The sequence below is a fragment of the Ammospiza caudacuta genome, chromosome 8 (genome assembly GCF_027887145.1).
Source record: "Ammospiza caudacuta isolate bAmmCau1 chromosome 8, bAmmCau1.pri, whole genome shotgun sequence".
In the NCBI taxonomy this organism is placed as follows: Eukaryota; Metazoa; Chordata; class Aves; order Passeriformes; family Passerellidae; genus Ammospiza; species Ammospiza caudacuta.
The window spans coordinates 18,770,659-18,891,444 of NC_080600.1; the positions used below are offsets into that span (position 1 = coordinate 18,770,659).

A 120,786-nucleotide genomic window follows, 5' to 3' on the forward strand; every position below is an offset into this window, starting at 1 on the left:
AATACAAAAGCAACTGGTCATTGTTCTAGTGCCACATTTCAAAACAAAAATAGGTTTTGTTTGAAGTATCAATTCAGGAAGAATGTGGTACATTTCTCTTTGTATTTTAATAGTCCTCTCAAGCTCCAACAGTAGCTTTTTAATAGCTGGCAATTATTTTCTCAGGAAAGCTCATGTAGTTTGTTCTTGAAAAGCAAGTGACATTTTGTTACAAGAGCAAGTGTTGCTCTGGTATTCGGTGAAGCAATTGGAAGGAGAAACCTTGATTAAATTTGGGAGCTGGCTTACTACAGAGGTGAAGACAACCTGTCTCCCACCGTAGTTACAGGCAGGAAAGAATGGGGGCCATCTTCCACAGTATCCCCTGGACCCTACACCTCAAGCACGGGGTTGGTACTCTGCAGCTTTCAGGTCTGAACTAGAGATACAGGATGCTTTTTTAAGGGGCTAAGAGATCAGTATCATATTTGCTGGCATGAGGTTCAGCCCAGGAATGGCTGCCTTGTTTTATTGTTATTGCTAATTTATAAATTGTGGAAAGTGCCAGTGAATCTAAGGAAAAAATGGTACCACTGAATCTAAGGAAAAAATTAAAGTATTGTGCTAGGCATGTCCCTGAAGGCAAAGTATCTTTGATATTGAGGTGAATTCTTGTATTTCTGTGGGGGAACAGTGGCACACGAGTTTTGTATCTACATCCAATACCTCCCTTGACAGATGTCATTAGGACCAAGAGTCTCAGGCCTTGTTCACTGCCCACATCTCATTTGTGACTTCTCCATGGTGTAGAGGAGAGGCAAACTTCTCCATGGTGTAGAGGAGAGGCAAACTTCTCCATGGTGTAGAGGAGAGTCCTGCAATGTAACTCAGTCTGGCTCTGTTTCTGCTCAGCTTGTGCACCAGTTTCAGGTTCCTGCCTGTTCAAAGTGTTTACTTTCATACTGTGCAACTCTGGCGGAAAAACCCCCTTGTAATCAGCCAGCCCCAGGGCACTCCTGCAAATCTGATTTGTGGGGCCCTGCTGTGGTGCCTGCCAGGCAGCTGATGCTGGCTGGGCAGCTGGTGCGGCCCTAAATGCTGCCACATTCAGCAGTGCCTCTCACAGCTCCCATGTGTTCAGCCAGCCCATGTTTCCTGGGAGGGTGTCGTGGGCTCCAAACACTTCCAGCTTCCCCATTGCAGCTGTGCTGGATGTGGTGCTGGCCTTTTGCAGCAGTAGAGAAAGAAAGTGCTCTGGTGACTGGGAGGGAAGGGTCTTCCCAGCTTCTGACCAGTGCCATGAGCCTGTGCTGTGAGCCAGGGAGGGCAAAGGCCTGTGTCAGGAGCACAGCTGGTATTTGATAGGGCACCCTCCTGTCTGTCTAGTCCTGTGTCAGAGCATCTACAACATAACAGCATACAGCTCATGCTAAAAAGAACTTCACAGATGAAAAAAATCCTGATTTTGAGTGTGTTGAAACCTTTCTTCTCAAGCTGCAGCTTTCTTGCACCAAGACTTTGCATGTGCTGAGAGTGGCAGCACTCAGGAAGGAATGCATTGGGTCCAAATTCCAGCTAAGGGGTAGCAACAACTCTTCCTCAGCCACCTTGTGCCAAAGCAGCAGCAAGAACTGAGAGGCTGATTTATGTCAGATCTGGGCCAGTACTCTGCCAAGGTTTGATTTCAAGCTGTGAGTCTCAGTTATAATACTGCCACTTTGGCAGAGCTGGCCCACATTTGTGCCAGTGGAAATTGTGCAGAACCAGACCCTGGAATTGTTCACAGAATTTCCCAAAGTGACTGTTGTTGCCATTTCCACGTGGGACATGTGGTACATGGTTACAGCTTCCCTGTATCTCTCCATGGTGGTGCCAGTCCCTTTCAGGGTTAGGAGAGCTGCCTGAGTTCCAGGGGTACTAAAAGTTCTTTCAACCAGTTTTGGGCAGGTGTTAAAAATAACCTTTGTTGGATTTTATTTGCTATTTGCCAGGGGAAAATGTTCTTTGCCATCATCTCATTAGGAAGAACCCAGCTGGATGGCCAGAGAAGTTTAAGGGGTGATTCTTTAAGTGCCCAGATGATGGTGAAATCCAAGACATATGGGGTTCTTCTCTGCATGTTCCTGTTGCCTGTGGCTGCAGACATTTAAACTTGCTGCCTGAATCAAGAGACAACTATTGGCATCAGGAGAGGATACCTCCTTAAATGTGCATTTTTCAATAATGTGTGCTCTTAGCAATAGGCATACATTTGCTATGGTTGCTTTAGTAAAAGAGCTTTTTTAGTCCAGTTGAGTGTTTAAGTCAGTAAAACCACTTGACTTATTTCTGAGAGCATGTGATTATTGGGGTTTTGTTGGGTTTGGTTGGTTTTTCTTTTTTTTTCCCGACCAGTTTAATGCCTTGTTTAATCCTGCAGAATTTAATTTTTCTGTTTACCAATGTTTGCTCAGTGGAGCCAGCCAGCTTCCTCTGTTAATAATCTCATTTTTTTTCTGTTCTCCCTTGGGTCCTACTGTTTAATATAGCTTTTAGGTTGTTTTTTCTCCTACTTTTTTCCCCCAGTGTTTTTCTCATTCCGTACAATGTTTCTGTCTTGTCCTCTCCATCTCCTTTCCCCTCAGACTGCAACTAAAATTGTTGCTGAAGAGATTCTGGTAAGCAAAATTAGATTCCTAGAACTCAGAATTGTTCCCTGTCAAACCTTATCCTCATCACTCATTTCTTTTATCTCTACCATCTCTGCCCAGGTATGAGACCTTACTTGGCAGAGCTATTCCTAATATCCCTAATTACGAAATTAGAATCAGGCAAGGTCTCAGCTGGCCCTTTCAAAGGTGATGGGGATGAGGATGTTGACAAACAATCTTAGAAAAATTCAGTAAAGCTTCTGTGATATTTTGCTTGTCCTGGTAAGCTGACTGCCTGTAGCAAATTTTCTGTGATGCCATGCCAAAAAGATGATGTCTTTATCAGACACCATTTGCCATTAGGAATGCTTTAAAGGCTACCAGTCCTGCTCATCCTGTGATGTCTGCTGTGATGTTGGCTGCTTTCACACAGCCCTGTGCTATGGGGAGCAAAGTGTTTCACCGAGGTTGTGCTGTGTATCTTTGAGTATGTCCCTGGCTTTGGGCACACTTTGCCCACAGGCAGCACTGATGCCATCTGCCTTTGCTAGGTGACAGAGAACAAGGCTGCTGGGTGGCATCTTAAATCTCAATTAATTGAATACTTGCAGGCACTCTTTTCCTTTATTTCACCCCAGTAACACAGGATATTTATCCACATGCTTTCTATCTGTCTCTTCCTGCTTCTTGCTGGATTTTATGCTCTTAACCAATGCCAAAATCCCCATCAGGCTGGTCTAAGCTGAGTATGAATGAAACAAACAATGCATAGATGTTCTCATGACTCTAAATATAATCTAAACTACGCAGAAAATGATGGAGGATATAAGCAGAAAAGAGCCAGTGACTCAATGTAACTCAATCTGTTCAGAATCAGTGAGTGACACAAAAAGCCTCTCTTTCAGCTATCTTTCCATTCTGGTGTCTCCATGCACTTTGGAAGTCCATCTCAGAGGCTGCCTGTTGTCCCATGCACCTCAGCATCCCTGTGACACCCGGCAGCACAGCTGGCTTCACCATCACCTTGTGTACTCTCTGCTCCACATCTGCCTCCTTGTCTTTGTTCTGTCTTTGTGCTGCTCAGTGTCTGTCTCTGGTGGACACACTGCAGATTTTGCTGCCTTAGATCCCAACTTATCCCAGTGGATCCAGCCCTTGCTTGCAGATCTTTCTTGTCCAAAGCTCCAGTTTGCAGTCCATGCAGCTGTGACAGTTATTTTTAATTCTCTTGCTGCCTTATTAGACCCCAGCCCACATCACTTACCCTGTTCTATATGGGTGGCCATCCTGTTGTGAGACTTCCTGTCTGGAAAACTGAGGGGTTTTAAGCATCATATCCCATCTGCTGTTACACTCTGGTCCTGTAATTGAAATGTAGTCTGTGGTGCAAAATTCTTAAAATACATCAGAACTGCAAAAGAAACTCCTCTTTTTACTTTGTTCATCTCTAATGCCATAAGAAAAAGAAAAATCATCCATATACTTCACAATTCAGCTTTGTTTTCCTTCTGCCTCTTGTTTTTCCATCAACTGTTAGGGACTTGATTTGCAGTGGGAGATTGTGTTCAATAGAAGGGATACACAAATGACGGCAAACAGCTTCAACCTCTTGTACTTGGAGTATTAAGTTTTATGGCTTTTCCAATGCTGTAAAACCAACACAGGCCATTTTATTTTTCATTTTGGACATAATTCTGTTTATTTTTCTTGCAAGGTTTTATACTAAGATAAGCGTTCTCAGAGGTTTTTGTTTACTGTGGGAAAATGGCTTGGCAAAGGAAAATATTACTGTGCAAGGCCCACATGTGAAATTGCTTATTGGCTGTAATTGTAATGTGAAAGATGCCAGACTGTTAACAATCAAGAATTAAGTTTTCTCCATTTGTTTTCAAACAGGTAATTTGCTAATTATTTACCTAGGGATTGTTCCTTGCTAATGGCCTATCTGAGTGCATGGCATCCTTCTAATAATCCTACTGTCATGATCTGTGCAGGAGAGAAATGCTGTTCTTCAGGGTGGAGGTGCAGAATGAAGGCAGGGGCGCTCTCCTCTGCAGTCACCCCAGCAGTGTGTGATGGAGCAGGGCCCTGGTGTCCCACAGGATGTAATCTGATGTTAGCAGTGTTATCTGCAGAGGTTGCCCCAGCTGCAGGGCAGGGCCTGGGCATCAGTGCCTGCTGAATTGCTCTCCAGGTGGGAGCAGCCTGCTTGTGCCCACAGAGAAGGGGCAGTGGTGGGAGAGTGCAGAGTGCTGCCAGCACAGACTCAGTACAGCTGAGGCAGGGCTGTAGGATATTCTTGTTTGAGATTCAGGCTGAATGAGCCTTGCTGGCAGGGGCTCTCCTGCTTAGTCCTTCCATGCCCTGAACTGCACCCAAATGGAGCTGTGTCGTCCAGACCAGACCTGTGCCAGCCCGACAGGGCTGTTTGAAGGGGCCTCAGAAGGGTAGTCCCAGCAAGTGTGTGGGTAGTGCTGCCCATGATGGTGGGCCCTGGAAGAAGCAAATAATGAGAACCCAGGAGGATGGCCATGGGCTGGGCCACAGAGGGGTACTAGACCTGCTTGGTCCATCATCTTGAGTTTTGCATTCCTGATTTCATTTCATTGCCCTAACTCTGTAAGGAGCATTGTAAGAGGTTTTTATAAATATAAGTATAGCCTGAGTTTTTAATAATCAACCCAAGGTAGATGCTGTCCTGTGCTGGGTTTATTCCAGAGTGGCCACGACAGAGCTGTCAGGAAGCACCTGGTGGCAATGACAGTGACAGTGTGTGTGTGACCTGTAGAGCTGGGGATGCTGACAAGCACGACAGTTCCAATTGTTCTTTTCAAACCAAGAAATTACATCCTGCAGTGTGTGGCATAGTGTGTGCAGAAGCTCACATGTGAGCAGAATCAATGCTCCCCAATGGTGTGAGATAAGGGAGAGCACAGGGAAGTAGAATATCTTTATTACTTTTTTCAAGGGGAGATTCTTTTTCACTTTTCATTTCCTCTTGCATTTCCTTTCTGTATTTGAGCTTTAACATTAGGTTTGATTCTGTCTTTATAGCATTCAGGTGAAGACAAACATATTTTGTTGGGATTGTCTCTCTGGTTTTCAGGACTGAAAGTCCCAAACAATATGAAGCAGTCACAGCCATGTACACATCTGGAGTCTTTGCATCTGCTCCAAAGAGGCACTTTCCTTTATTCCTATTCACTCTCATTACTTAATTTCCTAAAGAGGCTGCAGCTCTTCAATGCCTGCGTATGTATGTCAAAATGTCTCACTAGGCTCTTCCACTATGTGGAACAGTATATCCCCTTGCCAGAGCTGAGGAAATACATTTCCTTTATTTTAGCTCATTACTCTTTATGAACTTGTTTTTCTTCAATTATCCTGACAACCTGGATTTTGACAGCTCCAGAATCACTGAATGAAACTCATGCATCTCTGCAAACACCTTTTTTCCTTGAGACATCTCTATCATCTCTCATGTCCTTCCTAGGGAGGAATTTTATTTGGGACTTATGTCTGCCACTGGAGGCTGGGTGTCAGCACACAATTTACAACACCAATTGTGACGTTTTAAAATACACCTGGTTTACAGGCCCCTTTCTGAAAGGTAATGTGTGGCTTTGCAGGCTTATGGCAATCTCCACAGGTGAGCTTGTAGTACCTGTCCTGTGTTAATGTAACTTCTATGGCCAAGTTTTATAAAAGAAGTCATCACTTGCATTGTCTGGAATAGCATCTTAAAGGAAGCATTGGCCCTTTGCTGGTGACACTGGGTAAGATGCATTAATTTGCTGGAAATTTGCAGGCAATGTTGATGCTACTCCTTTCCTAACCACTGCTCTGAACATGTATCTCATTTTCAGGTGTAATGAACCTCTCTAAGCTTTTCCTTGTCTCATCTTCCAGTATGAACATTTTTGGCAGTTACCCATGACAGTCTGATGGGAGAGTGTATCACTTGCTGATTATTTTTTTCCTCTTTTGTGGTGAAAAAGCACCTGTTGGGTATTTATCACCTCGTCTCTTCTTCAAGAAAGAGAACAGACTGGCTGCAGCAGCTTCAGCACTAACAGGCTGTCAGGTAAGTGGGTCTCATGGTACTTTTTAGGGACCTGCTTGGCTCCACAGGTGACAACAGCTGCCCTGTCCTGCTGGGAAGGCTCTTCTGCAGGTTTCATCAGCTTGCCTGAGTTTGATTCTGGGTTTAGTAGCTGTTTTGTCACTGATTTTAAGGCAGCCTCAAAACTGCAGGTGCGCTCTCCTGTTGACAACTCTCTTGCCTCCAGTTAACACCAGACACCAAACTGTGGGGGAAATTAATGGCACCTGCAAATTCTGTGCACTTAAATACTGAGATGCTTCATTTGCAAGTACAATGAGGTATTTTGGTGTCTGAGGCCTGTGCCTCATGTATCTGCATATCTTAAGCATGTAAACAGCTGGAATGTGCTCTGCAGAGCTGCTGGGCGGGCAGGCAGGCTGGTGTGGCTGTGCACAGCGTGGTGGGGATGGCTCCTCAGCATGTCCAGTGGTGTGCATGTGATATTGGTGATCCCTGCCAAAACAGCAGCCCCTGCTCTCCCCCTGTCCTCCAGTGCCTTTGGGAACAGCTCTCTATGGTTCTCTTCAGCTGAGGACTCAGAATCACCTTGAACCTCGCTTCAGGGTATCCTAGCCCAGTTCAGACCCTGTACCAGAGCCAGAAGGGGAACTTTAGGCCCAGGGGACCTGCCAGGCCCTTGCTGAGTCCAGAACAGCCTTGGTCACTTATGAAGAGGATCCATGTGCCCTCAGCCAAGGGTGCAATTTTCCAGAGCCCACAAGGCTGGGCTTTGGGCTGGGCTTGGCAGAAGGGCAGTGTGTGCGTGGTGTGCAAGCAGTTAAATCAAGCAGGGATGTGCTTTGCACTCCCTTTCTGTTGTTTCCTTCCAGCTAATCTCAAGTCATTTTGAAAGCTCATATTTTGGTCTCAGTGTATATAGAAAACATAGCAGCTTCAAACCCTCATCCCGACAGCACAAGGAAGGCCATTGCTGTGCTCTGTCAGCACACATGGCTTTCTGTCATGTCCTGGGGCTCGGGTCAGCAGGAGAGCTCTCCTACAATGCTCCCAGGCTGGCAGGAGCTCAGGCAACCCTAACGCCCTCACAGCCCACCCAGTGGGATGTCACACTGGGGGAATATGGATGGAGTTTGCTCCCTGGACCTTTGTGCCCCTCAGAGACAGGCAGTGACAACAGGAGCCTCAGCAGTGGGCTGGCCAAGGCAGTAGATTGCTGAAGCCTTGCCCACGGCATCCCCAAGATATTGTCAGTGGGGCTGCTGGGGTGAGGCCCAGGGAACCTTCCTGGGGAAATAGAAACTTTGTTCTTAGGAAACAAAAGTATATTGTAGGCACCTCAGCTGCCAGGTTGGTTTGTGGGTGGGTGGCGAGGCTCATGGTACTGGCCTGTCTCTTGGGCTCTCTGCTGCCCAGCCAGGAGCCAGAAGCCCCAGGGACACATGGAGTACAACACATGGCAAATCCTAATTTTAATTCTAACATCCTGTAGCAGGAGCAGCTGCCTGATCCCCAAGCTCCTCTGCCCTCCATACCACAGGCGTACAGCTGAAGAAGTGCCTGCAGTTCCTCCTGCATTGGAGGCTGGCTGGCCCCTGAGCAGATCAGCCCTGTGCCTGGCCAGGGATGCCAGCTGCCCTCACCTCCCAGAGAGGGCTGAGGCTGCCACCTCCTCACGGTCCAGCTGTGGGCAGTGCTGTGCAAGGCTGGCATGCACAGCTTCAGCTCGTCCCTTGCACTGCATGAGAAGGAAATGTGTTCTCAAAGCTGAGTTGCTGAGGAAACACCAGGCTGAGCACACAGGTGGGACAGGCAGAGCTGCCGAGGAGGCGGTTGCTCTGCAGGACAGATGGACGATGTGAAGACATTGGACAGGCAGGTGAGCTGTGTTAAATAGAGCAGAACTGCCTGCAAATGCAAAAAAACAAGGTTGTCAGGGAAAGCAGGAATACAGAAGGGATAAAGAATTTGGCATTAACCTCCTCTTGGGAAGAGTGTCAGGGCAATAATCACTTGCCAGGGCTTTGATTTCTGGTGAATGCCTATGATGTAAGTGATTTTTTCACTGCTGGTGGAAGATTTTGCTGGGGGTAAAGAGACCAGAGGAAGCAGCCCACACTCATTGGCTCTCTCCAGATAAGGAATTGTTTGATAATGTGGCATCTCTGCTTTCTGAGCGAGGAGTGCTCATGGACACTGCACAGGCAATTCAGTCCAGCTGGCAGCATGCAGGGTTCTTTATTACTGTTTCTTATGATTATTGTAATTTTTGTTATTATGATTACTGTTATTTGTTATGACAGACACCTGCCAAGACACACATGCCATTTTTTCTGCCTTCCTAAACCAGTACCTAGGTTGTTAGCTGTGAATCTGTGGGCACATATTTGAGCAAGCCACAGTTTCCCTGCCAGGGTGCCAGAGTGGGGCCTTCAGAGGGGATTTCTCAGAATGAACTGAGCCAGCTGTGTTGGGGGTGTGTGTGTGCACATCCATAAATCAGACTGTCATTTTTTACCTGTCTTGCCCTTTCCTCCATAAGACAACGTCCAGACCACATAAAATTAAGCTTCAATACATGGAGAAATGTGTTTCTCCATACATTTTTATATGTCCAAGGCTTGGTGTCTCACTGGGCTGCAGGCTGTGTTCTTTTGAGTCAAGTTCTTGACACGTCCTGGGAAAGCCACAACACAAAAGACTTTAAACTGGTGATGTTTCCAGGTGCAGAAAAGCTGACTAAGACAATTTGGCGTCCTCTGTATGGACCTCTGCCCTGGAGTGCCGAATGCAATTTGGGAATCAGGTGCCCAATGTTATTCCTAGAGAGAGTCAGAGCCAACCCTGCTGCAACAGGTGGGCAGCCAGGGCACAGGCAGGAGCATTGCTGGCCAAACTTTCACAGCCCCTGATTTACAATTTATTCTGTTTTTTCTGGCAGAAGAGGTGGGTGATGTCTGGACTCATTTGGTTGGCCAGGTGGAAGGAGCCAGCCATGGTGTCGGCAGTGCCTGTGGTCTGTGTGCCAGCACAGCACAGCACAGCACAGCACCCTGCTGGCCTGGCCATCTGCCCTCCCTGATCCTTTCCAGGTGCAGGTGGCACCAGCTCTGAAACACAGCAGCACGAAGGCAGGGACACTGCGAGATCACGAAAGCCTGGGTCGTTGATGAGGCTGTTAGCACTCTTTCAGTCCTTTAACGTCCAAGTCCTAACGAGAAGACACTGGCTCAATCTCAGCTCAACTGGAAAAATGCCGATGACTGGAAATGTCATCAGCTGCCTGTGGGCCAGGCTGGCCCTGAGCTGTTAAGGAGCAACACAAAATAAAAATGTCAACACAAAACTGGAGAAACACAGAGGCTGGTTGCAGCTCTTCTCCATCCTGTAGGAAGTAGGGTCCCTCTGTTACCAGTCCTTCTAGGAGCTGAACTTTCCCTAAAGCCTCAGTGACCAACTCTGCTCTTCCTTACAAAAGGGAAAGGTGGCTGCTCTCAATGCTGCAGAGAAAAATTGAACTCTTGCCCCATTGACTTAAATAAAGAGGGTAAGTTAACTTCTGTTGCTTTCTTTATTATTTTTAGGGCAAATGTCACGATGTTCTGTGCTGCAAACTTATTTTCTTTAAGCACTGGTAAATGGTGGGGGAAGGAGACCCAGCCAAAAGGAGGGCTGATTCCCATCCCTCTCATCTGGAGTATGAGCTTCAACACCACCTGGACACTAGGTTTGGGCAGCAGCTTCTCTCACCCCATGCCAAGTGTGCTCTCAGGACTCCACAGGAACACTAAATACTGCAACCTTTGGGCAAAAGTAAAGCTAGAAGTGACTATCTAGCCCTCTTTCTTTGGTGGGAGGGACGTGGTAATTCCCTATGGAGAATGGGATGCAAAAGCTCAGACCTTGTGATTTCTGGAGCAGAGCAGTGTCTGAAAATGTCACCCAGGCCTTGAATCTGTCTGCATCCCTTCTCTAAGCTTACAGAGAAAATAAAATCTAAAAAGTCTAGGGGACTATACATGAACAGCCAGCAGATTATAAATAACTTACTCATAAAAGCAACCTGTGAACATTTCCGTGAGTGTTTTAGTGAGAAATCTTTGAGAGAAAGAGCCAGAGAGAAGAGCGATTTAGAAAGCCTGCAGCTGGTATCAGTGCTGGCTTTATGTCACTCAAGCACTGGGGTTTAGAAAGAAGGAGAAGATGCAAACATTCCTCACCCCACTGAACTCCTTGGCTAAACTCTGACCCTGGGATGTGCTTGCCCTGCAGCAGGTACAGCAGCCATCGGGGGTGATGTTATCACACCTCGCAACAGCAGCCCCGGTGCCAGCTCTGCCCGAAGGCCCAGGGGATGCAGTGTTGCATCATGTGCGTGTGCCCGGGGTGATGTTTGTGGATGGTCCTTTAGGAGCCATTCCTTCTGGGGCCGCCTGTGCGGGGACAGCCCCTTGCCACCGCAAACCACTCTGCCCAGCCAGCTGCCCGCTCATTCGGCACCACGGGCTCTCTTCTCCTGTCATTACGGGCTCATCTTAGAGAGTAACCCCCCGAAACATCTGCTGGCGCTGGTCTCCTCTGCACGGACACGGGCCCTGTGGGCAGCCGAGCGGCGGCGGGGGCTCTGGGCGAGGGCTGGCAGCCCCCGGGGGCAGCGGCGTCCCCGGCAGCGCGGGGCTCTACAGACGGGCCCGGCCCGGCCCTGCCGGCCCCGCTAGATGGAGCTCGGGGCTCACGCACCGAACGGGCCCCGCGCTGGGCCCGCCGTGCCCGGCCGTGGCAGCCCCAAAGCCCTCGGGGCCCCGCCGGTGGCAGCCCCAGAGCCCGAGGGGCCCCGCCGGTGGCAGCCCCAAAGCCCTCGGGGCCCCGCCGGTGGCAGCCCCAGAGCCCGAGGGGCCCTGCCGATGCCGGCCCCAGAGGCCGCCGGGCCCCCCCAGCCCCGCGGCCCGGCCGGAGCCGGGGCTGCGCCCTGCGCTCTCCGGCTGAGGCCGGACAGTCCCTGCGCTGGCGAGCTGGAAATGTCAGTGTGGGGCTCGGGGGAGGCAGCCATGGAGGCGTGGGCAGAAGACGGGTGTTGGGACAGCAGGGGGAAGGATGCGGCGCTGAAGGTCAGCGTGACAAATGTCATGCTCGCTGTCAGGCACCGCCACGTGCCTTTGAAGCGCTGTGGCTGTGATGGCTTTAAGCAGAGACGCGTCGGCGCAGGGAAAGGTGGCCTGGCAGGCACTGAGCTCCTGATGTGCAGATGTAGGAGAGAAGAAAAAAGCTTTGCTGAAAAGCTTGCTTTTTGAATGGATAATTTAATCAGTGACACTAAGTCCTTCCAATTATTTCTTTCCATGGGTACTTCCTATTTATTAATTTACTTCATATAAATCCATCAGGCAGTTGCCACACAGCAAGTAAACAAAAGCACCCCAGAGTTTTGCTGGGAAGGCATAAAAGTAATCGAAGAGGTTAATTACCACCGTTAATTAATTGCTTAACAGATTTGGCTGTGCACAGCATCTCTCGGTGCCCTCGGGAAGCCAGGGCCATGTGGCTGGGGTGATGGCAGCAGCAGGGGCACCAGGCAGGGTGCCACCGGCAGGGCACTCATGGAGGGATGGTGGTTGGTATCAGCATATCCAGTCTGGGACAAGGAGGCTTTGTGGAAGCCTCAGGACTCCAAGGGTGTGTCCATCAGCATATTTCCTTACCTTCCAGAGTGATTTGCTTAATCAGCTTTGGCTTCCTGCTCAATTAAGCAGCTCCTTTGGTGGGGCAATGGGAATGGAGCGGTTGCCAGGGGTTGCCTTGGGAGAGAAGAAGGTTCAGAGGTTGGAAATCTCTTTCTGAAGGGAGCTATGAAGGAAGTTTAAAGTAATTTAGCATAACAAAGGAAAGGTTAAGAGGTGACTGGATCATCATCTCTAAGTACTTATTTAGAAATAAGCCTTCTGGGAGCAGAGTGCCTTTAATTTGGAGGACAAAAGCATAACAATATACAATGCCTGAAAGATAAAGACAGATGAAAACGGGGTGTCTCACTTTTTAATTCTTAAGATTCCCTACTAATGTATTTGGAAGGATGGAAGAATTTTCATCTTTCAATATCTTCAAATCCAGACTGAAGATCTCTCTAAGAGACAAGCCTGGGGTCAGACAGAAATTATGGGCTTGTGTTTCTGTGGCCTGTGTCTTGCAGGAGTTCACATGAAATTATTTTATCTGATCCTTTAGCCTTCAGATCTATACATCTCCCTGCAATAACTAACACAGCCACAAATGTGCTAATTCCATCTGGTTGTTTGCAGATGACCATAACGTGACACATTTTGTGTCTGCCTTTCCCCAATGTGGTTCTGATGGACATCCAGGCCCTCTGTGCCACTGCAGACTGCAAAGCCCCCTGTGAGCCCCCTTTCCCTGAAATGAATTTCAGTGATGCAGCATTTTGCTGTGCTGGTTTTCTGTCCAGGGATGGCTGAAAACTTGTTGCTGCACAGTCTGGTTAAAACATGTTTTGTTGTCCAGGCTCTGCTGTCTTCTGAGGACTACTGAGGTATGCAGTATCCCATCATCTGCAGAGGCCGTATGACTTCATTTCTGCTGAGCTCTGGCTACTCTGGAAAGTGACTGTCACTGAAATAGTGGCAACAAATACCTGCTTTTACAGAAAATGTTACAGCTGGGGAGGAGGAGCCCTCTTCCCCCGGAAAAGTTCAGGTTTCTGCTGCTTAAGTCTGAATTTGCCTGATGAGGACATGAAAAAGCTCTTGGCTTCCAAATCCACCTGATTTAAGACAGCTGGCTGCATGGTTTGAATTTCTTCTCCTCGGAGTCCTTGAGTTGCTCAGCTGAGCGTTGTGTTAATGCTGGGCTTTGAATTTGCTATTGCTCCCTGAGTGGCTATGCTCTGCTGCCCAACCGAGCGGTTGTTCCTCGGCTGATGTAAATCAGTTTAGCTCCACTGCCTTTGCACTCTGCCACATAGCCCAGCCTACAGCGTCTCCCACAGCCTGGCGCCCAAGGCAGCCACCGCAGCAACCTCACTTGCCTTGCCCCCTGGGGCCGTGCAAAGCAAGGTGAGGTTTAGCTGGAGCTCCAGTTAAAGCCCAGTTGGCTGAGGCAGAATTTCAGTGAAGCGGTGCTGTTGTAATCTTGGTCCCACTCTTTGGAACGAGCAGGTGCAGTGCTGCTCTCCGTGAGCCCCCCACCCGGTGCTGTGAGCAATACAAAGGAAGGCAGCGTCCCTGCACTAGGACCTTGACTTCAGCAGGCTTCCTGGTGGATTCAAACTTCCAGCATGACTCAGGGTATTGCAGTGAATCTTTAAGATAACATCTTTTGCTTGCCAACATGTAGGCTGGCTGCCAAAGGTGGGGGAGGAGATCTGTTATGAGTCTTTTGTATGTGCTCATAGTAAATAGATACATGCCAAATTGATTACACTTGCCTTTCTATTTCTCCACTAGGAATTGGAGGAAAGGAAGAAGTAGTCCCCTGTGGTCTGCCCCAAACCACTGCCTCACACACTTGGTTTCTCAGGTGCCTGTAGCTGCCCACTGCTGCTGCTGCACACACCCCAGAAACAATGACACTGGGATCCAGATTTTGCAGCATGGGTTGAGATCCCTGACCTGCTGGGCAGGATGTTCTCCCACTCCATGTTGGGATGCTCTCCCACTCCCCAGCGTGCTGCCAGGTAAGAGTGTGCTGGTGTCCCTGGTGACAGATGAGGGGAACCAGGACTCAGCAAGGCCAAGTGACACAGGGTGCTGCTGGCTGGGGTCTGAGCTGCCCATGGCAGGGACACCCTACCTGGCTCAGCCCCCATTCTGCAGAGCTGAGCAGCATGCTGGGCCAGCTCAGCCTCACCTCGTGCCCTTGGTCTTTGCCTACTTGCAAAACCCCAGGACAGCATCAGTTTTTGATCTAGTACCTCACTGCCAAACCATTAATTTTTCCAGTTTAAATGCTTAATACAATGGCCCTGTTTTGAAGTCTGCCAGCTGAGCTGCCTCTGAGCTGCTTAGGACTATCATTTCCAACTGTTCCCTGGCAAGATGATTTCTCAAATGATTTAAAAAAAATAATCAAAGTTCTAAGCACATCTGTGGCTGCCTATATCTCTGGGAGCGGGGAAGATTAGCTCAGAGGCCATCAGGTGCTCTCTGAAATGGAAGTCTTCTCCTGCAGACGACACAGCTCCTGGCGGTGGAAAGACCAGACACTAATGTGGCTCTTCTGAGATTTCTGACACCAGTGTTTTGTGGCTGAGTGAAAAGAGCAGCCTAAAACCACCTGATTTGGGCTGCTATCCTAAATCAGCTGTGGGTTCTCTTCACACATACCATCCAGCTGTGCTGATGCATTGGCAGGCTGACCTGGTGAGGAGAGATCTATAGTGTGAATGGTTTTACTTAAATGCTTCTCTATTCCTATTAGTTCTTCCTAGACTTCAATATTAGTCCTTCACCCTTCCCTAGCACAGCTGGCAGAGGAGGCAGCAACACAAACTTTTGCTTCCATGGCAGAGACCAGCTAAGACAGAGAGCACATTTGGAGACTTCTCTGTGGCATACCAATGAGGTTCTACTTGTGTACTGCAGCTGAAGCTCTGTTTCCATCATCTCTAGGAAAAGTTGATTAGGTCCAGTGGATTGCTGACTTCTTTTATGAAGAAGCTGTAAAAAGTTTTTTCTTCTGCTAGTGCTGTTCTCCAGGGAGTTGTTGGCAGAGAGAGAGAGGCGAGTGTCTCAGCAATAATACATTTCAAAGTTATTATGCCAGCAGAAAAGAAACACAAGGGTTTGAACTTGGTAATATATATTTTTTTATGACAGGACAGAACTCTGAAGGGGCCCTCCTGCTGTGCAGACCTCCCTGGGTTTGCAGGGCTCCTGGCTGGCTGCGCTGCAGGGTGACAGCGGCTGCAACTGGAATCCCATTTCAGGCCAAATCCTGGGGGAGGCTTCTGCCACTGAGCTGGCTCACACGCTGGCTGGGGAAGATGGGGATTTGGATGGAACTTGTCTGTCCCTTGGGCATGTCCCTTCTTCTGGCTGTGGACAGACAGGAGCCCTCCTACCTACACCCACCAGTCATGATGGCACATTCAGGTAGTGTGCAGTGCCACCGAGCCCAAACCTTTGTGCTGCTGTGCTAATGGTAGTGCTTTCACATAGGAAATGAGTGTTTTGTCATCTGAGACCTCTTCTTCTTGTAATGATTAACCTTTTGCTAATGATTTGATATAATATTGGGCGGCATTGAGTGCTGCGATATTGATGTTTAATGTGTTCCAAAGCAAGGGCTCAGGAAGCAATAAAGATTTACTGCAGCTAATGTGTGAGGGCTGGGTTCTCCCTGGGCCCTGCGCTCACTGATGGCCTGATATGTTTGCCGTGGTGTGGCAGCATCGTCTAACAGAAGATGAGTTTCTGGCTAATAATTTAATGAAGGCTTTGTTGTATTTCCAATTACTGGAAAAAGCCATATTCTATTCTGATATGTGTTATAAAATCAGCCCTTTGTACTGGAAGGAGCCAGGGGAGAGCGCCTAATTTCTCTCTTTTGGCTCTGATCAGTCCTAAAACAAAGCCTGCCTGCCCCATAACAACCTGTTGGGCCATACAGAGGTGCTGCCCATGAGTCTGGGAGGCAGGTCCTAAATGGAGGAAAGTAGCAGAGGCAGACCACCTAACTGGGGCACCCACCCAGCCCCAGGACCCTCCATGCCCCACACATGGCTGAGATAGATGGAGCTGGCACAGGCTGACACCACAAATAAGATGGTGTGGGAGGAAAACTTGGAAGGACAAATTACTGTGAGTATTGATTCCCCTGACTGCTTGCAGAGGGATTTCATTTAGCAACACTGCCAATGACATTATGTGCAGCATCTTGTCCATGGCTGGTTCAGTGGCATTAAGAGAATTACTTTGGCCTAATGAATAGGAATAGGAATATTTCAACCTTCTCCCTGGAAAGTAATGGTGGATCATCAAGTGTGCAGCCAAGTTCAGGTCTAGTCACTTGCCAAGTGAATGCAAATGACAGGTTGTTTTACTTAATGGATGCCATGGTGTGTTGGCCAAAACCGTTGTCTCTTTTCTTTGTAGATTGGTTTTCCCCCTTCTCTTCCAAATCAGACTTTGTCTCTGCTCCTGATTGGCTTTTTTTTGTTCCAAGCAGAAGACATTTTTGCTGACTCTTGCACTGAAATCTGTCTGTAGATTGCACCAAAACTCCTCTATCAGCTGTATTTTATGCTGTGCTAAGGGAAGAGGCAGAAGCTGGTGTGCTGGTAGTGGTCACTGCCAGCCTACAGTGGGCCACAACTCCCTGTCTCCTTTCAGCTCAGAACCAGTAAGATGCTCCAATGTCACTGCTGCTGTCCCATCACTGGGACCACGGGGACATTGTGGAGTCCCACACTGTGGCATTGGGCCATTTGCTGGCATGGTAGCCTGGGAGTAGCTGGGCTGGGCGGCTGTTGGGTTTGTGCTGAGCACTTGCTCGTAGTGCTCCAGCACCTCTGCTGCCGGCTGCCATTCAGCCAGTGCCCCACAGCCACTCCCTTCCAAGGCCTTCCTCCTCTGGCATGGCTCATGGAAATGCTCCTGGCCTCACCTGCTGTTGTTGGCAAGAGGTTTGCAGGGGTTAAAGTAGCTGTGAACGGCCAGCCTCTCATCTGCTGCAGGCTCACTCAGCCCAAGAGCAAGGTGGTTGCTCTGGGCTGCAGGGTCTGGGTGGTGCTAAAGCACGGCTGCATCCTCAGCACAGAGTCCAGCCAAGGCCAGGGATCTGCATATGGGGAGTCCCATTCCATCAGGGCCTGGATTTAGTCCTACACATACAGTGACTTTTTGAACAGGATGTGCCTCACCACAGCTCAGAAATTAGATCAGCATGAGACAAAATATCATCACAAACTAATATTTTCAGATGGGACGTAGTGTTTTGCTTCATACAACAGTGAGGATTTGCAATGGCCAAGGGTGTACCTACCGTGTAGGCACACAGTTTGTGGTAATTGGGAGTGGGGCTGTGCCCTCATCCCCAATGTGCTGCAGCTGTGAGCAGCAGGTGAACAGCATTGAAGGTAATGAGCCATGGAGTGCCCAGGTGCACTGACCAATCACCAAAGGGAACAGAGGGCACACACAATGCATCACCATGAGGGTATAAAAGGTTGGGCTAAAGAATAAGAAGGGCAGACACTTGCAGCCTTCTGAAGTGGTATGATGTTGCTCTCTATGGGCAGATGCCTGAAGCCTTCTGATGGGGTATGGTGTTACCCTGTATGGGCAAATGCTTAAAGCCTTCTGAAATTGTATGGTGATACTCTGTGTATTGTGGCAGTCTCAACTGTGACATATGCTGTGACAGGTGGGCTTTTCACCTCTTCTTTTGTAAAAAAAAAAAAAAAAAAACCAAAACAACAAAAAACCAGAAAAGTGTTTGTGAAGTAAACTCTGACATTTCAGCTACAGACTAGTCACCTTTCAAGTGAAATGGCTGTTACTGCTCACTGGCAGTTAATCCCTGCATGGAGATTTTTGTTTAAAGAGCTGGAGGGAGGTGGGGTTTTTACTTATTTGTTCAGAATCAGGGTTCTATCCTAATTAATTTTTTAGTTGACAGGTTTCTGCTTTGTTTCTCCAAGTGTTTTGATGTATGAGCAGAGATGTCACACGGGATGTGTGTTTGCAAAAGAGGCTGATGGCAAAGATCAAAACTGATTTGTTTTGTTTGCAGAGAAAGAGGCTCCAGGTCTGTGAAACAGAGCAGGGAGTGTCTGAAGGCCTTAGACACCAACACCAGCATTTTCAAGCTGAAAACGTGGCTGTAAGCTGGTGACCAAAGCCCTGCTGACCTTGCAGAAGCCACAATTTCATGTCAGATGTCTGTCACATCCTGCTGCCCCCTCCCAACCTGCTCTGGACAAAGTAACTCAGCACAGACTTGGGGATGAGCCCAAGGGCTTCTCCATCTCCAAGACTGAGCACAGCAGGGGCTGCTGAGCAGTTTAGGAATGATCTGGGCTGGGAGAAATGCTCAACAGGTCTCTGACCGTTTGCAAATAAGCTGCAAAATTGTGCTCACAATAGGGCTGCAGAGCTGCCTTTTGGCTGGAACCATGCCTGGAAAATGTATTTCCCAAGTGGGGACTTCAGCCATTACAAATCCCTGACTGATGTGGTCGAGGAACATGGCAAACACATGACCCATTACCATGATCCGCCAGGCTGTATCCTGCTAATGCGCTTGTTTAACCCTCTGCAGCACTACCCAGGAGCTTCTGCCTCTGAGTGTCTCCAGTGTCAGCCCTTCCTGGTGCAGACCCCCATCCCCACAGGCACAGATGGGAGCTCCCTGGAGGAGAGCTGGCCTGGCTGCTGGGAAAGCAGAGTGGAGAGCATGGGAACAGGCAGGGAGCTGGCTGCACTGCTCCCACGGAGCCTGGGAGTGAGCGCTTGCTGTGAGGGCTCACCACGGCAGTGGTTTCAATGCTGGGTGGGGTGGGTCAGGGGATTGTCACCTCTTTCCTGGTGCCTGACTTCTGAAAACTCAGTCTCCCTGGTGCTCTTTCTTCTTCCTGGTTTGCTTGCAGCCTTTGTCCTTCATGGCAAGCTGTTGCCAGGGTGGATGGCTGCACTGTGGGGTCTATGATGGGATGGATGGAGGTAGGATGGTAGTCCTGTTTGGGCTCCATAGCCAAACCATAAAGCATAGCGTTATGGACATGGTGTCATGCATTTGGGGATCCGTAAGGGCATGGGCACTATGTGAGGAGCTCCCTGTCCCACCCTGAGTTTTGCTAAGCATGTTCACCTACACAGGCAGACAGTGAGCTGCCATTGTCCTTCACAAGCTGTTCTAACTTGTCTCTAGCAGGGCTCCAGGAGCACAGTTTGCCTGGAATGATTGTCATCCACAGCAGCATTGTGGCTGGGCCTGAAGTTGGAGCCAGCTGAGGTGCTTGGCTGAGATGCACAGATGTGGAGCTGAGTGCTGTCACCTTTCCAAGGAGCTGTGGCACTGTGTCCTGATGTGGGCATAGGCGGGCATTATGCTTGGTGAATTCAGAGGATGTTTTTATACAGTGGTGTTTGGGAAGGACTGAAGAGGGTTTCTTCATCTTTTTAAACAATAGGTAACGGCAAAATCCATCCCCTGCCTCTTAAAGACAGCTCCTTTTCCTGATGGGTAGATAGATATAATGAGATTCTCAAACTCGTAAATCTGCTCTGACTTTATTGCCTGCATCTCTTGGAGATGATGTGAAGAGAACTTCATACAGAGAGGACTCTTGAAAGGTTACAAAGGGAACCAGCAGTCTTCAGAAAATCTTCATCTAGAGAAAACAGCCAAGAAAATCAATGTAGAAGAAAGCACTTGAGCTGGATGAATAGGTGTCAGGGATGAATGCAAGTGACACTGGCAATGAGGCACCTTGTTGTGAAAGCAATCTGAAGCTAGTCCCCCATGTGGGGCAGCTCTGGTACAGGAGCCAGTCTGTGGCTGCTGTGCCCAGCCCCCAGCCCAGCAAGGGGCTGGCCTACCCTACCCTCACACCTGACACCCCTGTGCTGACAAGGGGGGCATGAGTGGGGCAAAGTGGAAATGTGTTGTGGCTTTTTTTTTGTGCTCTGGTGAATGTTGCCCCCATTTCAGCCTCTACTCTGAGGCACTGATGAGAGGCATCCCTGTCACTTAGACCCTTCTCCAGGCTGCTGGGTCTGCCACAGTGGACAGCCCCATGGGTGGGGTGATGGCACACCATGGCCTCACCACATCCCAGTGCTGCTCCACCTTTCCTCTGGGCTCTCACAGGGTCACCCATGGGGCCAGGGATGTGGGAAGGGAAAGGGGTGCAGGAAATGGCCGTAGATATTAACTGCATGGTTAAACTGGTTGGTAGATCGGTGGGCATCTGATCAGCACCCAGGAGAGCTGGGGGCAGCTCTGTGTTTTTGAGGAGCCCTGGTCGAAGGACTGGCAAAACCCTGGAAAGATTCCAGTAGTTCCTATGCAGGTTGGCTATTTCTCAGCTGGGACAGCTTGCTCAGCGTGGCCATGGCCAAGAGAGTGGAAGGAAAATGAGATGTCCCAGCCTGTGCCTTGCCCCAGGACCAGTGGTCAGGGAGGTGTGATTGCCAGGCAGAGCACTGCACATAGTGAGAATGGGCTGGAGATGGTACCAGATGGTGTAGCCTGCTCCCAGAGCACAAGCTGTCGTGCAAGGTCATGTCTGTAGTGTGGTGCAGTGATGTCCTCATGATGTCATAATGCAAGCTGGCAGCTACTTTAGTGGTAGAGAGTTAGACTTAAACCTTCCTCCTCCCATTGCAAGGGGCAAGATGTGTTTTCTGGATTTCCTGCCCCAGGTAGCCTCTGCTCCTGCACCCTTGCTGAGACAGGAAAGCAATCCCGAAAGCAGAGCTGCAAGTGGGGAGAGAGCAGATGACATCTGTGATCATTGAAGAATATTAACTGCTCTTGGGCTTTCTGACTGCCAAAAAGTGATGCTTGAGCAATGTGGCGCCAGAAATCCTGAAGTCACTTTTGTAGCCTTGGAAAATGCAGCTGCTTTGGGATTTCAGCCCAAGACGGCTGTTATTATCCACTGTGCAGAATGAAGCTTCTGTTGGGAGCTTTTACAAAGGCCATCAGTCTTCCCAAATAGTGGTTGTTTTTATCACCTGGCAGTAATGATACTCTCTAGTCCCTTTAATATCTGAGTGTGCTCCCAAAGTGAGACCAGGAAGCTCATTTAGGGCTCGCCCCCTCCAAGGGAAACCGCTTACAATTTTCTGCCAGGTAGCCCTGCTGTTGTGAGAACGGGCACGACTCACCTAATAAAAACCTTGCTGACAGACACGACCTCCTGGAGGTTTATCTGAGTCGTTTGTTGCGGAGCACAGCAACATATATCAGGGCTGAAATAGGTGCCAAGCAGCAATCCTAATGCACGCCGTGGCTGCTGTAATTGATTCGCAGGCAGGACAAATACCCGGTGGAAAGCGCGAGGGGCCCTGCCTGCTCTCCCAGCTAAAATGTTATAACGCTGTGTGAAATCGTATTGCTGAAGCCTGTGGCTAAAATCCATCTTGTGGGCTGGCTGGCTGTAAAGCTGCATCATCCAAAATATCCCCGTCCCTGCACGCACTGGCTGGGGCACTTGGGCTCCAGTTCAGAAGGAAACATATTAAAAAATGGATCAAAAGTTATGACTGTTGCCAATAATGTGTGTGCAGCGTTGTGTGTGCGTTGGCTTCCATGTTTTGCCTATGCTGTTTTATTGTTCCGGTAAATGTTGAATGAGAAAAGGCTTAAAACTTGAGGAAGCCACTTGAAACCATGGAGAGTTGTGAATTTCAGCCATGGCTAATGTTGATGGGGAAGGCTTGGTGCGGTAGTGGCTCTAGGAACATCACAAATTCCTCACACTAGGAAACAGCCTTAAATTTTGTTGGTTGTCTGGCATCTACTATGTACATGTGGGGCCAGCTGTGGTACTGCCTTCCCATTGCTCAGCTGGGGAACTTGGTGGGAGGTGTCCCTGGAGGGATGTGAAATGTCACTGGACACCCCTAAGCAGTCTCCCCAAAAATATAGGCTGGCTGGGGGAGCAGGCAGCAGAGACAAGCTGCCATCTCCTGCAAGCTGCCTAATTTCATCAGCTGCACAGGGCTGCCTCACCACACATCCCCCCCAGCATGGGATCAGGAAGAATTAGAGATTTGATCCTTAGGAAGGGCTGGGGGAATGTCTTACAGTGCAAAACTGGAGGAGCTCAGCTTGTTTAGCTTATTAAAAAGATTAAGAGGTGACTTAATTGTGCTGTGTGAGGTACCTTCATGGGGAGAGAAAGGCAGGTATTAAAAGGCTGTTTAATCTAGAGGAGAAAGGCATCACACAAGCCCACACCTGGAAGCTGAAGCCAGACAAATTCAAATTGTGAATCAAACAGACCTTTTAAAAAGGGAATGTTAATAAAGATTAAACTACCCAGGAGAGCTGTGCATTCCTTTGCCTTTGATATATTTGGATGCAGACAGGACACATTTCTGCCCCACACACTCAAGCCAAGCAGGAGTTACCAGGCTTGGTAAGAAGTAATTGAATGCCAGACCCAGCCCTGCATCAGGGAAGGTCAGGTGAGATGATCTAATGGTCCCTGCTGGTCATCAGTGCTCCCATGCCTGCAGGCTGTGATTTGTGTGCTTGTGTCCAGGCAGCTGGCAGGGACACGGCTCTACTAAGAAAAATCAGTGGAGAAACACGAGGAACGTGGCACTGTGTCAGAAGGGACAGGATGACAAGTGAAGACTGATGTGTATGTGCAGAGTTAGAATACTAGAAAGGAAAGGCTTTTAGCCAGAAAAAGACTTTTCATGAAAAAAAACCATATTATTTCTGGACAGTAGCAGGCATGTAAATTTTTTGTGCTTGGCTACCCCTAATTTTCCTCACAATTCATTCCAAATAAAACCAATCCTCAAGTTTTATGTTGACCAGGAAATCAAGGATTTGATATGAAAGCCTCATTTGGGGAAAGACAAAGACAAGTCATATCCAAATTTTATGTAAGTACACAAAATGATGTACAGTGAAACAATACCTGAAAACCTCAGAGAGGCCCAGGGGTGGCTCAGGAACCACTGCTCGCTTGGCAATGCTGGAATATGTTGTGAATTAATTTTTGTCTTTATTTTATGAGCCTCAGGGATGGCAGTTGAGTATGGATGCAGAAAGGAGCTGCTGTGGACTATCCCTCATAATTTTTAATAATACTGGGATTCAGAAGAGCTTATCTCCTACTCTGTGCCCTGAGTCCCTGTGCTGGCCCTGGGGATGGCCTGCCCAGAACAGGATTCTGAGATGCAGCACAGAAGTGTGGAGGGATGCACTGAGTCTCAGCTCCTCCCAGGCTGAGTGATGGGCTCCTGCAGCAAAGGATGGAGCCCAAGAGAGGATCTTGCTGAGAAGTTGTTGTTCAAGGTGCTTTTCATAATATTTAAAAAATGTGTTTGCTTCCTCTTGCAAATGTTCAGACATCTTTAAAGTGTCTGTGGTGCCAAGCTGCTTCTCGCCCTGTTTGAAGAGAAATAAGCTTTCTTTAAAGAAAGGGAGCCACAAAAAGCGCAGCGAGCCCGAAGTTAACAGTGAGCAGACCGAAACTAAATTAACACCAGCAAGATTTCAGCTGCCCCTCCGAAATATTGTGTCTCACGGCAAAGGGCCTGCGAAAAGATGGGAGAACAGATTGCTTTAGCGCATCTTCTTGGTGTCTCTGCGGCACAGATGAAGCTCAGGCTGGGTCCCCTTCCCCTTGCCAAGCCTGCAGTGGGGACTCTCAGCCCCCAAAAGTGGACATTGGGAGGCGCAGGCTCCGCAGTGCCATGAGCACCCATGGGTCCAGCACCACGAGGGGATGTGACTCGGGACACTGCAGGCAGAGAGCTTAGAGAAGCATCACCTGCAAAACCAGAGTGTGAGCCCAAAAAAGAAGCAGTGGAGAGAAGGCAAGGGACAGGGAAGGAGAGCCTGGCCCTTCTCCACCGCCATAAATTGGAGGAGAGAGAATGGGAGCATTGGTTGTTGGCCATGGTGTCTCAGCTCCGTGTGGATTACATTGGCCAGCTTCAGTGATGAAAATAGGCAGCCAGCAGTGAGTTCCTCTTTGTAACAGAAAATAGTCAAAACAGCTTGAAAACTATTCATAATGAGAGCTCTGAGAACAGCCAATGCTACACACACAGAGTGAATACTGTCATTAAGCACTCTTTGGATGACAGTCCCAGCAGTTCATTATCCCCCATCACTGCTTGGGGAGGGTGGTGGAGGAGAGAGAGGGGTGAGCTTTTTTTTAAATGATCCTTTTTTTCTTTTTTCTAAATTAATCTCCACTGTAAAGCAGAGCACCAAAGGAGCAGTACAAAGGCAGCATCCTGCCTTGCCAGTGACCTCTGAGGCTGGAGCGTGGGGCTCTTGCAAAAGCCAGTGCTACCAAAACACAATCCCAGCCTTGATTTTATTTAATTTGCTAATGGATTGTATTTATCTTTCTTTTTCTTTCTTTTTTTCTTTTTTTCCTTTTTTTTTTTTTTTTTTTTTTAAGATACAACCAGAAATTGTATCTTCTTCCTCTGAAAGTGCAAACAAAAGTTTACTCTTAAGAGCCTAGCTAGCATTTCTGACTCAGATATTAGGCAGTGTGTCCAGGAGATGTGAGCTCCAGTCTCACCATCCATTCACCATGAATGATGCAGCAGCTGCTGTAAGCCTCCTTCCCCATGTGAGGATATTCACCTGCAGGCTGTGACTTCTTTGTGTGGATGCAGGTGGGTGTCCTGGGCTGTGTCTGTGGAGCCCCTCCACGTGGGGACTGTGGGGCAGGGGGACAGCCAGGAGGAACAGGTCTCCCTGCCCTTGTCCTGCAGTGGGCCACATCCTGTGGTTCCCTGTGTTTAGGGAAGAGGTGCAGGATGCCAGGCTGGGCACAGGCAAAGGACTGGCAGTGCTGTCCATGTTTGCAGGCCAAGCCAAAGTGTGTCCCCCTGGGCTAAATGGGGATGCCAGCTGGAGGTGGTTTATAATTAGTTTATAATTGGCAGCTTGTTTGAATAAGAAGTGTTTGTTTCTGTCACGATAGTGTCATAATGCACATTGGGTCTCCTAACCAGAGGTTTTTAGGATGTGAATATCCCTGTATGCCCAGAGGAGAACTCTGTGCCCTTGCCTGGTTAGAAGAGCCCAGTACCCTATTACTACCATCCAAATTCATCAGGGCATCCTTTGGTATCAGGAGGAACACTTGTTAAAACTTGTGCTAATATTTCCCCAAACTGCAAAGTCACCTGGGCAGCTGTGATGAGTCACTGTGGCTGTGTGTGGCTCCCTGCACTTCATCAGCATTATCTTTCCTTCATCTCCAGTATCTGAGGAAAGCATCAAATCTTATTCCCGAGTCAGAATCTCTTCAATTCCAGCAACATTGCTGTGCTCACAACCTTGTCATCATCCTGAGGCTGATAACCTCAGGCAGAGGTGTTAATTTTTTAAGTCATTGAGCAATGTCCTGTTTGTGATACTGGATATCCAGAAATGCAAGATACAGCAGCCCTTCCCATCCTCCCAAATCACCCACCAAACCCTCCACCATTCCAGCCAGCTTCACTGTCCTCCTTAGCCCTTGAAATAGATCCTGATTTAGAGCTGCTCAGCTGCAGGTCCCATTAGAGCCCCCTGCTCATGTTCCTAGGTCTGGCATCATTGCATAGCAGGGACTGCAGATCACTCTTGGAATTGTTTTATCCCAGAGCAGCACACTGCTGTTCCCAGGCGTGGCACTGTTCTGTTTTAATGAGCTTTGGCCATGGCACTGTCAGCAGAGCCCTGGCTGTTTGAAGATGGCCCCTGGGGATAATTAATCCAGTGTGTGCCCAGAGCCCGGTGCCTGCCTGTGGCCCCGGCTGGGGCAATGCCAGCAGCATGGATGGGCTGTGGCTGACATGTGAAACTGCCTTAAAGGGGCCTCTTACCCATCTCTTCCTCTGAAATTGAGGCTAACATTGTTTCTAAGCTCAGGGTCTAACTTCTTCCTTTGGAAAAAAAGAAAAAAAATATTATTTTTGAAAAACAATTCTAAGTGAGACTCTGTGACTCACTCCATAATGCTACCAGGCCCAGATTAGGATTCTCATTGCTGATACCTGTATCTACACCTGGCCTCCACAGAGCTGGTGAGGACAAGGGTGGGGCTCCTCATCCCAGGGAAGTGGGCTAATGTGCTTTGCACCATCCCCTTCCCTGAATCCCCAAGGCACACAGCTCCATGGAGAAGGGTTAACTGTGCAGCTGCCTTTGCCTTTGGCCACTTCAGCATGTTTCCTACATGTTTGTCCATCCCTTCGGAGTGTGCTGCTGCTGCAGCTGGAAGGAACTGCTTGAATGGCACTGAATACTTGTGTATTTGAAGTAGAGCAAAGCAAGAGTTACTGAGATGGCTTTCACTTTCCAGGAAGAAAGCCAGAACTGGAACTGGCTTTTTCTTCCCTCTTCTTTCCTCTAAACCACAACAAACAGAAGTTTTTAACTGCTTCAGCAGGTAATCACTGCCTGTGTGGGTGCAGGGAGGGACGTGGGGAGCACAGGGATGGGTGCCACATCTCCTTGGCTGGAACTGTGTGTGTCACCCATAGGGAGGGAGTGCCAGGCCTGGTTTTCTATGTGTTTGCAGAATGTCTCCTCATCCAACAAAATAAATAAATGGATAAATAAGAATTGCCGGGTGAGATGTGGTGGCAGGGTGCCAGTCCCAGCACAGCCAATTCATTTTCAGTTCTCATTAATTTGGACTGACCTTTGCTCACATTTCCACCATGAGCACGTTCAAAACAAGGCAGACATTTAACTCTGTTTTGGGCAACGCTACTCTAATGTGGCTTTTTTTTTGCATAGCTCTCTCTTTTATGGTAAGCAAATGTACTGCCAACTTTTCTCTTGCTATGTACACCAGCGAAGGGAACCAGATGCTTTGTGTTTTCCTCCGAAATGTATCTGAATGTTGTTTTTTGTTTAGTGTTTCGGAGGGAGGGCTGGCTTACAGACAGCATTGCATAAATCCAGTCCTCAGTGCACACTGTTTCCCAACTTACAGCGGGTCCTGGCTGCGGCTCCTGGCTGGGTTTGCGGTCTCTCCTCACACAGTGTGGCAGCAGCCCCTGAGGCGCTGAGGGGCTGATTCCCAGCTGTGCCACTCTCAGTGGGGCACGGCTGCCTCGGGGGGAGACCCCCGGGAGGGGTCCCCAGTGAGGTGTGGTGAAGGGTGTGGGGCCGGGCAGGCTCATCCCGCTGCCTGGCTTCTTGCACAATAGACCTTCCACAGCCTGGCCCGTGCAATGGCCGTGGCTCTTGAGATCAGCCTGGAGGCACATCCCAGGGGAAAACATCTCCAGTTCAGGAATGGGGTTTGCTGCTTGCGGGGGGCAGGATGTGGGGATTGGCCTGGTGAGTGCTGCTCTGCCTCTGGAAATGGAGGGGTTTCACTCCCGGAGACACTGGGGCCGCATGGGGCTGCCTGTGCCCACCCCTCTTTGCCGGGGGGCTCAGAGCTGCTGTTCTGCGTGGTGGGGGCTGCTCCTCCTCCTGCTGTCCGAGCAGACCTGAGCTGTTGAAGCCATCCCAAGAAATTCTTGCTGTGCAAGAAAATCATGCAGTATTGGGCAAGATTGTCAAAAATACCTATGCCACCAGGGCACTTCTGACCATTTTAAATAATTTCTCTCCTCTACTTCCCTCAGTACTTCTGCTACTATTTTTATAATCACTCTTCTGCTTTCAACTCCTTATCTTCTTTAGCTTTCCTTCTCCTTTGCACACTTCTTGCCCTAAAATCTTTTCATCACCTTTTTTTTTTTTTTTTTGGGTCTGATTGGGCTTTATTTCTTCTCCTCCACCAGATTTATGTGACTTGTCAAGTCCAGCAGCCGTTTGTCTCTGCCTGATGACAGACTTGTGTCCCACCCCCCTCCGAAATCAGATTCATGGCTGTTCTTTAAGGCCCTTTAATATTTTAATGCTTTGACTATAAATTCCATTTTCTCTAAGCTTCAATCCTGGTGCGGGCCTTCCCGCGGAGGTTGGGGCGCCCCCCCGCTCCCGCCGTGATTTGCGGTGTGTCACAGGCGGCGTTTGCCGGGGCTTTGCACCGCGCGCGGCAGAGGAGGCCAGGGGAGGCGAGCAGAGCAGGAATTCGCTTTTCCTTAAGCTCAAACGATTCTTCAAACCTTGACAGGAATTGACTTTTTTTTTTTTTTCTTTCAAGACATGATTTGTTGTGGGCTTGTTGTGCTTTTTATTAAAATGCTCTCGTGGAGCGCTTAGAAAGGTTGGCTTTGCACAGCCTCAGCTTCCTTCTTTAATAAATGCAGCCTCGGCTTACAGTTTTTCCCTCTGATGTGTCAGCTGGGGGACTCACTCTCCATCTCAAATGCACCCAGACTGCTTAAATCATCCTTATTTCTCTCAGAGGGAAGAGAGACTTTTGCTCTCCAAAACTTTTCACACTCTAAGTTAATGAAACTTCTCTGCTGAAAGGGATGGATGTGACACTGTGCTGAGGATTTCATGGCCGAGTGCTGGATTATTGCTGTGGTGTGAAAGGCTCCTCAGCCTTGGTAAGCACATTGAACGTCTTCTTAAAATATGAGGTTGAAATGCATTTGGCAACAGCTGTGTTGCTCAACACAGCCCATCACCGACGTGTCCTGTGCCTCTGCTGAAGGCACTCTGCTTCCAGGGCTGCACAGAGAGCTGGGCTGGGAGCCAGGACACAGCTACTCTGTATAAACCCCAGAGACCAGGAGGGCAAAAACAGCGCTAGAAATTTGGGCAGTTTTTGTAGAGAAATCAAGTCTGTTATTAAGCATGAGATTGGCAGCTGATCCAAAGGGTGACAAAGCAGCCCTGCACTGCGCCAGGAGGGATCTGATAGGAAATTATCAGCAACATCTGGGACAGCTATTTCCTCCAGGTTTGTAAACATTTAACCAAGGAAATGTTAGCAAAATCTATTGCAGCAAACAGTCGTGAGCCACCAGCATGGGCTGGCTCACCCTGCAGCCCTCCAGCCACTGCTGCAGCACAGGGAAGCAGAGCTGTATTTCTTCCCTTGATTTTTGGCACCCGGGCCGAGGCGGGGGCAGAGCTGCTGAGTGTTTAATGCAGTGCTTTCCATTTTGGATATTAGTAGTGCAGCTGAGTTATGACACAGGAGCGGGGAGAGGAGTCATTCCCTCTCAACACATTCAGGATTAGTTATTTTCCCATTAAACTGCTTTAGACACAGTGAGTTTGTTGCCTCAAATGGGTCACTGCATGTAACAGGAGTTGATAGGAAAGCCTAGTCCTACCTGATCAGTGTGAGCGACAACACAGACCTATTGAATTCAATGCAAATTTTGCTACAGATGCATTCAGAACAAAACTCAGTGTCACCCTCTGTATTTACACCACAGGGCTCTGCTGAGCAGCCACAGTAAGGCTGAAAGGACACAGCAGGGACGCAGCAGTGGTGGCACTGGGTGCAGTCAGGTTCCCAGTGCTCAGCTCACCAGGAGTCAGCACCTGGGGGTTTACCAATACTTCTCATGGCCAGGTGGGTTTGTTCATTTGGGGTGTAAAGGGGGAAGAAGTGAACTATTATTTCAGTGCAGCTATTGAACAGAGCCATCCAGCTTTCATGGGAAGAGGCCATTGGGAGCTTCCCAATAGAGAGAATGTGCCTTTATGGGTGTTTGTCATCAGGGTTCAGGGGGCCTGGAAATTATGGAGGCAATGGACAGGCTCCCTGTGGTCCCTTCAGGAAGGAGGTGAAGCACCAGTCAGCCTGCCAAAGTCATTGTCCACAGCAAAGCTGGCACCAGGTTTTGCTCAGTCCCGTTGGATGGCTGGTGATAGACAGAGGCGTTCTTCAGTGAGACAGAAGAGAGTGAGGCAACGGGAGGCTCTACTTGCACCTGCCTGCAATTAATTAATTACGAATCCACTCATTAGCTCAGCCCCATGGCTCCCCTTACTGCCAAGCCCCCAGCTGTCCAGAGAGCAAGTCATTATTTGAAAAGATTTCCCATTAAATCCAAAAGAAAAGGAATATTTGAAAGAAGAAGGGGCAAGAGAAACAGCAAGGGTGCACACACGATTGCAATCAGCTGTAGAGGATGTGCAGGAGTGCCTGGATCCCCATCTTGGAGCAGCCCAAGAATGATGAAATAGATTTCATTAGCCTGAATCAGCCCCTGATTACTCCTGTGCCATGTGAAACACCCCCCATGGCACCCCACAGTCTGGCCTCTGCTTGCAGTGGGTACCTTTGTGTGCATGGCAAATGCACCAGGGCGCTCCAGGTCCCACCCCATCCTGCCAGCTCCACAGCAGCCCCATCCACGTGCAATCCCAGCTTGTGCGGAAAAAAAAAACGCCAGAAGATTTAAATTTCCTGAAGTGGGTACCTGGCTCCCTTGGTGCCCAGGCAGCAGCTTCAGCCCAGCTCACAGGCGTCTAACCCCAGCCAGAGCACACATCTGCTTTGTGGGCCGTGTTTCTATTACCTGCTCTCTGCTGCCTGCGTTAGCTCCCCCTCACTGCAGTGATTTACAGGCGGTGTTACGGCAGGACAGCTCTGACACTGATTGAGTCGCTTATCTGCCGTCTCCGTCCTGCTCCCTGACAGCCTCTCCCCCAGGTATCAATCTGCACATCAGTTCTTTATTCCTAGGTGAGAGGAGAGCTGTCAAGGTTACAGCTACACTGTCATCTTCATCTAAGCTGCCAGCCACCCTTCATCGCTTAAAGACCCTCTTTAACACAAACGCTTTGGGAGGGGGTCACCGTCTTTGAGATGGCAGCAAAATTTCATTTGCTCTCAAGGTGCTCAGAGCTTGATGGATTGGCTCTCATTTGTCAGGGTACCCATAAATAAACAAGAGTTTCCAAGCTGTAGGTGCAGCCCCACAGCTTCTATTTTCTGCAGCCCTGCAGTGGCTCCTGGCTGCCTGCTACAGGGTACCAGGACCCCTGTGAGACAAGTTGAGACACGAGGTTCCCCTGGCCTGGGCTGCCACCAGGGCAGTGTGACAGAGCAGAGGGAGGGTGGAGAAGACAAGTATGTGGAGCCAGGCTTGGCACTGGGGTTTGCCAGGAGTCCCCACTGTCTTTGTGATGAACAGGGCTGAACTGCAGAACACCACCCCATCCCAGTCACTGCCCACTTTGGCAGGTTCATAGAATCAGGACAGGGACACGCTGGGATACCAGCACCTGTACCCTGAGATGGATAAACTGTGACAGGCTGGCCCCTACCAGTGCACTTTAGTTCTAAATATTTTTTCTAAATGAATTTTAGCCTAAAACTGCACTGGTGAGAGTGATCCTCTCTGGGATCACTGGCAGCATTAGGCCATGGTACAGGGTGACAGGAAAGGACCTGCATCCACTTTGGGGTTTGCTCTCAGATGCTGCTTTTGGGCCAGAGCAGCTTCCAGCCATCCCCAGCTCTGATAGGAGATGCTGTGTGTGTGCACTGGATCTGTGTTAAAACTGCATGTCACCTTGGTGTGCCACTCAGCCTGGGGTAATCCAAAGGGACAAGCTGTGCACAGCAAAGGAGAGCAGTGGGCATGGCCCTGCGTGCCTCAAGTTGCACCTCATTCTGCTGGGGCTTCTGCTACCCACAGCCCTCTTCAGTTTGGTTTCCTTGTTGCTGCTCTTTCATGAATAAAAAAGCCACTGAAACATAATCTCTACCATAATGTTTATTAAATAGTAATTTTAAAAGGTTTTTATACAAATCATATAAACACAGTTTTATTTTTTGTTTTGTTTTGTTTGTTACACCGAAGAATCACAGTAAAAGCTCTTTAAGTCCGTAAGTCCTGGCTCAGCCAGTAAATGGTCAAATACCTTGAACTGCAAACCTTAGAGAATTTCCATTTCTGCATATAATTTCTTAATGGTTTAATTCCCATGCTCACCTCCAGCACCTTCCCACAAAATGAAGTCACCCAGAACTACAGCCCTCCCATTAGCAACATGTCCTGCCATGGGAAGTGCGTGGAGGCAACAGCCCATTTAAGCAAAGGCATTAATGCCGATTTTCTTTTCCTTTTCTGAAGTTCACAGAGGGAATTGCAATCAGCAAACCTAATCTATTTGCAGAGGAGGATGCAATGAATTGAATGCACCAATGACCTTTCCCCCCCTCCCTGTTGAAGTTACAATCAAACACAGTTTTCCATAGAACAGTAAAGCACCCGGCAGAGGTAAGTGAGGTATTGGCTGTGCAGCATGATCGGCCTTCTCTCGCCTGGCGAGCTCACACGTGGGCCCTGCCCCAGCTGCCAGGGGCCAGCGGGACACACGGGCTGGGCCTGTGCCACCTTAGTGCCAAGGTCAGCAGTACTCCCCTGCCCCAGATCAAGAGATACATTAACACGAGTCAGTCCCACGGAATAAGTCACATACACGATACATACAGAGAATTCACGTGCGTGTGCAAACACACTATTTCTGAATATATCTATATATGAACTCTTCTCTCTGTACGCCTACTAGACACCATAACATCACCTTTTTAATTATATATTTTCACCTATTGTTTGCCTAAGTTGGCTTTTCTACTGTATGGTCCTTTTCCATTCATCCTTCCCCTCTCTGGTGATTTGAAGGGAATGAAATCATTGAGCAGCAGCAATCCAGCTTTGAAATGGTCTGGTACATTTCCTCTCACTGCCTCTGTTTCTTTTGTACAGTAAAATAACACCCCTGTGGAATTTGTCTGTGAAAAAGGCCAAAGGGAAAGGAGAATCAGAGACACATTTACTGCTGTTTTTGTCGGGTGCACAGTGTGAATTAGAGAAATGGAGGCTTTGTGTGCACATCTCTGCGTGTGTACACTGACCGCGGAGGTGCTGGTGACGCAGCTGCTCTCTCTGCTCCCCCAGCACATGTGCACCTTTCTCACAGCAGAGAAGGGGTTTTTTCCCTAAAATCTTATTGTCTGAGGGAGCTCTTCATGAAACAGCAGTCAAATGTTCCTATTCCCACAGTGCCAAGGAGCAGCTGTGGCACTGCCCATGTGTCCATGCTCATCTCCTCTCCAGATGTTGCTCGTGTCCCCAAACACCTGGGCTCCTGCACGATGTGTTTGTGAGCCTGGGCAAACTGAGCTTCACAGCACATCACATCTTTGTCAATAGCAGTTGGCGAGGAAAATGATGCCATCCCCACCCCAAACTACTTGCCAGGTAAAATGTAAAAACCAGGACATGCCAGGTATTACCAAAGAGCCCCTGGAAAAGCATACCCAGTATGACAGAAAGGTTTCTAATTTATCTATGTGCAAGCTGATAGAGGTGATCCACCTGTACTGAACTGGAAATGAAGGCATTGCTTTGGGGTTCAGCATTTCAACTCTTTTTTTCTCCATTCAGTTATTTTCATAACACTCCTGTCCCACAGCACAGTGGTAAGTGGAGAGGTACCAGCCACCACACGATGTAGCCAGACCATTTGAAAGTAGAAGGACCAGATTTCTGCTGGGCTCTAACCAGCAGAGAGTGGTGAAGAAGAGCATTCTGTGGGGAAGGATGAAGGCCTCACTTGCTATTTGCTACAGCACTGATCATCAGCTGGAGGAAAAATACTTCTAAGGCACTTGTTCAAAGTAAAAAAAACAAACGGCTCACAGATAGAACTTGGGGGTTTTGCTACTGATCAGGAGCAGCACAGCTGTGCTCCAAAGGGGATGTGGTGGCAGCTGTTTGGTCCAGCAGTGCTGGTGGCACCAGCTCACACCGCCCAGCTCCAGGGACAAGGAGAGCATCAGGAGGGTGAGGGGGTGCCAGTGGGCACCATGGCCAGGCTCCCCAGGGCTGTGGGCATGGCTCCAGCCTCCTTCCCTGTTCATTTTCCCTTCCTGGCACTTTGGAGAGGCCTCAGCACTGTACCTTAAGTCAAACCCCAAGTGAAGCCCCCTTCCCAAAGCCATTGCCTAAGCACCACCAACCCGACAGGCTCTATCTTTCCTTTGCTGCAATTTTCTCATTATAGCAAAAATTAAATGGCAGGCTCAAGAGGGGTGGGAGATTCAAATAAAGGCCTTCCTGATGAAGGCCTCTGCTGTTGCAATCAAAGATATGGATTTAATAAATGGCTCTTATTCACAAATCACTTTAAGGCTCTTCAGCTTTTCTCAAAGAGGTGCTTCTACACATAGGGTTTCCCTTCTATTTTCTTTCTTAATGATTTCAGAAAGTGCTGTTGTTACTGTTGACAGTAAAGCCAGTATCCCACCTTTCCCCTGCTACCAGGAGAAGGAAAGTTGAAGGTAACAACACGCTTCCATTTTCAGGACCGCAAACTGCAGCTTCCTGTTCTTAGTGTGAAGTGCACAAATCCCTACAATGATATCTGGACGGAGACTAAAATGGACAGGGGCTCCGTGTGTGTGTGTGTGTGTGTTATTTCTAAAGAAATCCCTCAGCCTTCTCAGCAACTTACCAGAGAAAGGAGGTGGGAAATAACAATCAACATTTAGTTTCTCACATCCAAAAGGTAAACCAGGCTCCCTTACCACATCCCAGCCATTCACATCAGCAGAAAATGAAGATGAACCAACAAACAAAGGGCTCAGTCCCCCTCGCCTGGCACAGTCTGGTTTGCAGGAAAGCCACTCGGTCCTGGTGGAGTGTGACCCGGCAGCAAGAGCTGGTGGCAGGAGCAGTGCCTCTCCTCACTCCTGCTCCCCTCATTCCCTGTTATGGCATTCAGTTCCCATAGAAAACAGCAAAAAAGTACCCCCCTGCCAGCCCACCTCACCGGGCACAATGCCAAGGGTGATCCCCAGGCACCCATCAGGCCTCCGAGCAGCACTTCTGGTGGTTCATCTTCACCTTGTGCTTGATGCCGTCGTACAGTTCGAAGTTGTAGTTCTCCAGCGTGGTGGAGCTCCGCGAGGACAGCCCGGCGTACGAGCACGTGCAGTAGAGCAGCAGACCCGCGCAGATGGCCCCAAGGAGGACACCCAGGGAGCTCATGGCTATGATGGTCACCAGGATGGGATCCAGGGTGTATAGCCAGCTTTTCTCTTTGTCCAGCTTCCCGGTTCCTGGAGAGTTAGTAGAGAACAGTGTGTCGTTCCTATCCGATCCAAAGTAATCTGCAGTGGAACGGGCACTTATTATCCAGGGATCACTTTTTACTCCCCCCTCACCTTTTCACATTTCTTACTTGGAGTTGTGACGGCTTTACAAGAATTAAAGTATATATAGGGGACTATCTCAGCAGGATTCACTAACCCAGGTCTAGAAATCATGTGAAGCACCAAACTGCCAAGAAAGTTAGGCACCCTGATTCACTTTTAGACATCAGACTATTGACATAGTGTGCAAGCATTCTAACCCACCAAAACTCTGGCCCTTCCAGTGCCACTAGGTTCAAAACTATGGAATCAATCTGTCACAGGTCTCAGACTTAATTTTCTTCATTTACAAGTCAAAATGTCATGCAAGCAGCAATTAATGCTTAAAAGATCAGTTTCACTTGTCCTAACACAAATACAATACATTGACTTCGCAAGGTTGCTGGCTGTTGGAAAACAGCAAAAGAAAACCAATGCCTTTGAATGCTAAGCCATCACTTCAATGTTTGTTCTCAAGTGTGTTTTCTAGCTCCTAACAGCACTAAAGTTGAGATTTGTGAGTAATCTGAGCATTTGATACTGAAATACAAGCTGTCACAGCTGAATTGTCCACGTGTGTATGGACAATGTCCATGTCCATGTCCATTTGCATACCAACCTAGATCGTCGTTGTCTTCAAAGTCTTGCTCAGAGCTTGGGAAGTCATCCTCCATTCTCGGGAAATTCACTAGAACAACAAAATGGGAAGCACTGTTTGTTAAAAGAGGCCTTCTGGCAGCATCATTGTCACTGGTAGCTGGACTGTGAGACCAGCCAGAAGAAAGTAATTGTTAAACTATTACAAGGCTCTTCCTTGTGAAAGGAGGAGGAACTCATTATCTTCCCTTGGCCAAAGTCAATGAAGACTCTTGCACACTTGAGAGAAGAGGATCTTCACACTATGTCACATTTCATAACCACCAGATCACCAGCTTTTAAGAAGAAAAGAGAGTGAGCAAAAAGCAAAGAAATCAGACACCTTGAATAGCACTAAAATATTGTCATTGGTGTCTCCAGTGGTGAATAATGGCCATAATTCACTATTAACATGCTCATGGGTATTACCCTTACACCTTTGAGTAGGATCTTAGTGCCTGTCATTACTTGCCACTAATGCTGGATCCATTTAGCACACACTCTACTTTTCATATTTTCCCATATGTCTGACTGGATATAGACCTTCAATGACCCAGTTCCTCTTTGGGTTTCAGTTAAAGTCACAGTAATTTGAGGAATTTATGTGTCTTCATCATATGTTTTAATACAAAAGCTGATTGAAATGGAGAGAGAGGCAAATGGCCATATCTAGGCCCTTATGTTAACATTTCCCTGATCCAAATTCCTTTTAGTGGTGACATCTCTTTCTATTGTTTAGCACAGACCAAGGACTAGAAACCAAATGCACATATTATAATCTGAGCAGAAGTAAGTTATTTTCCTGTGCAGTCTTCCTATCATTTTCTCTGCGTACAGTTACCATGGCTCTTTTCCACTTTTCCAAAAGAAAATGTCTTTTCATTTCAATCTGTGAAGAGTTTTCAAAGCTGACTGTAACTTGGGGTACTCAACTGAGAAGGTGTCTTGAAGTGATCAGGAATGCAAAAAATCAGGGACTAGAAAGCGATAGAAGTCACACCTTGGAAGTAGTTGTGATTGGAACCAAGATTACTTTATGCCTTGTCCCAAAATGGCAAGAAGAGTTTAAAGAGGTTACTTACAAACAACCAAAATTAAAGACTGTAACTTGTACCTAAAAAGCCACATGCAAAGAAATTATTCAAAACCTTATAAAAGAACATTTCTGCATATTTGCATGGATGTTTAAGACTTGAAAAGGCCTCCTGAATTGTCAAATACACTATTTTGCTATCCCAGACAACTGTGTCAGGCAATGCATGCCAGGGACATTTCAAGGTTCGCTTCTAGAGTGGGTCTCTGCTGAAATCCACGCTGCCCCAACACCACCTGACCTCTGCTGGAATAATGACACCTTCTCATTCCTCAGGCAGAATTGTATCTGCACCCAGAGGATGAAGGGATTTCTTTGAATTTGCAAGTGAACCTGGCAACAGGAAGGCTCAGAGCCCAACGCCCGCCCCTCCTGCCGACGAGCTCTGCATCGAGTGAGTCAGTTAAGCTGACTCAAGGCTGCTGGTACCTTGCCGGAGAAACACAGGTGCACACTGCCTTCTGTAAATCCTCACTTTAGCGGTGAGGTCACATGATTTCTCAACAGTTCTCAAACTGACAGGCCCAGATGGCAACATCTTAGGGCTGGGAGAACTGCCTGAGGGCCTCTTGCAAACATTTAGATCCAAACAAGTGGAAAAATAACTTGCAAAGCATTTCACACGTGGAGATGTCTGAGCTGCTAGTCACCCATTGGAAGACAAGCAGTGAGATTTGCCATCCATGTCACCCACACAACCCTACAGAAACTGTATGTTGCTCAAAACTGTATGAGCAGAGGTCAAAATTAGATGACAGTCTGCCCGAGGAGTCCATGTGTGGAGAAAGGCTCTTGGAAGTCATTTGACATTCCATATTGTAGCTGCTCTAAATTTTGTGTGAGAACAAGTTAGCAATTTGATCCTTTTGTAATTTCCCAGGGTAGCCTTGAGGGAAAAGCCAGAAATAAAAAAGTATTGGTTAATCAACACTTTCAAAAGAACACCAGTTCTTCCAGCCTGAAAGGAAGGAGCACTGGGAAAACTTGAAAAGAGAGAACATTTATACAAAAAGCCCAGCCTAGAATCTGTTTACTCTTCTAGTGATTTGCTCAATTCCCCATGCTAATACAACTCTTAAGTCCTGCTTAAATGATATCTTCCTACTTGCCTATTTTCCTTCCTCCTCAGGCCCTCACTTTTCTGTTCCCCACATGCCATTTCATTGCTATTTGATTGTATGTTATCATGCAGGGCTCTACACCCTCCGGAAAGCTTTGGAAAAATGCAATTCAACGTTTCTTTTTCCATACTAGGGCTTCTCGAGTCATTAACTGAATCAGCTCAGGCTGTGTGGGTGTCTGTGGGAATTGAAGCTGGTGGTCTCAGTTCAGTTCCTGGTGGAGATGAGTTAGAATCTAGCCTGTCACAGAATCTAGCCTGCTGTTTGTCATCAGTTAGGCTCCTTTGGGACAAGTCCCAGCAATACATTCACAAGTGGAGCAGGCCACAGAAGGCAACTCCCTTAGAAAGTGGTCCCCAGAAAAGCCCTGCAAGCTGGTGGGCAGAATGGGAGAAACATACATCACTCTGTGTTGTGGAAAGCTGCTTCCTTAAAGGGCAGATTTCAGACACAGCTTACCTTGCATTTTAAAAGGCAAAAAGTATTCTGGAGAAAGGTAGACAAGAAAGTTAAGGGGAAACTGTAATTAAATATGAGGAATGATTTCTCCTGAGTGAAAGGCCATTTTTAAAGCCCGTGTGCCAAATGATAGCTGTGAGCACCTAGCCAGTCCTGGCCAAAAGATGATATTAGCAATGATTTTGGAAACAGCCAGATGCCAAGAAAGGCTGTTATCTGTTGGATCTGAGAGCACTGCCAGCTAAAAGGCTAATTTATGGGACCTGGAAAAAGAAAGATAAAATTCTAATCAGACAAGGGCTGATTTAATACCATGTTTGTATGAACTCACATGGAGGGAGAGCGGGAGAGAATTTGTATTTCCAGAGATTAAAGAGTTTCAGTGTACATCTGTTTGAAAATAGTAGCAGGGGTGGGAGGGATTGTGCCAGGGTGGAGGAGAGGGGCAGAAGAGCAGACAAGGCTCTCTGGTGTCCCACACAGACACACTCATGCCCCTTGCAGGAAAGCTCTCCAAACCTGCCCAAGGCAGCCCACCTCTCCAGAGCTGAGCTCAGCTGTCTCACCACCACGGTGCTCAATGCCACCCTTCCTGCATGGCCTTACCAGCAGCACCCCCACCTCTGGCACAGACCCCCACACCAAGCCAAGAACTATTGCTTTGGAGAGAACACCCAGCCCTGATTGCTGGAACCTGGACACATTCTTCCAAGGCAAATGACAACTGTCAAGAAAAAAATTGCTGTTTCTTTCCAGCCTGACTTTGTCTGGTTTATGTCCAGGCACCAGGTGCTGCCTCCTACCAGGTCTCTGAGGGGAGCTCAATCACCCTGGGGCAGAGCTCTATCACCTGGCATCTCTCTCTACACACAGGCATTTGCAGATTATCTGTGGTGTCTCTTGGAGTCTTTCTGGCTGAACAAAATGAGCCTCTCAGCAGGAGTGCCTTTCCCAAACAATATATCAAACTTGCAGTAATTTCCAGCTCTTTTTATTGCCGGCCTAGAGCCACTCTGGCACAGGATAGCCTGGCCTGGAGAGCACCCAGGATGCATTCCCACCATCCCTGTGCTCCTGCTCCCCACTTTCTGCAGGGGTCCACAAGCTCTGGGGCTGAAAGCTGTGCACCAGGCGATGGGTGCTTTATGTGCTCTGCTCCTTACAGTCTTTCATTCCCAGTAATATCTGTGGCTGTGCCTGCTGGGACAGAAAAAGCAGAGTGTGTAGGAGGAAGAAAAACAAATTGCTGGTTTTGGGGAAATAAGCAGCACATGGTTGTTTCCCCACTGTGGAAAGGACTCGAGGGCAGCCAGCTACATGCTCACCCCTCTCTTGGGCTGCTACAACATCCCTCTTGGCCAGTGCTGTCCTGCCCAGTGAAGGGAGCGTAGAAGGTACACTGTTGCTCTGCTGCCAAACAAGTGCCCGTGAGGGTCTGAAACATGAAATACAGCCAAAGCTAGGAAAACAGGGTCAGAAATTGACATTTCCCAGTCTTGGCATAACGAGACAGAGCCCCGGCTCTGCTCTCATCCTTGCTTTTCTCTCTTTGCTCATTCCCAGTCCTTTTCTCTCCACAGCAGTAGTGTGACTCCAACACACATCACTTTGTTTTGACATGGCGGAGCAGCCGCCGTGGCCTCGCCTTGACACCGCTCTGCTTGGCGCGGCGCAGCGCTGCTCCTCTGGCTGGGAGCCCCGGGCTGGGGGTGGCACCTCCCACCCGCGGCACATGGAGGGGCACTGCTCACAGCAGCAGCAGCATGGGCTCCAAGAAGAAACACTCCCTCTGAATCCCCCACTGCTCTATTTCCAGCTGAAAATCCACCTCACTTCTCTCTTTCCCACTCCTCCAGAAACACAGGACTACTTTAGTTTACAAAAGGGATAAATCCCTGCCAAATTTCAAATTAAAACAGTGCTTTGGCTACAGTTGAGCATTAAAGAAAGCAAACAAGCTGCCACTCCCTGGCCTGGTCTCCCTCTGCAGTGCAGGAACTGCTGGACCTTATTCTCAGATTGCCTTGGGGCTGCTCTGGTGATGGCCAACTGTGCACACCTCAGACCACCACAAAATCATTGTCAAACTAGGGGGCATGGATGACCTCTTGCAATCCTTGAGCTTCCCATATGAAGATAAGGTGGGAAAATATGGCTGGGCAGCTGAAGACCCCCCACCAAAAGCACTTGGAGACATGGAGCCAGGTTGGGTGTTTGGTGTGGAGGTGGCCCATGAGCAGGCAGCTATTTCCAGCCCTGGTGCTGCCCCTCCGTTTGTGGCACCTGGCCCTGCTGCACGCACCCAAAATGAGTACCCTGCCAACCCTCCCTGCAGCAGACACATCCCCCGTTGCAGCCTGACCCCTTCTCCAGCCCTGCTTTTGCACCTCTCCTCAGCAGCAGCACGGGGCCAAGGAAACAGTGGTGGTTGCGTGTGTGTATGGTGTGACTGTGGCATTACACAGTGTAATCCTCTCCCTCTCCCCCTCTCAGCTCTGGAGAGCCCAAGTAAGGAGCTGCCATGCAGGTTCTGCGCTCTGCACTACCCCAAACCAAGCATCTCCTCGGTGAAGGGCGGCACTGGGCCCTGCTGCCAGGGAGCTGGGGGAGAAGCTGGCAGCCCTGTGGCATCCTGGTATGTTTATCACCCTGCCCGTTGTTGCTGTTTGTTTTTACAGTGCAGTGGCTGCCTCAAACTGGCAGTCACGCCTGCAGTCTCTGCTGAGAGCCGCCAAAGCCTCTGATGGAGGAGCTGTGGCAGAAAGCCAAGCGGCTGTCCAAGCTCGCCTCGGGGCCTCGCCTGCTGTCTGCACGCCCCACTCTGCCCCTGACACGGGCTAAGTGGGGGCTGGCCCTGGTAAAGTCAGCAGGTTTTCACAGGGTTTCTAGAGGGACAAAAATCCAAACACAGCCCCACATACAGCCTGGTTTCTACCTTGTTCCCTTGCACGTGGCAGCAGAGGCGTTTCCACCAGGCCAGGAAAAGCCAACCTCACCCCCACAGCCTGGGGACAAGCAGCTCTGGGGTCCCTGTGCCACGTGCCATCCTGTAGGTGCCTGCCCCGACTGTGTGGCTGGTGACTGAGCTCTGCAGCATGCTCCTGCCCGATCAGCCGTCTCAGGCATGCTGACATTGCCAAGGCACAGCACCGCCTTTCCCACGGCACCCTTTGCTTTGCCAGGTCAGTGCTCCCTCTCTCACATCCCCCTTAGGCACTGGCTGTGCCCCAGTGCTTACAGAGAGCGCTCATGCACCCCCTTCTGCTCCTTCAGCACAACACCAACTGCAGAGATAAGATAAAAAGATTGACACCATCACAGCACATACCACCAGGGAGCCATGCCCAAAGCCTCCTGTGATGCACAGGACACAATGCTGTCCCCTGAAAAACAGAGCCCCCACTGCTCCCCCAAAAAGTTTTCCTTTTTTTTTTAAGTAGACACTTAAATGCCTGAAGTTACTGGCAGAAGAGTTTGCATCAAAATCACACTAAACTGTATTTATTTCCTTAAACAAAGCATGCTAATTTTAGCTGCTTTCTTCCCTAGGATGCGCTGCAGCCTGAGCAGCACCCAACTCTCCGGCCAATCTGTCTGTGGCGAACATACGGAATAATTAATCCTGAACGATTTCTCCCTTTTCGTCTATTTACTTAACAGAATTTTTTTCTTCCTTGTTGGGAAGCCATCAGTCAGTCTCTCCCTCCCTGTTTTTCACATGTGCATATTTGTTTTGAATTTTGCTTGAACAGTCGCTGAAGTGTACAAAATGCAAATTACAAGTGTAATTTGCTTTGCTGTACAATTACAGGGAAAAAAAGCCCTCTCCCAAAAAAGCAGCATGGGTACTCAGCTTTGCTTGTGTTTGAATAGACAGTGTGAAGGATCACATATGAATTATTTTTTTGTTGATGGCCTGAATTCCTAGTAAAGTCAGGAAGTTTCATTGCAAAGCTGAGCTTTATGCCAGGGTAAAGAATATGAGAGAAGGAAAATAAAGAGGGAAGGAAAAAAACCTCTCAAACTTGCAGCAAAATATATTTCACATGAAATGTGATGCTGCTGACTCTGCTGAAGGGGTAAAGGGTGCACATAGGGAAGATGGGAAGCAGAACTGCTGCAGCAGAGGTCCCTGTAACAAGTTGGGAGGACTCAGGTGGAGGGAAAGCAGGGACCTACACCTGTCCAAACACTCGTGTACAGGTCCCCTGCACAGTCTGACACGTAGAAACAGGGACTGCACAGAAGAGGAAAGGAAAGCATTGCTGCTTTCATTATTAATTTTGCTAATGGCTTGCCCATTTTTTGCTGAGCTCAGGGACAGAGCATGTGGCTCAGCTGAGCTGGCAGCCAGGCCAGCCCCAGGGGCCCTGCAAAGTCGGATGTCCTGTCTCCAGGGGCCCCAGCTGGAGAAATTCTGTATAATCACACTGAGCAATTTAGCACTTAGGCAACGCTGGTGAAATCCCCAAACAATCCCAAGAGTCAGTCCAGCCTCCTGAAACTCCCATAAGGCCTGGTACAAATGTAATGGATCTAAAAGCTGCTATTAATGGCCCGATCCTGAGTGCAGCGAGGCAGGGAGCCCATAGCATCTGGGCTGCTGGGAGCTGGGTCTGCATGCAGCAGGAACTGGAGCTCCACTTGGCTGAAAGGAATAGCCCTGATGCTCCAGAGAGTTTTGGAACTCTGCTTTGCTTCAACCCACAGCATTCTCATTAGCAAAGAAAGAAGAAGAAAGAAAAACCCCAGATATTTGTATAAAAATATCATCATTTTATTACATTCCACACAATACATCTTCAAAGAATTTCAAATTTCCACAAGATATTTTTCACACACAGGCAACTGGGCAATGCTGGGGATGTCAGGGCTCAAGGAGCAGGGGAGAACTGGAAGTAAAAATCTCGAAGTGACCTTCTGTTTTGTCTTTGGTGATTTTGGTTTAAAAGACAGGGTGCCACATTCTCCTCTCTGACACACCAATGTACACTTGCTAAGTCTGTGGGGGTGAACCTGGTCAAAGTGAAATCATCTGAACTAGGGAGACTGAGCTGATTTTGGAAACGGGACAATATCACCTGCTGACATGGCTTGGGCTGACCTGAAAGTAAGCACATGCCAGTATTTCACATCTGTTTTAATTTGCAGCTGACCAAGGGGGATAGGAATCCACATCCTAAACCAGATGCACTGTGACACCAGTGCTGTGTGATGAGGAGGCTCACACTGAAAGCACCCTTACCCTGGAGCCCCTCTCCAGGGACCTTTCAATGGCACTGCCTTCCAGGTGGCAGGAGCTCCCTGGGTCTGTTCTGGCCCTGTGGGACAGGCATGTCCCTGCTGCTCTCCAAAACCGTGTGGGAGCCAGGCCCAGGTGCCATGAGCACCCACCACGCCTAATGTGCTCACCATGGCACATCACCCTGGGCTTTTCTGCACTCCTTGCTTCAGCCACTTGCTGCTGCAGCTGAGAGGAACCCACTGAAATCTGCTGTGAAACCAGCACGGGGAACTGAAACTGGCTGCACAAAATTAAGGCAAGGATGGGGATAGAGTGACACCCCCATTGACAGAGATCCCCTTGGGATAGGGCTGTGCTGCAACAGGGGCCAATACCACTTCAGCACAGTTTGTATTTTTACTTTTTTTCCCAGACCAAAAGGCAGCTCAAGACTGCAGGGAAGTTAACAGAGCTGCTCATCTTGATTCATTTTATGCAATATTAATAGGAAAAGGAGGGATGGGCACTAGCAAGTTTAGAAGGGGGGAGGGAATCTGATCAGTCATCACAGATGGACACAAACAAGACGGAGAACCTTGCTCACTGGAGGTACTTTTTTTTTGCCTGCAAACAGATTAGGGTTAAAAATTCAAACCACTTTTGCATGTCATCATTCAGTAATTTATATAAGGCATTTCCACTACAATACACTGGGCCATTCAACAGTCAGAGGCGTGTGGAGGCTCCTCCTTGCCTCCCCAGTTAAAGCAGCAGCAATTGCTGGGCCCCCCAGGTGCACTGGCTGGGCTTGGCTTGCTAGATGTTACTGCTGCTCTAAGAAGCAGAACATTAACAAACGCAAAACTGACATTCTAGAAAGTCAACGGGCAATTTTTATGATTCAGCAGCTACGGATTAGGCAGAAGGAAAAAAACCAAACCCAGAAAAGGGAACTGTACTTCTCCCTTGAACATTTCTAGAAGAAAGACAAGGAGGAGCCTTCTCCCCCTTCCCTGTGTAAAAGCAAAACCATCAGCACCCAAAGTGAGGATACTTATTAAATAAATAAACCTTCAGTTCTCAAGAAACTACAGTATTTAGCATCCACTAAGACCTGCTGAAGTCTACGTGTTACCCTAAGGCTGGCTTTAACAGATACAAACAAAACATTCATTATGAGCTTCTCTGATATAAGGCAACTTTAAATAGATTCACTTGCAGGTGGGGGAAGAGGAGGGCTTCCCCTCCCGCTTCCAAACAATGGCTGTGTTTTCATGTTGGCTGCAGAAAGAATAAAATGGAGAGATCTCTTGCTTTTTGAATGTCTATGGACCTCTCTGGATTCTTCTAGCCACCTGAGGCGGACATTCCTACTGTCCAGCCTGGCTTTTCCTCAATTTGCACCCAAGACATTAACACTATCAAACAAGAAACCCAGCCAAAGCTAGATAAGGCAACAAAAAAGCATTGCTCTCTTCCCCAGGTAAACAAATCAGGGCATTCACCATAAACACGTCCCAGACCTTCCAGAGAGGAGGTGGGAAGGAGGGAAAATTAACAACAACAAAAACAAAAATAAAAGCATTCCCTGTGCAAGTAGAAGCAACAACAAGCAAATTAAAAAGGGGCTGTTACTAAATATACATTCAGTCAGTCAGACGCACACAGTCCCATGCACACTCACACACGCAGGTTTAGCACATGCACACGAGCCTCACACACAAGCTTCCAGGCTCACCATCAGGTTCCCTTGCAGGTTGCCTACGGGGAGGAGAAAAAAATCCCAGAACCCAAAGAAGCTGACCAGCAACAAAAAAAAACAACTCCCCAAACAAACACAACAAAACAAAACAAACCCCCACCTGACACCCCAAGTATCTTTGAAAAGTAACAGAAAGGGAGTGTTCACTTTTGAAGTGAAGGGGCGGTGTGTCTCTTCTGGCGATCCAAGATGCAGCATTAGTTTAGAGTTTGTAAAAGATCTGGGGAGGGTTGGGGGACGGAGAAGGGATGGAGATATCTAAGAGTTCACACGTATGCTAGGTAAGGAAAAAAGTGCAAAACTGAGGCAACGTATTTGAAGTCTTAGTTTCTGTCTGTCTGTCTGTTTTGTGTTTTGTTTGCTTTCTTGTTCCTGTTCGGCTCTCAGCAGCGTAAGTTGGGGTCTTGCTCTAGTTTTATGGTTAGAGTGGGCTCCACGGCCACAGGGGCCCCGTTGGCATAGTGGGAGGTTTTGTAGGTGATGGAGTGATCACTCTTCTTGGCCGCATAGCGGAACCGGTGGTAGTGGAGCACAAGGGCCAGCGCGACGGAGACCAGCACCACAACAGCACCTCCGGCGGCAATAACGTAATACCAGTAGGCTGGGATAGGCTGCACTGACACCGTGTCCACTGTGGGCTCGGTCCCTGGCAGGAGGGTTGCCCCTGGGGAGGAGACACAGAACAGGGTTTCTAGGTGGGAGGCATGCAGACGCACAAAAAGAAACACACATGCTTTCAAGAGTACAGCACGGAGCAACACGAGGTCCCACAGCCGCCTCCAGATACAGGGCGTGCTCCTAGGGGAGGGCACAGCCTGGCATTTGCTGAGCCCACATTTCCAAGGGCCTTTCCCTTCCCTTTTAATTAATCAGGCTGACTGGAATGCAATCCAAATTCCATATGGACTATTATTACTGTTAATTTTGGCATCAATTAATGTTTTTTTCCCCTTCTTTATTTTGGCCATCTCCAGATCAGCCACCTGGTTTTGTCTCCACATGGCAGATGTTGTCAAGCAGTGACAAAACACATCATGTTCGTAATTGGAAGTAAAGCATAATCTCAGATGGCCAAGGAAGTTACCACAGGAGATTGGGAAAGAGATTACAAGGAGAAGGATTTGTCATTCTTACTGCAAAGACAGAGAAGAAGTTCTCTGTCTGAAAGTGCTCTGCACACAGGTCTAGTCTCACTAGGTACCCCATTCACAGACCTAAACAGATTACCTTACTATTTCTTGAAGCAGGAAGGGATGGTAATAATTATTAACAGGGCATGGGCTGCAAAATTCAACCCAATATTCAGACAAGAAACTCATGCTCTCTGCAGCTTCAGCAAGCCAGGACTATGGATTCATGCTGATAAAGCACCACACCTCGGGAGGGCTGGAGAAGCACCTGGCTCCTCTGAACTCACGGGCAGGCAGTGCCCACACTCAGCCCAGCCACAGCCAGCCCTTCCTGCTCTTGCAGCTGTGGCGTGTTGCAGGGCAGGGCTGCCGGGCTGCTGTCCCTGGCTGGGTCACTCGGGGACATCCTGCCCTCATCTGTGGCTCAGGGGGCCCACACAGCCTGCGTGCACCGGCAGCGCCCACGGCAGGACCGCTCCGCGCTGCTGCTGCTCACGCTGCTGGCGGGGGCAGGAGCAGCAGTGCAGAGCTCTGCACCTCCCCGGCAGCGCTCCTGGGTGGGGGAGAGCTGCAAATAACTAGGGAGGGATGTATTTTTGCACCTTGTTTGTTTACTGGTTACTTCAAGGGGGCTGCAGTCCCCAGGGAAATTCTCAGGAGGGTTTGCTCTGCTGCTGGACACACTGAGCCCCCCTTCCTGTGCTCACCCTCTGCTCCTGCCCCTGGCTGGCTAGTGGGGGGCAGCCCCCTGGCTCGGTGCTGGCCTGCAGAACTTTGGGGGCTCCTGGGTTTGGGGTCAGCACATTGTTGAGCTCTGTGCTAACCAAACTCCAGCTTGGTTTCCTGAGCAGGCTTGGAGGACGCCAAGGGGAAAATACAAAACAGTGCAGGATGCGCTCAGCTTTGCCAGCAGCAAGGGCATCTTGCAGCACAGCCTCTGCCCTCCCCTGCAAACACTGCCTAACAGCAGAGTCACTGGCTGGAAATTTGGGATGGTGACGGCTTTGCTGCTAGTGGCGCAAGAGATGAGGCAAAATGATCGTTCCTCTGCCACTCACAAGGCTTTTCTCCTGTCCCCATTCCTCAAAAACTGGACACAGGGACTAAAATCAAGAATGAATAGTGCAGCCAGATGAATAGCTACAACAACAACAACAACAACAAAAAAAACCCACCTCAAAAGCTAGAAAAAACCACACAAGCAAGACAAATCCTGCTTTTATAGAGCAGGAGGCTGGGAACCACCCACATATTTGTCATTGTAGGCAAGGAACTCGGATGTCTCAGGAGAAGCCTCACTGCAGATATGCTGCTCTCAACCTGTCTCACCCCAGCTGCCCCTCACCATCAGGAGTGGGGGTGGCCCTGTCCCTCCTGCCCCCCAATAGTGCCTGCAGAAGGGGCATACAGGCTGGGCTGTGTGTTGAGGATGGCAAAGGTAGGGAGCAGACAGCCCTCTGACCTCCTTCCCTAACTCCATTGGCCATACTGGTTTGGGGAATGAAAGCAGCACATCCCTGTGCCTCCCCAGCAGCTGCTGCCCCTCACCTGTCTGCATGGGGGTGGCAGTGTGGGACATGCCATGGGGGCTGCTGCCAGCTCCCTGGGAGGCTGAGCATGTTCAGTGCTGCCTTGAGCCTCACTGATAACCCCCCATTGTCTCTCTCCACAGATCCAGCTGGCTGAGCTGGCCCAGACCTGAACGTGACCCAGCACCATCCCCAATGGATCAGCAACACCTCTCCTGTGCCTGACAGCATGGGGGTGCTGGGCTGACCCCCAGGGAAACCCCCAGGGGCTGCTTGCTGCAGAGAGGCCACTTGTGTTTACACTTGGTGACAGTCTCTGCTTACATAGCACCTTGTTTCAGTGAGAGATTTACAAACAAACAGCCTCTCACAGCACTGATATGCACCAGGTCCCGTGGTGGGAGCTGGGATGGGGAGAGGGGCAGGTGTCAGGGGTGACAACAGCCCCTGAGTCTCAAGAGAGCGGGAGGAAGGCTTCCTCCTGATGGCTGTACATTGCCCAGTGGAAGGCTGAGTGTGCAAAGGGTGGGTCTGGCCAGAGAGGAGCATGTGCCACAGTGCCCAGCCTGCAGCCCTTGCCCTTCCCTGTGCATCTCTGCCTGCCTGGGGATGGAGGGAAGCAGTATGACGTACTGCAGATGGTCCTGCTTGTGGGAAAGATCCCTTGGGGAACTCAAGCTGGCTGCAGCTTCAGGACAGCCCCTGCTTGGCCCTGACCCACTCCAGATGTCCCAGCCAGGGCTTCAAGCATGAGGGTGGTGCAGAGCCCTTCCTCAACCCCCGTTTCCGCACCGCATGGTCCTGCTGAGGAGATAGCAGAAGTCTGGAGAGTTCATTTAGCAACTGAAGTCATTAAGGAATCACACTCAGTTGTATCTAAGCCCTAATGAAGCCAATTCCCAACATTAATGATTGTTCTTCCTTACATTGCCAGACACTAAATATAGCTGCCCATCCACTCAACACACAGAGCTGATGTTATCTGCTCTGTTTTTACTGGCTCTGCTGCTCTCTGGAAGTTTTCTGTTATATTAGTGGAAAAGTTCACTGCTCAGGGAGATGGAAAAAAAAATCCATCTTCTTAACTTCATAATTTTTCCACTCCCCTTTGCCTTCTGCCACACACACACTTGCCCTTCCTCATTTATTCACTAGTGCTCTCATCTTAATAAAGAACTGCCTCCTGCTGTTGCTGTCAAGTTTGTGGCTGTTGTGTTTATGGCACAGCTTGGAACACCAGTCAGTGGAAACCTGATTTAATCCCTAGAGGGTGGATATTTTATGTGGTTGTGCTGCTGGTCCTCACACCTCCAACCTGGCCAGGTACTGCCCCATTCTCTTTCCAGTAGGGAACACTCTATAGGGACTAGTTTTGGAGTTTTGCACTGACAATCAAAACCCAAAGAAGGAAAAGCAATAGTCATCTGGGAAAGAAAAAGGAGAAAATCCTTTCCAGAAAGCTGCCTGGAGGGCTGCCTGCCTTGCTCTGCCACAGCCGTGTCACAGCTCATATTCCTTCCTGAAGTCACTGACATTAACTGCTGTGGACAAGCAACACAGCTTGTTGGACTTTTCGTAGATGACACAGATGAAAACAAGTATTTCACTCATCTATTGTGAATGCCACAAAACCAGTGTCAGTCTCAACCCCATAACTGCTACCTGTCATTGCTCCAGGGAGATATCTCTATCTTGACTTTAGGATACTGGCAGGGAGAGAATCCACCAGTCCCAAAGGCAAATTCTCCCCGTGGTTTTTCTCCATGCATTATTTGGAATATATCTCTTATTTTTCACCTGGTATTTATCTAATTCCTTGCTTCCAGACATTTGTTTACCCTTTCTTTGAGGGTGGAACGCATCAATGCTCAAATGCAGTACAGTTGAAGCACACTTTCCTGGTCCTGTAAGATCCCAACCTAATGGGTGAAACATCTTCCACCTACACAAATTCTCTTATTATTTGCTTCGTGATCCTGGAGCCTGTAAGGTGCATATTTTCAGCTTTGCTCCCAGGCCAGGAGAGGAAGGATTTGCTATTATTTTTAATGGCATCTAACTTTTTCAGCTCATCATGTAATTGCAGGAGTGGGGGCTATAGAACATCTCAGTAATTTTTCTCTCCAGCTCCATTTTCTTCTCCAGCCAGGGACTTCTTTCCCTCATTTTACCCTCCCCTTCTGTTGGGCATGTCTGTCTCTCCCTCATTTTAATTATCATGTAATTGTCTCCAGTCTCCACTTCCCCATCTTTTCCCTCTGCACTTCACTTTTTCCCAGTCAGTCCATCCCTCTGTGCCATCTATTCCTGCCTGTCATCCAGGGGAATATTTTCAACCTTTTGCTGAAATTGCTGCCCTGTTACGACCAATGCTAGGATGTCCTTGAGGGAGCCAGGAATGGGCAGAAGCTGTTGGAACAAGCTGGCAAGTTCCAGGGGGAAGGGGAGGTGTGTTTGTAACAGCATCTGCCTGTAGTGCTCAGGGACCTCACTGTTTCTCCCCAGCCAGTGTGCCCTGGGGAATACGATGGGGAAGCGGAGGCACTCGGGCAGCAGGGCAGGGGCAAAGGGGAAGACAAGCAATACGAATTAGCAGGACTTTAGGATAGACTTTAGAATAGAATGTGAGGATCCAGAGAGGGGTTCACACTCTAACAAGTCTCAAAAGACAAGGATGGTGTTTGCAAAATAGATACCAGACTAGGCCTAGGAGAATACAGAGCAATGGTGGAAGTCATGAATGGTTGTGAGGCTTTAACTGCCACCTGAGAATATCACAGCAGCTTTTCAATAACACCACAAGCCTGAATATCAGATAAACAAGCCTATAAACAAGCAGAACTGAATTCCTAGTTGTTACAGTATGGGTGTGACTGTAAAACATGGTGTTAGACCCTGCACTTGTCCCTCACATTGGTAACACTCCACAGCCTGAATGTCCCTTCAGTCTCGGCACCTACTTTGCCATCTCTCCCAATGCACACACCCAGGAGAGACAGCTCTGCCCACATGGAAATGCAGCTGCTTCTAGGATACAGTCCAGCCACATCTTACAGTTCACCAGCACAGTACAGACATCATGTCCCAGTGAAAGCAAAGGGCATGTTGATTCAATTGACAAAACAACTCTCAAAATTAAGGGGAGCTCCAAGTTTGCTCTTCATCACAACACAACGCCCAGACATATTCCTGAAGAGGTAGGCAGGAAAACAAAATCCAAATTTAAAAAACATGTAAACCCCTCAGACTAAACTGATGTCTGCAAAAGTAGATAGTTTTTCCCACCCCAGAGCAAGACAAACAGCACCTCCCCCCCCAAAAAGAGAGAGGCAGTTCCTTGGAGTTCCTCACCTTTTCTCCTACCCTGCAGGTTTGATCAGAGAAGTGTTGGTTTCTGTTCTCCAGGCTAGTATTAAGCTGTTAAATGTACCATTTTCACCTTGTTTTCCTTTTATTCACTGTCACCTTCAGAGCTTCTGACGGCAGTTTGCTCTATCACTTATACCTCCCAACTCCCTTCCCCTTCCAAGCAGACTCACCCCACCCTCCTTTGCCAGCACTGAACATGCCACTGCCAGAGCATCTGTGAACTGGAGAACCACCTTCCCTCACAACAATGTGAATTACTGCCACCAGATTTCACTTTTAACTGGCTACTCTTTTTTTTTTTTTTCCATTTAAGTCAGTTGAAAACTACTCTTTACTCTGCAGCCTTCCCAGGCTTAGCTGCTCTTCAGGAGCTAAGTGCTTCTCATGATGGCAGGTTTCCTAAAGCTACTCAGTCCCAAGACGGGGGACTTGCCTGCTTGCCTGTGTTCTGTCACCTAGCAGAAGTCAGAGGATGCCATCTCCTGCTGCTGTGGTGGGGGAGGTTTAGTACACACTTGCCATTTCAGTGCTCAGAACATTTGCTGTTTGTACAAGCACACACATTGCTTTCCTTCGATGTAAAAGCCCATGCCAGCAGAACAAAACCACCGAGAGGAGTGCAGTTTTACCTGGAAAGTAGGAGTTCTCACCTGGGAAAGCTGTGATGGGTTCTGCAGAGGAAAAACAAAAGCTCGTGTTAGAGAGGGGAATATTACACACCAAGCCCCCAGTTCACATCCCCATTGATTTGCAGCGGCTGAGTGAAGCAGGCTCCCACAGGAGCCACTCGCTGGGAGCAGCACAGGGAGCCAGCCAACCTCAGCCAGCACCATGAGAAACCTGGCCCCAGCTGGGGACCAAACAGACACAAAAAGCTTTGACTCAAAGACACTTGAGAGGAAAATATGTCTGAGATTGAGGGTCATTTGTATTCAGCCTGGCTGGCCTGAGTCATCCAATGACAAAGCCTCACCTGGCCCAGTGATGAAACCCTGAAACCCCCTAAATTTCCAAAAGTGGTTTTGGTTTCTGGCTCAGCTCTGGCACTGGTTCTCACATGGGAACTGTGTGAATTCTGGGCAGTGATGCCCTGCTCCTCTCTATCTCACAGTGACAAGAAACAAAGGCAAGTGATAGTTTTCCTTCTTTCAAGATACTTTGAAGATGTAATCTATTACAAATTACTGGATCTGAAAAGCAATAATCGGTACTTACTACTGATTACTTTCTTGCAGAAGTAATAGATTTCTGATTATTTTTAGATTACTTCTGCATTATGCCTGTGAGTCACAGAAGCAGACTCTGGCTCTACTGAGTGCTATGAAATCATCATTTGGGTTCAAAATGCAAATGACACATTTGTCAAAGGAAAAAATTATTGTGACTTATTAGCATTCTTTCATGCTAAAAAGGGATCAGATTACTTCCAAGGATTATATTTGCAAAAACAGTAGCCTGTGCTGGAGTCAGCTATTCTCATGGCTCTGAAAGAAAGAGAGCAGCATGGTATTGCTACCATTTCATAATTATTTTGGTGAAACTGGAAATGACCCCTAAGTTATGTTAAAGTTTGCAGTGGGAACCCTTTGCTGGAAATGATCTGAAACAATCCTTATGGGTTTTAAGATCCACATTCAACTTCCTAGACAGGGTAAAAATAATTTTGTGTAGCAGTTAGGTGTGTTTTTTGGGCTGAAAATGCTTGAAGCATCATAATTTATTAATGCTTTTGTTTTTGAAATATTAAGCTTTAGGTTCATGAGGCCCAAGATACAATAAGACTGGAGCTAGGTGAATTGCTGAGTTCCAAAGAAGTTAAATAGGAAATACTATTAGTGTTAATCATGGGTCTTGCTTCTCTTTAATGCCATAGAAGGCAAGAGATTAAAACACCACTGTCAAGCCTTAAATACCGGGAATTTGACATCTGAAGTATTAGCTCCTTTCACAGATGGGAGACCAGCAGAGTTCAAAGCATCAAAGAAACGGGGACTGACGGTGCTTAAGAGCCTCTCTGGGGCACTCCTAGTCCTCTGTTTTATTATCAGTGCTGGTTTCTGCACCATCTTTACCCTCACCTGCCCACATAGGGGGGGGCAAGCAATGTAAGCAGCTCTTCCCAAGCATGGTTTGTCTGGTGCTTCCTCCCCTGAGAAACACCCCTTGGGACAGAGTGTTTGTCCTGTTTGGGTTAGGAGGCACTAGGATCATCCCTTGGTGGGCTGAGGAGAGCAGCTTCACTGAATGGGGCCTTTCAAAGCCCAAAAGGGAGACAGGCTCTTCCCTGCTTTTTCCATTGCTTCAGGATGGGTCAGAGTTCCTAGTGAAACATGCTTCTCCCAGGACATGCACAAGAGCAGGGCCTCGCTGCTCTGGGCAGCTCTCAGCACAGATCCCACTATTTAGATATTGCTGGTCCCATGCTCAGCTGGGATACCTCTAAATACACACCCAAGCAGGATGTGGTGTGTGCAGCCAGAGCCATCAGTGTGATTGCATGGATATGCCAGCTAGAGGAAAAGTGCAGGCAATGGCTCCACCTGCAAACTGCTGAAACACACTTTTTTGCTCCTTTTTTTCCCCCCAAGTCCTTTCTGTTTTTACCTGGCTTTTGGCCTGGTTTGGGAAATGGTGAATTCTAGGGCAAAAATTTCTTTTGTTATTCTGTTAACATTGCTGTAAAACCTCTCTGCAGTTTTTTTTTTTTTTTCTTATTAGAGAAGACTCCTTTTGAACTCGTTGGCCCCTCTAAGTGTGTAATACTGACTGACAGCAGGCTTCTTTTGTTCAGCACTTTCCTTTTAAATTTGGTGTATGTCCTTATCACACAGAATAGTCCTCAGTAACCCTCAGCTGCTCTTTCAGCTTTGCGTGGCAGAGACATGTGCTTCCTTCTCCTCACACCAACGCAGGCAGAGCCCTGTCCCCCAGAGGCTGAGTCGCCCTCCTTTCTTTCATGGGCAATCAAAGTCCCAGCGGAGATCCAGAAGCTGCTGCTAACTCGGCCAGGGGAGGTGCGTCCCACTGACAGCGTGCAAGCCAAGGCTCTGCAGCCTGAGCTGCCCCCTCCCTGCCTGCCCCCGGGCAGGATGCAGCACGTACCCATGCAGTTCTCCAGCGGGATGTCGGTGCCCAGCCGGATGTCATCCAGGGCCAGCTCTCCCGAGTGGCCGTTGCGGATGAATCCCTCAAACACGATCTGTGGGAAATCACAACAGAAATGTCAGTGCTAAGTTGGGCGCTTCCCAGCTTAGAGCCACCTACGGAGAGTGGCTGCCGCTCCCAGAGGAAAGGGTGGGAAATTGCTCCAGGCTTTCCCCACAGACCTGTGGATCACCTGACACTAGTCCTGCTTTCTTGCCCTGCCTCTGCCAGCCTTTTCCCAGGGAAAGCTGCTGTGCCTGGACAGGTTCAACAGAGACATCTTTGCCTGGCCTGGCAGCTCTTGGCTTGCAATTTTTTCAGTTAAATGCCTCTCATAAGGAATAAAGACTCAGTGAACCCCCCTAGCCCTTGCACAGTGGCATAACTCTGAGTTACTGCAGCAGCAGCTTTGGCCCATGGTATTAACTGAGCTGAGATCACAAAAAGGAAGGGAAGGACACAATATGCACAGCTACATTAACTGTAAAGTGCTGTTCCCATCAACATTACATAAGAAGTATTGAAATGTCAGAGGAGAGGGGTCAGCTTATTCCTACTTAATCACAGGCAAAATATATTTACAAAAATAAGTAGAGTCGTTAGCTCTAAGAACTGCTGAGTGGAGACACTTGCAATATTTACATAATGACGCCATTATACACATGCTGGTATATTCATGTTTAGCACAAAAAGTAGTCAGCCAGTGCCCATCATTCTTATCTGTAGGCATATTTTGTTTTCTGGTATTTTATTAAAAAGCCAAACCCATACAAACAAACTAGTCAGACAGCTCCAGTGCAAAGCTTTAGCTTTATATCCCCCTGCCTACTCTGAAGGCATTGGAATAGGCTGCCAAGTGAAGTGCTGGAATCACCATCCCTGGAAGTGTTCAGAAGGCATGTGGATGTGGCACTTGTGGATATAGTTTAGTGCTGCACATGATGATGCTGGGTTTAATGATTGGACTTGATGATCCTGGTGACCTTTTCCAACCCTAGTGATACTAGGATTCCAAGGGTCCAAATGATTTCCTACGGCTACGTACTTCACAAACCTCCTCTCCCAATATTAGGTGACCTCTTTCATCTAAGGTGCCTGGGATCCATGCCTGCCTTCAAGGACACCTCCCTGAAGGGCTGGGTATCTGACTGCACAGGCGATGGAATGTCTGGGCTGTGGGTCCCAAGCTCAGGCCATCAACCCATGCGGGAGGCAGCAGTTTGGAGGGGTCAGTGGCCAGACAGCAGCAGCTCCCTGGGTCAGGCTCAGGGCTGGGAGCTGGCTGGAGCAAGGCTCCCCACCAGGGTAGTCTAAATTGCTGCCTCAAGCCTGGGAGTCCATATTTCCTCTGCCTTGGAGGGTGCTGGACGCTGTGCTGATGCTCATTAACAAGTGACAAGAGTAGCACTGTCTCCCTGGCAAATGGCACGCTGCCCGGAAGGGACAACCGTGCCAAAGACACTCCTGGAAGCAGCAGCCTCTCCATGGGAGGCTGGTACAGCTGTGCCAGAGGGGCTCAGCTGGCCGTGGCAAAGCAGCACAGCTTCCTTCCTCCCTCCAGCTCATCCCTTCTCTTCCACTGATCTCTGAGAGTGGGACAGGGCCATGATCTTACAGCCCAGCACCGAGCCCTCTCTTCTAGGCTAAAGCATCAGAGAAGAGGATTCGCAAATGAGCCTGCATTCCCTCTTCCTTCTCCTATGTCAACACTTGCAGCTGGGGCTGGAGAATGGCTGTTTGCTGCCCACCCTTAAGAGCTGACTGTGTTCCCTCCCAGCTTCCCACTTCTCCTGGCTGCTGCATTTGCTCCCTGGAGCTGCACATCTGCCTCTGGTCAGACTATCTGATGACCTTCACTTGGAGGGGGAAGAAATGCACAAAACAAAATAAAAAAAAAAAAGAAAAAGGGAGAATATTTGGGAGATCTGAGGAATATGAAAGGCAACAGGCTGAACAAAGGCCCAAGTCTGTGCAGAAGACAGGCACTCTCAGAATAACAAACAGTGTAGCTTAGTTACTATGGTAACTTGAGAAACACAATGAAAACAGCCACATTTCCCAGTGATGAATGGGCCTGGGCTCTGAAACACTGAGATCAAGATGCTGGAGAAGTCTACCTAGTTCAGCACACCTTCTGCAAACATCTTACCCGGTACTCCATGTCGTAGCTTGGCAAAATGATGCGGCCTTCCCTCCACTCCTCCCCTTGGTCCTCCGTGATGACCCACAGTGCCTTGTGCTCCTGGCTGGCTTCCCGCCAGACCCGCAGCATCACCCCATTGCTGCCCCAAGCCTGGTACTGGAAAACCATGCAGACAGCACTCTGGGGCAAATAGATGGTGGGGCTGATGAGCCGGGCTCGCTGGCCTTCCCGCCTTCCGCTGCTTTGCAGTTGCAGGTAATTCTTGACATCTGTTCAGAGAGAAAAACACCATTCTATTGTTTTCTGCAGCCACTGGCAATGAGTGTCTCACCTACTGCCAAGTGGCTTTGGCAGTGCTGCACGGCAGTGCAGCCCCATGCCTGCAAAAGTGGGGTCTCACCCAGCACCCTTTGTGTGCTCATCCAGCTGAGCCACTGCTGTGCCCTGTGCAGCCCAGGCAGGGCATCGAGTTGCACACTCCCTCACCAGGCACCACCCTCTCCCTGGGTAGGAGACCAACAACAGAAAGTGTTTAAGAAAAAGACTGACATAATTAGAAGAAGTTAAAAAGCTGGAGCAAGTTATTGTCAGAGGAAGTGATGCCATGATAATTGCATTGGCAGGGGGTATGTGTGTTTATTCTACTGGGAGCTTCCTCAGTGAACAAGCCTGAGGTGGGTTTTTCTAAATGCCAGTGCTGGAAACTCATCTTGTTTTGAGGATAAGCACAACAAAACGAAACTCTGGCTCTCAGTTTTTCTGTAATGCAGCAAAACAGCCTCTAAAGCACAGCACAGAGGAAGGACATGGACCCAATGCGTGAAGCGTGCATAGGTGACAACTGGGTGGTTGCAAACTTGAAGGTAGCTGAAATACACACAACAGAGGATTCACTTGCTCTAATATTACATTTAAAGTGTGCCACATTTTTTGTCAGTCCTCAGGGAGGAGAGATTTGATACACTTGATATCCCAGGAGAAGTTCAAGGCTGAGGCTGGAACTGGAGATATTTGATCTGAATACCAATAGCAGCAAAAGCACATGGATACAAATCCCGAGGCACATCTGACTTTAGCTGGAATCAGTGGTTTCCAGCCCTCTCTGATGAAAAGCCTCCTCAAGGAGTTTCCCATTTGCAGCTTGGATGTCTGAAGTCCCTTAGCACAGACTGAAAGCCCGGTGTGTAGCTGAAGTGATCTTTACCTGTCTCTCCGTCATGACCAATGTCAGGATGGAATCCCTTGGGTCGCTCCAGCTGCAGAGCAAGGTGAGGTGACCCAGACACCTATTGCTAGATTTTGCATTTTGCTCAAAAGAGGGATGTGCACACTTTCTTTTGCTACACAGTGGGCAAGTGCCACTGGTGCTTCATGCCAGCATATGCCAGCCCAGGCACAAGATGATTATCTCTGCCCCAGAACTATACTGAAGGGTTTGTTAGCTCCTTCCCTCACATCTTAGCCTGCTGTGCCTGATGGGCCAAGCTCTGAGCAGCAGCTTGGCCCTGCCTCCCCTGCTCCCCGTGTGGCTTCAGTGCCCACAGCAGTGGCAAGAGCAGTGTCTGTACTCAGAATGTTTGCAGGGTGTGCTCCAAACACCTCCAAAACTTAAACCAGAGAGACCTGAACTAGGAATCCATGGAAAGATAGGTCCCAACAGAAAACAGCAGCTGACATCACTGCTGCTCAGCAGTCAGGTGACATCACAGCCCAAGGGAGATCTATCAACAGTGCTGGCCCTGCTGCAAGATTGTCAGTGCCAGAGAGCAGAAACCAACCACTGTGAGCTAGGCAGCCTTCTAAAATAAATTTAGGACAAGATAACAGGAATATTTGCCATCATTCTTCTCCTACCATGTGTGATCAAATGCTTCAAAAGCATATCCACTCCTATGAACTTTCACTGATTTTGCTGTATGAAGGACAAATCTGTTCCCAACTGGCCACATAAAGAAACAGCAACATTTTAGCAAAATTTTCCAGCACCTGTGAAATGTCCCTGTGCCACTTGGCACTTTATGCCAACAAACAGTAGCAGAAAAAAAGGATGAAAGAGTGTTTGCCCACTCCTGCTTGAGTGAATCACTTGAAAAAGTACCATGCCGTTTTCTAATGGAGGAGTGTTCTTGTGATTTACCTCAGAGTGCTAGTAGTGGAGGAGGAGATGTGGGAGATAAACAAGTGGAGGAATTAAAAAAAAAGAACAAGCTGTACTCCATGCCTAAGGAGTGATAAGGCATAATAAGTCATCAAGGTCTCCTGAATTAAAAACCTCTTTTTGTAATTCACTACAAGCCTCTTCAAATAAAAAAAAGCAGCAACGAGAAAAGAACAGCAGCAACAAACAAGGGAGCAAATCAGACTGAAGTCATACACTTATCTCACAGCTGAAATGGTCTCACAGGCAAATCTTAAGTAAAAGCACTAGCCAGGTTCAAGAATGATCAAATCCATATCCTCAAAGTTCAGGACCAACCTTTGGTGCCAGTACCTAAGCAGCCTGACTGAGTGCAGGGTTTTGAGTCATCCTTGGATCTGCCCATAGCCCAGAGCTGACTAGAGGGGACTGACAATTCTAATTGTGCAGCTGGAAACCACCCATTATCCTCACCCCAAAAGCCAGTGGTATCCAGTGTGGCTACCTTGCCACTTCAGCAGAAGAGCCTGTGTGCCTGAGTCACATCCCTCCTGCCAGGATTGACACTGACCTTCTGTTTGTTCCCATTCCTATCAAACTCTCAAACTGCAGCCAAAACTAATGCTCCCTTCAGCAACACAGGATCTTTCAGAGACTCGGGAACCCTCCATCTCCTGTGCTCCCTGCCCAACTCTTGCTGGGGCCCAGAGATCTCTCCAGGACCTACTGTCAGTCCCAAGGAGGCTCAGTCCTTGGGTGGTGATTCCAGTTGCTCCCCCTGCAAATAGCAGTGGGTTTGGGCACCATGCACTCTTGCTCCTGGTACCAGTACCAGTTTCTGGGTGGAAAGCCAAGTGCAGGCAGGCATGACTTTCTATGTCATTTGAAGATTAAATGGCTGGATCACTCTAATGGCTAGTTGGACCTTTGGAAAAGCCCTACAAATTTGCTGAGACTGACTGAATAAGGGCATTGTGGAGGTAATTGTTGGAACAGCATGTGGAAGCCTGGTGGCTCCAGTAGTCACTCTGATACAGTAAATGGAAGCCTTTGGCACAGAAAGCATCTGAAAGGCTGATTTCCCCTGTTAAAACACTTGAAGGGAGCTTTGCAATGATGAGCTGATCAATTCTTCCAGGATCAGAAATGCATTTTAATCTCTTTCCCAGAACTTTGCTTTGCAGTCTCTGTTCCTAACACGATAGCTACATCCTCCACAGAACTGGCACTGCTAGTTCAAAGCACCAGCTCAAAAAAGGCAGGAAAACCCACTCAGGCATTTTACCTGTTTTGCAACTGATGCTATGGAATAAATCTCATGGACAATTTATGGCATCATCTGGATGTAAGGGAGCCAGTAATGTGAACATGAAACCACCCCAGCCAGATGATGGCAGAGCCCCTCCTGTGTGCATGGCAGTGAGTCCTGGATAAATCACCAGCTGGGCTCTGCAAACCAACCATCTGGGCAACGTGGTTTTCTCTTGGCACACCTGCCCCCTCCTGCTAGGAAGCCATCTGAGAGGACATTAGGGGCAATGGGGGATGAAGCCTCACAGTTTGGGTCAGACTGCAAGCACAAGCCACAGCAGCATCCCCTCTGCAAGGTCAGGCTGCCTTGTGCTTGGGTCCTGCACATCTCACACCCTCTCTCAAGGAAAGCACCTTCCCTCATGGATCTCAGCAGCACATCTGGAGGTGTTCCAGCAAAACATGTCGGGCAGCATGTACACAAGCAATTATTGAGATTTCAGACTCCCTCTGCATTTGCCTCTCACTGGATATTGTTGAGTTACAGCTGCTGCTCCTGTGGAGGAACCACATGAAGTGCCCTCACATCCCTCCAAAGGTCGCTGCACTCTCCTTTGCTGCACGGTGTGCTTTAGCTGGCAGCACGGCAGCCCAGCTGCAGCCACCTCTTGTCTGTCAAATTCCAGAGGTGACCACACTGCTGTGGGCACTGTCTGCACAGCCCCAAACGCCACCCCAACCACACTGTGTCATGGCCAAGTGGACATCCCAGTGAGGCATGATCCTGCTGTTCTTCTGGGGCATGTGAAGTGGAAGCTGCATCAGCTCTTGCCACTCCTGGGGAGCAGATCAGCTCAGATGCTCTCATGACTGCCGGGTGGTCTGATAGCAAGGGAATGGCAGCTGCATGAATATGCAGATTGAAATTGGATAGTTACCACATTTTAAAATTTTTTGGCAAATCATGCAAATTCACCTCAAAAGGCTGCCACTATAATTTCATGACAGGCCTCTCCTCAATGACAGACTTTCATTTAGGATGGGAAGTCAATCCTCCATAAAACTAATATTTATATTAACTAGATCACTGCATCTACTGGAAAATCCCCTCAATTTTGATTATGTGTTAATTAGCCTGCCAAGTCCTTGCCATTTCAGTCTCTAAATCAGCCCATCAAAAGGCATAAAATCCCACAGTTACCCAGAACCAGGCTCTCAGCCTGCTCTCCGGAGCCCTTCTAATGGACCCCCCATTACATCCTCTCAATTAAGCCTCCTGCCCTCAACAGCACAGTGCAACTGTGAGCCCTGTCACCTTCCCCAGGGAGTGCAGGCAGGGCACGGTGTCCCTGACAAATCAAATCCCAATTAGAGCCTGACATTTATGCTACGTGAGCTGCCAGCCACCAAAACTTGTCCTTTGGCAGCGTGGTGGGCACCCTGCCTGCCCCTGCATGAAAGGTGTGCACAGCCCCACCAGCCCAGCATCTGTGCCTGCACAGCTGCAGAGCTGAGCAGGCTGGGGCTGCACAGCTGCAGAGCTGAGCAGGCTGGTGCTGCACACACTCTTGCTTTCCCCAGCCCTGCTCTGTGACCCACTGCTGCGAAGCCATGGGGTGGTACACAGCTAAGGTTTGAGAGATGGTGTCTTGCTTTGCAGAGAGCATTCCAGCCTGCTTTTTTAAGCAGGAATGTCACGGGTGTTTGGGTCCAAAAAGTGACTGAGGCAAGCAGTGAGCCCCAGAGAAATGGTTTCTTTTCCTCTGCCTCCGGCCCAGCCCAAGCAAGCAGGAGCTTTGCTGGAACAGACCATGGCCATACCTCCTTCTATCATGCATGACAGTATGGGCACATGGACAGCCAGAGCCTGGCCCTAGCCTGCAGCCAGGGAACTCACACAGAGCAGCTGATGCTCCGCAAACCTCTTGTGACTGGGGTGCTGGGGTGTCCCAGCTCTGCCGTGCTGTGGGCAGCCAGGGCATGAAGGCTTTCTAACATTTGCTGCCCTCACTGTGGAAATGAGAGTCAGGAGAGACATGTACAGCTTTGCTGACAGGCAATCTGCACCACACGAGGGGAGCAAAGAGAGACAGAGATGGATATATGGTCTCCTTCCCACAGTGTGCAGCTGCTCACTCATTGCATAGAAATGCTTGACTTTCATACCACCCCACATGTAAAACTCCTTCCTACTTCAAAGGACACAGGATTGACCCTTGAGGTCAAACTGTGTCCCCAAGGCACAAGCCCTGAGACTTGCATGAGAGTAAGTGCAGACCCACTTCAGTTCAGCCCTGCCCTGTTAACACCATGAAAACCTTTCTACTACTTTGGACACAGTAGAATCAAGGCCTTCCGACAGCAGTTCTCATGGATTGCAAGAAAAATATGAAACTTTCCCTTTTAAAGATCCCATGGGAAAAACACAGGAATGGTAGGGGGTCACCATCAGCTTAAAAACAGCTTAACATTTGTTTCTCTTAAAAAATAAGCTCTTACGAAACTTCAGAGCACTATAAATACTCCTCTGCTGAAAACACTTTGAAACAAATAAACCTTTCCCTGCAGTGCCTGCAACCCAAGTGAGCAGCATTCCTGACCCTCCAAGCCAGCAAGGCCATGGCCCACAAGAGAAGCTCTCAGTGGGTTTTTGCAGCCCAGCCCAAGAGCTGTGTGGTCAGGAGTGATGCAAGGTTAAAAAGTGCTTCCTTTTCTGTGCACACATACAGCTGCCAGCATCCGAACAACACGGGGTTCATGATGACCCTGATGCTGTGCTCACCCAAAAGGGAAGGGGGAAAAAATGGGCAAAACATGGAGATTTCATCTCTTCAGTACTGGCTTATTAGTGTAGCATCACTGAGAGCAATACAATCACATCGACCGGCTAAGGATACAACCCAGGATCTTTAGACCCTTCAGGATCAAGACCCCAGTGAAATTCAAAGATGGTGAAAAGTTGAGGTGCCCAAGTTATTAACCCAGATTTATTTTCAGGTCTTAAGACCTTTATCTTGACACCAATGGCATGCTGCCATTGCGTGCAGCAGGAGGAGGGATGAAATCTCATTGAAACCTGAACTTGTTGCTCCATGAAGCTTGCTAGGTGCAGCTAAGCGGAATCTTTCTACAGATGGGGAGCATAGAGGGAAAAATCCTGACAATCTCTTATGGGGGCATGGAAAAGGGAGCCAATGGTATTTTCTAGGCTTGCGAAAGGCAGGTAGCAGTTGGAATCATGCTGGGCTTCTGCTGAGCTGGGCACTTTGGGTCCACTTTCACCAATGAGGTCCCCAGACATGTAATGGGAGCCTGCAGGAGAGGACGTGGAGTTAATCCATGGTGCAAAGAGCCCAAGGAACACAGGGCTAAAAAAAGAAATGCAGAGCTGCCTGAAAGAGTATCTTGGAAATAAAAATAGTGGAATGAGAGCAGTGGGTGTCTTGTCAGTCTTGAGAAGTTCTCCGTGCCAAAGACAAGGAGGAATTGCATGCAGCACATAAAATGAAATTGGGAGATATCTGAGGAATTCAGGCCTGTCTCTCAGCAGACTTTTCTAATCAAGTGCTTCACAGAGGATATTTCACCATGGTCATTTCCTTTCCTCTCTCTTATGCAGACTGAGCCAGGGCTCTTCCCTTCATTATTATTTTTTCCTTTTTAATTTTAATTTTTGTTTTGCCATTTTCAAAAGAAGTTAAACCACATTCCACATAGCTCTTAAATGCACAGCACACTTTCTTGCTACTGTGGAGCAGCCATGGCCTCTAGCCTGGGCCAGCACCTTTAAATCAGAGCAAATTGGGCTCCAGAAGCCTTGAATTCTCCTTAACTTTTGCCCTGCCTCTAACCAAGCACAGCTGCTCTCCTTCACCCAACTGCTCACCCCAGGGTGGGGAATTCACAAGCAAAGACCACCCTGAACAACAGCTTTTCATTCCTTGCTCCCTGGAGTCTGAGCGTGAATTTTCTAACTAGAAACAAAGTGCTGGAGGGAGCATGAGGGAAGGGCAGGGGAAGAATAGGGGAGTGTGAACCAAACAATGCTTTGATTCTGTCCCCACCAAGGAGCTGGCATTGCCTCTTTTTCATGTTTCTCCAGTTGCCCTTAAAAGCTCCTTGGGGAGAAAAAAACCAAATAGTTGCTTCTTTTTGTGTCATATCTTCTTAATTTCTAAGAGCAGGACCAAAGTGAGGCACAGCAGTGATGCCTTTGAATTCCAGCTCCTCTGCAGCCCTGTGGGGGCAAGGCAGAGATGCCCACAGATGCCAGGATGGCACACCCTTGCCTGAACCAGACAGGAGGCCAGTGCCAGTGGTGACCCCTCAGCCTGTGCTGGTGTTTGCTGCTGGCTTCCCCTGCTACTATGGGTAAGTCACTCCAGCCCCCTGGAGCCACCCCCTCCTCCCCCTCCCCTGCCCACACAGCCCATGAGTTGCAGGGCAGTGCTGGAGCTCCTGCCTGCTCCCCCTCAGTGCTTCAGTGCCTGACTGCACAGCACCCTAAGGGAGAGCTCTCCACACTGGCACAAAAACAGACCACTGAACTCAGCAGGACAACATTCCCCAGCCCCAACTGTGAAACTGTGCGACTCATAACTGAGAAAAAGGAGAAAGAGGAGAAGAGGGGAAAAACAAGGACTGCATGCTGCTGTCTAAGGCAGTACCAGCCTCTCCTGGGCTACAACAGGATCTTCTAAGAAACTATGACCAACTAATTGTACAGAGACTCAGGGGAGAGGAAATGAAATGAAAAATTGAGTCTGAGTTATAAAAATAAGTAATTTTTATCCTACTTGCAGGAGACTTATATTAATTAAACATTATTACAGTGAATGAGATGGGGAGGGTTATTAAGTCTGGGGCTGGCTGTAAGTGTTCTCTCCTGTTGCCTGAGGCTCCACTGAGCTCCAGATATTAATCTTCTGAAGCACTCAAATGCTGAAGAGATAAACACTTGAAATATGAAAATATTTTTCTCCCTAGCAGACACTGTATCCCTATGTCACGCCAAAGAATTTTTCAGATGTCCATATGGGCTGCACTTACAGCATTACTGTGTCTCTTAGAAAAAAGCTAAGCACCTCAGGAGCTGAAGAGAGAAATGATGTGTGCATTTGTGTGGGGGTGATTTGTGTGTGGAGATGTAGCAGATTCTCCTCTTCCCATATGTTTCTGGAATACATATTTTCCTCTTTAGCACTGCCTACCAGGTGTTGGCTGCACGGCTTTCCAACTGGCTGGCGGCACTGCCAATCTGGCCAGCGACTCTGCCAGGTGGCTAACAGGTTCGCCTGCATGTTTGCATTCTGAGACTCAACCTTACCCAGGGGAGGGCGAGGAGGGACTCACAGACATTCACGGGGATGGGACTCACAGACACTGGAATCACCAGGCATCAGGGCAGAGCCCAGGACAGGTAAGATCAGCCAGCTTTCCTGCAGGAGCCTTGACTTTCACAAGCAATGACTGAGAGTGAAGCGGTGCTACAGTGACACAGCCTACTGTTATAAGGAAATTGGCAAATGTTCTTCGTGCCAGCCATGCCACAAAGTCAATGAGGGATAAGGAAAGCACACTAGTCCTGGCGTGAGTTCCAAGATGTGAAGCTGAAGAACTTGATCTATCAACCACATTGCCAGAGGCAGGCTCCCTTGCAAGCCATGCCAGCACATCTCAGTGAGGTCCTCCATAAATTAGGCTCTGTCACACTCATGCAAATCTTCTGCTTCCAAAGAACGAAGAGAAAAAGAGCAAAAGTCAAACAGCAAGAAGCTGGCATTTCCAGCACTCTTAGGGTTTAGCTCATCCTTCACTTGGAGGAGACTGAAATCCAGCCTCTGCAAGCCCAGAGTGCAGAATAGCTGAAGAGTATAGGCAATCTGAGTAACATATGGGAGAGGAAGAAATGCACTCTGGGGAAAAAGCACTGGATCCTACAGAGGGCATTTGGATCAGGATGTGGAACAAAGCCTGGGCTAGCCTTCACAGTCCCACAGGATTCAAAGCTCAGTGTCTGATTCAAGTCCACCTCAAGAGGACAGTTAGTATAATTCAGTGCCAGTGGTCACAGTCCTATAAATAAGTCATGAACCATGCAGTAAAGCATCTGAAAGTTTCCATAAAAGAAGTTCAGCTCTGCATAGCCCCTGCAACTCATGATAGCTATGCAATCATCATTCATACTGTTCACATGGACAAAGACCCATCAGCACTCTCTTCCCTGCTTTGGTTGGTATTAATCATCTTACCAGGCACAGTGTCAGAGCTTTGTTCAGAGTTGCCAATCCAGGTGCCTGAAGGCTGAAAAGACCACGTATAGCCAGTTGCCAAGTCGTGTGACCAACCACAAAGGTCTTCAGGAAGATCAAAGTTGCAGTTGAAGTTCGCAGGGACTTGGAAATCTTACAAAAAGAAATAGAAGCAAAATAAAGTCAGATTAAAAAATGACTTACCCATGAAGGGTTGCTATTAAAAAACAACCCAAAACTAAACTAGCTGGCAAGCCATCAAAACTGAAGAAAGCATCAAATCTCATTCACACTGATGCTTTTAACCTATCTCACATTTCCTCAGCTCCAAGGATCAGCCTTAAGTTCTGCATCATCAAAATGTTCACACCACGTCCTGTGGCTAATCCACCAAACTAAGCAAATATAAAAGCATGAACCAAATGTGTCCAAACTCTAATCAGCACCTTCTCTTCCTCCCCTAGAGTGGTAAAAATTAAATGCCTTTTTAAATGTCAGTGAAGAGTCCTTCCTGAGTGCCCCATGCTCAGAAGTTCCTGCCTGGCTCCAAAAGGAAAATCTCAAGTGCTCCAGAAACCCAGCTCCTGAGTGACAGACCCAGCCACTTGCACCAGACGGGAGCTGTCTGTCATCCTGGAGAGCTGTCACTCACTGCTTCCTACTTTCTCATGGAAATGTTACCAGGGAAAATGTGGGGCCACCATAAGCTCAAGCTTTTGGATTCTGAGTGAAAGAAGCCAGCCTCTATTTCTAGCTCTGCTATGGACTCACCACATGGTCGTTGGGCGAGTCCTTTAACTTTCCATCTTGAAACAGGAGCAGAGTTAATTCCCCTGTGACAACAGCTTTGAAAGCTCTGGAGAGCTTTTCTGCAGGCTGTGGGCAGGCGGGCACATGCCAGGGGCTGCATGTGGCACTGAGGCAGCTGCTGGCTCCTTCGGCAGAGGGAATCAGTCACGTGCAGGGAGGCTGCAGAAATGGGCTGAGTCCATACCAGGCACTCAGCGGACATGCATGTCTGAGCCTAATTATAGGCCAGGATTTTCCTGAGCAAAGAGGAAGTTTTAAATCACAGTGCCCACAAAGTGAGCCATAGCCAGAAGGAGGTGAGTGACTCAAGTGATAGGCATCAGCAGAACTTCACTGCAAAGGGCAGTGGGCTTTTTTTACATGCTCCCACTCCAAAACAAAACAATGTAGATCATGGATCCTTTTATTCCAATCTAATCTCATACCCTGGAGAGCAGCATTGTTTCTGTTTGGCTGTCATAAATCTGATTGTCCAGAGAAACACACTCATTGTTTTATGGAGTATGAGAATGAAAATTGTTGCTAAATCTGAGGGAAGCTGACAGGGAGGCTGGTTCCACGCTCCACAGCATACTCTGCTTGCTCTCTTGCCCTGGATTGCACCCGGGAATTGTGTTCTTGCAGAGACTGTTACTGGCCTAAATTTCCCTCCATCACTTTCCCAAGTGCCTCAATGGTTGCAGGGTTGCACAGGCTTACCACTAAGGCAAAGCAATGAGAATCAGGCCCTTTGAGCTACTTCTGTGACTTACATTTCTAGAACTAAAGTACAGCAGAATCCCCATGGGAGGTGTGAAAAAGCCAATTAATATTCTTTTATAAATTTATTTATTTTAAAACCCATTAATTTTTTTTTTTTTATCTGGGACTGAAAGCTGAAGTGACAGAAGTCCTAGGAGATATCTCAGAGGATAGTTTTTCCTTGTGAGATTCTTGTTGAAGTCCTCGTGTACATTGTCCAGTGCTGAGGCCCAGGCTCTGCTGTTGCACCCAGGGGAATGCATTTCCTGAACAACTGTACAACTAACCTTGCACAGCTCTGTCAAGCCCTCTCCTCTTCATCTGGACATTTCACAACCTTTAGATGCTCACATCCCCCTTGCAAGAAGCAGAAGAATTTGATGTCTGCTTTTACAGATAGGGATTTGAGGCAGAGAAGATTAGCCCTCCCCCAGCACTGAACCTTAAAAAGCACAGCATGGAGTCTAAGCTAACATTCAGCTTCTTCCACCCTCAGAAGAAGTAGCCAAGTGCTACAGTTACCAAACCATTTCACGTATGTCTGACAGCCATCTAAGACTGGGTAGATGAAATTCTGCATTGAGTTAGTGTTCCCCTCTATCTAGTGCCCACACAAGGAGCCCAGACTGTCCTCCTAAATTTTAAGCTGCTGATATTAGGGAAGATGATCCTTAAGCAGATAAGTGTTCAGGACATCAGTCTTCAATACATGCTGTGATTTACTTCCACAGTTGTGACTTCTGCAAAAGGAGCCCTGCATACCAGGCAGTCTGAATCACCTTCTGAAATTATGATTTACAGCCAAGAGGTGATCTGGAATTGAGATGGTTCCAAACAGGGCACTAAATGAGTTTCTTCAGGTCATGTAAGGAAGCTGGGAGACCAGCTCTTCATCTCTTGTACGCCAGGGACTGAATTAGCTGCTATCTCTTGCTCTTCCATCCTTCCTTGATAGAACTTATCAGATTTTGGCAGATTTGTTTATGGGTTGGTTTCTTTTTTTTTTTAATCCTGGCCCATCACTAATAATATTACTCTAAGCTTTCCAGGAATCAGCCCCATGTATTGGCGCTAATGGGAAGATAAGAGTATTTTCCTAGCTCTTAACCCATCAGTTATTGAGATAGAGATGTGCTGCTCTGATACATACCCTCGTCTTCTCCACAGCTGTCACCACAGTCTGTTGCTTCTGCATCAGTTGGGTAGGGAGTGGTGGTCTCTTCACTCTTCAAAGTGGGCACCAGTGTCTCTGCAGTGGGCCTGACATCTGAAAAAAATGGAGTAGAGAAGCTGTTTGCAACAGACAGAACAAGAAGCCCAGGTAGTAGAAACAAGGCAAAAATATCTTTCTTCATGTTCTTATAATGGCAGGAAGAGATAGAACAAGTATGCCATGAGATTTCCACATGCTACAAATGTCAGCATGGTCTGAACTTCAAGTGAACTGTCTTTCCATATGGGAGTTCTATGGATTTGGAGTTCCCACTGAATGAGCCTCTTCTCTAGACATGCACACTACTTTTTCTCTTAATTTTTTAATCTACAATCTACATGGGTAGTTGGAAATCCACTTAGCTGTCATTACTGGATAAGTGAGATCACAGGCAGAACATCTTTTTCTTTCATAAAGCCATATGACACATTGAAAAAACACACACAACATTCCCACCAATTGTGCCAATTTATAAAACAAGTCACTCAAACCCACAAATGATGTAACCGCAAACGGACCCAGAGGATCCCCTAGTGAGCTCTGGCTCACTGCAGAAAGCATCTGGTTTCACACTCCAGGCTCCTGACTACGCTTTCAAAGGGTCTCTGTCCAATTTCCCTTTCTCTAACGTGGCCCATGTGTAACAACCTCCAAGCAGGTGTCAGGGGAAATTTAAGCAAGAAAGTGAAAGATATTAAGATCAACAGTAAATGACATTAGGTTCCAGCAAACTCTCCTTTTATGGGTGCATTAAGCGGAGTACAGCAGACTTGATTCTTTCCACTTTTAGAAAGAGGCAGCTTTGCTCAGTTATGTGTGATTGCGTTTCTTTGTTGGCACTCTTCAGGATATCATTTAATAAAGCCAGAAGCAGGAGGAAATGGCTAAATACATTGAATATTTTCCATAGGCTCCTTTATGCCCTTTTATTTTCCTGTTATTAAACATGTTGTACATAAACTCTCTGGGTTTTTTTTGGTTTTTTTTTTTTTTTTCCAATGGCTGTCTTTTGTTCAAGATAAAATACCAAATAGCCTCAAAGTCTTTTAATTTGTAAGTTCAAATTTGTTACAACCCCATAAAATTCCAAATGCAACCAAGAAGCAAATTGCAAGCAGCCAGCCACAGAAAAATGTCATAAAAAAGAAAAAAAAAAGCAGCAGGTGAAAGCAACATATTGAAAGCTGGAACTTATTTAGAGTGGGTACATTTTTTTAGGTTGTTGTTCCTGTATATCAAGATTTATAGCTGAAATGTGACAGTGTAGAAGGACCTTGAAAGCAAGTCCCATATGGGACACAGATGCTGAGCGGATGTAAATCAACAGTGTTGCATTGCCCTGGACTAGCCGCAGAAATATATCTTGAAAAATCAGTTACCATGGTAGAGCTGCAACACGATGGTTACAAGAGATAATGAAAATAACAGGCAGGACAGCGTCATGTGTGAAATGGAAAGTGAAAAAGAGAGGTCTTGCTTGCTCGCTTTCTCACTTCTCCCTGGCCCTGCAAGTGTCTGTTCAACTGGTGGTAACTGCTAATCAAAATGCAAAGTCACTGAGCAATTGAAACCAGATGTTTGGAACTTCAAAGGATAAAAACCCAGCTGCTAGTGAACATTCATCATTCTCCACTCTTCAGAGGAAAAATTTTGGCAGGTCTTTGAAAGAAGCCAATTGCTGACTGCCTGCTTCCCAATTTTTGAGTTAGTAGCCAGCTAGTTTGTAAGCCCAGTTCAGGCTATTATGTGTTTAACTCAGTAATTAAGATGCTTGCTGCTGATAAGAAGTAGAAACACCTGGGCAGGATGAACATGGGCTTAGACCCTCTCTTGAAAATATTTTTAATCATCTTGTTTTAATCCATTTCTTAATCTTGTTCCCAAGCAAGTGCAATTACCTGCGTTTTCGCAGCCACTTTTGTAACATGCCTGGGTCCTCCCAGCAAAGGAGGGCCCTTTCTGGGGATTGTCAAGCCTGCTGCATATAGCCAGCCTGGATTATGCATGCAGATAATGCCATGGGCTATCTCTGCTCCGCAGGTTGCATCAGGGATATAAATGCTCTTTATAACATGGTGAATCCACAAGATTACAAGCCCTGCTCTGATTACAAAGCTGAATGCCTGTAGATTAATAAAGCTAGGGATATTTATGACCTGGCAGTTGAGTTTTAAACATTACAATGTGCAAATTATTACCCAGGCTGGGAAATGACCATAAAGAACCTTGCCTGGAGAAAACATGTGCTGTTGCTACTGATATTGAAAATGAGCATGGACACACATGTAAAAGAAAATTTGGGCCAAAAATAGCACAAGGCAATAAAGACAACAAACCCCTCATTCTCTAAGCTGGAGGAGTGCGTGGAAGGGCTGGCATGCACATGGCTGGAGGTCCTGACTCCCCTTATGGCAGCGATGCAGTGCTGTGATGCACCATCCAGCAACAGTCTACAGAGATCTGGCAGCTGGAGACTCCTGGGAGCTGCAGGAAGCAGCAAGGTGGGAGCTGCCTGACCATGTCTGCACAAATCCTCAGCTCCTGCTTCTTGCACCTGCTTCTCCCACAATATCCTAAGATGTCGTAAAATTTAAATTAAGATCGAATCCGATTTAAAGTTTAGATAATTTACAATGGATTGCCAGTCCAGGGGGATATTTACTATTGACTTCAAATGTGAAAAATTATCATTATTAATAGTGTGTACATGTTGTGTGATTTGCTGTTAAGTGTTTGCAATGCATCTTGCAGCACGTCACAGGAGGAAATGGTACTAAAGACTGCACAAGAGGGTAAAAAAAGATCTGTGTCTTTCAAGCTTTCTAGAATGGGAATTCTTACAAAAAATGCTTTCTACAGATGTGTTTATAAAATGGAAATCATACCTCTTTATCACTGACATCTGGACTCCAGATTCATATGTAAGCAGATTATTAAAAATAAAAGATTAAAAAAGAGGATAACTAGCCGCTGGCACTGCAAAGTTAGCATCAGACCAAATGACCCTTTGGGTACATTTTTTGCTTTTGGGGCTGAAACTGTGGAGAAATCAATCACCACTAAACCTCAGAGGGTCAGAGGCACAACCTCTACTGATCCCAGTAAGTGTGTGAAGTTAGTTTTCATCTCTGTATTAAAAATGGTGGCTGAAAGGCATACTACGTGTGAAAAACAGGTGGGTAAAAGTGACCAAGTTTCCTGGGTCCTAGGGATGTAGAGTTGACTTCCCAGCCTTGTCTGCAAAAAGGTTTCCACGTTGGGTTCAGTGAGAGAGGGACTGCTGTTTTTACAGCAAAGCCTTGTTGTGGCAGCTCAGTGTACGAAGTATTGGTCACTGCAACTCTGCTCCTCCTCCTACTTTTTGTCTTATTATTTGCACTAAAAAGCCCAAATGTCCTCTAACATAAGAGGCTGTGAAAGACTGCACAATGTCCAGGCAAAAGATCTGAAAGGAGGACAAATTCTGCATGGGGCCCTGTGTGAAAGCTTGGAGTCCAAACATTGCTTCTATATCCTGTATCAAGGCCAGTTTTTTTCAAGGTGGAAATAAAAAGTGAGGCCAAGCCACCATACAGGCACTGCCTTCATGGCTGCAGCCTCCCTGCCACAGCATGGACAAGGCAGGACAGCAGGAAATAACTTGAAGTTTGCTCCTTGCTGGTGTAGTGCCTGGCCCCAGAGCAGGCAGTGGGCAGAGGTGTAGGGGTTCCTACCTGTCCAGTCACAGCCCAGCACCTCCAGGCGCATTCCTATTCCCGCTGGGGACCACCTCTCCGGGTGCACTCGGATGTACTGGGCAGGAACAGGGTCAAACCTCCGGACTTCGGGGATGTCGTAGTGAATGTTGCCTTCAAAAAGCTAGAGAGAGAAAGAGAGAGAGAGAAAAGGCAAGAGATGTGTGCATTGTGAGCATTTCACATGCTCTCAACTAGACTTGATATTTTGGGTCTGGCAGAATGTGGCCACAGTCTGAGTGACCCCAGGCCATTGAGCCCAGCTGAGCATAAATTGGGCGGTTCCTTCTCGGTTTCAAGGGGACCAGGCAGGCTATTTCTGAGAAACTTGCACAATCTCTCCTGGCCTCTGCTCAGAATCCAGGGGTTAGATTCTGATCCAAGCCATGCACGGGAAGCCTAGGGAATATCCACTAAATTGACATATAAGTGAGATCAGATTTATCCTTGGATAATAAAGCTACTGCATGTTCTAGGATGGTGTAAATGGTTGGTTTTCCTCACAGTCCAAGTACTGCTGTTTTTCAGCTTACATGAACAAACTAAAGTCTGTGGGGAATAAACAGAGGGCTATAGATAGCATCAGCCCTCATCTGAAGGATCAGGAAAAATTAAAACTTACCCAAATTTTAGGCAGAGGAGTATGCATAAAAACAGAACAGGCAGTAGCAGAGAATTTATTTGTTCCTCAAGCCCCCTGCCATCCCATAGCACTAAGCAGAAAGATTATGGGGAACTCCAATGATAAAGAAAAAATATGGGAATTTCAGGGTCACACCAGTGTGACAAAGGGACTTTAGATATAGAAAATTTCCAAAAGAAAATTTGTGATTCATCTTCCTCTTTCAGAGGTGCACACAACAACAGCCACAACTTTCCCCTTAAAATATGTAATTAGTTCATGTAAAACATAATTGTTTTACACAAAACAAAATAAAACACACCATCTTTTGGACTCTGACCTGCAGGAGCTGGGAGAAGCAGCAGGTGATGTCCATGCCTGATCCACAATAGAAAATGGAAAGAAATTGCTATCCCTGGGGAAAGGTGGAACTTATGGCCACCAGTACAGGTTTGGAGTAGCACCAAGAGACACAACCTGGGATTTCATGGTGACAACCCCAAGCTCCCAAGGTCTCTGTGGGAGTGGACAGCCAACTTCCCAAGACCCCATCAGGCAGACTGAAGCTAGTCAGAAAAATATCCTGTTTTGCAGCTGCTCCAGGCAGTGCCTACCTTGGCTTGCATTGTTTTGGGGTCCTGGATGAAGTCCCAGTCCTTTCCATTCATGCTGTAGGCCACCTTAAACTTCTTCACAAAGGATCGGGACTCAGTGGTGGTCACGCTGTCCCCTCCACGAGCCCCCTGGATAATGACGCCTTTGATGTTCTTGGGGACACCAAGGTCCACCTGCAGCCACTCCTCCCCAGGCTGGGCCTGGGGCACTCGGGGAAACCAGCCCGAGCGGCTGCTCACCAGGCGGGCCATGCTGGGAGACCAGTCATAGCCTCTGATGGAAGAGGCAGAGATCTGTGAGTCAGGAATGAGGCCAGAAAGCATTCCCAGCAGGTTGGAGCAGGGTGAATCTGCAGGGAAGGAAAGGCCATTAACAGTCAGGGTCATTGAAGGGAAGTGCTCCTGGTTCTCCTCACAGCATTAAGCTCTGGACACTAAACCAACACCAAAGGGCGTTTCCCCCTCCCTGCAGGAGCTGCAGTCCTGCCCCTCCAAGTGCTTCCCTTGTGATGAATGCCTCCATGCTAGTCAGTGTCACCATTGCCACCCCAAGCAGCCATGAAGTGGCAAGGGTCAGCCCCCTGGGACAGGCTGTTGTGGGGACAGAGGAGCACTGAAGCCAGGGAGAGGAGAGGACCCTCACCTGTGATGCGGCAGCCATACAGCTCCAGCCTCAGGGCGATGCCATTGTGCCAGGTCTGGGGACGGATGCGCACGAAGCGTGTGAGCACCGGGCTGTGGATCTTGTTGAGAACCACCTCTGTGGCATCCTCATTGGCCTGAAATGTCTGCAAGGGAAGGGAGGCACAAATGTACATTTGCACACACTGTTACATCCTCACCAGATAAGCAGTCAAAATTATCTCAGCAGGGAAAACCAAGGAAAGGCTTTCTGGTCAGGGCCGGCCTCCAAGCACCAGAGGACAGGAGGGACATGTGAGCTGCTCATATATCACAGGACAGCATGGTGGATGGACTCACCTACCAGGCAGGAGGGCCAGGAGCTTTCTGCCTGACTGCCTCTCACAGCACTTCGAGAACCATGAGCACCTCAGACTATCCAGCCCCAGCTGCTTCAAGCTTGCCTCCAGACCTAGATCTGCTCCAGCACAAGTGACAAGATGCCCCCAAACAGGCTGACCCCCTGATGCATCCTTACACTGAGCTCCACCTGGGAACATCACGTGCAAGCAGTGGTGTGAGCAGGAAGGGTGCACCTCTGCCTGGGGTGACAAGCTCTGCCTCACTCAGCCCCTTGCCTTTGCCTCTCCTGTGCACATGCAGCCTGCCACATGGAGACAGCTTTTCGGGAGTTTATGATCCCACATGGTACCAAAAGGCTGCTGCCTTACCAGATGGCCATAATCAATAACTACCAGATGGATGTTAGATCCACCTCTTCTGCCCATTTTTTTAATAGGCCGGACAAGGACTGGATACATGTGTTTCTATTTTAGGCTGCAAAGCCATAGTGGGAAAGAAAAGGGAGGGAAAGAGGAAATACCCAAGGGGAGGATAATTTTCAACCCTTTCTCTGCCCCAGCATAAAGCACTAGAGATCACTGACCAAGGCTGCAGGCATTGCCTGCTTTCACTCCAAGCACTTCAGGACAGGGCTAGACTATTCTCCCATCTCAGCTAGGAACCACATCCACACTGAGATGCTGGCTGGGTTCTTCTGCAAGTTCCCACCCTGTGTATGTGTACTAAGCACAAGAGTTCCCAGTAAGTTTATCTCAGGAAAGCAGGAGAGTGTAATCTCTGGCACCAGCCTCCTGTGGGAGGCAAGAGTCAAACAACTGAGGACAGAAGAAGGGGTGAGGCAGTATCCTGGCCCCTTGCCTTGAATAGCAGCTAGGAAGCATTTTGTGAGCCTCCTGTGGCTCTAGGCTTGCAGATGGCACATGTTACTTCCCGTCTCCCAGGATCCAGCACGGCAGGGTGTGCAGAGGGTGTTTACAGGGCTGTTCATGGCACCCCAGCTAGCTCTGGGCTGCCCCATCACCATCCACTCCTTCAGCAGTGGATGGAGCAGCCACTGCACAGAGGGAATCACTTGCAAATCTGTCTGGTAATTGGGATGAGGGGTTGATGTGAACTTGAGCAGAAATGCTAATCTAGAGAATATATATCATGCTGCTACCGTTTAACAACACAGCATGGTTTATGTGTTTTTAATATCCTATTTTATCCTGTCTGACCTCACTTCCCATCTTTTTCCTTGCTCAGCAGACACCAAATACCCTTTTTTTCCAGCAGGAGGGCTATAAGAAGAGTGGTTACTGTGAAACACTCTCCAGGCATATGTGCGTGTGTGCCTTGTAAACCCGCGGGCACAGACACACACACAAACAATTTTAAAGGATATATTTCCACACCACAGCAGAGCCTTCAGCTTTATGCCAACACAGAAGCTGACACACAACACCTTATTTCTGAACCTAACACCGGAGGACAGGAAATGTTTATCTGAGCCAGTGCAACTATTTTAGCATAAGGGGCAGCGTGTCAGGTCAGACCAAAGGTCTCTCTGTCCCAGAGGATGGCGCCTAATGCTGGCCCCAGCAGATGTCCAAGGGCACCAAATCCAGTCTTCTCCTGGCAACCTCTATTTGCTTCCCACCGTCAGCAGTGTGAAGACTCCAGGAGCCAAAGGTTGCATATGGACCAGCATGTTTAACAGTCACTGACGAAGTTTGCTGCTCTTTTTGATTTAACATGTTTCAAGTTTTGTTCTTTTTTAGCTCACTTCACACATACAAGCATCAGGGGCCAGAATCCAAATTTACACCAGCATAATTTGTTGCTGACTTCTGCACAGTCAAGCTTGACAGAAAGCAGAAGCAGGACTGAGCCCAAAAACTTTATCACTGCTATAGCATCACTGAAAACATCTCTTAGACGACCTTGGTCTCAATTACTTGCTTCCAAGAAGAGCAATTTCAATTCTGCTTTAGATTAAGAAATCAGCAACTCACTCAAGCTAGATCACATTCAACAAGCTATGTACTCTGAATCTGGGCCATGACACTCCAGACTGCCAGCTTGTGAGGGCAGAATTGGCACCTGACTTCCAGCTGTGCTATCAGCTGCACTGGTAGGATCATCTGTTCCATTGAACCTCGCTTCCAAACAGCCCCAACTGATCATGGCAAGTCATTGCTTTGCACTCTGTTCAGCATAACACAGAGGGGCCACTTCCAGAGGGCATGTGCTTGCTGCTGCTAGAGACCTGAGGTACTCCCACATGCCTGCTCTTTCAGCCTCTTTCCCAAGGGGAAATGCATTGTGAGCCTGCAGGTCCTGATGCTGCTGACCAGGGTCTGACCCTGACCGTCTGGTTTCCCTGTACTGAAAATCCTGACCCCAGAGCCCCAGCACACTGTGGAGAGAGGCCCATTGACTTCAACAGGCTCCACATCCTGCCTCAAATTAGCACTCACAGCATAGGAAGAACTAGCAAGAAAATGTGTGAAACTGGGAGTGCCAAGAAAGCAAAGATTTCTTCCCTCTCTACCAAAATAGAACATTGCTATTCCTCCCGTCCTATCTGCTTTCCATCCCACTCAGCACATATTTTGAGCCAAGTCTTCGAATGGTGTAAATCAACATATCACCATCGAAGTATAAGAAGTCACAGTAATTTACACCAGCAGAAAAAAAAATACCTGGCTGTGATCTAGGGAGATAGATAGATAAATAGATATACACTCAGTGGAGAGCACACATGCCTATGCACATGAACACACACTGAAGGGTGGTGGAGCCAGAAGACGAATGGGAAAACCATTAACAAATTAAAAGCACCTTCCAAGAAACAGTAAAGGGAACTCCCTTTCACTGCTGCATCAAAGAGCTGCCCATCTTCTCCTCATACACTGTATGTTTACCTCCATTTTAGTCCAGACAGCAGGTCTGCATGTGAAATTAAATTGATAATCAATGCTTAATTAATTCTGCTTAATTAATTTGCTGCAGAAACCAAGTGGTTAGGGAGAGGCTGTAAAAGTAGGGGACATGATGTCTAGGCTAGAGGAGGACTGCAAAAGTTTTCTGTGTGCATACACATGCAAGATCCACGGCAGCATTTGCAAGTTGCATTTCTGACATGTTGGAACCATCATAGGGTGATGGGGGGGATTGCTGAAGCTACATTAGTTCCAGTGGATATGGGAATTGTGCCATTGGCAGCTTGGAGTGAAGGAGATGAAGGACAGGGAGACAAAAAGTGCCATGAAGTTGAAGAGGCAGAGAGTCAGGGAGGGGGTAAGAGGTAACCTTTCTCCTGCTTTATTTATTATGCTGCTTGGCCACTATGTAATTTCTTGGGGTGCTGAAGAAAGTGGCTGAGGGAGGAAGAGGAGAAGGCCAAGGACAGCAGCAGCCCTGCCTTCATCCATACGTATGTCTCTTTGGACCCACTAGATTTACTGCAGGATTATGTTACTCCTGTGGAGACAGAGCTCTGGAACAGAGCATGCTAACAGGATTAGGGCTTCAGGATTTAGACAGAGAAGCATGAAGGAGAAAAGTAGGGGAGATTATTTTCCTTGTCAGATAGGGAAGGAATAAAATGGGGCATGTTTGATGGTGGGAGGATTCTGGCTCAAGTGGAGGGTGGATAGTTCTGGATTTATTAAATCCAGGAACAAGGAGTTAAAAGAAAAATGATACTTGGCAACACTTAACAAAGCACTGTGTCTGGGCAAGGCACACTGTGCTGGGCTGGGCTTGCCAGCTCTGTGTCTTTGAGAGGCTCCACTCAGATTTGGGAGTCATCAGGGACACGAGGAGTGGTGCTATGCTAGCCTGCAAAGGAGATAGAGGGCCCAGAAATACAAAGCTGCAGCCTTGCTAGGAAATCCAGGGCTGTAATTCTCCCCAGGTACTGCACCAAGGGTGAATGCACAAGTCTGCCTTTGGCAAAGTCTGATGTCTTTGTCCTGCCTGCGAAAGCAGCAGAAGCAGGCTGGGACCTGGATGTTTCTGGGCAAATCCTCTGCACCATGATGTCTCTGCGCAGAAACACTTGTGGCCCTCTGGCTCATTGTGCCAGCTTTTCCTTAGTTTTCCAGATAAAAAAGCCACAGGACTAAAAGCTTTTCTCTCCTTCCTCAGGTGAGTAAATACAGGAGACCTAAGAACTGAAAAGACAGAGGAACATTCCTAAGGGAAGGCACAAAGAGTCATCCTCAATATTCACTGCCAGCACCAAAAACCTCTGATGTTCCCAGCTGCAGTGTACAGCTGAGACACTGCTCCTTGCAGCAATTCAATCTTTGTGCAGCTACCACCTGAAATGCCACTCAGGAAAGTTAACTAATAACAAGCACAAAGCCATCTAAATAAGGAAGAAATGAAAAATACACATCAGCTGGATCTTGCTGCCATTTCTCATCCATTGACTTCTACAGATTCTGAAAATTTTACACACAGAGCAATGGAGCAGCACTCATCATGGCCCAAACCCACTCCAAATCCTGAAATCCATCCTATCCCCAGTCCCTTGCCACACTAGATGATTCCTATGAGCTCATCTCCACAGTTACTAAGATGGAGCGGCTCACACCACATGGGAGCTGGAACCCAAGATGCTACAAAGAAGGAAGAGGATCAAAATGGATGGGAGCTTAGTTTTCTGATAAAATCCTCATAGTTGAGCCTGTCCAAAGAAAATGGACAAAAATAAAAGGTCAAATCCTGCCAGGTGAAGAAAACGGCCAAAAACAAAAGGTCAAATCCTGCCAGGTGCTCTTTTCCTTCCTTGGGTTCAAGAAGAGTTGTTGTTTTCTAAAGACATTTGCAAGCCATTAGATAAGATCTCCGCACAAACACCAGGGCTGATGCCTGGAAGATAACCTCAAACCTCAGAGACCATCAGCCAGGTCCCAGGTCCCAGGTCACAGGAGGTAGAGGAAAACAGAGTGGGCAAGAGCCAGAACAGCTTTTCTGTGGCAGGGTTGGTTTGGCCCTGTCCCCTGGTAGGGGCATGCTGGTAAGGATGGCACATTGTGGTGGCCATTCTCCTCCCTGTCTCCCCTCTCAGGGACACACAAGAAGACAGCACAGAACCTCTGGCCAGGTTGCTGGGTTAGCCTCCCACCCTGGCCCCATGCCTGAGAGAAAGATGGAGCACCAGCCCCTGGACAGGGGGATGTCTGGGCCAGGCTTTGTGGGGACTGGGCTGCCAGGAAGGAGGAAAACCTAGCAGGGATGGGGTGGGAAGGGGAGGGAATGTGTGGAGCTCCACTCCTGCCAGCTGCCCTTCTACTGCCTCCCCATCCCAGAAACACAGCAGTGCTCGGCACGGAAACAGCCCAGCCAGCCCTGTCTGCTGTGAGCACATATTAATCACATTTTCCGCTGCTCCATCCTGCCTTTCCCGTTTCCCTTGCTGCTGAGTGCCAGCAGCTGGGGACTCAAAGGTGAGCCATCACATTTGCAGGGAAACACCCTGGCCCCACTGTCATCTGAAACACCGGAGGGAGGGGAAGTAGGGGGCAAAAGAGAGGCAGTGAGAGCTTCCCATCCTCTGCAGGGAGCATCATCCCCTCCCCACCCCCCTGCACTTGCTGGTTTTCTCTTGCATTAGCTCCCTGATGAAGATGTGAATGTTAGCTGACCCACCTACACGTGGCAGAGCACTGCTTTTGGCCCACAGAGCTGGCAGAAATTCTGAGCAGTGTTTGGTACACCCCATACGTCTATGTGTGCATGTGCATATATACGTGTGCATATATGTATGTTTATATATATATATCTGCATGTATATAGAGAGTGCCTGTCTGGCCACACCTTCCCCTCCCTCCCTGCTCCTCATGGCACCAAATCAAGCTGCGGCAGACTTGATGAATCCCTTTGGCATGGTTTGCTCCAGCAGCCCGGGCTGCACCGAGCTCCGCACTGATGCAGGGAGGGAGCTGCACCCCGAGCACAGACATCACAGACATCTGGGAGCTTGCTTAGCACAGGAACAGCAGGATTAGCGTGGGCACGGAATGTGGGACCAGCGCCCCCCGGCACCAGGTCTGTGAGCAAGTGGCCTTGGCCTGGCCCTGCTGAAGCTCAGCAGCTGGCAGCCAGTTGTTTGGCAGGGCAGGAAAGCAGTCACCCGGATGCAAGGGGTAGGCGAGCCACCAAAAAGCAATTACTTATCCTCCAGCCTTGGGAGGTGTCTGCTACATGAAGGCCAGAATGTGGGAATGAATAGATACTGGAACAGAGGAGTAAAAAAGAAGATGTTTGATTTTTTCCACTTTTTTAATGAAAAGAGGAAACAGAGTAGAAAAAAGCTGACAGAAATCAAGGGCCAAGTCCTGAAATGGTGACAATTCAGATGGCTGTAAGATTATTTTGGATTGACACCAGCCAGGCTTTAGGGTCTTGCTGGAGCAACGTAAATTGGCTGAGCAGCACTGAAACCAGACATGCTGTCCTGCTCCACCCTGGCTGAGGATGCAGCGTCCAACACCCAGGACTGCAAAAATGGGATATTTATTCTCCTCTGCAACTAAAACCACCCCCCAGGCCCAATTTCTGCTCCAGCTAAGACTTTAAAAGGCAAATTTATTGCCCGTGGTTATTTGGAACACTGAACTGTGTATATAGCTCATCTCTCTGTCCAGCATGATGAGTATGTCCTGCCTGACTCAGCTTACAGAAAAGGTCCCAATGAGACCCAAACTCACCTGGGGTGAGGAGAGATGGCCCTGGTTCACAGAAAGGTCTGCTGTGACCAGTGGGTCCTGGGAGAGCACAGAGGCTCCACACCACTGCATGGGCACCGTGTCAGGGCTGTACATGATCTCTGCCATGAGCTACTGTCCTGGAGCCAGCGCACCTGGGGTCTGGGGGAGCCCAGCTGAGGACTCCCCTATGTGAGGCCGGACTGCCCTGTGCCTCCATTTCCCTGCTTCTAAAATAGGACTAACACTCCCCCACTGGCACATGAGGAGCTTAAATACTCCAAATATTGCAGGTATGAGACCCTGATAGGTACCCCTGCACAGTGAGGACTCATTCTGGGAAGCAGAGGGAATTTGAACCTAAGACACACTTGTGGGGAAGGGGAAATCGCAGAAGCCCGGAAGGGAAGGAAATGTCTGGATGAATCCTGGACAAGGCAGGCTACTGCATTTCGTGCCAGCAAAGGGAAGGGACAGCTAATTTAATAGAAGTGCTGAGCAATCAAAAATGACTGGGACATGTGTGTGGGGGGAGGTGTGTGGGACCCAGCCAGAGTTCACACAGACACACTATGGCACATCAGCAGGGAGCACCTAAACACAGCAGCAGTGCTGGAGGGTGCCACAGAAGAGCAGAGAAGCACTTTCTTGAGGCACCCTTAACCAAGGAACAACCACATGACCAAAGCAATAGACAGAAAAGCCAGCCTGGCACCATGGCTACCTTAACCCTCCTCTCCATATACTTCCCATGCAGACCACTCCAAGTTTATCTTTCCTGGCCACACACCAGCATCCATATGGTGTGAAACAGATGAACACTCATATTTACCCTCCTTCCTCCTTGCTCCCACCTCTGTGGGTGTCCCAGAAACACAGCAAGAGCATGCACAGCTCCCAGGGCTCAATGCACCCATTCTCACCATGCCTTCTTAGCGCAGATCTTACAGCTCTGGCAGCCTGAATTGTTTCTCATTATTTATTGCTCATTTTGTTCTCTGGGATGGTGCAATTGCCTCTTAGGATTTGTGCCCTTTCATTTCCAGGCCTCAGTAACTCCTGAACTACAGTTTCATGTGGTTTTGTGATTGTTAACCCAGCATGCAGACAGGTCTACGACCACAAAAGCTCAATGAATCTTATATGGCAAAACACAGGCTGTGAAAACATTTTCTCCTTCATTTGCAGTCAAAGAACATACTCTCACCACCACGAAATATGAAGCAGCAGCCAGGTTTTCCAAGGAATAGTGTTTCCTCATTGCTGTGCAGAGGAGAAAGGACTATTTCTGCTCAGAGCATCATCAGTCTTTTAGCCATTATCAGAAAAAGGGTCCCTCACAGATTAAACCCTCTGGACCTGCAAAATCTCTGTTCTCTTCCCTCTTGTTGGCTGCAAGACTCACCAAGGTGCAGGAAGAAGAGACAAAAAGGACATTACCTTGTGGTTTTTCCCGTGTCTGTACATCATCCAGTCCTCCCCATTGGTGCTGACCTCCAGCTTGTAGGTACGCACATAGTAGCCCTTCTGGGTTTCTCTTGAGATGGCACCCTGTGTGGCAATGGCTGTGAGCACAGTCAGGAATTGGAGGTCCACCTTGCCAAGGGGAAAAAGGGACGAGAAAGAGACTGGTGATCACCTGAGAGTCCAGAGTGGCTAATTAGTTCCTCTCTCTGTCTCTGAAAAATTAAAAGTGCAAATTCAGCCTGTCTCACTCTCTGTGGGTGCACAGTTCAACATCCACAACCCTTGCCAGGGCTGACTGCAGCAGGATAGAACCCTGGGACAAGAGTAGCTAAGGATCTTGATGTCTGTTTATATGGGACCATCACAAAGCCGCCTTCCTGCCTCAGACCAAGCAATAGGATCTGCACAGAAGCGCACATCCATTAAAGCAGGACAGAGACTGACTTTTTCCATGTAAAATAAAAGCATAATATCCAATTAGCAAGTGCTGCAGCTCTTGGTTTTGCCCTGCTGGTTTTTTTTCCTGTTTGTTTTACAACATGGGTTGAGAAAGGTCAGCAGAGCTGGCTTAGTAGCCCTGCCATGAATGAAGAATGAGACGTCTGCTAGAGGCAATGACATTCAGCACCTCCTGCTCGTAGTGCCCTTTAGCAAGCAGTGTCCCCCAGCGATGTGACACAGCCAGAAGCTGTGTGTGGACACACTGTGGCTCTAACCAGCTCCCAGGGAAAGCCTTTGCTCTGTCAGCCCCCCGCCTGACATCAGCCCGCTCACGCTCCCTGCATCGCTGATGAGATAAACATTATTCTAGTTGTTTTTCTATTCACCCCCTGGAGACTTTGGTCCTCAGGCCAGTGGTGGAGTCAGTGGCCCTTGTAAGTGGCAGAGGTCTCTCAGTCTCTGTCAGACTGATGGAAAGTCCATCAAGGTTTGGGCAGAAAGGAGGGGCTGGGAGAGAGACAGCGGATGGAGTCAGTCCTTGTGCGGGCAAGCTAATGGGAGAGCCAGCCTGCTGCATTTCACCAGGCACTGCAGCTCCCCTGCTGCTTGCTCCCCGTGAGCCAGAGGCAATAAAAAATTCAACAGCCCTTATGGTCACGGGTCAGTTTAGGAGCGTGACACTCCATTTGGTGGGGGAAGAGGCGAGGGGGCTGGAAAGGTACCTGGAGGTACTCTTTGTTGCTGTCTACATTGGGGGTCCAGCCGTTGTCATCACTGTTGAGCCGGCTCTGCTGAGGGGTCCATCGCCCATCTGAGTAGGTGGAGGAGGCACTGATCTGCATGTTGGAGATCCTGCCAGACTCCATCCCCAGAGGCACATTGCACTGAAAGTCTAGAGCAGACACACACATACACAAGAGATTGGCTTACACTCTCAGTACTTCATCCCCGAGTGAAAGGCAGCCCTGAACTAATCTCATCAGCTAACCCTGAGCAAAGCTGCCTGTCTGGAAAGATGAACAGATCTGCACCATCTTGCAGGTTGTGTGTGTTCACAGACGGCACTGAAAAATTATAGATAGGGCAGCTTTGTGTTTGCGTGGCCCTCTGAACACTAATACAGTCTGGATCTTTGTCCCTTTCTCCATCTTCTTCACCTTTGTTCAGTTTTGACACAATTATGTCCCTTGCCTCCCTCCATCTCCACCAAGATGTTCCAAGTACCCTTGCCACAAAGCTCCTATTTTGAAGGCTGTAGGTGAAATGTAAGCACTGACAAAGCAAGGAATACAGACAGACACATTAGGAGGGTGCTTACTGTTGCCAGCAGGAACATCAAGGATTGGAATGGGCATCTCTAAAGGTTTTGTGAGCATGTGAGAGCAGGGATGCAGGTGTGTTTGTGTCTGTGTCTATCTGCATGCACTGTATGTGGTATCAGGCCCATAGGGATTAACCAGACAAGATTATGAAAGACACTGCTATGCTTTTGTTTGGATCTCCTCACTTCTAAGGCTTTAGAAGTCAAAATTAGCTCATCTTTATGGCACAGCTCATCCATTTTATAGCAGCTGTCCTGTAAAAACAATACCAAAGAAAGCAGTGATAGAAAATACTGCATGGGTCCAAGCATGCTTCTGCTGTAAACCAACAGGGCTCCACCAAACTGCCTGTGTTTTTTAATGTGGTCAAATCAGCCTTGGATGGAAATGATGGGCCAAGTTAGGATGTCAGTGCTATTACTAAACTTTCATTTTACACCACCATAAAGGAAAACAGGTCTGGCACTTTCACAAAGGCTCTGGTGCTTGATTTCTCAAGCTTTGTGTTCAACATTTTATTTACAAATCCAGATCAGAAAAGGGATTAAGGAACAGATCAACGGAGTGTGGCAATAGGTAATGGTGAAGAGCTCATGCTTATCTGTAACTCTCACAGCCTCAGCAGAACAATCCTTACTCAATCATAGAGTAAGAGATTGTAACCCTGCTGCCCTGGTGCTGCACAACCCCTACTCTACCCTGCTCTCTGTCACAGGCTTTCAGCGGCAGGTCAGGGACTCCCTGTCTTTCTCTGGGACTGAGGGTTGTCCTGAAGGCTTCTTCTGTTGTATCAAAGGTTCACTGTGAACAGAGGTCAAGAACAGTAGTTCTGAGGCAAAAATATCATGGGAAAACAAATGGAATCTTTCCTTGCCTGCATTATCATAAAAAATCAAAATGCTCTTCATTCTCAAAACACACAACTTATTTCCTCGCTCCATATCAATTTACCTCCCTTATTAAGGGTTATAAAACAAAATTTGGCTTGAAATTCTTAGAGCTTTAAGCAATCTTTAATTAGACAGCCAAGAAATTCCAATTTGTGGTTTGGGACTGTGAATTTCTGGAAAACTAGAGAGAGAGAGAGAGTGCGCATATTTTTCCCCATGCTTTAATGAATCTGCTGCACATGCTGGGCTGAAGTCTTCCCCTAAATCTTTTGGGCTCAGTACATACATGAAGGATGCTAACCCAAAAGGTATTGAGAAGACTTCACAAGCAAGTGAAAAGTCAAGAAAAGGTCAGAAAGTTAAATTCTTACTTGAAATCTTATTTCTATCAAAATAGAGAAGAGACCTAAGTGAAACTGCTGTCTGCACTGCTGGTGGAGAACCAGTCCCTGGACACACTTCTGCCTGCTTTACTCTCACATATGCCAAATGAAAGATGGGAAACACAGGGGACACAACTAAGTCTTACACACACATTTCCAACTTACTTTCTGGGACTTCCTGGTGGATCAAGTAGTACTGAGCAGAGAAACCATCCTTAGCCACTGCCAGGTCCGTGTGGAAGGTGAGAGAGAGGACGCCGGTGGTCGAGCGGATGTCCGATGGCATATTAACGCCACAGTACCTGCCTATCAAGGGGCCAACTGAAAAGAAAGAGCAGCAAAGGTAATGCCTGCTTTTCCGCTGGCCTCCTGGGTCACCAGCTCATTGCTGATCAGGATAAAAAAGATAGGCTTCAGAGATGGGCTATTTTTTATATCTATTGGCCTGGTGCCATGCAGTGCAGAAATATCCACTGCAGCAGGCATTGCTCTGCAATTGCTGGGAAATGCTCCAAAATGCTCTGTTTCTCGGTTTTGCTATAAGGTAGGGAAGTCCTCCCATCATTGCATGAACCCACTGCCCTTCCCTGAGGGAGACCTGCTGGTGTTTGGAGTGTCCCATGGGGCTTTTCAGATCAGTGGTTACAACAGAGCAGTAGTTTGTGGTTTAATGAAGGAAGCCTTCAGCAGGCACACTGTCCCCAAGCTGGCCATGGTGTGCCCTAAAGGCAGGTTGCAGGCTGCAGCCACCTCTGAGGTTAGGCACCCTTGGTGTTCAGACATACTGCACAGTTTTGGAGCTTTGTGACACCAGGAAGGGCCAAGGAAAGCAGTGCAGCACCCCGTGGCTTACCCTGAGGGATGCCATCCCAGATGTCTAGCCAGTCATACTTGCAGTCTCCTTCCCCCGACTGCAGTGGGTCATGCTCGAGGTCAAAAAGCAGAAAGTGGAGGAGTATTTCTGTCTTTGGCTTGGCTATGATGGTGAAGATGCAGTCCAGGTTGTGTGGATACTTGTCAGGGAAACCTGGAGACTCAATAGTGCCGTTGGAGGCAGTGAAGTTTCTGGAGCAGTCCTCGGAGCCTGTAGCAGCAGGAAAAACCCAGAGCCTTAGCAACAACGAAGCTTAATGCCAACAACTTGGCACTGTGAAAACCCCATTCTGAGTTTAGGGTTGTGTATTCACTTCTGGAAATGTCCTGCAGCTCAAGAGCTGTGGGAATTACTGCAAGAAGTGAGAAGGTGATTTTCAAAGCTTTCCACAGGTGGAAAGACAAGATCCATGAGGTACTGTAGTGGACAACATGGTTCAAAATCCCTTAGCTTTGCAGACATAATCTGTAAACCACTGCTGATCCTCCTGACAATTACCTCAAAACCAGGACTAGAAGAGTGATTTTATCCAAAGCCATTGCTGTGATTTGGCAGGCCAGCATCATGCCATGTCCCTCACACCCATGGTGGTGGACAGGGAGGCCACACCAAGTTGGCCTGTCTTCCTCAGCTGGCACTTTCCACTGTAACCCACCCCCAAACTGACCTGGCAGGCCTGTGTGCTGCTCCAGAGCCTGCAGAGAGGCTGGCTGGCACACAGGGAGCCTCCATCCACAGCAGTCATGACACAGCTGCTACCTGCAGCCATGCAGGCAAAGGTGTCACAGCGACCCCAGCCTGGTGGAGGAGCCCCATTTGGGGAAGGAGCTGCCTGGGATAGGGCAGAGAGGAGTATTGGGATGTACTCATTTTGGAAAGGCTGTTCCCATGGGCCAGTCTCCTGCAAACTCCAGCCTTCCAGCACAGATATGTGTGCCTCAGTTTCCTCTTGGGAAAATCCGTAAGCACAAATATTTACACAGCGTGAGGGCCTGTGGGAGGGTGCCAATGTCTCCACTGTTTGCTGCAAACCCTTGGGAAGTGCACAGTTAGCCTGCAGCCCCCACTCCTGCCCCAAAGACCCACACAAGGGACAGGGGCCAGCTCCAGCATACGTCTCCACAACGTGGCCACATTAATAGTGGGGATAACAGAGGCCATGGCAGGGGGGGTCTCTGCTGAGAGCAGGAACAGAGCCCTCTTTTTCACAGAATGAGCCATCCACACCAGAAATGCAAGTTATTTCTATCCTTAAGGAAGACCTTTGCGTGGTGGGGAGGACAGACAATGTTGCCTCTTATTTATTGCTGACCTCAGCACTGGCCTCGGCTGCAGCCGGGCCAGCTCAGTGCCCCCTCTCATACAGCCAAGGTGCCTCGGGCTGCTTGGGGAAGGGGGAATTTGTGTCATATTCATACCACGGTGACTTTGAAAGCCTTGCCAGGACAATAGGCAACAGAAATCTGCAGCCTGGAGCTATCAGAGGAGAAAGGGGGTGTTAGAGAGGCTGCTGGCCACTGCTGCAACCTGGCACTAGCATTCACAAAGGCTTCTGCTTCACTTTCACTGGGACACTCTCCTTCTCCTCTACAAACCCTCTTGCTCCAGCTCTCCCAGGCAGCACCAGCCTTCCCAGGACTAATGGCAGACTTGTTATTCAATTCAGCATTAACCTACAGAGTCAGGCCAGCAGCCTGCAGTAATAGCAGGATCTTGCACTGCATTATGCAGTGCCTGGCTGGAGAGCTACTCAGGAGAGGCTCTTAATTGACTACCTAATGAACCAGCCAGCTTTTCTGGTGTGAACCTGTGGGGTAAAATGCAGACACAAAAAAAAAAAAAAAAAAAAGCCAACACAAATCACAGCATAATGCCATGAGCAGGGATAAGGGTGTACTTCGTTCCAAACAACCTCAAAGACTAACAGATAAATAGTGAAAATAACACGAGCTCTGAGCTCGCGGGAAAATGAAGGGCTAAACCCAGAGTCAGGGACTGTCCTCTAGCAACAGGCAAGACCACATTAGACAACAGTTTCCTCCCGTGGCGTTCTTATCACATTCGGCATCTTTGTCTACATTTTGGCTAATAGCAGCAAACACAATGATCAGCTTTTTATAAGGAAGCTGCAGATAATCAACGGGAGTCATGCTGACTTCTGCAGCACAGGCCAGCCTGAGAGGAGACGGCGCTGGAGAGCTCAGGCCGGCCCTGCGAAACTAACTCACAAAGGGAGCAGCAGGGAGGCTGGACCAGCCGGGGCAGGCAGCTCTTGTCAGCCCACAGACTGCTGGCTGATACCCATCAGGGCATTCAAAGACTGGTATGTGGTTGTTTGTATGCAGATTGCTTCCCTCTCACACTGTGATAAGGGAAATTTAGCACAAGGTGGGGAAAGAAATGCTCTATTGAAAAGAGTTGTTTTTTTAGGTCACCTTTAAGACAGAAGGAATCTGCAGCCACTGCTGCTTTTACTGATGTGGACAATGACGATCCGATGACCTTTAAAGCTGGTGACACCCTTGCTGGTTACCCTGACAGCTCAGATGGAAACTTGGCCCGTGCCTGCCTGCCTGCCAACAAAAGGCAGGGTTTGCTTGTACTGCAGGAGCGCTGCAGCCAGCACTGCCCACGGCCCCCTCTGGAGCCCCGGCAGGGACTGGGGCCGGGCAGATGTGGGCTGGGAGTGCTCCCGGATCACGGGCTCACCCACACTCCTGTGCCAGAACCTGCCTTGCCAGGCTTGATTTCATGGGCTGTGGCTGTAAGAAAGCGTGGCTGTATCTGGAGAGGATGGCTGCCTGCAGGGGTGGGGGTGGCAAAATGAGCCAGCACCACTTCAGCTCCAGCCTCCATCCAATACCTGCTCTCCTCCAGATCAGCTCTTGACTCCTCTACCTCCCAGTAACAACTTCTCCTTTCCTCACAGATTTGGTCCCTTACTGGCTCCCAGCCAGACCAACGGGGTTCCTGTCTGCCATCCCTTCCCACTGCATGGCCAGGCCACCTCAGCCAGCTGGATCAGCCCACAGTGCTTTGTGCTCTAAGTCAGGGCATGGATGGAGTGTGAGGTCAGGCACAACCCAGCAAGCCTGCTGGGCTCACAGGAGGTGTGAGCAGGGTGAGAGAGGCAGGGGGGCTGAGGTGGGTCTTCTCACCTGTATTCTTTGCCATCTTTATTGATGGCAACTGGCCTTAGCAAACCGCAATGTCTGGCTGAATCACTAAACTTTCAGGACTAATCTGCATCCTAACCATAAACTAACAGTGGTGGTGAGCTGGCTGCTCAGCATCTCAATGGCCAGTTATGCAGTCCAGGCAACCACCAGCAACAGCACTTTCCTCATCCATCTGAACCTTCACACAAGTCCTGTCCTCATTGATTCACAATGAATTTAGGGAGTTTCATTCTCTTGCAGCAAAGTCTCAACATTCACATCTACCTCCAGCCAGGCTGTGGGCTGTCTGTGCAACTCTGCCTGCTGCACAGCTGGCCTAGGGCCCCTGGGCACTGCTGCCTGTGCTCCCCATCTTTTCTTTAGAGATGCTGGACCAGCAACCTTGTGCTCCTTTTTGGTTCTTCCCATGGCACAGACATCTCTTTTTTGGCACTGGATGCAATGACTGAAAGCCACGTGTGTTGTCTTCTAACACATCACCAAAGGAATGTGGGCACATGGCAGGTGCCTGTGTGCCCACACAAAACACTCTCCTGATCCCTCAGCATGCAGGCACACCTCTCTCACATGCACACAGAGCACAGGCTATTTTTTCAAGCCTTTCTTCCCAGGCACAAAATTCTGGCAAATATTTAGATAGAGAGACTACTAAAAGGGCTTTAAGCAGATTTTTCTTTCCTCTATAGTAATTTAAGTATTAAATAGAATTATGAACACTTTGTCTTATATCAGCCTGGAAGGATGCTGCCTCAGACTTTGACAGCATTGCTGACAGCAATCACTTGAAGACTAGAGCTCCCCAGTTACAAACCCCACATCCGTGGAGAGAAAACACAGCATCACTGATCAACCCTGAATCACAGCTCCACAGGAGGGGGAGCTCCATGCACTTCTATCAGAGGGACAATCCCTTTTTAGCCCTAACAAGCTCCACACATGCCAGAGAGTAAAGATATATGTTTCTAGTCCTCGAATACAAGAGAGTATTTAAGGAGGAACCCTGCTTTAATTGCACCCTGTGATCCAAAAATTCACTGTCATGTGCCACTAACATTACCTTCTTGGAAATGTGCTGCACAGACTTGCTTCACTTAAAAGAAAAAAGTCCTTTATCTCTGGAAAATATGCTAGAAATCACATTGAAAAGGTGGTCAAAGGCATCTCCAGACAAAGATAATTGTGTCAAACAGCTTGGGAGACAGGCACTGACTCAGACACTCACCTGTCTTGTAGATCTCATAGCGCAGAGAGAAGCCGGCACCTTGCCGTGCGTAGTCTGAGGTGAACTTGATATAGAGAGAGGGGCCGGAAGAGATGATGGTAGGAGGTGCAATGTTCCCACAGTGCTTGCCCAGCAGGTCTGCCGCCTCGCTGTCCCCATCGCGGATCTCGATGTAGTCGTACCTGCGGAGGCAGGTGAAATGGCAGGGAAACCATCTGTCAGGGACATGCTTCAGGATGCCAGGCACAAACAGAAACCACTCTCAGTATCTGCATACTTCACAGAACGTCTTCCAGACAGGTACCTGGGACTCTTATTCACAGCACACCACACCACAGATCCCAAAACACTTTTTCTCTTTTGTCTGACTACATTTAGGTCCTTTCCTCTGCTGTCATTCACGTCATTAATTTGTTGTACATACATCCGCTCACCTTCACAGCCAACATGCAAAATTTAGAACACACATTACCTCCACTTCCACAAAACTCCTTTGGCATGGGAGAAGCTCAGACACAACTCTCCTGAGGCTGCTCTCCTCCCTTGAGCTCTCTTCTGGAGTGCCATTGTGCTGTTTGGCAGAGCTTGCTTTATTCCAGTATCCATGTGGGATTTGGGCAAGTACGTACCAAGTGAGACTGTGAGTGTTCAATCCATGTGAGCAGGTAGCTCTTTTGTGCACTGATATCACATTGGTCCTTTAGCAAGCATGGCAAGTAAACTCACTTAGTGCTTGGACATTAATATTAATCCTCTTCTATTAAGTGCTAATGAAGATTTTCCATGGATAAGAAGTTTTGTGTAAGAGCTGGGTACCTACACTAATTATTGCTGATCCTGTACACCCTGCAAATGCAACCTGCCTTTGCTAAACCCTACTTGAAGATGTTCCTACTGGCCTGGGTGTCTGACTGGTCTGGGGGAGGAATGCGTAGGGTTAGAAAAATTGCCTCTTGCTGCAGAGACAAAAGCTTGTTGCAAAGCTTGGCTGGAAGGTGAAACTGCCACAGATCCCTCCATATTTTCTAGGCCATGAGTAGGCAAGGTAGTAGTATCAGGCTCTGTGTGCTGTGAAGAAACAAACAGCTTTTACGTGTACATCTTGTTCTTCAGCTGCTTTCTAACACCCACGTTCTCCCCGCCCCTCTCCTGTGTGGCCAGCACGCTGCTATTTACAGAAACTGACCATCTCTCTAGGACTGTTTATTTGCTTTGTATCAACCTGTTTGAACAACATACTACAGCTCTTCTTAAGGGGCCAGGGAGGAAAAAAGCATTTCCAGGCTGTCAGGAATCTGCCTTTCTTCTTTGTCACAAGATCTTCTGTTTGAGAATGGAGAGTTGAAAGGAGAAGTAGCTTGCTGGATACAGAATGATCCTCATGTGACTCATTCCCGTTCTGCAAAGCACATATCGGGCGAGCAACAGCCTCAAAACAAACTTACAGGGACTTAGTGTGCTCCTCCACAAAGAAAGATGGCCCAGACAGCTTTGGTTTCACTCCTTTCTGGGATTAAATCAGGCTGAGAGCCAGAAGGAAAATGCCTGCAGATAAAATCCTGTCTACGCTGGACTGAGCACTCAACTAGCTGCAATTGCCCAGCCTTTAACTTCATTACAGACTCAATTGGCTTGGCCAAGGTGAAATCCAAGCGGTCTTGAGAAGTGGCACTGGAAGAGGAAGAGCATTTGGCTTAGCTGGTGTGTGGACACACAGCAATGCAAATGAAGATTGCTCCCCCTGCTCTCTCCTCAGCTCGGCCTAGCCCCTTATCACCTTGTGACCCCTTGTTACCCTGACACCAGTCAGCAGCACCCTGCGTGACCCCACTAATGTCCATCATGTGGAGTTCATCCTACCATCTCTCCAGGGAGGAGGAACAGAGAAGGCAGTGTTAGTGCTTCTTTTAAGTAGAACTTTTTCCTCCTTGTTTGTCTATTTGTTTAAAGTAGTATTGAGCAAACAGTGGGGACATTTTGTTTTCTAAATAACTACTTGCTTTCAGCATGCTTGCAGCCCTTCCACATCTGAAGTGCACATCTGTGCTGCAGAACTACTGGTTACTAGTGAAATTTGAGTATGTGGCAAAAAATTAATTTGGCAAAAACGTGAATGTTGGCAAAACACAGTTAATGGAGTGGACTGTAGAAGCTGCCATTTTCATGCACAGGCAGAGGTTAGCTGCATCCCAGGGAACCACATCTGTTTGTGCCCTTGTGGGGTTGTACCTTGCCAACACAGTACATGGCTTCAGCTGCTTGACTGCAATGATCACAGCTTCTGCTGTGGCCAGCACAACAAATATCGTAGTGCTGTCCACATGGCTCCTCAAGCCACCCAGTTCTGTAGGAGCCTGGAATTTCAGAAGCAGGTTCTGGACCAAGAAATTTTTGCTTATTGAATGGGTGACAGACTTCCAGTAATACATACAATTAGGGAATATTGCAATCTGCTCTTGGGCAATCTGCAAATGGAAAATTAAAAGAATGAATCAAGTAAGTAAATCATCAGGAAATATTTGCCTCTTTAAATTAAGCCCTATTTGGCTTCATTCAAGCATCTAACTTAGCTTTCTCACACTGGAGCTAATCCTGAATAAATCAAATGTTAAAAACAACTGAAAAAAAGCCCTTTAAGAGAAGGTCAGGAAATTTTTTGCCAAATGTAAAATTAATAGAAATGTGTAAGAATTTTCTTCCCTAGTCAAAAAATCTTGGCCCAAGTCCTCTGCTCTGCATGAGGCAAAACCTTTTCTTTGGGCCATGTAAACAGAGTGTGAATTGAGGAAGTACTACACTTGGGAGAAAGCACCAGCCCAGATGAGCAGGAGCCCCTACTTCCTCTCCATCACAGCAATTAAGCTTTAGGCTTTCAAAATGAAACACTAAAGACAGCCAATCAAAACTGTTAAACTTCCAAACTTCAGCAAGAATGCTAGCTAATCCCCACCACAGATTGTTTTGGATCCATGAGCTTTAGGCATGTCCATGCCTTGGCCCTCCATCAAACAGATAAACTCCATTCTCCTCATTCTGGGTCAAGTTACAATCCAGTTTGGCCAAATCTTCGCTCCTGTTAAGCTTAAATATGGTTTCTAGACTTTCTTCTTCCCTTGTGAAAAACAAGAAGAAAAATTGGAAGAGAACCCAACCATGCTTTCTACTCTAACCATTTCATTTTCAGATAACTATGGCCTAGGGCACAGCTGAGTGGGACACATTTATGCTGCAGTGGTGTTCAAACTGTCTCATACAGTGCCCAGCAATTTGCATTTCACTCATATAACCAAATCTGTTGTTTCAGTCAACATGCACCAACATTCTTGTGGGCTGACCTCTCTGGCATTACCTCCACTGGGAAAGCTGCCACCTCCCCAGCACATTTCATGGCCACCTCTCCACACCTAGGCATCGCTCCAACGAGCCAGGCATAAACATGTGAGGGCAGGGTGCAACCTCTGTAACCCATGGTATAACGGATTGATTAACCAACTATTCTTTTGCAGGGAAGGTGAGCACACTTGGCTGCTCCTCCAATGGCACAATGGCAAGATATTCTGAGCTGCCACTTGAGTGACAATGCCAGTGAGTTGGTTTGAAACCACCTCAAACTGCTTTTCACCAGGGACTTTTGAGGCTGGGAGGCAATGAAGAAGTGCTTTTAACTGCCCAGACTATGGAGGCTGAGAAAAGGGAAACACAAGGCTTAGATGGTCTTCTTGAAGTTGTTTAACAGAATTAAATGAAAAATGTACAATGCTTACAAATATTGCTGCATTTTTATTACAGATTTTTTAGTAGAAAGTGCTTTGCTGATGTTAAGAGAGCTTTTATAAACTAATTGTAAAGCACTTCTACAGCCTGTATTATTCATGCTTGTTTGCTTGCTTTTTCCTCCAGTCAACCTCTCTGCTTCCCAGGCTTTCCTTTCTCTTTTTCCCATGTCACTTTGCTGCTGGCTTCCAAAATGAGGTGCAACAAAGGCAGCAAGCCCCAGCTGTAGCAATTATGAGAAGACCTCCAGCTTTTCAATCCTTTTCTGCTGCAAAATAGGCAATCTGCTCCCTGATCTTTGAGCTGTGCTCCATGATCCCCTAGGGCCAGGGCAGACCTCCCAGGTGCCCACTCAGGCACTGCTGAGCTCCATAAATGCTACAACCCATGTGGGGAGCAGCACCAGAAAGCCTGTGACATTCGTCTGGGTGCTCCTCTCCAGAGGGACACCCAGCACAAACAGTTTAGAGACCCATACTGCTGAACACAAAATCATCAACCCCACTGACCTTCACCCCCAGGTCCCAAGAGATGCTGAGTCCTTCCCCCTGAAACATACTTCAAGGGCATTACAGGGACACCAGCTTAGCATAGGAGGAAACATAACAAATTATTCACATGTTCACAGCCATATCACTCGACCTCTGAATGCATAAACTTGTGCAAGCCTTGCTTCAAAGCCTAAGGAGGACTGGCCAAGCTCTGACCTAGCTGGCAGCTTTCTCTGTCTCTCTCTAGAGCTATGATTTGAAGTAGGTGAGGACTTGCACTCAGCAAAGCCCTGTTTCCAGTGCTTGCCAGGACTGGAGAGAGAGGCAAGGCTCTAACCTGAACCTCCCCAGTGTTTAATTTGGAGCTATTATTTATAGGCGTTTCCATGGGGCTCATGACTGCAGCTGGCAAACAGTAATGATGGGATTCTCACGAGACCCTGGGAGGTAGGAAGGCAGAGAGGAGCCTTCTGCCCTGAAAGGTCACACAGGAAGTTTGCAGCAGGGCCAAGAATAGAAGCCAGTCTTGACTGGAGAGATTATATTCTATTGGAGAAATCTGGCCTAGATAGACAGGGAGACAAATAGGTACAGACTGCATGCCAACAACCCTAAATTTGGGAATGCCCAGGGCTGACTTGAGCCTTCAAGACCTCTGATCTGCTTGAACCATATGTCATTGTGTCTTGAATGCATTTGCTGAGGAGAGGAAGAGAAACTGCAATTCTAGTGAAATTCAGCAGGTGTTAATATTCTGCAGGTAGCTGGGCAAGGCCTGTGCTTAGCCACAAAGGCAGCTAGTAAATAGAATTGTTACCCCTTTGAAAAGGTGGTGGGAGGCTTATTTCTCAGAAATTCTTATAAAAAGCATGAGGCTTTTTGAACATTCTCTAAGAACAGACAGTTTCTTAGAAACTAAATAGCAGTAGTAGTATAGTAATAGTTAAGAAATGGTGAACCAGCATCTCTGTGCTTGTTGTGCAATCAAGAGGTGGCTAGAATTAATGTCCATTATATGCTAGCTGGCTTAGTAGATTTTTCTGTGTCACCACTCATCTTCATGCTCTTTTGTACGCCACCTTCCAACCAAATCCTTATTTCATGGGTGGTTACATTGCAAAAGACAAAAAAAACTTCTCTGTGATGTTTGCACAATCTTGAGCAACTGCAGGACATGCCCTTCAAAGGTTAAATTGTTCCAGAAGCTACTGAGGACTTCTAAATGATTTTTTTTACAGCCATGATAGCAGAGGCAAGCGCCTCTGTTGTCTGATGAAACAAGAGCAATGGGGTTTGATCTTAGCTGCCAGCCCTTAATCAGAGTAATTAATTATAAATACAGCAGATTAATTGGATTCTCCTTTGACTTGAACTGGTTTTACACATGTGTAACTCATCATTTTAAGGGTAATCACTCCTAATTTATCCTGGTGTGAGAAGAGAATCAGTCCTCATAGACACAGGCTCTGATACGGATTTGTGCACAGAACTAAAAAGCCTGTACCACATCTAGGTTTAGCCAACGAAACGTCCTCTACTCTCAGTGGAAGCAGATTTCTCACATCCAGCTTGGATTGGGATTAATTGTTCTTCTGCACTGACAACAGAAATACTTTAAATCACTCTTACTGACTAGACCTGGGCTTTGGGTGTCTGAACAATGCAGAGATGAATCTGATCTCAGTCTGAACCTTTTGGGGTCATTTTTGCCTATGCTAAGTCAAAAGATGCTCACAGAGCCTGCCCTTGTTTTGCCCTTATGGAAATAACTGACTCTGGCAACAACAGAGAGAAATGGGCTATAATTGCTCTGAATCTGAAGGGATTTCACTGGATTTCAGTGACTAAAATGACAAAAATCCAAGCAGGGGGAGAGGTAGGCTGGTGTGGGGGGTGATGGCACAGGCAAAACTGCTTAGGATTTCTCAGAAGTTTGTTTTGAATTTGTTGTATCCAATTACGTCTTGTGTAATCACATTATTGTGGGGGTTTGTAATCATTCTACTGTGCTTTGGATTATTTTCTTATCTCCTCAAAAAATCTGACCAGAATTTCTGAGAAATGAAAATAATCCAGTTAAAGGGAAAGAAAAAAAAAGTTTAAAAAAGGAAAGAGGGAGAGAAAAAGAAAAATAGAGAAGGAGAAAAAATAACCCTATTCGATTGGAAAACTTCTTCAAAAATGCCTTGAAGACAAAAAATGGAAACTATGAAAAGGCTCTATTTTTTACCCTTTAGGTTGTTGTTTTCACCCCCTATAAGCACTATGGATGGGAAGAGCCTTTCAGCAGTTATTGCTAACTTATGCGGAGGGCCAGGGGGGAAGGCAGCCAAAACACTTCGTGCAAAGGGAGGAATAAACCCTAACTGCAAAGTGCTCCTGAGGCAAGCTGTGATTCAGGAGGGAATTTCAGCTCCTGGCATGCTGCTGCCCTCCCCTGAGACAGGAGAGCAAAGGCTCCCCGCGCTGTGCCGCTCATCCATGCCAGGCTGCTCCCGCAAGCTGCGGAAAGGCGCCTCGGGGCGGAGAGCTGCTCTCATCTGGGGCATCTCTGGAAAACCGACTGTTACATAAGAAAAGAGATGTGCTAATGTGCACTTAGGGGGTTTTCTGCAGGCTGTTGTTCAGGAGTTACACATGGCTGTTTAATTTTATTTCTGTCTCCAAAACCATCTCTATAAATTCCTCACTCTATTTTTAGCTACAGGGGTCTTTTGTTGCAAGATGTCTTTGGTGTTCATTGGTGAGGGGAGAATCATGGTGAAATCAGGAATAAAATATATAAAGCATGCTCAGAATAAGCCTCCTTTCCATGGCATTCTGCCTTCTGTTGCTGCTCTAAGGGAACTGAAGCAACTCACAACCCTTTCATACCCCAAAACGCAGGACACTTGAGAAAATGCATTTGCACTTTTCTCCTTCTGCTACAATCCATCTGTGGAAAAAATTGGACTTTGGTTTCTATGTCATTTTACTGTCACCACTCACAGGCACTCGATCACTAACAGAAAGAAAAAAATAAATATAATAAAAGATAACAACCACAAAAGGAAAATTTACTGCCAAAAAGCAGCAGAGCAGGCAGAAGGCAAGGGTAAATGCTCACTTTAATCTCTTTGCAGTGGGGGTAGTGGGGGTACAGATTTCCCTTTTCTGATGTCAGTGCCTGACAGCCCGAGCAATAGGTGGGGACTGTCCAATTAGGTCAGGCTGTCCAAGGTCTAGGGTGCTGATGAGGATTAGGGAACACTAACGTGGCCTGCTGTGCCAGCCCTAGTCCCAGAGGAGGGAGTGATGCCCCATCACACCTTGCTGGTGCAGTGTCATCATGGCCTTAGACACAACATGCAGTGAAAAGCAAAAGGAAAGAGTAAAAACTGGGATCAGATGAGGATCAGAACTTGGTAGCTGGACTTTCCACTATCACTCATTTGCACTGGCTTTTTTTCAGAACAAAAGTGAAATAAACACCTCGTTAAGCACCAATTGTATAAAGGAGGTTGTAAGAACAGAGCCCTGACCAGCCCACCCTCACCCTCCTGGCTGTCTACATCCCTCATTAATGATGGATGGTCACCCTGGGACTGCCCCACCATAGCATGACTTTCTGACCCTGCATTTTCTCAGACACAGCCTGTTCACAGCCCAGATCCCGCCTTAGCTGCTGCACAAGTGAGTAAAGCTTTGCTGCCAAGACTGGCCTGCAGCCTCCACTATTTGGGCATTCCCACAATTTGGCTGTGCCAGCTTGTAGTAAGAGCTGTTTCTGAGGCAAACAGTGCACCAATCCTGCTTGATCCCTCCTTGCTTACTGCACAGCACAACATCTCCTACTCCCTTCTCTCCTCACAATATGGGCATTGCAGCTCAATAGCCATCTGAACCAAACAGTGCCAAGTCTGAGCACATCAATGCCTGAATGAGGGTGAGTGCTGTGCCACACACGTGCCACACCTTGCTGTGCACTGGCAGCAGCAGTGGCCTCCCACATGGCTCTCTTTGACAGCAGTGACTATCTGGGGATGTGGGAGGAATTAGCTGCTGGCAGGGGCTGGTTGGTACCCCTGAGGTGAGCTCAGCCCAGCCCAGGACAGCAGGTCAGAGAGGCAGCCACATCAAGATAGAAGAGGGAGACAGAGATGAGGGAATGGGAAGCTGCATGAGGCTGGTAGGTACCTTTTCTCATTAAGGTGCTCTGGGAGCAGGGGGATGGGGCTGTCCCTGTTTCTCCCACGAACAAGGACCCTGACACTGCTTTGTTCAGAAAGATTTTCTTTCAAGCAACCCTTGTGTCACCCTCCTGTTCAGCCGTGGCAGTGTGTCTGCTTTGTCCTGCCAGCTCAGCCATGGAGTGTTTACAAGCCTCCCTTACCCTTCCAGGCTCTGGTTCAGCTCCATTGACACTGAAGGCAACAGACTCCTCTCTTGGCGTGTGATGAATCAATTACTTCCTTGGACACTCTATTACTATAGCCCTTACATCTCCAGATTGCAGATGAAAAGACAGGCTGAGACGGGGGACAGGGAAGGGGAGAGGTCTCCTGAGGTCTCCTTCAATTGAGTTGTTGGACATCTGAAGAAATCCCCATCTGCCATATTTAAAGACAGAGAGATCTTTTGCTCTGGAATGGCAGAAAAATCAGAGGGTTTTCACAAAAGAAAACCTAAGAAATCAAATGGGTCAAAAAAAAAACTACAACAAGATGCAGTGAGCTTAGATCAATGGTGAGTAGGTCCCCTCTGGTGATGGAGATCCCAGACTGTATTCCCACCCACGATTAACAGCCAAATATTGGTATTACCAAAGAGGCTGTCATTACACCTTCCTTCTCACTGCAAAATAACAATGTAAATGAAACCTCACACAACACTCACAGAAGAGGAAGGAAGCTGAGCACATGCCTCAAACTCTCGTGCTGCTGGTGGAGGGCGGGGAGGGGGGGCACTTCTCCTTGTTGGACATCCATCAACAATCCCAGCTCTGAGGTTTCCCTGGAGGTTTCTAACACGTGGAGCACTTCCCATGCAAACACCCTACATGCAGCATGGCCTCAGCAGGAACGGGGCTGAGAATAGGCACTCTCCCATCACCAGTGGATGAGTACTGCCTGTCTCAGGAAAGCACAACTCTGCCTCAAAAGATTCCTCACACAGTATCTTCTGTACTGCTGCAAGAAGGTGGGGGCAGTCACATAACACGAGTAGCCACCCTGCTAGTTTCCCTGCCATTTGTAACAGAATGAAGTCTTTGGCAGAGGATTTCTGCTGTCAGACCTCACTGCTTCATGCTCTGCTTCTAGGAATTCATTAAACAATAATATCTCCATGTCTGACCCAGTGTTACTTTAAAACTGCACCATACCACTGTACTGTGGTTGCTCACTAAGGCTTCATGTAGATCTCAAGAATTCCTTGGGATTAGCAGTGGGGTGGGGTGAGAAATCAACAGAAAATCCCTAGGTTATTCACTCTTTCTAATGACCTACTGATCTACTCACTAAACCAGCATAAGGAAGGCTTTCTATGGTGTATTTGAACTAATATATCAAAGACAGTTGCTTAAAACGTCCTAGCTGTGATTAGTGGACCATGACTGCTATTAACTTATAAGGAATTCCAGGATCACCAGACTGTGGTTTGCAACATATTATTACCATGCCATTCAGTGGTGGTGTGCAGCTGCTTGATTTAAAGGAAACTGAGAACTTGCCTCAGACTAAAACCTAACCTCCCCCAATTCCTTCAAATATGTTCTATGCTGAGTTGTGGCCAAAAGCAACCACAAATTTCTTGTGTTTTTCAGTCTGCTCTTTGCAGTCTGTTCTTTTTATTTTGCATTCATATTTAATTGCAGAATTCACACCCAGCCAGAAAAGACTGAGAATAAAACTGGTCGTCTTCTGCTGCACTCTGACCTACTCCTGTGTGATGCTGCTGCTCAGCAGCCTTTGGAAGGGAGTGTGCTTTGCACTGCTGCTATCTAGACTGGGTTTTATGCCTGCAGATGCCCAGATCTTCTTTTCTTTATAACACAGGGAATTTTAAGTGATTCACCAAGGCAGGAAAAATAAATCAATAGCAGGAAAGGGGAAGAACCCAAATCTCACAACTCTCAGAACTGATATTTGCTGGGGAGTCTGCCAGTCCCTTGTTACAGCCTGACAACAGGGATTATATCCATTAAAAAGGCTGCCAGTAGCTAAATCAAACAGTTGCTCACTAAAAGGCTAAACTAGCTCCTATGTAAATCAAGGTAAAATCTCACGTTTCCTTTACAGAGCTTTGCATCTAGTCCTTAACAAAAATATCAGTCTAGAACTCCCCTTACATTCACTAAACCTTCAAACTCCTGCATCCAGACAACAAACCCATGATGTAGAAGAGCATTGCTAAGCCCTCTGTACCACACAAAAAAAGTGACCAAGACTCACAGTCCAACAGACATTTATTTAGGCTTCTGAGACCTGTTTGGGATGAGCCTCTGTGAAGGGTGTCACCTGGTGTCACCTTGTGGGCTGGAGCACTGTTGCAAAGATTGTCAAAGGCCTCAGGCTCTGCTGAAACAGCAGGAGCACCTCAACACTGTGGTTATCAGGCATTCCAGTGGGATTGCCCTGCTCCTATCCTACTGCCTCTGCGCTGAGCAGGGTCTGCAAAGATGCAGAGGATTCAGAGCTGGAGCTTGCTCAAAAAAGGCACATGTTTCTGACACTTTTAGCTGAATTCTGAACCCACTCAGGAGTCACCACAGCCAGCCCTGTGCTGGCTCCCTCTCCAGATGCTGTGAGGTCTTGTTCCTTCCCTTGCTGGACAGAGAGGCTGACTAAGAAGCAAGTACACCACCACGACTACCAGTTCCTCCTCAACAGCAGGAAGGAGGGGGAGAGGTCTCTGTCTCTAATCCTATTGTTCCCAGTGTCACCAGCTGGCCCTCAATTTGTCATCATGCCAAGAGGAAGCAAGGTGCAAAACAAGATTTGACTCCTATGCGCTGGATGTTAGTGAGCTGGTGGGTCATAGGAGACCCCATGAGAGTGTATTTGGGGTCACCACTTTCTGCAGAGCCTGGACCAGGCCTGTCCCTCCAGGAAGAGGCTCTGGGGCACAGAGGAGCACAGCCACAGAGAAAGCAGAGATGGGAAGCAGAGAAGAGGGATGTGAACAACCTTGAGCTGTTAACATCATCACAGTTAACCCATTCACTGATGTTCCATTCTGGAAAATGACCCGGGCTTGATGGGAATTATGAACCATACAGCGGATGCTGGATGGAGTTAAAAAACAGTAGAAGCCCATTTGAAGACAAGTTGAGCTGCAGTGTCATGTTACCCAGACTGAATAATTTCCTGTACGTTAGAAATGTTGCTTCTGGCTACCCATGCCACAGATGTATGAGCAAGCAAATGCCTTCCTTAACACCTCATCTTTGACTTCCCCTCACTGCAAAGTTAAAGCTCGACTCCCCCAGTACTTCAGGAGATGCAGTCATTTCCCCTTGCATCCTAGCAAAGAACCCCTCCAACCCCTGGCATTCTCCAGTGCTCCAAATGTATTTCTCTTTTCTAAGCATTTTGCTAATCACTAGATGAACTGCATTGTTTCTAAAATGTTTGCTAATAAGCTACTTATGCATACTTTTCAAAGCATTTACTAATTAGCTGTCCATGATTGCTGCCTTGTCTACTCTTAACCCTCACTGATGGAAGGATGGCTTCTCCCAATATTACACTCTTGTTTGAAGGAGATGGCAAGAGAGGCAGGCTGAAAGCGGCAGCCCCAGCTGCCTGCCTGGCTGTGGCTACTGGCTCTGGATGCAGCTCTGCCTGCCACATCAGCTCAAAGGAATTTGAGCCAGTGGCTCTGTGGCTCTCTGGGAGGAATGCAGAGCTGTTTTGTTCCAGTGCCCAGCTTTTTGGCTGCTCAGGAGATGGCCATGCTGCCATAAGAGGCCTTCAGTGGCTGTCCAAGCTGCATGTGTCACCCTTTGTGCTGTGGCATGTTGCTGCCGGTGTCCCCTGGCCAGCGGTGCTCTGTGACATGGGTGCTAGGAACAGTGCTGTCTCCCCAGCCAAACCTTGGCTCACTCTGGCCTTCAAGCTGGGAGCAGACGTGTCTCCTCCTGCCATGCCTGCCCTGTACCCTGCACACATCAGGATGATTCAACTCTCTTGGCACCATTAGGGCACTTAGGGAGTCACAGTGACCACTGCATAAATTTCCTCATGATAGTGGTCTCAATTCCTGTTTCTTGAAACTTTCTGGGCTTGACAGTGGGACCCAAAGTCAGGAGGAAGAGCCTGACTGCAGTTCAATTTCCAGTTTGCCATCTCCAGCCCATTTGGGAGTCCCAGCCCCTGTCTCCAGAACTTTAGCCAGCGTTTGGCATATGCCACCAGAGGGGGCTGCGAGCCGCGGCTGCCGTCCCCTAACTCCTTCCCAGGCAGGGATCTCACCGACTGCTACCCAGTTGCAGCATGTGCTGGAAATGGCCGCAGAAAAATCCACTGGCCGTGGTCTGACTACCAGTCGGGATTTTTTAAAACACTGTTCCTCTGGAGCAGATGTTATGACTCAGCTGGAAGGTCTTGTGCTGGCAGAGGAAGCACGAGCACGTCCACTGCAGCCTGGAGGGAGCGTGCTTCTGCTGCGTGTGCATGGCCCAGCCCAACTCTCTGGTAGGGTCAGCTGAGTGTGGCTGGGGGTGGCAGAGAAAGTAGCCAAACACAGGCGGGAGCTTTTGGTGCTCCAAAGAGAAGACCAGCAGTGGGAGGGTGGCACGAACAGAAAAGGTGGTTGGTCATAAACACAATGACTCATGCATAGCTGAGGTTTTGGACTTGGATTTTCCAAGCAAGCAGAGCAGACAGAACAGCACAATGGCAATTAAGGAGTGGACAGCTTAGCTACATGACTGATAAAGCTGTCCCTGTTGCCCATCTATTGCAAATGGTTCAGGTCACTCCTGGGATCCCAAGTAAACTCCAGCATGCATGAGAGTGCCCAGCAACCCCCATATCACACAGAAGCGGAAACATTTCACCACAGCAGCAGCCTGCTCTTTCCCACTGGATGCCACTTCCCTGTTCATTGAACCAATACCAGTGATGTGGGGTGCAGTACCTGAGCTCCAGCTGCACTCGCAGCACAGAGGGAAACAAACAGCCAGGCACTAGAATTATCATTTCTGAATAGCTCGGCAGATCTTTTATCAGAGCATCAAACTTTCCTTTTGGCTCTGGCATTACTGCTGTGGCCCCACAGCTGCAGGACAGCACAAACAATGGCCCTGGCCCCTACTCCGTGTCATAGCATGCCCACCCTCCCTGCCACAGGGATCCCTGCTGGTGCACAACAGCCACAACAGCAGGAGGAGGCCAATTTTCTTAACCTAGCATGCTCCTAAAGCAAGACACTTCCTCAGAGCACAGACACAGCACTCAGAGAGAGATGTTCTGGGGCTTCAATTACATCAAATTACTCCTTTCATGATGCAGGTGATAGAGTGCAGTTACTTAATGCAGCTGGACACAGCTGAAAAATAAAAGCCCAGGTGTGCCTTCAGAAAACAATAGTAACAGGCAGCACTGAGCAGCCACCTCTGTCTGCCACCTTGGGCATCCATCCCTGCCTGATGCTTCCACCCTCCAGGCTGCCAAAGCTGTTCTCTGAAGGCAGCTCTTGCTCTGGCATCCAGGCAGCACCACTTTCACAGGCCCCTTCCAGCCAGCTGCTGGCCGAGGGGAAATCACTGACCTTTCCTCAGAGATCCCCAGGGTGTCAGGTACAGCACAAAACACAGGAGGAAGTACCTCCTGTCCCAAAGGGAAATCCACAGCAGATACAAGGAAGGCCAGAAGGGACACAGCAAAACTAAAAAGACTTTGGAAACATTTTTGTAGGCTTTCAAATGGGTTTTAGGAATGTAAATGTTATGCTTTATGAGGGAGAAACTTTAGCCTAATAAGGTAAAATGAAATGTTGAAAGAAGAGGCAACAGAGGAAAGGGTTATAGTGTTTACCTCTGGCAGCTGGAAGCACAGACTAGCCCCATTGTTGCTCCAATAGCTGCCAGGTGTCAACACCAGAGCAGGGGACCTTGTCTGCCCAGAGAGTGAGTGCCTCCATGGAGTCCATCTGCCTGGCACCTTGATGTGAATGTGCTCTATATTAATGATGAGATGTCAAAAGGAGGGCTCTGCCCTGAGACTGTGTCTTTGATGCTGATCTCTTGTTCCTGTTAAGGTTCACACCTGCAGCTGCAATCAGGTCCTTGCTTCTTAATAAAAAACCCTCTGACACTCAGATGAGATTTATCACTAGATGGTGACCTATTATTAATGTAATGTATTAATGCCCAAGCTTTACACAGCGTCCATATTTGCATCCTCCTGGTTGGTCACTTAAAATAATCTCACTCCTATCCATTTCTTTCAGGCCATGTTTATCATGCACTGTTTTCATTGTTCTGTTATGCTTCCCATCAAGCACTGTCCATGAAGCTCTTTCAAACCCACTCCTCTTCAGAGCTGGCTTGAGAGAGCAGGCACCCTAAGTCAGCTTGGCTCTCAGCTCACAGCTGTGGCCAGCAGAAGCTCAAGTGCAAGTGGATAAATCCTATTTCCCTTTAAGAAAAGCTTCCTTGTGCACATACACGCAAAAAGGGAAATAGTGAGACCACACAGCAGCCACTCAGAAGATTGCCACAGTAAAGCAAAAAGCAGCAAAGGCATAACCAACACCCCCAAAACTGAGCAGTCCTGAGCACACTACTGAACACACCACCTGCAGCTTGGGACCAGATAATGATCCCTCACAGGCAGCAAAGCATGGCAAAAGTTGCACAAGATGATCAGAGCTAAAACTGGCACGTTCCTACAGGTGGAGGAAAAGCCTGGTGCCCATGGGGATTTCCAGCTCTCTGACCAACCTGTTTTTGCTTGCCTGAAGCCTTGAAGAGGCAGAAGCTGGAGTCCCTCTGGCCCAGTTTGATCCCTGCCCTGCATGCAACACTGTCCTGTTGCATATGGCACACTCTTCAGACGGCAAATATGGGCCTATACAGCTTTTATCACTGAATTTGGGGCAACTGCATTAGCTATGAGGAGGCTGTGCAGTTCAGCCTATGCAAGCAGCAATAAAATCTGATAGCATCTATCATTCTCATCTCCACTGCAAGGCCTTGTTGTGTTCATCTATGCCCACTTTAAGCCTTTCTGTACCTTCTCCCTTCTTTATACACAGGCCTGATCCTGCAAAGCACTACACACCTTGCACACACAGTGACTTCAGGGAGAGTTCATGGTGTTCAAAGCCTTATTAGCCCAGACTTTATCTGTAGGGGGTGACAAGATCCCCAATGACATCAATCAGCACACCTTCATTAGAGTTAGAGGAGCTATGCTGATTTATGATAGCTGAGGATCCAGCTCTGCACTTCATAACCTTCAGTACATCATCAAACCCATGCTGAATTCTTTGTTCTCCGCAGGACTGATTCTGCAGCCCCATAAATGCTTCCCCTGTTCCTTTGTCCTTTTTTACAAACAGAATTTCCCTCTCCATACGCAACCCCCTTTTAATCAACAGGACCAGTGTATTGAGCAGGACTGCTATGTCAGGCCTGTTTTAGGAGACCCCAAGCTCCTTCACACTCAGGCATCCCTGTAGCTGGCTATGGATTCCAGATGAAACCCACAGGTTTCAATGTCTGCTGAGACCATGTTATTAACTCAGCCTTTTATGGCGCCCTTTGATGCCTTTAATTATTCTTTACTAGTTGTTAATTGTTTTTCCCAGACATCTAGTTTCTGGGTCCTTTCTTAGAAGAAAAAGGGAATAAAAGGTAAAAAAACCTCATCTCCTCAGTTTACCAAACATAGCAGAAAAAGCACTATGGGAAGTCAGATGCAGCCCAAACAGCTTAGACCACCATGCCTCCAGCCTCACATGGCCTAAATCTGGGTCTCCAGATGGCACTCTGCCATACCTCTGCCTAGTTACACAGCAGGAAATTGCTCTGCTCTCCCAGTATGGTTTAAAAGAAGAGTGAGGCTATTTCAATACAGAAAAAACAGTGGCCTTTTAACCTTTTAACCAGTTGGATCTTACTTTCAGGTGGTATCAGGCCAAGTTAAGAACTACAGGTTTATTGCAGAGTAGGCTCATCCTATGTGTCCAAAGCAGCATCTTACAACCTCACAGGCAACCCTTGCTATGGAAAGGCAAAGAGATGCAGCCCTGTGGGGGCTCAGAGTGATGCTTGATTTCAAGCAGAAGTACAAGACCCATACCCAAGACTAGGCAAAAGCAGGAAGAGGAGGAAACTATGTACTAGAGAGGTAGAGGAAGGCTCTTACTTGCAGTCGTGTTTTTCAATTTCGAAGTGAGGGTTGAAGTTGAGGATAATCTTCTGGTTGGATTCAGGGGTGTAGATGACCCATTCACAGTTCTGGTGGGAGGGGTAGTCATTGGGGTACCCTGGTGAGGTGATGTACCCGGCATCCTTGGAGTTCAGGCGGCCCCCACATGGCTGAGCTGCAGAGACACAGAAGAGAACAAGGCATTGAGAGATGTTCTGGGCATCAGGTGTGCACAGCAGGCCTCCCGGGGCCACTGATAGGAGTGGTCTGATAAAGACCATTCTCCAGGCCATTGACGTCCTTTTGGTACTCTAATAATGATATTAATCTCTGGCCAAGGAGAATTATTCTGCAGAACAAACACACTCCTTTCCCCTCCACCTCCTGCCACACTTACATACCGCATTTCACACAGACCAGAAAAGAGAAATGAATGCTCTTGCCAAGGCAATTACAGAGCCATAAAGTAAGAGACAGATTGATATCAGATCATCTGTAGCTGCCTCATTTTATCCCTTCTTTTGCCTCCTTTGCAAGCTGTTCTGTGTCAGTCTCCCACAGCTGCCTCAAGAGACACCAGAATTTAGACACTACAAATTCAATCCAGCTGCAGGAGGGCAGAAAGCTGTGCTGTTTCCAGGGAAGGAAACTGAGGCATGTCAGGGATGCTGGTGAGCCCAGACCCAGCCACACTGTGTGGCAGAGCTAAGGACAGTTCCTGTCCTTCCTGGCCCCAGCCTGCAACCCCATGAAAGCCCCTCTCCCTTTGCTGTGTCTTCCACCCAACCTGCCTGCCCCAGCAAACACGTCTCAGCAGACTTGCAAGCTAACCCATGCACTGGAGCTGCAGACACAGATAATCAGCAGTGGTGGTTTTGTGGGACTAGCCCACAAATGGCTGGCAATGGCTGCGTGGTAAGCAGAGGAAGCTCTCTCAGCTTTGGGCTAGAACAGGCCCTAGAGGGTGATTTTGTAATCAAAAAAACATTTAATCTCACGAATGCTGCAAATCAAATTTATTATAGCATAACGTGCTGGGAGGACAATCTGCATCACGGGGTCACTTGATAATGCACTACAAATCCCAAAGTCCCTTTCTCCATGGGCCCCCATTGTGTGTCCTGCTTTCCCCACTCCCCTGCCACCCCCTTGTATCTGCACCCAGGCCCACAAGCTGCAACAGCTGCCCCCAGAAAATAATATTCCCTCTTCATACCCGGAAAAATACACAAACCCCACCAAAATGGGCAAAACCCAACAAAGCCCTAAGTCCCTCCATAGGGCGGGCTGGCAGGCATATGGGATTGCCCTGGTCCCACATTGTGGAAAGTTCTCCTCCCTGACAATAAGCAGTGGGGTACAATGTGGGGTACAAACCCTTGTGGCATGTTCCCACTGTCAGCTTAACCCCACAGCCCCAGAGGACCCTGGACATGCAGGAGGGTGCAACTGGGTTTTCCCAAGACCCACATTTGCATACCCTGAGATGGAGGCTGCAGCACAACCCACACCCCCAAGGGAGCCAAGGCACAGAGAAGGATCACCCTTGATATAGGAGGGTAACCACACATCCCAGCAGCTCCATGAGCGAAGGGTGTGTTCCACAGTGTTCCCCACTGCCATGGTCCTGAGGGATGTTCCTCTCCCTCCACAGCAGCACTCACTGCAAAGCCCCAGGCCCACCCAGGAGAAGCAAAGCAGTGTAGATTGTGTGGCCTCAGCCTCTTGCTGTGGGTCTGGCTCTGCTCCTCTGCCACAGGGTTTGCCAGGTCCCAGGGGTGTCCCCTGCCAGGCTGTCACAAGTCTACCAGCTCTCGGTAGGGACATCCCAGCCTGCTCAAACTGCCCTCTTGCCAGCGCCAAGGCAAGCAGCAGGAGTCAGGCAGGACCCTCAGCAAAAATGCTTCCTGGAAAAAAAGCACTTTGAATAAACAACCTGCTGCCTGCACGCTGCCTGCAGAAAATGCACGTGTCCTGTGCAAAAACACGGGCAACAGGAGGGCCCTTCATGGGCCAGCGAGGCTTCCTTTGCCGTGAAAAAACACTCAGTTTCCCCCATGTTTTTCATGCCCTCTAACACATTCATTCTTCAAAATAACTTTCTTCACACACACCCAAAGGCAGATCTGCAGCCTTCCCTTTTTTCTTAAAATAATCCTGTAAGTATCCTGAAAAATACGAGGGGAAAAAATGCAGCACTGCCATGAAGAGCTGAGAATACCAAAAAACATCTGGTTTTGTTCCACAGGAGAGATTGCTCAACACACAAACATTTACAAACCTACATTCTTGTACAAATATCTTCTCTCAGGAAGGCATATTTGCCCACACATGTGTTTATGTGGGTTTGGAGGGAGGGAGGGAGAGAAAGAGACATTCACGTGGAAAGAAGAAATTCATGGACTTGTTGACATCAATGTACAAATAGCCGTGTAATTCACACTTCGCTCATGTACGCACTTTCACACCTTCTCATAAAAATTCACACCTCGTTTGCACACATGTCCACCCCCTCCAGCAAAGAAAAATATTCAAGCTGCAGATTATTTTTCTTGGAAAGGGCAAAGTCTCCAAACAATGAAAACACAGTCAATCCTTCCACACCTCGTGATTCCCTTCCGTCTCTCCAGCTTTCACACACATGCTACCCGCTAGGCTGATACCACCAACATCACCCACCACTCAGAAGCTGCTAGCCCCTTACTCATGCCAGATACCGTGAGCACCCTGTGAGCCCTTGCAGCTCAACCCCTTGGAGGGGAACTGTCATGTGAACAGGGATGACAGCTCTTCCCCAACTAATGAACTCAGGAGCGGAAACACAGTTCTACTCTGACCTTGAAACTTCTCCTTTGCCCTGCAACATCGCAGTTCAGTAGGACTGAGCTAAAGAAAATCCTAGTCTTGATCCTAACTTCAGGTCATCTTAGTGCCCAAATTAGACTGTTGGTGCCAGTGAGGACAGCCTGAGTGAGAGGGGCTGGAGCCCAGCTCTCTGCAGCTAAGACCTCTCCAGCAAAACAGGGCAAGCAGGTGAACCTCCCAAGTCAACGAGCACCAGCCACATCCCTCAGGTGTTCAGATTTCAGCAGGAAAATGTCACCATCTTCCTGGAGCAGTGAAAGCCTGCCGACCTGCAGGACAGCTTATCTATGTCTCTCAGAGAAACATTTTGTCCTTTCATTCATTCCTACCCAAGAAGTCTGCAGAAATGAAGGGGGCTACTTCAGTATAGCACTGCCTTGCCCACATGGTGGGCAATAGCATACCAGGAACTCAAGGCTTCTTAGAGTTATCTGAAGAGGCAAAATTACTTTAATATATATGTAAATGTTCTGTTGGGCTTTTTCTCTTTTGAGTCACAGGTATCGAGCAGGTACCAGCTATGAGAACAAAAAAATCTGTCACCATGCCCACTGATGGGCATAGGGCTTGACTCAGCAGTTGTGCCAACCACTGTCTTTCTGTATAAAATATGGCCTTGCTTTGTATACAGTAGAGGCTCAAGCTTCTATGTAAATAGATTCTTACAAACTGATGCATGCAAAAGAAAAAAAAGAAAAGGTTAGGGGCATGGCTACTGCTCAGTCTGCACGCGTTGGAAGCAAGATGTGTTCCATAGCTAATGGGCTTCAGCAGCTTTTGCCAGCCCTGAATTCACTTAATAAAATTAAAATTAAATTCTGAAGTACAAGCCAAGTCTTCCAGGTGCATGGGACATCCCGTTGCTCAGTAAGCAAAATGCAGGCATTCAAAGCAAACTGCTGGGGCCCCTGCCAGTCCACATAGTAGAGGGGCCAGTGGAGTGCTGTGCCAACAACAAGGCCACAGGAGAGCAGCAGGGCTCCTCAAGGGAGGTTAGAGAGGTCAATACTCCTTGGCAGTGTTGGAGTAGACTATGGTAGGTTGGGAAATCTGCAGACCCCTCTTTTCATTAAGGCTCACCATAACACAAATTATCCCTGCAACTTCCTCCACGCAGGGCCACCCCAACAGGGGAACTACACCTCTTTCTGTGCCCTGACCTGCTGGAGACACCCAGCCTGATGAAGTCTCCTCCTGGCTCTCCCAGGCCACAACACGCAATCATCACTCAGAGGACCCAAAAATAACAGCCAGCCTCCAAGAACCTTCACCTACACTTGGGGTTTTTCAGCTCTGCAGCTCATCAGGCACATGCTGAAACCATAGGCCGGGAGCAGAGCATTCTCCTACTTGAATTTCCTGCAGATTAAACCCCTCTAGATTTCCCTCACCCCAGGAGAGCAGGGCTCACTGTTATTGTTGGACCTTCCACACAGAAACTAAAGCCAACTCTGTCTGTAACAAAAATAATCATCACCAGAGAGGCCCGTTTCACAACAAACATACATACTACAGCCTCTCAGAGCTTGTAGTGTCCAGCACAACACTACCATGTGTTTTGACCTGCTGAGGTCAGTTTACTATTGGGATAGCTTTCAGGGCTGCACACAAAATTTAGGGTGTTCTGGATGCCTTACAAGCAGCAGCAGCATCACTGACTGTGCTGCTTGAAAAGAGCAGCCTTTGAGGACAGCAAAGGAAGGGAGAGAGATGTGGGCGTTCCACAGCAGGCAGATGCACTGCCTAGCCTTGTCATTTCTCTTCTTGGCATGAGGCCCTCCAGCCCAACTTCACACTCTCGTTCAACCACTGCAGAAGATTTCCATGTCCCAGGATTCAGCACTGATTCAGCACTGTCCCAGGATTCAGCAGTGAGCAGAGGAGATTTGCCCTGTCAACCCCCTGACAGCACAGCAAAATACAGGTGCTGGCATACATGACCAACTTCTCTTAGAGCTGCTGAACTTGGCTCGAGCCCTTGTGCAGGAAACCCATGTTTCAGTTCTGTTCATCACACAGCTCTTCCGAGTTTTTCAAGGTCCATGTGTGTCCAAGCACTTTGCCAAACCCTGGTATGGAGGAGACAAACAGCTCTCTTCTGCCAGGGACTCATTACCATTAACGCTCATCCTGCCTCCTTTCCTGAGCTCTGACCCTGGCTGGGCACGGCTAACGTGGCAGGGGATCTCACCCCAAACCACAGAGCACAACTTTCACAGGAGGCAGAAACACAACATATGAACTCTCAGACTTAAATCATGCAGTTTAACCATTGGCCAAGCAGAGAGACAAAGTGCAGAGGAAGCTAATAAGATTAGATGTTTTATCCCCAGTAGCATAGATCATTTTAGCAGAAGTGTGTTTGCTTTGGATTGCAAGATAAAACTTCAAAGGCTTCCTGAACAAATTAATGGACAAACACACCCAAACAACACCAGGCTCTTACATGCACATTTCATTCCAGAGCACTACCCACATCCACATCTTCAGACTTCACACAATCAGGGAGAGTCCCCAGAACATTTAATTTAAAAAAAGAAATGTTACCAGTTTAAGTAAAATTTCACTTAAAAGTAGAGACACAGCAAAGTAGAATTTAAAGACTGCTTTTGTGATTTGGACTAGGATTGTGTTCAATTCAAAGTGTCTCAAGCCTGTCATGAGACAGGCTCATAAAACACTGTCTGGGCTTAAGCAAGAAAGGAACGCACCAATCCATCAGTTGAGGAATGCAGCCATTTGACTGCTTCCTAAGGCAACTGGGAAGGGATGCAATATATTCATTTTATAGCACTGGACAGCAGTGAAAGGGGAACACTAGAAAGCTCAGCAAATGGAAGATTTTAGCTCCAAGCCTTTGCAAAAAAAAGAGATAATTTCAAATTATTTTTAAATAAGAAGGGAATGTTGGAGGGAGGAAGAGAGAGAAGATTTGGAGACTTCTGATAATCGCACTTCTTTCCCCCATGTTAATCCACAAAAGAATTAAATAGAAACCTTGAAATAGAGACCTACTCAAGCTTCACCATGGAAAATGAGAGGGCCAAATCCTGCATGCAGGTAATTTGCTTTGAAGTCACTGGAGTTCAGCTGATTTCTACCCCTGGGGTTCTGGATAGCTGCCTTCCAGGGGCTGACATCGCTCTGTACCACTTCAGCCAGTGACAACCCTGACCTTTAAATGTCCATCCTATCCAACCCCTCTCTTATATCTTTGATGAGATTTTATATCCTGTTTATCCACCTTCACTAACTATTATTTTTCATCTTATATCAGAGGCAAATGCAATTCCAACAGGGTAACCAACTTAATAGCGATAGTCTCCCTATAGAGATGTGTACACACAATTCTCCCAGATTGCCTGCAAATATAATCTGTGGGTCTGGAATTACAACTCCTGGCTGCTCCAGTAATCATCCTGGGGAGCATGCCAGTGTGTGTGTGTACACATGCAAGGGAGGCAAATAACTGCATTTTGAACTTGGAGAAATCATGCCTGCCTCTCTGTTAGGCTCCCAGGGGCTTGAAATCTCATGGAAACACACTGCCATCTCCCAGGAATAGGTGGCAGCTTTAGGAGACCCTCAAGCTGCAGGTAAGGCAGTTTCTGAGTAAAACTCCCCAGTACTGCAGGCAGAGAAACAGAAGCTTGAACCTTCCTGCATGGCAGCCTGCCACCCTACCTGTAGGCTACATGAGGAAAAAATATGATGGTGAAAATTTGCTGAGCCACCCCTATTAATGCTGTCAATAACAAATTCGTTCAAGGGCCGTGGAGACAAGAGACATTTCTAGTTGTACACATGGAAAAAAGATTCCCCTAGGATTCCTCTCTGAAGAACTTCAGGCTTGATGAAAGGTGTTCAATGCCTCTGAAATACTAATTAGTATTATTATTACAAAAATTCCAACAAGAAAAAAAAAAGCTTATCTCATCTCTCATCTCCCCCATACCCTCCCAGCTTCCTCACACCTTTTGAACTCATCTGTCAGAATCCATTCTGAAACTGAATCCTTTTTTCCCCATCAGGCAGTGGCAGTTTACCCCTGACTCCCACAGCAGCTGGCAGAGCCTCTCAATCTCACAACACCCCTGGCTTGGCCCTCCCTCCCAGAGGGCCTGCTGGAGCCTCAGAGCACAATGCAGAGCCTTAGCTGCAAAGAGCCCCATGGATGGGAGAGGAGGGGAGCAGCTCCTCCTGAGACACTCACAGAGTCCTGCCATGGGTTCCCCCATGCACGCTGCTGAGCAGCAGTGCTTCAGCCTTTGGTGCTGGTGGTGAGGCTCAGCAGCAGCTGGATTTGAGCACGCTGTCAAAGTTATTGCACATTCTGCTGAGCGTCTTAAACACATTGTTACCTGCTGAGCACATATTCAGCAGTCAAACAGAAAGGGAGGAAAGCTGCAGTGAGCTTGGGGTGTGCACGAGGGTGAAAGTTGTCAAGGGCCTCTGGGTTTGTGAGGGACGGCACAGAGAAGGGATGGGTGCAGAAGTGTGCATGTGTGGCAGCAGCAGGGCTGGTGTGGCTCTGTGTGTAAGAGGAAAGGTAGAGATCTGTGTGCTTGTGAAGAGAGAGGAGGAATCAGGGAGATTATAAGTGTATGTGTCTATGTACAGAAGGGGTTTTCCTCCTTCCTCTTTCTGCATGCGTTCCTTTAAAAAAGGGGGGTTCAAAGAAGCCTTTCAATAAAACATAAGCAGAATAAAAGGAGGGCATCCTTTTGGCTTCACCATCTTCCTAGAAGGGACATAGAAAAGGACAAGCATTCAAGACTTACACAGACAGCATTTCACAGCGACCGGGTGACCCTCCAGAACAGCTGGGCAGATGTCTTGCCTTTGTCTCAAGTGCACAGGAAGAAATGAGGGTAGGTTTCAAAGACATGGAGCCCAGTACTTTATCTCTGGAACCCATTTTCTTTGATTCATCAAGTATGAAGACAGGGGAAGACACAGTCAGACAGAAAATCCTTACAGCTATCCACCCCTGCAAGTTATACTTCAGGCTATTTTGCATGCCAACCTGTTGCTTATACCCCTTTTCCCAAACTGCTTGGGAAGAGGTCACCTCACCAAAGCTGTAGCTGGAGCCCAGCCTCCCAGCATTACTCTAGCTGTCCTCCCTGATTCACGGGCACCACTTGCACATAGAAAGGGTTACACATCCAAGTTGGGATTTTGAGTGTTTGGCCCCGTGCCTGATGACCTCGTGCTGACAAACCTCTCCTCCGTGTCTGAGTTTGTGTCTTTTCACTGCACAGGCATCAAGCCTGGCTCAGGATCCGGCCTTCTGAGCTTGCGCTTTGGCTCAGGCAGGGAGCAGGCTGACCCTTTGATTCTGAATGTGATTAAACCCATGCTACTGTAGCGCTAAGCCGTGTGCAACACTGTTAGCAACAGCCCTGATTTATGTTGTTGCTAGTATTGCGGTTTCCACCAGGGTGTAGACAGGGATTTCGAAAATAGCCCAGCTACCTCTTTGTCTGTGTGTGTGTGTATTATAATTAGAAATGTGTCAAAGGGCTGTTACAGAGTGAGGATGGAGCTGGAAACGTTCACACCCCACTTCTGCCCCCACCCCTGTGCTGACACCATCGGCCCCAGTTTGGGTGTGTGCAGGCACATCAGTTCTCCGCACTTCCCGGATTAGACAACCGTATTCCCAAGGCTCCATGGGGGCACGGTGGTGGTGACTTCACTACACAATGGAGAACAAGTTTAACAGCTTCCAGTTTGCTCTCAGGTTGCTGCAATCTGCCCCCACCACTGTGGCTAAATGACAACTTTTTTCTATTTTGATTTCAGATAGGATCACGGGTCTCAGATGTAGACAATTTATTTTCCTAGCACAGCTGGTCTGTCAGAGGTCATATAATTTGGCAGCAATCCCAGTGCTTAAAAATTAATTTTTCCTTATTAATACAACTGGGGGTCCCACAGGATAGGATCCCAGCCTTATCTGAACCTGACAGCTTCCTAAACCCCATGAAGGATGCTTTCTCCTCTCAAGCTATCTGCAGTACAAGGCCACCATGTCCTGGTGCCTGGCAGCACTGGAGGTTTCTGCTAGTAAACCAACCACCCGCCTGCCAGGACGGGAAGTGCTGCCTTCTCCAGCCCAGCAAAGTGGGGGCTCTCTCTTTTTAATCTTCTAAAGCCACACACAAAGTACCAAACACAGAGAAGATACTGGGAAGGAGGATGGGGACAGGGGGGCAGAAAGAGCAAGGCAGGGATATGGGAAGCACCTCCATAGAGCCTTCTGGGACCAATATGCATACCTGTCACTCCAGACACCACACATCATGATTTTCTGTAGCAGTAAAACTAGGAAAACAAAATGCAGCATCCCAACCGGGATCAGAGCCCCCCACCGAGCTTGTATCAGTGGTTTTCAGTGATGCTCCGACAAGAATCTGATTCCTAGTCTAAAAAAGCTTTTGTTTCCAGTATGAGCCGAGTTAACAGCACACAGGCATAAGGCACTACACTCAGTGTTGTGTGGGTGTGTGTGTGCATGTTTGTATGTGTGGCCGTGCGCTTGCTTGGCAGCAATTTGTTTTGGTCCCTCTCCCCACCTTGCTACATCTTCTAAGTCACTACTAAAAATAATAGCTTTTAAGTAAACTATTTTGAAGGCTTCAGAGTGAGCTTTGCTCAGAGCTGCATAAACATCATCTGAACGGCTCAGTACTTGGGTCACTCAAATCTGTTACTTTCTTACTTCATTGCTTTTTACGGGAAGATGAAAAACACACAGCCATCCAACCTTCAGATTTATCTTCACGGGTCTCCCACCCACTCTCCTCCATGGTTATCTCAGGGTTCGCTTGGCTACATACAAATTGGCAGCTGCACTGTTTATCTCTTACTGTAGAAATATTGCATGAGGGTTTTTTTCCATGTGGATTATCATATTATTGTCTATTAAAAACGTCTCCCCTCTCTACTAACCTCCCTTAGGGAACCTAAAGAGGGACTTCCATAATGGGGGAAGGCTTTCAGATATACCAGACTGAAACATAAATCCATCTACCTCTGGCATGTTTCCCTTACTAGGCTGGCTAATTTACTGAAGCTGAGTGTAGCCTGATCGAGGTTTGCATCCCATTACCCCGTACCTTTGCTCACTGTGCTGGCAATAAAGTCATTTGACCGGACTTGCAGCCACACATCATCATCTCGGCAAACCACCGCTGGTGTCGGCCACAGAGAGACAACTTCCTTGCTGGTTCAAACACCATGTGATGCTCTGCTCAGCCGGGAAAACCCCGCATTCAAATAAACACCGCTTACAGCGCCTGAATGGCCTGAGAGACACGGTTTGCTCAAACCTCCTCCTAGCTAACAGTCCTGATGCCGAGCTCACTCCAGATAGAAGGAGGTGAGCACATGGACACAGGCACACACTCGGGCTCAGCGGCCACAGGGATCACAAGCAGACTGGCCAGTGCACCCTCAGGAGCCAGCCTCAGGGTACAGCCCGATCTGCCACAGCACAAAACCTGCTCCAGGGGATCAGACACTGCTTCTGCAACGGGGTTCATCTGAAAAGACTGTTGCACTCAGCAAGGGCCTCCCAGGACACTGCCCTTTCTCATCCCATCAAGTGCCTATTCGCTTTCCTGCTTGAACAAAAGATGGGATATTTTTTTTCCTTTCCTTTATAACCCATAAGGAAGGAGGTGATGCCAACCAGCAGCTGAATGTTTACCGGCAGTGTCTGTGCTTCGCGCTGCAAAAGACAGGGATTTTCTCAGGGATCAGAGACTCTCTCACTTCCCCTTTTCAAGGGGAAGCTGGATGGCCACACCGCTCCGGGGCAGGAGAACGGAGAATGCACTCTGCCATCATCTAACGCTGCCCGGGTCAGACCGCAGCTCAGGGCCCTGAGCCATGTCCCGAGGCCCCGACTAACGGGAAGGCAAAGCCACAGCGCAGCAGCTGCCGGCTTGGCACTACCGTTCTGCCAGGCAGCTTCTGAGCACAGAAGGAACCCCGAGAGAGCTCTGGACGGGAGATCCTTTTCCTTCAGAGACTATTCCAGATAGGGACCCTGTTGACCCCACTAGCGAGATTCAAACCCAGTGGCCGGGGAGCCTAGGGCCCAGCGTCAGCCTGCCCCACTCCTGTCTCCACGCCGAAGCACCGCAAAGACGGGTTTCATCCCGCCACCTCCTGACAGTCCAGCCTAGCCCGTCAGCGAGGAGCAGAAAAAGACACTCGCGTCCCGATACATGAACCCGCCTTGTCCCGGGACAGCCCAGCGTTTGCGAAGTGCGTACAGGTCCCGCACGTACCGCGGGCAGCCTTTCCTGAGGCTGCCGCCGCCACCGCAGCGCTTCGTCCGCTCCCAGCTCTGCACGGCCCCGGCTGCCTGCTCCCGCCAGACTATTTTAATTTCTCACCTAAAGTTTCCCGAGGTTGCAACCGGCGCGGGGCCGCGGACATTCGGATGCGGGTGTTCGACATGTGGCAGGCCCCTACCGCTTGCCCTCCCTTCCCCGCAGCTTCCCAAAAAACCAGCACGCAACTTTCCAGTGCGGCTCCATCCCCTCGCCCCTCCACGCCGGGCGCTGGGAGCCGCGCGGCTGCAAGCGCTGCGCTCCTTGCCGGGGGTGCGCCATCCCCGCCCCGACACACGCATGAGCCCCTCCAAAACCCGTGCTGCGAAAGCTGCGTGGCGCGGCCGATCGCTCATGCATTCCCTAAATTTATTCCCACGCAAAGCATCTATGAGTGAGACCGGGACCGCGCCCGGGAACCCGAAAGTTGGGCGGACGGGGACATCCCCTGTTCCTGAGGGCGCCTTACCTGTCTCCGCTGTGCCTCCGGAGCCGGGCAAGCACAGCCCTAGAAATCCCCAGGCGAGAAGAAACGTATCCATCCTCCGGAACAAATTATAAAAAAACCCGAAACCCACAACGCAAGACCCGAGGCTGCGGGGCCGGGCTTCGCCTCCCTACCCCGGGCGCGCCGCGCCCCGTGTGGGCGCCCCACTCGCGACCAGCTCCGGCGGGGCTCAGTGAGGGGCGGCGGCGTTCCCCGCACCGGGGCTGCGGGGCGGGCGGTGCCGGCGGAGCGCCTCTCCCTTAGGGCGACCCGCGGGGCCGGCGCCTCGGCATCCCCCGGGGCGCGGCGGCTGTGGTGCGGGCTGGGGCGCCGTCTGCGCCTCCTCTCCCTCCCCGCCGGCGCCTCGCAGCCTTTTCAGGCAGGGCGGCATGTGGCTGTCAGCGCCGAGCGCCGGCGCCGCCCCCCGCGCCCCCCCGCCCGCCCGCGCACCGCCCCGCGCACCGCGCCGCCCGCCGCCCCGCGCCCCGCCCCGCCCGCCCCGCCCGTGGGCTGCGCGGGGGCCGGGGCTGCGCGGGGGCCGGGGCAGCGCGGGCGCGGAGTGGCCCCGCGGAGCCGCCCCGCGGAGCCGGGCGCGCCCCAGCCGCGCTG

The 120,786-nt window shown here is 48.4% G+C and overlaps 1 protein-coding gene across 5 annotated transcripts; it reads right to left on the reverse strand.

Annotated features, from left to right (window-relative positions):
- Nucleotides 1–31,987: 31,987 nt before the first annotated feature.
- NRP2 (neuropilin 2) lies at nt 31,988–120,391 on the reverse strand. Of its 5 annotated transcripts, none has more exons than XM_058809405.1 (17): nt 120,160–120,391; nt 108,475–108,652; nt 91,854–92,035; nt 87,432–87,662; nt 86,744–86,899; nt 84,706–84,875; nt 83,516–83,671; nt 75,034–75,178; nt 74,391–74,740; nt 73,134–73,278; nt 69,358–69,474; nt 66,657–66,809; nt 57,024–57,286; nt 54,833–54,929; nt 52,381–52,401; nt 36,027–36,095; nt 31,988–35,335 (listed from the first exon to the last, which is right to left on the reverse strand). In XM_058809405.1, the coding sequence occupies exons 1-17, from the start codon at nt 120,230–120,232 to the stop codon at nt 35,082–35,084; spliced, it is 2,760 nt and encodes a 919-aa protein (XP_058665388.1). In that variant the 5' UTR covers nt 120,233–120,391; the 3' UTR covers nt 31,988–35,081. The 5 variants fall into 5 exon arrangements, with proteins under 5 accessions (XP_058665388.1, XP_058665387.1, XP_058665386.1 ...); XM_058809404.1 differs by having other exon boundaries at nt 31,988–35,386; XM_058809403.1 differs by having other exon boundaries at nt 31,988–35,386; nt 52,360–52,401.
- Nucleotides 120,392–120,786: the final 395 nt, after the last annotated feature.

Coding starts and splice junctions, on each gene's coding strand:
- NRP2 (XM_058809403.1), bottom strand. CDS start 120,232: ATGGATACGTTTCTTCTCGCCTGGGGATTTCTAGGGCTGTGCTTGCCC. Junction 92,036..108,474: donor ATTGAAAAACACGACTGCAA/GTAAGAGCCTTC, acceptor CTGCCTCCGCAG/GTACGACTACATCGAGATCC. Junction 84,876..86,743: donor CCACCAGGAAGTCCCAGAAA/GTAAGTTGGAAA, acceptor TGTCTGCTCTAG/ACTTTCAGTGCAATGTGCCT.